Genomic DNA, 144,179 nt, shown 5'->3' with positions numbered 1-144,179 from the left:
GGAAAAAAGATGCCAATGGGAAGATGCTAGTGGCACAGTCTCTATGTCAATAGACTGGCTTTTACAAGTCGAAGATACCCACAGTCATAGTCTGTGCCCTTCCTAAAGCCCTTTGAAAGAATCTTTGAGCCTAAATTAACATACCCTACAATGCAGGGCCAGATCGTGAAAGCACTTAGGCTCAGATCTACGAAAGAATTTAGACACTTAGCTCTCCCTGAAATCAATGGTTGTTAGGCATCTCAATACGTTTGAGAATCTGGGCCTCAATCACTGAGTAAGGGCCCATTCAGGATCAGGCCCTAATAGGAAAGAAAACAAGAAGTAAAGATTGGAGGCTGGTGTTAGGGCAGTGCAGAGTTAAGGTTCCTCAGGTGCCCTAACTATGCATTTCCAGGCTTTCAGTGGTTTGAATTTCCTTTCAATGTAACCTGAATTTCCTGGGTTTTTAGTGCTCATTGTAGTTATCAAAGCAATGTTCCTGTGAGGCTTTTCCCCTGAAGTTACTGATGTGAACCTCAACCTGAACTCCAATTGAATCAAATTTTATGTCTGGGATTTTATCTAGGTTGTACCTGATTATACAGAGGACATCTGTACAGTGCTTTCACTGTGTCTCTCGTAAGTACCTTTGATGGGAAGCCCCGTTGCCTTGTCCCTTTTATTTTATGTCCCCTCCTCATTTTGCTCAGATTCCTCACTCACTGCCTGTTAGGAGTAAACACTCAGCTTTGTTTAGAAGCTACCTCGGAGCTTTTCAAGTTACCATTAGATACTTCAGAGCTATTTTAGGACACAGCTGGGTCTATCAGAAACTAGCAACAATGACATAGCCTGGCTGCCTGGGATGTTTCTTTCATGTTGTATGCAAAACCTACATAGAAAACATCCCATTGATACTGCGTCAGCATTGGCACTTTATCAGCTCAGAGAGGGTGGCAAATCCAGTGCCATCTGCTAATCAGGGGGTCACCCCACCCTAGGCTCACTCCCCTGATTATGAACAGCTTGGCATCTTCCCCGAGGACAGTTGGTTTTGCAGCTCTGCTCTTTTATAAACTCTGTGGGATTGGAGTTCCTTGCTCCAGTCTCCCAGCCCCTTCTAAGAAGATTCTAGTATCACCCCAAACACAGCTGTGTCTCTATTGTGAATTGTAGTGCTTTGGAAAGTGGTTTCTAATAAGGGGCACCCTCCTCCTCCATCCCTGGCTCAGCTGGCTTTGGGCACTGACAAATTCAGCATGAGTCCTGTGGAAAAGTAGCATGTGGTCATATAAGTGAAGACTGTATCATAATGAATATACATAGAGGGATATAATTAAAGCGGCACAGGCAACTTTAAATCTGGCATTCCCAACACCCAAGAGCTTGACTTTGCAAAGTTATTTTAAAGTTGTGTTTTGCATGTAATTTACTATTTTTTTAAAAAGAAAGAAACAGGTGTAACCAGATTTTGTTACGTGCCATTGTATTAGCCTCTCATCACGCATTACCAGCAGAGTGTGAACTCTGAATTTTCAGCACGGTAGCCACTTGAGCTAAAGGAGGAACTATTTTAGCAGTCAGCATCAGAAAGCTGTTTTCCTGTGTGAACCAACCACTAGAGACGGATGCATGAGGCACTGAAACAGTGGGTTACCAATGCGGGAGTAGCCCCAGTTTACAGAAAGCCTATCCAAGGACAAAGATATGGCAGGCTCTTTCTGCAAGACAATGTGGCTAGGGGAGTCAGGTTCTATTTTACCTTGCAGAGCTTCTCTGTCAGGGATGAGATGTTGCTCAGTAATATGGGTTGTGATGAAGCATAGAATTATTAACAGAAGGAATGAGTCTAAAACACACAGTTTCCTGGTTCCCAGGGCAGTGTGTTACTCTAGGCCAAAAGTGGAATACAGGAGAAGTGGGAATCACCACCATTGTCATTAGGGTACTGTCTGTATCCCACCTGGAGTTTGAGCTCTCCATGAAATGCTGAAGCGAGACACCAGGAGGCAGCACGTTTGCAGTGCTATCGAATCTTGGGGTGTCTGCTGCCAAACAGGCTGTATGACACAAGATGGGAGAGGGTGACTTTTCAACCACTTATATATTGGCCAAATCTGAACAGATTTTCGTGGGAATGGCAAAAGGCACATGCCCTGAGCTCAGGACCCTCACCCCTCTGCCAAATTTCACAGTCCTGCTGCAATCCACGCAGACATTAGAGCTCTTCCAAGAAAGTAGCCAAGAATTTTGCAAACTGGAAAATATTAGGCAACTTAGATATAGAGGTAACTGTCCCTCCCACTAAACTGCTTGACTGCTGCCTGGAGAAGGAGTAGGAGAATTACTGATCCTGTTAGTGGAAGAGGTAAGAATAGAACACGATTGCATAACACTTAAGCTAGCATCCCTTACTGTATGCCAAAGGGCTATTTAGTGTGCAAATGTAGCAGGAAAAGGAGAGTAAGGGTGAAGATTTCCTTCAGTCTGTATCCAGTTAGAAGCTTTAAAACTCGGGGTAGTTATGAAACAGTGCAGGAGGCTGACTGGGATCTGAGCATATATGTAAGGTGAGCGGGCAAGAGACTGAACTCTTGGTATGTATTAAACAGCATATAATGAATTCTACTATGCATGCACGGCTAGGGAATTTGCACAGAACAATACCTGGCCACCGGAAATGTTATACGTGTCGTTCCCTCCCAAAGGATTTCCTTTCCATCCAAGTTTGAGGTGTTGTGGATTATCCAGCTAGCTAAGTATTATTCATGCACTTAACGTGGTAGTCGGAGATGCACGATTTCTAAAAATAATGGGCAGGCATTTTGCTTTTGGAAACATTTCTCAGGGTTTTTTTTTAGCTGTTGCATAACTTTAATCAATTTGCTCAAGGGATACTAAATGTGGTATATTTACTAGGTACCAAGGAATGGTGGGACAAGTACTGATCTACTGCTATGCTGGGTGAATACACGAAAATCCATTTTCTAGGGAAGAAACTAACTGGGACGTATGCCACATTGCAGCAAAGATGATAGCTTTACTGAGGAACCCTGCTCGGTTTATAAGCTCTGCGGGAACAGACACTCTAACAGAGTTCAGTCAGGGCATGCACTGCTTCTGCACTTTCTCTTATGCCCTGTGGACATGTCCCTGGAGGCTTTCTGCTCTCTCTCTTATGCCTTGTTTGGTCTGTGATTACATTTAACTGTAGGATTCCTCATATAAAAGTCAAGAACATGAGTTTTTACAAGGCAGGGGATCTTCATACTGAAAGGGAGAGCTAGAGAGTCACAGGAATGAGAATGAGTCAGAGAAAGAGAAGATGGCTGATTTGGAGACTCATACATTGAGAGCTTTCCCTTATCATTCCTTTAGGGGTAAGAGAAGGGAGGTGCTGAATAATTGGTGGGGTGGTATTTTCCTTTGTTAATGCATCCGACATCTGTTACTTGGTTGCCCTGCTAAGAGGTGGAATCTTGCACAGTTGTCCGAGCAGCTCAGAGCCTGACAGAGGAGATTGAGAAAATAGCAGAGGAAGAGCAGCTGTGAATTCTCAAACATAGTTCCAGATGTCTGGTGCAGAAGAACCCTGATTTTTGACATAACCAGCCTGAACATGTTTCCTTCCATTTGTTCCACCGTGTGATGTGACACAGGGCAGCTCTTATACACACCCAGCTCACTGTGGGCTTGTTGAAAGTACATAAGTAGTCACAAATGACATCCTGGGTTCCCTAGCTTTCCTTCCTTGATGACTGTATGCCCTAAGGACCTGACTCAGTGAGAGGCTCATTTTCCTGTTGAATACACTGGAACGTAAGGCTGTCTCAGAGTTCCTGGGGGCTTTGTTTCTTCCTCAGCATATCCCCACAGGGACAGAGGATGGTAGCTTGGGTCTTTGACATTACTCAGGTTAGGACCAAGGGTCTCCTTGTCCCCCTTTCCCTCCTCCTCTCCCCCCCCCCCCCCCCCCCGCTTGCCTCCAGCAAGAGGGAAACCTGCTTGTGCTCAATTGGGTGTCCGCTCCCTGGAACTGGCAGCCTGTTCCCCACCACCACCACCAATCTCCTCTGGGATATGCAAACCCTTACTTTGCCTTGCAGGTTAACAGACAGTCCCAGTCCCTGAGCCCCATTTTAGAGTCCAGCCCCTTGTCCGCAGAAAACTCACAGTAACACCAGGGCTGCTGTCCCAAGGGAACAATGTACACAACAGCTTGAATGCTTCAACTCCGTGTCCACTCCTTGTGTAATACCACAGAACTGAGATAGTACAATACTTGTACTATCAGAATCAAGAGCCAATGGGAACAACAGGGTTACATAGAAATGAAAATCATATCATGATTTTAGGATACCTGCTGACAGCCTAAACAAGTTTATCTTGCCCCAAATGTCCTTTGCAGTGTATCAGTCATGGTTGGTTGTGATTCTGTTTTCATAAGTGTAATTGCACTGCTCAGTTACTTCCTGGGTGCAGGATGGAGGGCTGTGTTCCTTGCCTTCTCTTATAGTCCCCAAAATTCATTGTCTGTCCCCAGAGACAGCTTATTCTTTCCTGTTCTGCCTCCCTGCGGATTTCAGGTCCCCCCATAGACTTCCTATTTAAATGGAGCTTCCATGGTTTGCTTACAAACAATGCTTAATTTACAAGTTGACAGACAGATGACTACACATCTTTTGTCTGGCAGAAAACCTGTTTGTCAACTCTGCCTTGATACAGACTTTGGGACATGTTTTCAGTGTACGTACCTAAGTCCCTACAAGAATCTGTACATACACTTCACAATTACATTAATGATCAGCGTGACCCTGGCTTTAATTTAAGACCTCACGTGATATTCTTCATTGAAACAGAACATATATATCAGGATATTCTTGTAACCTGCTTAACTGTTGGCATTGAGGAGTCCTTAGGGTCACAGGGTCCTTAAATGTATTAATTATTTTAATACCTCCTCCTATGGAAATCTTTCCAGCTCTCTAATTTTTGTTGCCTCTCTGTGACTCCCTTCTATTCCTGTTATGCCCTCTCTGAGATGGAATCACCAGAAATGAACATGAGTGAGAGCATCCTATTGATTTATATAATGGTACTATACGATTTTCAGCATTGTTTCTTGTCCCATTCTTTATACCTCTTAACGTTTTGTTGGGTTTATTGACTGCTGCTGTGGGTTGAGCAGATGTTTTAATTGAGCTGTCCACGATGATAGAATCATAGAACTGGAAGGGACCTCGAGAGGTCATCTAGTCCAGTCCCTTGCACTAAAGGCAGGACTAAGTATTATCTAGACCATCCCTGACAGGTGTTTGTCCAACCTGCTCTTAAAAATCCCCAATGATGGAGATTCCACAACCTCCCTAGGCAATTTATTCCAGTGCTTAACCACTCTGACAGGAAGTTTTTCTTAATGTCCAACCTAAACCGTCCTTGCTGCAATTTAAGCCCATTGCTTCTTGTCCTAACCTCAGAGGTTAAGAAGAACAATTTTTCTCCCTCCTCCTGGTAACAACTTTTTATGTACACCTCTACCCCGATATAACGCCATCCTCGGGAGCCAAAAAAATCTTACTGCGTTATAGGTGAAACCGCGTTATATCGAACTTGCTTTGATCCACCAGTGTGCGCAGCCCCGCCCCCCCGGAGTGCTGCTTTACCGCGTTATATCCGAATTCATGTTATATCGGATCACGTTATCTCAGGGTAGAGGTGTACTTGAAAACTGTTATCATGTCCCCTCTCGATCTTCTCTTCTCCAGCCTAAATAAACCCAGTTTTTTCAATCTTCCCTCATAGGTCATGTTTTCTAGACCTTTAATCATTTTTGTTGCTCTTCTCTGGACTTTCTCCAATTTTTCCACATCTTTCCTGAAATGTGGCACCCAGAACTGGACACAGTACTCCAGTTGAGGCCTAATATGCGTGGAGTAGCGGAAGAATTACTTCTCGTGTCTTGCTTACAATACTCCTGCTAATACATCCCAGAATGATGTTTGCTTTTTTTGCAACAGTGTTACACTGTTGACTCATATTTAGCTTGTGATCTACTATGACACCCCCGCCCCCTTTCCGCAGTATTCCTTCCTAGGCAGTCATTTTCCATTTTGTATGTATGCAACTGATTGTTCCTTCCTAAGTGGAGTACTTTGCATTTGTCCTTATTGAATTTCATCCTATTTACTTCAGACCATTTCTCCAGTTTGTCCAGATCATTTAGAATTTTAATCCTATCCTCTAAAGCACTTGCAACCCCTCCCAGGTTGGTATTGTCTGCAAACTTTATAAGTGTACTCTCTATGCCATTATCTGATGCCCAAGTCTTTCCCCTGAGTTGTTCCAGTTAATTTAAAACCTAGTAAGGCATGTGAGTAGTTCAAAATATTCCTTCCAATGTACACTACCTTGTCAACAAACAAATTCATCGGCCTTCATGCTGCCCATTTGCATTGATTACATTAGGTCTCTCTGAAGTATCTCAGTCTCCTTTTGTCTTGACCAACCTGAATAATTTTGTACCATCTTATAAGATCATTAACAAATACCTGTCTTAGTAGAGAACCTTCTGGCCAAACACCATCAACTTTTTGTGATGTTGAAAACTGACCATTTACGCCTACTCTGTTTTCTATTTCTTGGCCAGTTTCTACTCTGTGACAGAATATTACCTCTCTGCCCACCAATGCTTAGTTTCCAAAATAGCCTTTGGTGAGGGATTTTAGAAAAGGCTTTAAGAAAGTCCAAATAAATTATATCTACTTCTCCTTTATCCATTATTTTGAGGACATACTCAAAACATTCTCATTGATTGGAGAAACTCAACTTTCCTTTACAGAAGCTATACCAATTGTCCACATAATATGTTTATATAGGTGTATTTTAATCCTGTCTTTAATTATCGTTTCAACCAATTTACCTGCTAGTGAAATAAGGCTCCCTGATTGGTCATTCCTGGGGTCAGCCCTTGCTGTACTAAACTTTTTAAAAAGGTGCATTTGTTACTCTCCAGTAACTTGGCATTGTTGTTGATTTTAAGGAGAGCTTTTTTTGTTAGCAGCTCAGACGTATAGGGTAGGATTATCAAAAACACTCTGCCTTGCCTAACTCTTCTAACCCATTTAAGTTAATGGTAAAAGAGACTTCAAAGAGAGAAGAGAGAAGTCAACAATGACTACTTGAAAACCCCACCTTTCATTCTTAATTTCCTTTGGAGCTCTTGTGTTTAACCATGTAGTCTTGGTGTTTTATTGCTATTTAATGTATCAATTTGTAGCAGTACTTGCTCATCTAATACCTCAGTCTCCGACAGTATCTCATTTTTATTACCTGAGAAGGAGTAGGCATCTCCCCCAACATCCTCTGTGATAAACACTGATGCAAAGAAATTATTTATCTTCCCTGAAATGTCCTTGTTCTCCTTAATTCCCCCCTTTATCCACTGGTAGTTCAGCAATTCTCTTTCAATGTGTAAATCAGGAGCATCTCCACTGAGGTCAATGGAGTTACACTGGTGACAGTGAACGGTGAATGCACCCTTGTATGGCTAGTCCTTCTGTAGGCCTTTACTGGGGTCCAATCTCCCAGCCCTCTCTCAGCAAGCATTCCCAGCAGCTTCAATGGGAACTCTCAGGTGAGTAGAAGCTGCCATGTTGGGCCCCTGATTTGGTGCAAAAACATTCTGCACAATTTGATTTCATTTCCCTCTTGTTTTGCAACTTTTGGATGGATTCAGTTGGCTCAGGGAGACATTTTCCCATAGCCTCTGGTGGAAGGGAAGAGGAGCATTATAGCATGCCTCTAATTACAGCCACCATGACAGTTCATATGCTGCGGCAATAAAAAGAACTATAAACCTACCTAATCATTAAAGTAAAGCAAACAGCTCCTCACTGTATCATCATGCCCAGGTACTAGAGTTGCTAATAAACCAGGAAGAGCATTGGGGCATTGAAGGAGCATCTATCCTATCTCCACAGTTTCTTAAACAACTTTAGAGGCATATTTTTATTAAGGAGATGCAAGGCAGATGATCTTAAACCTCGAGAAGAGTGTGCGTAATAATTGTGTGCTCCTCTAATGCTCTCTAAAGACCTATTCAGAGTCCATTCTGAAAGACAATAATCTATCAAGAAGTTCTGCAAACTTCCTCCTAATGAACACATGCCAATTTGAGACCAAGAATTCTGGCCTCGGAGGACAAAATAACCACTGCTCTTAGTCTCTGGGTGTTTTGCTACTTTATTTCAGAGCGATTCAAAATCTAATTAAATTTCTAAACTCTAATGAAATTACAGAAGAAAAATCATTTAGGATGATATTATACACAATTACTCACGGCTGAAAATTACAGTTAGCCTCTTTCACCAGGATAGAGTCTCCAGAGAAACCCTTGTTATTCATATCACATAAATCTGACACTACTCCCACTATTCACAGGTCAAAGGTAACAGTGGAATTAATTAAACATATATATCCTGCCCAGTAGCCGGATGGTGGGGAGTGGGTAATGGAGCAGAGGGCTGAGCAATAATGACTGTGGTTAGAGTCCACATTTCCCAGATCGGTCAAGAATCAGGGTAAATCCACTGTATGTAAGAGCTTATTAAGCATGGCTCATTCTGATCAATGCTCCTCCTTCGTGGAGGTATGCCATGAATGAGAGCTGGAGCAGCACTGAAGTATCTAGGTTGAGTGGTGTGTGGTCATTTTCTTGAGCTGTCTGAAGCATTTTCGTATGAATTAGTAAAAGAAAAACCTCAAAAGGATTCAGATAAAGACGCAGTTGTTTAAATTTGCTTCTCTGAAATACTGCAACATGTAAAGCTGGGCTAGAAATGATAACTCTTCGTATTTATAGAGCCCTTTTCATCTGAGGAGCTCAATGGGCTTTGACTGCCTGAGTTTCCTTGCACAGCAGCAACGTGAGCTAGGTAAGGATTGAGATTTTCTTAGAGGGTCTGATACTTCCTGCCTCAAGCTGGGCCGGAAATACAGTGAGCTCAGCCTCTCTCGTGGTATTTTAGTGCTTCTACTTCTGGACCCAGCCAGAACCACGATGAAAAATTAGGGGGGAAAATAGTCAAACAATCTTGTGTGAGTCTTAAATAAACAGACGGACTCAATGCAAGTTTTGGATCACATTTTATTTTAACCAAATCATTTTGCCCATTCTTAGCTATGATAAGGCTGCATCCACAGATGCTCTCTTAAGCAATTGTGAGTTTCAAAATGTAATTCACTAGCTAGGGAGGAGCGCTTCATGACGTGGCAGTCCAGAATGTGTCTGATCAATGCTTGTTCTCAATTGCTGTTTTTTAAGCAATTGCCATCCAGGATCAGAGCCGTGGTCCGTCTAGTCCAGTGCCCTCTCTCTGACAGTGGCCAGCAGCAGATGCTTCAAGAGGCAGGTGTAAAATCCACCCCCCATAAACATCTTTTACATAAGAACTTACTCTCATGAGCCTGGTTTTCCTGCATCTCAGTAACTGCTGCTACCACTAAGCTTTGCATTTGGAAATTTTTACCTCGTGTCACTCCTCCCACTGCTCCTTTATCCCAAGCACCCTGTCCTGAGCAGCGGGGTGCTTGCTGGTAAGTATGGTAGGTGCTTTTCAAAGGCTACTTCGGGAAAACTGTCATCACAGCTTCACTCCAGACTTGTTTTAACAAGCTCTTACTTTACTAACTACAAGTAAACCCGTGAACGAACTCAGCTGCTGTTTATCTAGAGCAGTGGTTCTCAAACGTATATGATCGCACCCCCCACCTTGTGTTTGTCGTAGTTTATGCCCTCCCCCTCCCGCCACACAGGTACATATACTGATTAAAAAAACGACATGCAACTCTGAATCAATGCCTTACTGTTTTTAATGTTTTGTCAAATAGCGCCAACGATCCATTGTAGCAAATGGCTTAACATACAGATGGCAACGACTTACAATGCTATGCAAGCTTAACAGAAATCAATCAAAATGCACAGAGCCATCTAGAGTCAAATGCACCGTGCCATCTGAGGATCTGATAGGGCAGGAGGAATCAGCTTTGCTAGATATTCATAGCTGTGGGTAAAATGTGCACAAAAAGGTCTTCCCGCCCCCCAGCTTCTCACTCCTTCCCCCGCCCCGAATATGTTCCTGCCTGCTCCTGCTGGGCCCGCCCCCCAGTTTGAGAACCTCTGATCTAGAGAAAAGAACAGGAGTACTTGTGGCACCTTAGAGACTAACAAATTTATTAGAGCATAAGCTTTCGTGGACTACAGCCCACTTCTTCGGATGCATATATTTTGCGGATACAGACTAACACGGCTGCTACTCTGAAATCTGATCTAGAGGTGGCCTCTTACCCTCTTGAGCACAGGAAAGTCTTACTACACATCCCCAATTCAGGCTCCCTTCGCTGAAGCTGCTGGATCCTACTGGGCCACAGAGGCCCGTTGGCAGTTCATTGCTCTGTGTCAGGCCTTGCCAGGCCTGAAACACTCACTACACCTGACACACTGGTGTCATAATCTGTATCTAAAAGGTGTCTTGCAAGGTATCATATACACAAACCAGTGACACGTTGGTCCCAAAAATCACTATGTGGGGTGCGTACAAAGGGTTGTAACTATGTGCTAGAATTGTTTGTTTGACAAGCAGTGCATAATCCAGTCTGCCCTAAACAGAGGAATGTGGATTTCCTTGTCTGACCAGCCTGGTCCTCGGGAAGAGACCATGAAGGTGTATTTACATATAAAGTAAACAAAGCTCAGAAGCATGGTAGAAGACAGCATGGTGTCTCCACCCCCGCAGGACAGAAAAACTTGTCTGGGCTTACTTTTTGAAGACTACATTTCAAAGGTTAACTAGACTATAAAGAGAGGGGGAAAGAAACTGAGCACTAGGAGTTCTGTGAAGGGTCTTGGCTAAATAAAACTGCTGCCATGCTGCAAGAATAACTGGTGGGAAAGTTTTTTGAACAAAGGACTCTAGTCTCTGTTAAGTTAGACTGAAGTTTTAGATGCATATTCTTCCTTTTGTTTGTTGGTAACCATTTCTATCTTTAGTCCTTAGCCTGAATATCCTACATTCTTTTATTAATAAACGTACTTTACCTCTATTAGAAACCAGCTCAGAGCTTTGATTTGAAATAGAGTGTTTGTTAACCCCAGTTTGGGCAATAAGCTGCTGTGTAACGTCTCCTTGAAAGAGCAGTGGAGTGGATAGGTGTTGTAAGAACCCCAACTCCACCCACACCCCATTCTGAATCTTAACTGTGCATGTCTCTTCATTACTGGAATCCATTCGGAAAGGGAATTAAGATGCATCTGCCTATCTCTCTATCTGTGCTCTAGGACCTGGGCCTATCTGGTAATCAATTGTTTTGATAAGAGCTATTTTAGGACAAGTTGCAGAACCCATAAAACATCCAGGCTAGGAAAGGATGAGAGCAAATCTTAGTACTGAAATCAGATTTTCCATCCCCCACAACTCCACCCCACATATCTGGCACTGCCTGACACTCATCCATCAACTGTGTTAGAGGAATTTCTCCTGGCGTGGAATTAAGTGACAGACAAATCTCAAACTGTTTGGAGTCTGGGTTCAAGCCATGGGACTGTCTGAATGACCAGATTCTTCTTCCAACCCCAAGAAGCTTAAAGTCTGTTGAGAACAGGGTGTCTGGTGGCACTGCTCTGCAGTATGAAACAAAAAGGCATGAGATTTCTTTATCTGGGATGCTCCTCAGTCTGTAGAGTCAAGAAAACTGAGAGATGACTTGAGTACGGAGTATAAGTAACATCACAGGGAGAAAATATGAGGTGCTAAAGGGGTCTTTAACCTAGTAGAGAAAGGCACAGCAAGAACCAATGGCTGGACGTTAAAGAAAGATGAATTAAAATGAGAAATAAGGCATACATTTTACAGTGAAGGTGATTAATCGCTGGAACAAACTCCTAAGGGATGTGGTGGAGTTTCCATTTCTTGATGCCTTCAAATCAAGACTTTCTGGAAGATTTGTGTTAGTCAAACACAATTATTGGGTTGAACACAATTATTGGGTTCAACTGGGTGAGATTCTCTGGCCTGTGGTATCTCTGTGAGCTTTGACAAAAAATGGACATATCTTAAACCAGGGACAGACTCTCCTGCCTGACTTTAAGACCTTGTCTACATGCAAAAGTTGCACTGGGTTAATTAAAATCAGTTTTGAATCTGAATTAGTCAAACCATTACAACGCCCCAGTTTGAATCCTCTTATCTGGATTTAAAATGGGTCATGTCAGACATGCTTGTGTCTCTATATTTGTTAGAGGAAACTGATTAAAAAAATTAAAAAACAAAACAAACAACATAAACCAACCCTACCCAAACGAAATATGCCATTGCACACACAATTCTCCCCCGAGGGAAAGCATGAGAGAGAATGAACCCTAGGTGACAGACATTAGGAACCTCACTTAATACATGAGTGGAGGGTGCTCAGGTACTACAGTGAAGTGACCAGGATAAGAACTTGTACAGGATGGAATAAAGTCCAGGTTTAAATCCATTTAAGAGCATCCACACTTGTTATGTTAAACTGGTGCAAAACCCAGCTTTAGTTAAAGGAGTGAGTGCAACTTTTTGTGTAAACCAGGCCTACGTGACACCACACCCTGGAGATCAAGATAGGGCTTGTTTCCTGCCTGCATAAACAGGTTCTCGCTCTCCTCTATTCTATTCACTGTACCTGCTGCAGCACAGAAAGCCCTGAGATTCTTGGAGTGAGCCCGAGGGATTTCCCCAAAAGTCTGTGATTAGGCGGAAATGCTCTGGAGCCCAGAAAAGCCCAGGTGAGGGAAGGTGAAGAAAAGAGAATACTCCTGGTCCTGTATGAATCCTGTTTCTGTCATTAGGACATTGGACATTAGGAAAAACTTCCTAACTGGTCGGGTGGTTAAGCACTGGAATAAATTGCCTAGGGAGGTTGTGGAATCTCCATCACTGGAAATTTTTAAGAGTATGTTAGACCTGTTAGGGATGGTCTAGATCAGGGGTCTCAAACTCAAATCACCACGAGGGCCACATGAGAACTAGTACATTGGCCCAAGAGCCACATCACTGACACCTTTTCATATAAAGGTACAAAAGCCCCCACCATTCCACCCCTTCCATGAGGTCCTGCCCCTACCCCGCCTCTTCCCACCCCTTCCCGCCCCCATTCCAACCCCTTCCCCAAAAGTCCCCACCCCAACTCCACCCCCTCCCTGCCCCTATTCCAACCCCGTCCCCAAATCCCTGCCCCTGCCCCGCCTCTTCTCCGCCTCCTCCCCTGAGCACGCGGCTCCCCGCTCCTCCCCCATCCCTCCTCGAAAGCATTAAGCACCACCAAACAGCTGTTTGGCGGCGGGAAGCGCCTGGAGGTAGGCAGAGGAGCGGGGACGCAGTGCGCTGCGGGGGTTGGCGGGTGAGGGGAGCTTGGCAGCTGCAGGAAATAACTCCAGGGGCGACAGGGGGGTGCAGGGAGCTTGGCGGGCCACAGCAAATAACTCTGCGGGCCGCGTGTTTGAGACCCCTGGTCTAGATAATAATTAGTCCTGCCCTGAGTGCAGGGGACTGGACTAGATGACCTCTCAAGGTCCTTTCCAGTCCTATGATTCTATGCTTCTTGTTGGTAGACACAGGCACTGTGGGTTTCCTTTCCAGGCATTGGCTTGGATTGGTGTTTTGTTAGCCCATACAGGGTTTCCCTGGAGTCCTGAAAGGCCAGTATACCTCACCAAGGGGCCAAACCAAAACCCACAGCCAGACTTTGGGAGGGGTTAGAATCTGGATGTAGATCTAGTGGCTCAGACTTGTCTCTTTAAAGAATATATGAAATAGTTAAATTTGAGCTCCAAATATTTGGCAGCGTTCAGGGAGTTTCTGGTAGATGGTTATTATTAAATCTGAACCAGGGCAACCCCACATGACAGCGTCACACCCCTCTAGATTTAAAGGACTATTGCAAAGACCATTTCACTACTGTTAGTGTTTGCAGTTCAGTCATTGCTTCGAGGAAAAACCTGTTGATACGTCAGGTTATGCTAAATAAGCAAGAGTTCTGTATTGGCCTGAAGCTGTTTGCAATCCACCATTTGCATGCCACTTTCAAGCAGGGACATTATTGCTACCTTTTAAATCCGAAAAAGGGAACTGATATATTTGCAAACACACAGATACTCAGGATGTGGCTGCTGTTTCCTATCACAAACACGTGATCTGAGTTGGTTGTTGTTTTTCCACACTGCAAAAGAAAGAAATCCAGCAAGCTTAGGTGAAATTGTTGGGTCACTGAAAGGTACAATGATCTTCCTGACAAGCTGGATTCCTGTCCTAACTACGTTTCTGCTTCTCTTATGTAAGTGATCCAATGTATTTCCTTTCCCTTTCTTTCCACAGGCTAAATATTTAAGCTATGGGGTGCTGCTGTACTGTTTATTTCTTGATCGTGCTGGTGCTGTTTATTTCTCAGCCAGATTGTGTGTGTGCTGGGTTTTAAAGTTTATTTCTGTGCAAAATGGAAAGGGAATATTTATCGCGGGGGTGATGTTACTTCGCTGAGCTTTCTAGACAGAGTTTCATAGCCGGAGTGCAGCAGATATATGAGGGATCGGACATGACAAAACAAAAGGCACAGTTCAGTTACATACCTGCTTCTCTGCTGGTGAGATAGCTGATGGCTGCAGACCATTCTCCTAGGGATTTCACTTACAGTGTAATTAAAAAGCAATAGTCTATGTGCATTCTGTGTGCAAGCCCCTTTCTTACCTCTCCATATACCTTGCTTAGCAATTCACATGCCCACTCTTGACATGCAGAACATAAAGTTTTCTGGGTGTTCTCAGAGCATCTGCCAGCATCAGACACATTTGCTCTCACAACAGCCCTCTCATGAGACGGGCTAGGATTATCCAGCCCCATTTTACACATGGGGACACTGAGGCACATTGCGGGGACATGTGAGGAAGAGCCCTACTAAGGGCAGAGCAGAGCCTGCAGCTCAGGCAAAAACACTCAGCCAATATGCAGATTAGTCTCGTTTCTATTGATTTACGGGATTGGGGAGTCATCTGCTGCTACTGGGGGCAGCAGCCCTTGCAGGGGAACACGCCCCAGCCCTCCTTCTCAATGGGAGTAATCACAGGAAACTCATTAGCCTCATACAGCCTCAGAGAGTTACCCCAGTGCAACTTGCAGCAGTCCTACATTTACACAGAGCATTCTAATTCAACTGCCCTCCACACAGCACTGCACTGTGACTTGCTCCATTGCAATAGCACCATGCAGCATTGTAAGTCCTTTGGAGAAGATGCAAGGGGCGTTAACAGGGTGTATGTGTGTTACTTGTACTGCTGTAGCCAATGCCACATCTCTCCAGTGCAGATAAAGCTAGGGAGGGGCCCAGATTCCTGTCTCTGGGTGGGTGTTAACATATGGCCCATAATGATGAAGGAGGAAGGACTCAGTTTGCCTGGACATCAATAGTGCCTGACTCATGAACCAACCCATTGGTCTAGTTGTTGTATTCTTGGTGTGCAAATGCCATGGTACCTTGCCCAAATATTTTCCTTTTTTTCTAATAGCTCAGGAATTATTTCCATCCCCCCTGGATTTCTCTCTCCCCTTCATCTCCATGGATAGTCTATATTTGTCTCCAGAGTTGTCTGCCCACTCAAGGTTTGCTGTTTGCCTTCCCCCGCACCTCTCAATCTTCCAGGCCTCTGCCTCTCTCTCCCCTTCTACCCACTTGCTTTCCCCAGCATTAACAGCATTGACCACATGCCAGTGGTGGCTACTGAGATGCCACAAGGCCATCTGTTGTTTACTGGAATGCAGTGAAGAATGGGAGGGAGGGAGAGAGCTGAAAAGGTAAAGAGGGAAAAGTTCTCAAGGGACTAGAAAACAACAGGAGAAAAGAGGCTGGAGAAAGTGCTGATTGCTGTGAGAGGTGAGGCATCATATTGATACAATTCACGGCCAGATGATGACGTGGGAACAATTGACATGGTTTATTTTTCATGTTATTGTTCAGCACTGAGATGTGAGGGATGAACTATTGATGTTTCCTCCAGCGCCAGTCCGCACATCACAGTGCACCACGGAGCCCTAGTTTTCTCTGCACCTTGGCCCAGGGACACATGTATACAGTGAAATTCACCAGCAGAGCTGTATACAAGGGGCCATTTCACATTGCAGAAGTTCACAGTGGGGGCATTTAGCTATGATTCTGTTCTCTGTATTCTGCCCCTTTATATTTAAGGTCTGCTGGGATGGGGAGAGCACTCACAGTGGAGGTTCTTACAGACAGAGATGCTCTGGTCCCCTCATAGAGACATTACACTTGTTCTTTCTTTCTTTGTTGTTTTCTTTAATCTAAAATGCAACCCATCTAGACTGGAAATTCAGGTCTCACTCTTTGTGCTCATGACATAGTCAAACCTTTTCCTTTTCTTTCAAGTTGGGTGGTTTCACACGAATGTCAGGCTGGATTTCAGGTTCGAACAAGAACGTAGAGCAACACTCAGTTAAAGCTGCTGAGTTAAACCCTTATAAGACAGATTGTGAGCTCCTTGGGGCAGGGACTATCTTTCTATTCTGCTTGTTCTGGTTTTCCAAGCACAAGGGGCTCCTGATCAATGACAGGGGCTCCTGGGTACCACCACAATACAAATAAATAAATAATGTGCATTATTGTGCAAATTGCATATTGCACGTGAGTTGGGTAGTGAAGGGAACGGGACCAGCGACTATCAGTTGGCCCAAGGTTGCTTGAAAATGTTCCAGTGGTCGCTCAAAACCAGAGATAGTTCTGTAAAGTTGCAAAGTTATGATCAAGATCTAACTATTTCCAAAATTATGGGGGATTCAGATCTGGGAGTTATGTTTGGCACATTATAGAGATGGCAGCCAGTCGTAAAGCTGGATCTGGACTTCTCCAGAATTTGGGGGGTATTCAAAGCTATTCCCTCCGTTCTATCCCATTTCTGCTGAGAAGATGCAAACATTTCAACAAACCAAAGCTGATTTTGTGGGTTGCAACAAACATGCGAGCAATACATGGTTTCACACGCGGGCTCCATGACACAGCTCTTGTCACGTGGAAGAAAACAACCCGATTGTTTTATATTTAAGTGAAATTAAACTCAGAAGCAAATGGTATTTAAACAGCACCCACTAGCTATTATTAAATCTTCATCAAATCTATATGGAAGCGTATGAATTGAAAGCATCATCCCAATTCCTATGGGCTTCCAGAGGCCTCCGTCCCTCCCTTTTTAAAAAGAAACTAATAATTAAATCTCTATATATTAGACTGACCTACATGAAATATGCCATGTAAAATATGATTCCTGCCATAAAACACATAATCCACTACCAGTTTAATTCCATTAGAAAGCAGACATGAAGGTCTCTGTATTATGATCATTAGGATAATAAAAGTAATACAATATTACTTTTATTATGTTTGAATTTAAAACATTCTTCATATGAGCAGAAAGAATAATTAAGGGGATGGGTAGAAGGAAGGCTTTTTTTATATTTATAATGAAATAAGTTCACATGCTGAAGCAAAGCGAATTAAGTTAGCTCTTTGGTTTCTAAATTAAAACCTAAGTGTTCCACACCCTTTCCTCCCTTAGAGCCTTTCAACATCATTTTAATTTCCTTTTTTGTAACTGGGACACTGGTCATGCAGTGTTGTCCACTCTTGCGGGTTTATCATAGGTGTTTTTCATGAAGCCTCAGCTCCTGGAGTCATGTGACTACAATAGGAAAACAAATAATTTTTTAAAAGTAAGTTTACAGCCCTCCTGAGTGCAGAATAAAGTTTTAAAATGTAAACACTGAGGGCTCGAAAAGAATCTGACATTTATATGACATAAAATCTCGTGATTTTTAAAGCCAATCTCAAGATTTTCTGAAGCCTTAATATGCAGGGCTAGATTTGTTCCAGCATAAATCCATTGTCAATCACTGAGATTAATCCAGGCCTCCAGGTCTGGAGCCCTTTCTCTGTTATTAGCATCTCGGTAAAGGAGACAAGAGTTGCACCCTTCGCAAAACACAGTGAGGAGGAATGATTCCTTATGTGCACTTTTTAAAATCTGCATAAAAATCCCATCTCAGTGTCTGTGTGCCTGACGCCGTCAGGTGCCACTGCTGTCATTCTGAGCAGCGCTAGTTGGAAATGTTCTAGCAAAAATAGCCTTTTTTCCTAAACCAAAGTTTTTGCAGAAAATTTTCATTTCATTAGAAATTTTCAATGAAAGACCAAAATCTGGAGGGGCAGGGGGAAATTGTGAACTTTTTTTTTAGTGGGAAATGTTAATTTTTTTCCCCTTTGAAATTGTCCATGCAAAACAGTGGATATTTTCTGTTTTGCAAAAGCTGATAGTTCAGAATGTAGGCCACACATGGCTTTGTGGGAAAGGATGGATCTGCCTTTCCCAAGATGTTTTAATAGTCATCAGATTTGGAATCTCTCTTTTGTTTCCAGTGGGAATGACGACATTTCAGACTTGTCTCCCATGCGAGTAGCCTACAGACTTGTAGAATGGAAAGGCTGATGCCAGTTCCTCAGGGATGTCCCCATTAAATATCATTCTGATAATCTCTGCTCTACAAGGCCTTAGATCCATTTATAAACCCTATGTATGGCTATTAATTGATCACATGCTTATATGTTGTAGCCTAGCATGATTCGTTCCAGCTCTATTTATCAGGTAAGTACAGTCACTAGCAGGATACAATACATTCTCCTATATATTCTGACAGGTCAAATCACTTTTATTTCAGATTTCTGGAGAGCAAAGGTCTCTGCCTCTGGAACATCTGAGGAGGAGGCAATAGGTGAGTCCATCTCAGGATGTTACTGTCTGTACAGAGGTGGGAGCCAGGAACTAAGAAAATGCAGTAACAGCAACAACTATATTTCAAGGATTTTAGACTTTTTGTTTTAATTAGAGTAACGGCAATGCAGACTGGAACCCCAAAGACTATGAACAGGGGCAGTATACAGTCTGTGAACCTGATCTTTAAACAGAGTAGAACCAGTATGTGCTTCGTAAGTCACATCTAAAAATGCTGCTCTCTCCCTTCAGCAAAAATTCTAATAGCAGAGTTGTTGAGTTGGGGGCTCACGGCTCCAAGCCTTCCTGACTTTTACAAAGCCACTTACTAGTATCCCAGGAAATATTATTATAATTAAAACTGAAATACAATTGAGAGCAGAAAGACATGACGCACAGTGATGCCATAGCCTGGCTTTTTAAATTACTATTAATATTAACGTACCAGCTAGGCCCCAAACCAGCTTGATGTCCCATTATGTTATGTGCTGTACAAAATACACAGTTACAGACAGTCCCTTCCCCAAAGACCTTGCAATCCAAATAGACAAGGTCACATGGAATGCCAATGGCAGAGTCAGGAACAGCACCATTGTCTCCTGAAGTACAAGCCACCAGCCTCATCTCTAGCCCACGCGGGCTCTTCTACTGACCCCATGTCTGACTGAAGGTTGTTCATTTATTCACTGGTTCACAAAGTTCAGCAACCTGACATGGGTCCCCCAATCACCAGTTCCAATGAGCACAGTTCTACTGTGGGAGTGGGAGGTGTGAATTAGCACTGCGGGTGTGCGGCTGAGGAGGGTCACTAGATAGCCCTACACATTCAACTTCTTCTAAAGTGGGAGAACTAATGCGGTCGCCATTTGCCAAGAATAGGGCTCAGGTTAATTTTGGAATCTTTGTCCTATGTCTCCCCACCACACTCCCAAAAGACCAAATATTTTATTATTTAATAATGTGTATTCAGTGATTTATTTTCATTTCTTCTTGCAGACCCCAAGTATGTTATCATAGGAGTTACCCTGGGAGTCTTCCTAGCAATTGGTTTTTTAGCACTAAAGATCTGCATGATCAAAAGGCAATTGACTGACAATGACTTTGTAGGTAAGAGAAACATACTCTTGCTTTCTGACTAGGGAAATTCTTCTCACCCATCAACCGAGCAAATCTAAACTCCATTACTCTGCTCCCTTGGTCAGAGTAGATCTGTGTATAGTAAGAGCAGAGTATCTGCTGGGTGGAGCTGCAAAGGGAATTGTGTTTGAAAAGGGGTGTGAATTTCAGATTTGAAATCCCTGGTATCCATAGACCCCCATGTTTGACTCGTGACATGGTCAACTCAGCTTTCCAAGGAAAAGAAATCACATTCCATATTGTGTAAGCATCTTTTGGAGGAGACTTTTTTTTAAAAAGGGCTCTATCTGCTCTGCATGTACATTAAAGATCCCATGGCATGTTAGCTATGAGTAGGGGCCTGCACAAGCATCCTGACCAGAATTTCCACTTCCCCCACTGTACTGATTCCAGCCTTCCTACTCAGAAGGCACTGTCTGATTCCTGTAACTTCCATCAAGGTATATGTCTGGCAAAACTCCCACTGACTTCTAATGAGAGCAGGAACAGGACCTTGGCTTGTAAGATGCTGTTGGGTTCTCTGGGATGCCAGTTGCTGCAGGAATGCATGCTTTTACTGGCTGCATTATTTAGGGCAGAGAAAAGCTCTGTGGTCTCACTTCATAGCTCTTGGGACCCACACTTCCTTTGGTTTCAGACCACACGGCTTCATAGGCCACCCAGAGTGTTGAGTTCAAACCCAAAATCTTAAAGTGAAACTGAGCTGAAACTGTCCCCTTTCATGTGAATATACAGCACTTTAAAAGAGACCATAATTTGCCCCACTCACTTCCCTGTGGGGAGATGTTGACCCATTGACTTCCCTGGGGGCAGACTGTGGCTCATTGGCATACATCCTCTGCACAGAGCACCTCTCAACCCGGATTCCAAAACACTTTACGAACTAAAACACAGAGTAAAGAAAAAGATAATTTCTCCCACTGTTGAAATGCAATCAGCTCTGGTGCAGGACTTGATAACAGCGCACAGCAACACTCCACAGCAGTTGAGAGCAAGGAATAAGGAGGAATACCAAATCCTGCTGCAACTATAGTGAGAGATGAGGCAGCAGAAAATATTTACCTAGATTGAAATTTTTCCAGAATACCAGTTTTAACAGCCCTACTCTTGCAAAAAGACCTGTGGGATTTTTAAGAAGTACAAGATCTCAGGAGCTCAGTTTTACTTGTCAGCACCTCCAATAGCCAGAGCATGGGTTAGAGGGGATTTTTCTTGGAAGTCTTATGTCCCAAGCACTGCAGAGCTGGGTCTCAACCAGTATCCCAGATCCAGATACCCTAGAGCTGAGGGAATCCTTGGAAAAAACCTTCTCAGCCTCATAGCCTGAAAACTTGTGTTGTCTTGAATTACAGAATATTGATCTTTAATACCTTTCCCAAGCCACCTCCTATTAAAAAAAGGCATCTTGAATTGCATTATAGCACAAAATGGAGTCATGATGCAATTTCATGTAACATGATCATGGAAAAACAGATAAAAGGCCCCGCCTCTGATGGAAATGTAATTATTGTGTGGCCCTGGACCCAAGCAGGTACTCTCTTCGATGACATTGTTGTGATTAATTCCACGTGCACATTTACATACCCAGTAGCAGGTGAAGCACAATTTGTCAGTCATGCAGGGAACTGATGCTAATCTAGCCTCTGTTTAGATGAAGGGAAATTTTAAGCAGGTAGCCAGTTTGTGCCATGAAAACCATGCCACGTATTAAAAAGGAAAATATTGTGAAAGACCTTGGAATGTTCACAGAGAGAAAGAATGAGAGCATGGCTATGTATTTGCTTGGCCATCCATAGCCTGCATTTGAAAACATTTGCTGCTGTGGTTGGAACACGGTGGTAATCCTCATGCAATCAACAGAAGTAAAGGCTTTGCCAACGTGGCAGCCAACTGAGCCTGTTAGGTCAATAGCACTGCAGGACAAGTAGCTCCAACACCAGTCCCACCACCTACCTCAGTACAGGGGCTTAACGCAAGTGGTTTTCAACCTTTTTTCATTTGCGGACCCCTAAAACATTTCGAATGACGGTGCGGATCCTTTGGAAATCTTAGACACAGTCTGCGGTCCACCCCCCACAGGTTGAAGACCACAACTGTATGATAATGACAACCTTTTGCGGACTCCTTAGACATAGTCTGTGGTCCCCCAGGGGTCCACGGACCACAGGTTGAAAACCACTGGTTTAGTGGCATCACCTTCAGAGTGGCAATAGACGGTCTGAAACCACAGGGTCAGATCCTGCTAGGGTCTCACCCCTTTCTTCTAAGGTAGGTAACTTGATTCTATGCTATTTAGTGTAAATATGGGTCTTTTAAAGGAGAACTTAACTCTGTATAGACACTGAAGATTTGCTGTTAAGGGGGAGGCCTAAATTTCTCTTATTGCTGCTATATAACAGCTTTAAAAAATCACGTCCATTCCTCCTAATTCCCTGATCATCACGTATCTGTTCTCAGAATTGTTTTTCACTGCATTTGGGGCTGATAAGCTGTGATATTAGCTCATGTGCAGTCTTGATGAAGCAGAATATCAAATGTTCCAAATTAAAGGGTTCAGAAAGAATTTGGAATTTTATAATATATTATAGTTTATATTGGGCTTGATCCTGCTATCCATTGTGAGACAACAGTCCCTTTGATGTCAGTTCTATCCCTGGTATCTCACATAACCACCTTTTCTTATTGCTCTCTCTTCAGATTCAGACAACAGAGTGGATAAAAGGTAAGGGTCATTGCTGTCAGCAGTTTCTATAGTGTTTTGGCATGCAAAATGTAAAGTTCAAATTCCCCTCTTCCTACATGTATTACTGCGACGGTGCTTTAGATAGAAATATATAAAGGATACAAACCTGCATGTAAATCACTAAGGGTGAGATTTCCAAAGGCATTTAGTAGAGTTGTGCAGAGAATGGAAATTCCATTTTGCTGAGAATTTTTTCAGTCCAATTAGGAACAAAATCCCAAAATTTCAAAATTCTGCAAAAAAAAAAATTAAAAAAAAACAGAATATAAATGATTTTTTCCTATGATATTATAATATATAATATAACACAAAATACTAAAATTCAAACCAAACTTTTGAAAGGAAAAATAAAAATGTTTTGCTTTGAAAATGTTGAAATGGGACTTTCCCCCCCTTTTTTCTCCAAAACAAAATTTCAGCAAAATTGACAGTTTTGTGAATCATTTTTATTTTAATGGAACTTCATTCTACCACAGAAAATTTTCTGACCAGCTCTATTTAGTCACCTAAAGATGCAGATAGATGCCTAGTGGGAATTACATATGAGCCTGAACAGGTTGGGTGCCTGACTGCTATGGAAACAATTGAGAGAGACAAGGTAGGTGAGATAATATCTTTTATTGGACCAACTTCTGTTGGTGGAAGGGACGAGCTTTTGAGCTTCACAGAGCTCTTCTTCAAGTCTGAAGAAGGTAACCTGAATGTCACAGCAAAATACAAGGTTAGACAGATTGTTAAACAGAAGGGGTTCACACATATTGGAAGAGACCACTTACAATGGAGTGAGCAATTAAGGGCTAGCAGGCAGCGGGATGTGTTACAAATTGTTGGAATGAGCCATACAACCATAAAACTCTGTTAAGTCCACGGTTTTGAGTGTCCAGCAGAGTTATGAATTGAAGCTCATCTTGTGAAGATGTTGTGCAGGTTTCCTTTGAGGATGAGAACTGAGAGGTCAGCTATGGAGTGGTCGCTTTGTGAGAAGTGATCACCCACAAGTGATAAGGATGTTTTTGTCTTTTATAATTTTTCCGTGTGAGTTCACTGGAGAGCATAGTGATTGTCTGGTTTCATCCATGTTATTGGGGCATTTAGTGCACTGGATGAGGTACACCCTACTCTGGGGATGGGGGGGGGTTGGCTGGCACCAGAGTTGGCTATGCTAGCTTTATGCCAGTAAGGTGTTGCCTTCCACAAGGGGTATTCTCTGCTGACCATTTACAGCTTGAATCCACCTCACAACCATAACAATCCTTCAATGGCTGGGGTAGGCATGACCTGATTGGTGTTTTTTAGTGTTTAGCTGCTGCAGTGCAACGTTATGGACCCAGTCCTGGGAGGCATTGATCTCCTATTGCCTTGAACGTGAGTCAGCGGAACTCAGTACCTCGCCAGAGTGCTCAGCACCTAATCAGTTTATTAAGGATTAACATGACTCAGCCTATCTACCCATATTCTGTACCCAACAGCAATTCAGTTATAAGCACTGGCCAAAATACCCACAACAGGATCAAGCCTGGGAGGTGCCGTCCCATCACAGCGTCCTCCAGCGGTAGGGTGACCAGACAGCAAGTGTGAAAAATTGGGACAGGGGTGGGGGGTAACAGGAGACTATATAAGAAAAAGACCCCAAAACCGGGACTGTCCCTATAAAATCGGGACATCTGGTCTCCCTATCCAGAGGGGGTAAGGAAAAGCTCTGACAAAGAGCCCCTAGAAAACCTGGCTGTTTTATACACAAGTGATGTCACTGCCAGTTACTGGACCTTAGCTAAAGCTAGGAGTTTTACGGTGGAATCCTGCCCTCTGGTTTTGTTAAGACAAGATACATGGCTGGGCCCCTTTCTTCTCAAGGTTTCCTTCTTCTCTCATTTTACCATATTCCTTTCTAACTCCTAAACTATACATTTCTTTATAATAAACTAAACAAAACAATTATTTACTGCACCTGGGGCCCAATTAACCATATTTTCTTTATTTCTATTACCTCAACCCAAACCTTAAATCAGATAACACTGGTATTTCCAGGGTCACTACAAGTTTAGCACAAACAATGCCTCTTTCTTGTGATCTCATTCTTTTTGGTTGCATGCTTTAGGCCTATAACTCATGTTAAGATCCAAACTCAACTGAAAACCATAGTTCATCCAGAGCTAATGTGCACATATGTTCCTTCTTCTGGATAGGAACAAGTGTAGCCAGCCTTTCCTATGCCACCAGAAAGAGCAGCACACATGTCAGAGATTCAGTGACATAGCCTGACCCCGCCAGAATATGGGACAAAGCCTCTGAACTGCCTGGGAGAATCTTTGTTAATCACTTCTGGGCAAGTAGAGTTCAAAAAGTTATCAACTATCAGAGTTTTCTCAAATTTAATCAAATATTTTCTGTACACACACATGCATGACATATGGGGGAGTTTCTCCCTGCAGGCTGGAAGGATGAGGCATGTTCACTTACAAACTGAATGGGTGAGAGTCACACAGCTCAGCTTCCTATCCTGACTGTCCCAGAGTTCAAGGCTGTTACGATCCAGGCTTTTGTTTCCTCACATTATGGAAGCAGGGTCCGGTCACATTTCCCAGCATTTTGGGATGCGGGAGTTTCAGATCTGGGGTCGGTCACTAACCTAGCTTGCATGTCCAGTTCCCTCAGCTGGAAATGAGGACAATGACCTTGCTCCTTATAAAGTGCTCTGAGACCTACAGGTGAAAAGTGTCATATGAGAGTTAAATAGTGTCACTGAGGCCCTGGCCTGGCTGTGAGGCTACAAACAAAGAGAAGGAGGCAGTTGTGATAATGGTTTTGTCATGACCATTGCCAACTAGATTGAGGCCACCAAACCAGTATCAGATGGTTGCTGCACCACACTACCCAAGCTATATCAGTATGTCATAGCATTTTGCATAATTAATATTCACTCAACTGTATATATTATCCAAAGTGTGCTGAGTGTTGAAGAGGAAATAATTCTGATGGCTAGATACCACTGGGGAAAGCCTGGATTTTAAATGCCAAATATAAAATCAATTTCACACTTTTCTTCTCTGCCTTCTGCACCAGTCTCACAAAACAAAACAAAAAACCTCTCTCAACCTCTTTTCTCCTTATTGGAGCATATCCAAATAATATGAGAGCTCTTTCACTGGAGCTGGCAGGTGTGATTTACAGCTCAAGTGCAGTGTGAGTGGCAGGGGGGGACTAGCTGCTCTGAGCATGTGCCTAGGGTTTCAGCTGAAACTGTACTCAGGACAGCTGGTCCCTCCTGCTCCATGTCTATTTTTAGCATCCTAGCTCAATCACAGCTAGTACGGGTATGTCTCCTTGAGCTGGAAATGATACCTTCCGGCTCCAGTGCCGACATACCCTAAGAGGAGAGGGGATGGGGAGGGAGCATATGGATTTATCTCCTGCTTTTTATCTGGACTGCCTGCAGGGATCTTTAGTCGCCAGGAAACTGTCCCAGATGGAGTCAGTTTTTTCTGGGGTTTGCCCTTTGCACGACCCAGTGTGCAGGTATCTGCTGTAAGTCGAGCAAAGTCTTTAGGACCACGTTAATTCAGGTCTTAATGCCATCCCAGAAGCTTGAAACAATTGGGCACGTCCCAAACACATAGGCAAGTGTAGCTCCTCCATCCTCACACCTCCAACATAGATCTTCGGGGGCAGCTTTAATTTTGTAAAGTCTTTGTGGTGACCAATACCCCCTAAAGAGGATATTTTTGTTGAATGAGACATAAAGAGAGGTCCAAGGTCATTTCTTTTTCTGATTGCTGTATTCCCCTATGGGGGTGAGATATTGATTGCCGGTTCTTTGGTCTATTTTGGCCTCATTGCAACTATATGAACTCTTTGATGTGTTATTAGGCTGTCGCACAGCATAGCTGCCAGTCTGGGGAAATAGTATAGCTCTCTGCAAAACTGGAGGAGTTCAGGCACTTTGGACAGCGCAGGTGCTTCCAGGCCAAATTCTGAGATGACAGATCTGAATGTGTTGCCATACTGCAGTACTTGGCATGTTGTATTGGGGTTGTGGAGAGGTCAGTGGTGTAATCCGGACTTCAGTTATTAAGTGGGATATATATTGCATGCCACATTCCATCCAGTTTTCCACTTTATCTTCCCCCCAGTTTTTAGCATGGGATTCCCCCAGACTGGGAACTCTATGCAAGAAGAAGGTGGAATTTGGGTGGCATACTAAATTGGCCCATCACTGATGGCCTGTATGAATGGCGGGGATTAGATCATTATAGTATCTACAGTATCCAGGGCCTAATCTAGCTGCTTGCGGTAAAAGGAAGGGCAGCTACTTCTTGACACTCACCTGTGTAGGCGTTTTATTTGAGATAGCGTATGCCCATCGCATGGCCCAGCTTATTATAAAGGCATGATGGGACAGCCACAGATTTGGGAATCTAATTGCCCTAGTTCAACTGGTAGCTGAAGTCTCTTAAAGGAAATGTGTGGGTGGTTCCCCATTCTCCATACATTAGTTTTAAGGAGATTCCTGATTTTCTGAAAATAGGGTTGGGGTATTTGGTGTGGGAGACCCCTGAGCACATATATTAATCTGGGTAGTGCGTCCATTTTACCGTGTTTATTTTTCCTCAGAGGTTGAGGAGTATAGTTTCCCATTTACTCTGGTCATTGGTGACTTGTGTAATAATCAGGTCTAAACGGATTTGAGTTATTTGCTTTAAATCTCTGAGGATTAGGATTCCTAGATATTTTAATGCCATCGGCTGCCATTGGAAACCTCACTGACTAAGCAAGGCCCTGTATGCCTATTAGCTAATCCTAACACCTTGGATTGTATATCCATGGGTGGCAGGTGAAGCTTCCCCTGGGGGAGGCTAGCTCCCTGTTCCACCTCTTCATTCCCAGCTCTGCCTGCACTCCACCCCTGCTCCACCCACTCCCTGCTTAGCCCCTCCCCACCGTCTCTTCCAATGTACCTCCTCACCACCCACCCGCCCGCCCGCTGCTCACCTCCTTACTCCCCTGCCAGACCCCCGTGCCTGCCGCGAGAGTCCATGCCCGCCGCTCGCCTCCTCACTCCCCTGCCAGACCCCCCAGCCCACAGCTCGCCTCCTCACTCCCCTGGCCTATTATACCCACCACCCATCTGGACAAGCCCCTGAACCTTTCAATGAATTCTAATAATTTGGTTATGGACATTTGTAGGTTAGAGAGTAGAACCAGTGCAGTATCTGAATACAACATAATTTTTTGTTCTATATGCCCAGTCTTAATACTAATTATATCCACACAGCCCTGGCTTGTGCATGCCAGGGCTGTGTCGAAGAGCAACCGGGATAGCAGGCAACCTGTAATATGAATAGTTCTGAAATTTAGTTACTGGTGATCACCCAGCTGGAGGGGTTAGTGTAGAGCAGTGGTTCTCAACTTTTCCTGATGACTATACTCCTTTCAGGAGGCCGATTTGCCTTGTGTGCCCCAAGTTTCACCTTACTTAGAAACTACTTGCTTACAAAATCAGACATAAAAATACGAAAGTGTCACAGCACACTATTACTGACAAAGTGCTGACTTTCTCATTTTTCCCATATAATTATGAAATAAATCAATTGGAATATAAATATTGTACTTACATTTCAGTGTGATACTTGGGCCTGTTTTTCACTTGTGAGTCTTGTCTGAAGCCTGAGCCTCAGGCGTCAGGGCTGAAACAGGTAACTTAGCTTCATGGCTATGTTCCCTCTAAGGTGCGCACCTGCGCAGCCACGCAGGAGGCCACCAAGAGCTGCATATTTAATTAGCAGAGCCGCACAGGTGTGCACACTGCACTCAGGGGCGTGGCTACAGGTGGGCCTAGAAGATGGCAGTGGGGTGAGGTGGGGAATAGGTGGTAGCTGGGGACAGTGGGGTGAGGTGGGAGTGATGATGGGGATGCTTGCGGTATGCAGGGCTGCAGCAACTCCCCCAGCCCTGGGGCTGCAGCGCGGCGAGGAGAAACACCTCTCCCCCCCAGCCCTGGGGCTACGCGGGGTGAGACACCTCTCTCTCCCAGCTTCAGGGCTGCGGTGGGGAGAAACGTCTCTCCCCTGGCCCCAGCCCCAGAGCGACTGAAAGAGATGCTCTCCCTCAGCCCAGGCACTGCTGAGGGAGAGAGTGCTGGGGGGAGTCCTCTCTCCCCGCTGCAGCCCCGGAGTAGCTTGCACCCCAAACCCTTCATCCCCGGCCCCACCCCAGAGCCCGCACCCCCATCTGGAGCACTCATCCTCCCCTACCCTAACCCTCTGGCCCAGCCCTGAGCCCCCTCCCAAACTCTAACCCCTTGGCCCCAACCTTGCCACACATCACATATGGTGCACATAATAAAATTCATCCGCGCATGGATGGGAAAAATTAGAGGGAACATTGCTTCACAGGGCCCCCAGTGATATGGGACCCTGGGCAGTTGCCCTGCTTTCCATCCCCTAATGCCAGCCCTGCACTTGCAACCCCCCAAACCCATCCTGTGACCTCCTGGGGGCTGCAATCCGCAGGTTGAGAAACACTGATCTAGATGAGTTGAGTACCCCCTGGAAGACCTCTGCATATCCCCAGGGGTACGTGTACTCCTGGTTGAGAACCACTGATGTAGAGCAGCTTAATCCAACTGATAAAGTGTCCCCAAATCTGTGTTCAGCCTAATTTTTCTTTTAATTCCAACCCACTACTTCTTATTATGCCTCACACAAAATAATTTCTCTCACTCCCTGGACCATATTCTTAACTGGGGTAAATTAGAATTCCATTAAAGTCCATGGATCTACACCAATTTACACCAGCCAAAGTATTTAGTTCACTTCCACTCCTCCTGAAAGTCAATCATTCCAGCCCCTTGACCTTATTTGTAGAATTCATCTGAATTTCCCACAATATGTCAACATCTTTCGGGTATTATAGTTTCCAGAATCAAGTACCACATCCCTGGTACAGAAGCACTAGATAAGCAGTGAGAGAGACATGCCTTAAAGTGTATGCGGCCCAAAATCACACTGGCAGTTCATTAGGAAGTAACTAACAGCATTTACCCCTTTATTTGCACAGGTACATATCATTATTTAAGCAGTAAATTCATAATGAGATGCCTGTAAACACGATGGGTATGGGATATTTACTAATACTTTGAAAGCCTAAAAGGTTTTAGACATCATGCTGTCAGTTAACGAAACAGTCATTTCGGTGTCAACTGACAATTATTAGGTGTCATTTAAAAAAAAAATTAATAGCTCACATCAGTTTCAAATGCCATCTTGGTGTAAGCTTGGTAAATTATAATGCCTAAAATATCATGCAAGTTTAATGCATTAATAAAAATGTCTGGGCACATTTAATGTTGGCAGTATTTTGAGTTAACTACAGTACATGGCAGACAGATTTATTCTGACAGAAAGAGACAAAGAAAGAGACAGACAGAGGCAAGGAGAAGGACAGAGGGACAGATTATTTACATAGAAAGAAAATATACGTATTTTAAAACCTTTGCAATAGCCAGCAGGAATTTGTTGACTCAACAAATCCTGAGCAACACATACACCGCCCTCCCCCCCATACAGCTCATTGTATCAATCATCAATCACCAATGTAAATCACTCAGTATGAGATCGTATTTTAAATGCAGTGCACAAGTCATTGGGATATTTGAGGAAGGAGGCAAGGAGCTTGGCAGCTGCATAATCCAACTGCCAAGCCCGGCAAGGATTTTTTTTCTTTTCTTTTCTGCTACTAGGAATAGCCTCTGAATGTTATCTGTTTTTCCATCTCGTTTCTTCCAAGGTAACTGCTGCCTTTGCTAGGACCTGTGGCATTGCCAGTAAGGCTGGTGAGATACAGCTTGCTCTTGTGAGTTATGGCGTTGCAGCATGTTTACCATTCCTTTGACTAACACATGAGCATGTGGAATTCATTTGAGTATGTATCATATACCTACTACTGGATGGGAATCAGAACTGCTCACTTCTGTGTCATAGTCCCTGTAGCACTAACAGCTAATGGAGATTCTTTGTCCTGTAGGCCAAGTGGTAGAGGATTGTGAATTTGTGACCATGGAGTGCAGCATATCTGTCTGTTCATTTTAGGCACATGTAATGCACCAAATCCCCTAGTATCCTGTTTCTCCTAACCTAGCATAGTCAGAATGGTTAAGTCCTTGGCTACCACATATTTCTTATAGTACTGTAAATAAAAACAAGCTCCAAGGAAAAGCAAATCCCCCTTGAAATAGATGCAAGAGATAATTCAACAGCAAAAAGCATACCATTCTCTATATAACACTACAACATACACAATTTACTCTATTGCAATGTACATACTCTGTTTATATCAAGGGTGGACAAAGCACCACCTACAGGTCAAATGTGATCCATGGAGTTCTACAAAGTGGCTCATGGTCACCTACATTTCTAACATTGAGGTGCTGTCTCTAGAAGACATGTCCCACAATGCTACCTGCCATCGTAATCCAATTAGCCTCCACTTTAATCAAGATGCCATGTTGGGATCTGTTTTCTCCATGAGTTGAAACTTCCTCTAGCATTTGATTTAATATGGCACAGAAAGATGGTTCTGACTCTTGGCCAGTATCCCACACTCTGTGAAAGACACTGGGCTTTGCCTTGACTAATATACTGTACAAACTATTCACACACAGCAGTATACATTCCATCTATACCCAAGTGAGGGCTAAAATCTCAGCAGCTATACCATCCATTGAAATCGTATCTGTTTAAGAGGCTGACACATACTATACTGTAAACAAGTTCTCAGAGAAGAGCACTCGGAATAGCTAGATACCAAAAATACACCTACAGAGGAATTTTCTTTCTCTCAAAGTTCATTCCCGTGATGCGGGGCGGGTGGTGAATGAGATTTTACACTAGGGTGACCAGACAGCAAATGTGAAAAATCGGGACAGGGGTGGGAGGGTAACAGGAGTCTATATAAGATAAAGACCTAAAAATCGGCACTGTCCCTATAAAATCGGGACATCTGGTCACCCTATTTTACACAAAGAGAGCAAGATGGGGCCAGGAATTTGCTGTTGTTTCAACACACACTATAGCCGTTTTGTGGATTTTAACGTTTTCAGCTGAATGTCCTCCTCTCTGTGGAGACTGCCAATGTGAGGGTAATGCCCATTGTGATGGGGACACCTTTCCATAAGGAAATGGATTGAAGTCATTTCACACAGGCCACTGAATAGTCAGCAGCTAGAAACTGCTTACAACCACTATCCACCTCAGCTGCATTTGAAGCAGTGAAATTATGGAGGCATCGGTAGCAACTCCAAAGTTCAGGCTGCGTTGAGATTTCCACTGAAAGCAGGATTTATAATCCCTCCATTTCACAATTGACGAGTGAATTTACTTTCCATGTGTAGCAGATAAATTCTTCAGAGGCCAACTGAATTTTCCATCAGATTTTCCATCAGACTCTCTCTCTCTCTCTCTCTCTCTCTCTCTCTCTCTCTCTCACACACACACACACTCACACACACACACATTACATTTGAAAAGTGGCTTATTTCTTAAATATTGAGTTATCCCCTTTATTCCTTTATTTGTCGCTGGCACCATCCCCTTCTCTGGATGGACACCACTCTGCTGAGGGGACCTGACCACCGGATCCCATGCACTTCTAAGCCCCCTAGGTCTGGTTAGAGCCAGGCCACTGTTCCTAGCTCTGGGTCTTTGGCACACTCCCAGCACCAATGCCATGTCCGCCACCTTTCCTTGGGATATGGGGCTCCACAGCCCAGACTCTTGAATTCCCCAAATCAGTGCCCCAGCCTTCCTGAGCCCCCAGTCACTGAGAGCTCTACCTTACTATGAGCGCTCTGAGCTTCTTAACTAACCCCTTCAAGGACAACGTGTCAGGCAAGTAAGGAACACATGTCACTTTTACTTTCAGGAAAGCACAAGAGAGTTACAGATCTTTGCAAAACAACCAACAGTCCCAAGGCACACTTCTCCCGTCCAATCTGACCCCTTCTGTGAGTCAAAGGTCTGGTCAGCTTTTCAGGCAGAGTCCCTCTTACTCTCTCTCTCTCTCTCTCTCTCCCTCCCTCCCTCCAGCTGGGCTTCTGACATGTGGTGGAGGACAGCCCCCACATTTTCAGAGAGCATCCCCTCTCTCTGGTGCTGTTTGCCATGTGCCCAGACTGCAAAATTCGGACCCCCAGGCATGCGAGTCCGACATGAAGGAATCCTGTGTCCCCTGAGGCGGGCCAGTCCTCACGTGTCATTCAAAGTTGATGGCCCTCAGTGGCTCTTTCATCATCCCTTCTTGGCAATGCAGCGTGTGGAACAGACTGACCTTCTCAAGGTCACACTGAGAGTCCCACACAGAATGACACGTAGCACTCTAAATGGAAGGCAAAAAACCAAATGAAGTTCACAGTTTGGATCAGACATGTCACAATCATCATCTAACTTAATTCCCCACTGGAACTGCCCCGATCAATCAGCTATCGGCTGGCTCTCCTCACACACATCCCTGCCATTCCTGAGAGCAAGGAGGCAGGGGGCAGGCTAGAGTGCAGGCAGACTGGTGTATAGGGTTACCATATTTCAGCAAGCAAAAAAGAGGATGGGAGGAGCCCCGCCCTAGCCCTGCCCCTGCCCCTCCCACTTCCCGCCCCCCCAGAACCCCCAACCCTCCCCCCGTTCCTTGTCCCCTGACTGCCCCCTCCTGGGACCCCTGCCCCTAACTGCCCCCCAGGTCTCCACTCCCTATCTAAGCCTCCCTGCCTCTTGTCCCCTGACTGCCCCAACCCTTATCCACACCCCCACCCCCAGACAGACCCCTGGGACTCCCACGCCCCATCCAACCACTCCCCACCCCTTGACAGCCCCCCCCAGAACTCCCAACCCATCTAAACCCCTCTGCTCCCTGTCCCCTGACTGCTCCGATCCCTCTCCGCACTCCTGCCCCGACAGCCCCCCCCAGAACTCCCAACCCATCTAAACCCCTCTGCTCCCTGTCCCCTGACTGCTCCGATCCCTCTCCGCACTCCTGCCCCCTGACAGCCCCCCCCAGAACTCACAACCCATCTAAACCCCTCTGCTCCCTGTCCCCTGACTGCTCCGATCCCTCTCCCCACTCCTGCCCCCTGACAGCTCCCCCCCAGAACTCCCAGCCCCCCACCCCCCCGCTCCTTGTCCCCTGACTGCCCCCTCCTGGGACCCCTGCTCCTAACTGCCCTCCAGAACCCCACCCCCTACCTAAGACTCCCTGTTCCTTGTCCCCTAACTGCCCCCTCCTAAGACCCCCCCCAACTGCCCCCCAGGACCCTACCCCCTACCTGTACCCTGACTGCCCAAAACTTTCTCCACTCCCCCCCAAAAGCCCCCCCCCCCCGTTTCTTGACTGCCCCCTCCAGAACCTCCCTGCCCCTTCTCCTGCCCCCTGGCCCCCTTACCCTGCTGCTCAGAACAGGGTGTTGGGCTCTGTGCGAGCCGAGCCGGACACGTGGCTGCACTCCCCAGCACAACAAAACCCGGTCCCTGGCCCTGCACAGTGCTGCTGGACCGGGCTGCAGGGGAGAGCTGCCGGCTCAGAATGCAGGGCGGATCCGGCTCCTCTACAGCTGCTCCGGAGTCCAGCCCGGGACTTTCCTGCAGCCCTCCCAGCTGCTCGCTCTGCTCTGCCGGGGGAGGGGGGAAATCCCGGACATTTTGAGTGCTTTACAAATTCCCCCTGGATGCTATTTTTAGAACAAAAAGGAGGACATGTCCGGGTAAATCCGGACGAATGGTAACCCTACTGGTGTAGGACTGTGGGAGGGCAGAGAAGATGTTCTGGAGAAGAAATCAAGAGACCACAAGTCCTGCCCTGATTTTCCTGCCCACAGGCACCCTGTGGTTTGCTGCTCCGGCCCTGCGCTCTGAAAATCCACAGGAAGTTCATCAGGTCCCTGATGGCAGGGGTAGTTAATGGCTGCCGGTCTCCTCCCACCCTACCATTCATTCTCCTCCCTGGCCCCAGCAGCCCTGTTCATCCCCTTGAGCGCACGTGACTTTCTCACTTCCCCACTGTAACCTCCACATCCTGGCTCACCCCCCATAAGGAGCACTTGAAATATTGCTATTTCACTGCATACCGAGTGAGCTACCCTCCCCATTCCAGCCTCAACTCTCCTCCAGCACATCCCACTGCTCGCATGGCTTCCCCACTCTCATGGTTACAGGACTAGCTGCACCTCTGTCCTCTCTAGTCTCATTGAGTGCATCCTCTCAGCTGTCAAGCCTCGTGTCTTTACTCCTCACGCACTTCTCCCACTCTTAGACCGGGCCCTGGACTACAGCACCTGTGTATCAGCTGTGTTCTGGCACCTGCAGTGCTTCCCTCTGTGGGGGTCTGTGACCAGTGGTCTTCTACAGAGGAACCTCAGACTTCTTAAAAACCAGACTAGTAGGAGGTCAAGCCAGAATCCTCAGTGCCAAGGACTCTGCCACTGTCCCTTAATCATCGTCAAGTGTTTGCTGAAGAATGGCTTACCCTGAGCCATTCTTTTGCTTCCTGCTTGTTTCTCCTCACAGCCCCATTAAACTAAACGCTGGAGGCAAAGCGGAGTCTGGGGTGGAGATTGACAGCTTGCGACCCCCCATGTAGTAACCTCGGGACCCCCAGGGGGTCCCGACCCCCAGTTTGAGAACCCCCAAAGTAAGTCATCCCCTCCCCTCCTGTTGGCCTCTAAAGGGGACAGGTGAGGGACTTGGCTCTGTCAAACCACAGGTTGCCCTGCAGTGAGGAGCTCCACTCTGCCAAACCATAGGAAGTTGGACAGAGCAAAGGTCCCCTCTGATGATGATAGGCTGCTCTACAGAAAGGGGCTTCTCTACAGCTTCTCCCCACAAGGCCTTCTCCTGTTCCGCAGGGCCGAAGGGCTGCTTTTCCCCATCAGAAGGTTTGTGAAATACAAAATGTGAATCCCCTGTGGTCTGCTTCAGCTACAAGACTCCCCTTCTGCCTACCTGTCCCCATACGTTAGCCCCTATCAAACATAGGGGGCAGGCGAGGAGAAGAGTTACTGCCCATTGAGGCAGAGCATGAGAGCTTGCACTTCTGCTAATGAGGAGACACATTCTGTGTCTGACAAACTTCCTTTGCCCTGCAAGAGGGAAGTCCTGCTCTGATGAGCCTAATTCTGTATTGAGCGCTGGGGGAATTGGAGGGAGGCCATGTGTGGTGGCATAAGTAATTTTCTAATACAGACTCTCTGAACATACATACCAGAAATTAAGCTGAATGCATAATACTCCTTAGCCCAGTCAAGTGCCACATAATGCATGTCACCGTGAAAAAACATATTTAGTAGAAAACTAGAGAACAATCAAAAGGACTCCATATATAAAAAATAAATGTGCAAATGCAGTCAGAACTAACTACCCAACCCATTCACATATATATATTGCAGAAACAAACAAAAATTAAATATCCCTGCTATACAGAGGCCATGTTGCCTAGTGGCTAGAGAACTGGACTGGGACTCAGGAGAGCTGTATTGTAGTCCTGGTTCTCACTCTGGCCTGCTGAGTGACCTTGGGGGAAAAAATAATCACAGTGCCTCAGTTTCCCAATCTGTAAAATGGGGATATACCACTTAGCTTCTTTGTAAAATGCTTTGACATCTACTGATGAAAAGTACTGTATACGAGATAGGTATTATTATTATTATTTATTTATTACATCACACACTTTAATGAGGACACCAAGATTTTCACTGACCTGGGAAACATGAGGGTTTAAACAGAATTACGACAACAATTCATAGTCAAATCTAGTTGTTCAGGTCATCTGGTCGTAGGTTCCTCCAGCACCACCACAGAATGCACTAACTCAGGGGTTCTCAAACTTTTGTACTGGTGACCCCTTTCACATAGCAAGCCTCTGAGTGCGACCCCCCCTTATCAATTAAAAACACTTTTTAATGTATTTAATACCATTATAAATGCTGGAGGCAAAGCGGGATTTGGGGTGGAGGCTGACAGCTCGTGACCCCCCCATGTAATAGCCTTGTGATCCCGAGGGGTCCCAACCCCCAGTTTGAGAACCCTGCACTAATTACTCCTGCACTTTTCCTAATGTCGCCATTGTGTTGCTGCCACCTTTCTTTCTGTGGATGCTAGTACTTCTCCAGCTAACCTCTTCCAGATCCTTTCCAACAGCACAATTCAGACTCTATTCCAGCATTGCTGTCAAATGTCTCTCTCTCTCCCCCTACTTTATCCATTACCTCTTATCTGCTCTGGCTCCACATGAGGGAGGACATGATACCACCTCAAAATATATCAGGCCAGATCCTCAGCTGTGTCAGTCAGCATAGTTCTATTGGCTTCACCAAGGAGGATCATTACTAAGCATGCAGCCCATAGTAAGTGGCAGTGCGTAGAGGATCCCTGGGAGGCACTGTGCCTCAGAGATGCACAACTCCTTGTGGGGCTCCCTGCTTGTATGAGAGATGGACAGAGTAATTTGTTATACCCCGTTGAAGGATGCAGCATACTTCACTCATGTGGCCAGCCAGTTCCACTGGCTAGCGTGGGTGGGTGGCAGAGCCATGGTTCCACCTAATCTTTGCCTCTCCTTGCACCTTGGGAGAGCATCCGGGCTGCCACTCCTCTGCACCTTTGGCTGCTGGGGTTGCAGTTGTGTCTGGATCTTACACAGCTGCAAAGGTGAGAAGAATCCTTATTCCTTCCTACTGCGCTGCACAGCCACGTAAGGGCTATCATGATGTAGCCCTAGATCACTAATCCTGGGATTAGCCCAAACATTTGCTGAGTCAGAAGAAGAAAATACATTTTGTCAAACTGAGAAGAACAAGATGGTCCTGGGGGTAACTGCTTAGAACAGATGTCCGAATATGACAAAGACTCTTGGGTACCACTGATTTCAGCAACAGAGCAGGAGCTCTTCACTTCCCTGGAGCTGCCACGGTACAAACATGCCAAATACTTGTCGAGGAACATCCAACCACATGCTCTTAAAAGACACATACATTTAAAAACAAAACAAAAAGAAAAATACTCATGATTTCAACACCCACACCTGAACACGGCTCATTTTCGGCAAGCCACAGATTCATAGCAGCATTGATGTTAGGGCCAGAAGGGGTAATCATCTAGTTTGGACTCCTGCATAAGACAGGCCATAGAACCTTACCCCATGATTCCTGAATCAAGCACATAACTTCTGGGAGAGCTTATACATAGCTTAAGAAAAAGGCACTATTGTTTCAAACTGACTCTGAATAGACTTTTTTTAGTTACTTCTCAGCTAATGAGTGCCTGTATATCCTCCTATACTATCCTGTATTGGAATGACAGCAAGAAAATTGTTACATTCAAATACCCACTACCTAGAGCAGTGTGGAAGAAACCATCAACCTCCGACCACCAACCCATTTATTATTGCCCCATTAAAAAACAGGTAGCTCAAATGCATTTTGTATCATTGCAATCATCAAACATCCAGGAAATCACCAGTTAAGACATTAACCTGCACAGCACCTCATTTCACATACTTGATTTGCCAGTCATATTACCCCAAGACACACAGACTCCATCTCCTATAGCAAATGCTTTGTCAAATCTAGAATCACTCATAATGCATACATCCAATTCCTGACAGCCACACTCCTATCCTAACTTGTAACTCAGATGTCATGCTTTCTCTTGTACAAATACTACCATTGCTATGTATTTAACTCTGACCACACTAAATGTGTTGAGAGAGTGCAACACATAGAGTGACCACTGATGTATTCTGTTAGCCAGCGAGAATAATCCCAACGTGTTTTATCTTACATGGGGAAATACATCCATTTGCAATATGTCCCATTCTACATTCAGCTGATAGATTTTGGTGCCATAATCAAAAGAAAGTTGTGTTCATTTTTTTAAATGACTATGGTCTTAATCCTGCAAACACTTGCATAGCTTTAATCACATGCTTACGGCTCCATAACTTCAATGGGACTAGCTATGTAAGTAAAGTCAGACAGGCGTATGTATAACTGTTCGCAAGACCGGTGGCTTTGCTTGGTTCATAGCGTCTATTTCAGAGAAAAAGGCTACTTTAATTTGATTTAGTTTAATTTAATTTATATCACAGGGGTGGCCAAACTTACTGACCCTCCAAGCCACATAGGCCAATCTTCAGAAGTTTGAGAGCCGGGGTACGCCTGCCGGGGCTCAGGGCTTCAGCCCCGCGGGAGGCACCTGCTGGGGCTTGGGGCTTCAGTTACACTAATATGACTGCACACAGAGTCCTGGGCATTATTCCCAGATCTGCTCTGGACTTTTGTGACGTGGGGCAAGTCACTTATCTCTGTAAAAATGCAAATAATACCTTACGGGTCATTCTGGGCAACTGTGGGGCGTAACTCATGCTTATAAAGCACTTGGATGAAAGGTGCTATAGAAATGCAAAGCATTATGGGCCATATTCTGCCATCGTGCTCAAGTTGAGTAGACCCTTGTTCCGTGAATCTCACTGAAATCGAGGGACTGTTTATGGAGTAAATACTAGAAGTGTGGAGTTTGCAACCAGGGGCAAATGTAGCCTCCCAGTTCAGTGGCTGCACCATCCCCTTCCCCCCTTCCCCCCCCCCCCCCCACACTTCTCACGCCCCTGCTAGCTTGAGGCTTCCTGCGGCACCCTCCATCATTTGGGGGGCCCTCTCAAATGGGGAGCTTGGGGCAAACTACCCCTTTCTCCCTCCCATTCCCCAGTGGGCAGCCCTGCCTGTGTGAGTGTGCATCCAGGCCTGATTTCTGTGGGCACACTTGCACCCAGGGATCATGGCTAGAGCTGCCACTGGTTTGCATGTAGAAAAAGGACACGAAGGGCCTGATTCTCTTCTCATTCCAGTCTACACTGGTGTAACTAGGATTGCCAACACTGCATTTCAGAAATACTGGACAGTTTTCTTAGCACAACTCTGCTCCTCACCCCCCTTGTTGGCTCATGTCTGTTCCACTTCATGGTCCTCGGCACCGAGATGAGTCCTTACACGGAGCCCTCCCAGAAGCCTTTGCCACCCCTCCCAGGTCCCTACACTTTACCCGTCCCCGCTGGTGAACCTCAGATCCGTCCCGCTTCCCAGAGAACCAGCACGATTTCAGCAGGTTGAGAACCCGGACCCAGCACACAGAGCAGGGCCCGGGGTACCACCCTGGCTGCGCTCCCAGCCATGTGAGACTGGGACATGTGCGGTATTGCTGCCAGACCTTGCATGCGTGCAGCTTATGTTCTGGGGTTTTTTTTACTGGGACCAGTGTTCCCTTAGTGGAGCCCAGTGAAAAAATAAATGGCACATTTTCACCAGCAATCAGCAAGGCTGTACAAAAATGAGCCAGGAGGCAATCCTCGTTGAAATAGGGGATCAAAGGCATCCCGAACTGATTAAATAACATTTTGCCTGTCTCATACTTAAATAAGGGACAGTTCTTATAATACGGGCCTATGGGCAACTCTAGGTAACTCCAGTGGAGTTACTCCCAGTTTACACTGGTGTAGGTGAGAGGAGAATCAGAGTCCTTAAGAAAAAACGGAGACCTAATGAGTTGTATTGAATTTCTCTGCTCTTGCAAAATCTATGTTTCTAAAAAATAGTTTGGCTAAAAATTACTTTGAGGGAGGAAAAAAGGCCTGTGAAAGGCCAACTGCTGAAGAAACATTTCCTGCTTGCCAAGGCTCTTATGAGCTCCTTTTCTGCAGCTGTCTGAATGCTTTAATCCTGAAGGAAAAGAACTCTGCCGAATTTTAGTTCCCAAGAACTGACACTAGGGGGAGTAAAACAGAATAAAAGATTAGAGAGAAGCAAAGAAACCATGGAAGAGTTAAAGGAAGAAAAGAATCAGTGTTTTGATGTGTTGATTCTTTGAGTGAGCACCTTTGGATGGCTGCTCCTGTACTCACGCTCCCTGTTTCATTCTTTTACACATTGCAGGTCACACGTGGAATCCGCTGCAATAAGGTATGTTCTACAGAAGGGGCCAGGTGGGAAGAGATCAAGGTCTTCCTCCAATCTGATGCAGCAGGAATGGGGTGGGGGGGTAACACAGAGTCTTTGCAAAAAGAAGAACAGGAGTACTTGTGGCACCTTAGAGACTAACAAATTTATTAGAGCATAAGCTTTCATGGACTACAGCCCACTTCTTCGGATGCATCCGAAGAAGTGGGCTGTAGTCCACGAAAGCTTATGCTCTAATAAATTTGTTAGTCTCTAAGGTGCCACAAGTACTCCTGTTCTTCTTTTTGCGGATACAGACTAACACGGCTGTTACTCTGAAACAGAGTCTTTGGTGGCAGCCTGGAGTCAGATATAAAGAAGCTGGGGAGTATTTCTAAAACTGCATCCAGGTATGTAACAAAGAAGAATCAACCTGGCCACATACAAAACAATGAAGGAGGGCTGTGAGACCCAGGTCCAGCAATTGTAAGGCCAGGTTTACAATGCAGTGTGGACACTCGTGTGGGCTTGGAAACACCGAGTCCACTACTCCAGGTCCCAGAGACCAGGGTTTACAATGCAGTGTAGACATGCCCTTGGCAATCCTGGACATAGGGTTACCATATTTTGTGCCTCCAAATGGAGGACACTCCACGGGGCCCTGGCCCCGCCCCGCCCCAACTCCGCCCCTTCCCCAAAGTCTCCGCCCCCTCCCCTGCTTCCCGCGAACATTTGATTCGCGGGAAGCCTGAAGCAGGTAAGGCGGGTGTGGGGGGAGGAGGCGCGGCCCAGGCTGGCCCCCCCGGCGGCTCCAGCCTGGGTCGGCTCGGGCCCTGGGGTGCCGGCCCCGGCCCCCGGCCGACCACCCCCGGCCCGGCCCCTGAAGGTATACAAAATACTGAAGGTAAACCTCTGATGCACACACAATCCTGCTTCCCTGTGTGTTAAGTTACTTAAAGGGAAATTATATCTTTATGCTATAGGTCAGTATTGTGAAATGATTAAGAAGCACACCCAATTTTATAAAATTCAATCAAAATAGCAATGAAAAAGTAGATTTCCAAAGCCACCCCTTGTGAGTGGGAAAAACTTCTGGGAAAAATCCAGAAAGCCCCTCACCTTATCTTCCTTCCAATCCCTCCCTTCAGATCAGCTGTGCCTCCTACAGAGCACTACCAGTTGAAAATGGTTTGGCTAGGTAGCGAGTTGAGATCCCCTGCTTAGGGTAAAACAGCTTGTGCTCCCCTTCCTTCTGTTCTGTCTCATTTACTTTTTGCACTTTGTCATAAACTAGGCCCTGATCCTGCAAACACTTATGCATGAGCTAGATTGCAAGGGCAATTCCATTTAAGTAAGTGACACTGTTCACATGCATAAGTGTTTGCAGATGCAAGGCCCTACATTGTTAGCTTTTTGTGGCATGGCTGTCTTTTACTGTGTCTGTACAGTCAGTGCAATGGGGTCCTGATACTTGGCCGATGCCCCTAAGAAATACTATAGTACAAAATTAAAACTAATACTATAAACAAATGTTGCTATCTTTTATTATCAGAATGCATGTTGGAATCCATGTCTTTGCACAGAAATATAAATGTGAAAAACAGAACTATCCCAGATTTTGTTTAAATGAGCTCCTTAGTCATTTCTGCACCAGAAATTATAAAGCTCTTTTATGTTTGAAAAGCAGAACAGGATTCCTTGAAGCAATAAAAATAACACATCTATAGCATTTTACATCTTCAAAGCATTCTACTAGGGTTACCATACGTCCGGATTTTCCCGGACATGTCCGGCGTTTTGGGCTCCAAATCCCCGTCTGGGGGGAAATCCCAAAAAGCCGGACATGTCCGGGAAAATCGGGACATGCGGGGCCGGTGCTGGGCCGGGGGCCGGGGCCGGGCCAGCGGTGCCGGGCCGGGGGCCGGGGGCCGGGGCCGGGGCCGGGGCCGGGCCGGCGGTGCCGGGCCGAGGCCGGGGTCGGGCCGGGGGTGCTGAGCCGGGGACTGGGCCGGGAACCGGCAGTGCTGGGCGGGCCGGGGGTGCTCGGCCGGGGGCTGGCCCGGGGCCGGCACCCCAGGTCCTGAGCCGACCCAGGCTGGAGACGCCGGGGGAGCCAGACTGGGGTGCGCCTCCTCCCCCCACCCACCCCTTACCTGCTTCAGGCTTCCTGCGAATCAAATGTTCGCGGGAAGCAGGGGAGGGGGCGGAGTTGGGGCGGGGACTTTGGGGAAGGGGTGGAGTTGGGGCGGGGGGCATGGGCGGGGCTGGGGGCGGGGCCGGGGCCCCGGCCCCGTGGAGTGTCCTCCTTTTGGACACTCAAAATATGGTAACCCTACATTCTACAAACATCAGCTATGCCTCACAACCCCTGTGAGAAAGGTGGATCAGTATTATCATCTGCAGTTCGCACAAAGAGAAACTGGGGTGAAGCAACTTGATGAAACCACACATCAAGTGAGTTTCACAGCTGGGGTTATGTCACATGATTTCCTGACTCCCCTGCCAACACTGTGCTCAGTCCTCCAGGCTACTTGCTGTCAGGGACTCTGCATGCTGTTAGCTGACCCCTTCTTGCAGGGGAAGATGCATCTGCAGTCATTTCCACAGGTTGGAAATACATATTTGTGCATCACAGTCAATTTGGTAAAAACAGGGCAGCTGTAAAGACACAGAGATGTCCTGCCAAACAAACGTTAACTGTGAGGATCTTTATGACTGTAGAAATGGTCAAATAATATTAGAATAATGCAGGGGTTCTCAAACTGGTGGTCATGAGGTTATTACATGGTGGTCACTGGCTGTCAGCACCACACATGGCAGGTCTCTGGCTCTAAAGAAAGAGTGTCAAAATAGAAGTTTGCCCAAGGTGCAATTTTCCCTAAGGCCAGTCCTGGGATTGAGACAACATTAGAGAGCTTGATTGTTCAGCAGCTGAAGAACTGCATTAAACCGCAGACCAATCAACATACTGAAAGCAGCCAGACTCACAGGCAGGGGTGATCCTGGGGAAGGCTTGCAGGGGCTATAGCCACCCCAAAATTTGACTTAGTGCACACATAGCCACCCCTCCCAGCACAAAGCACAAACATTTTGCAGAAGTAAGGGTGGCGTGGTATGACAAAGCACCTTTACTTCTGCATTTCTGTGCTGCTGCTGGCAGTGGCGCTGCCTTCAAATCTGGGCACCCAGCCAGCAGCCACCACTCTCTGGCCGCCCAGCTCTGAAGGCAGTGCCTGCCATCAGCAGCAGCGCAGAAGTAAGGGTGGCAACGGGGCGCTAAATCTGCTGTGAACAGTGATATTGACAATGTTTCTTCATCCCCCGCCCCCCAGTATTAAACAGTAACTATTTAACTCAAGAGGCTTGCTGTGTGAAAGTGGTCGCCAATACAAAAAGTTTGAGAACCAACTGGCATAATGGATTAGAATGACTTTCCTGCCATTTAAAAAAAAATATTTTTTTTATTTACTAAATAACATTTCTCCAGTTCTAACTTTAGTATGTTACCCTAGATCACTGCTGCCAAAGGGAGAGAAATAAAGTCATGTTTATCTAGGCTATTTTTTCTTTTTTTCAGAGAAGAAGTCAATTTATAAGAACAGCAAAATACAACGGACCTCTAGCCATTTTGGAATGGGGTACATTCAGACTGGACATTTAACTACTGCTGTACCTGATCTGTGCATCAATGGAAGACCTTTGTCCACAGGGCTGTCTCACCAGCCCCAAATTCAATTTTTTGAAAAAGTGAACCGAGTAACTGATTACAGGAAAGGCTTTATAGTGTGCACAACCTACGGTTATCTCTGCACTTAACAAGCAGGTGCCTGGGGTGGCCAAGGGAGGGGGCGGCACCTGCGGCAATTCGGGGGAGGCAGGTCCCTCACTCCCTCTAGGAGCGAAGGACCTGCCGCTGAACTGCCGCTGCCGATTGTGACTTTTTTTTTTTTTTGCTTGGGGTGGCAGAAATGCTGGAGCCGGCCCTGGCACTCAAAAAACATTGTGCACTCATATCATGTGCCTGAAGGGAATGCATGATGGAAATACACATGAGATGGACTTTGTTCATTAACAGGTCCTGTTTGGGCTATGATAAATATATGATTTGTTTTAAATGAATGGAATCAAAGGTGCCCCAAAACTAGAGATGGGTTCAAGCAATACTGTTCATCTGCATTGACATTGCAAGCACCTCAGAAATGGGGCTGAAGGGAGAGAAAATGGCAAGAGGGGTTGCTCAGCCCATTGCAAATATAGGGGCCATTTGCAAAATGTGGAGTAAGGTTTAGTTTTTGAACACCAGCATGATGCAAAAGCTACCGGTGTTCTGATCTGGGACCTCAATTCTGTACCTGAACTAGAAGTAATGGTAGAGAAAGGGGATTATTCATGTTCTTTCTTTATTATATGTTAAGTGTCCTTGTTTTCATTTTTTATTTTATTTATTTTTTCCTGGGAATTTATCAGTGTTTATTACCACAACAACAAAAGGAGGTGAAAATCAGTGCAAAAAACTATTAATAATTTTTCTGGGTAAATATCGGGGTCTATTTTGGTGGACAGAAAGATGAGGGGAGGAAAGTATTCAGTAGATTAATGCTTTGAATTCCGATCATCAATGCGGTTTGCTGCAGAACTAAAACAGAACTCAAAACACAATGCCGCAATGTTTAAGAAAACAATATATCCCTAATCCCCAAATAAAACTTTTCATTTGAATAAACAATTTATTGTTGTAGATTTAGAACTATTAGCCTATAAATATTTACATTTAATAATTGGGCCACACCATGTGCAGCGCATACACTCAACTTCATCCTTTAAGCTATGAGTCTAAACTTTGTAGCTCTGGCTCATCTCTACAGACACATAAATTCTACAATATCATATTTTAATCCTAGGCTTGATTGCTAAATCTGAATTTAGAGCCAGCTTCTGCTCTCAGTTACATCAGTCTGGAGTAATTCAATTGAAATCAGTGGAGTTCTCCAGTTCTGCACTAGAATTTGTCCTTTTACTCAACAGTGTTTTTAGTGGTGGTAGCCTGAAGCCCAAACTGGAAGCGCTGTGTCTCAATAAGAAGGACTGACCACTTTTTCATGGGTATGCAGAATCATGGAAATGAAGGCCCCAATTCAGTAATGAACAGGAACAGACTCAGTTGATCCTACATGGTTAAGCAAGAGCTGAATGAGGGTCTTAATGATCAATGCACATTCATTGCTTGGCCATATCATAACTGCACAGCTGTCATGCCAGTTTTTTGCGCTTGTGAAGAAAAAATATGTTTACGGTGTCTAAAATCATGACAGAAACATTATTTGTTCTATACTCAGCGAACTGGGGGATTCCAAATATGTTAGTGAAACTAGTCTCCATGGAGCTCTCTGCTTTGAAATACACCTCATCTTTCATTGCTCAGAATAAGGGAGAAATGCAGTCGAGACAAAGAAAAGAGCTATATTAGAATGATTTGCCTGGATTCCCAAGATGTCTTTTATCCAATTCAATAGCAAATGCTGCTAATGAACTGCAATGTTAACAGATCACCTAAAGCAGTAATGTGATACTTGTAAGTAATTTTGTGGGGTGGGGGGGAGAGAATAAATCATTATGTAGGGTATCTGTTAATTGATTTGCTTCCTTTAGCATCATTTTAATTAAGACTTCTGGTTTGGAACAGGAGAGAGGATGTGGTCATGGAGGGAAGCTGTACCTTTACTTATCTTTATGAACAACTCTTTCCTTGACACCCTTGTAGAACTGACAACAACAGGAAAAAAAGGACATTACAGGCAGTCAGTGAATGGGCAGGGTTGGGGAGTCAAGGTTAATAATATAGATCAGGCAAATTTAAAGGGCTGAAGAATAATGCTCTAGGGGAACATGGGCTAGGAATGAAAAATATATTATGAATGGGAGTTTCAAAAGCACTCAGGAGTGGCCTAGCTCTGCCATTGATTTCAATGGGAGCAATGTGAATGTATGATAACTCTTCCCCACTCACTCTGTCTCACAGGCGATGGGCATAATAGGCTGCCGCTACCCTGCCACCTGGGCCATGGTAGCCCCGTCTGCGCTCCACCTCTTCCCCTCCCTGCTCCACCCCTTCCCCGAGGCCTCCACCACTGCTTGGCAACTGAGCGTTTCCTCTCCTCCACTCCACCACCCATCTCCAGAGGTCCCTGCCGCTCACTGCATCCTTGTGGGTGGTGGAGGCCTCACAGGGGCGGGGGGATGCAGGGGATGAGAGATGCGGCGAGCGCACCTGGCAGGAGCCTCGGGAGAAGGGGTGTGTGGAGAAGAGGAGGAATGCAACAAGCAGCGATGTGGGGTGGGGCGAGCGGCAGGGGCTGGCATGGAGTGTGAACGGGACCACGGGTGGAAGAGGTGGGGGTCAAGCGAAGAAGATGTGGGACAGGGAGTTAGCCTATCCCAGGGGAAGCTTCACCTACCGCCCATGCTCTGCCTCTGTGCTGTCTACTTAGACTGCAAGCTCTTCAAAGCAAGGCTTGGCTTACTATGGGTCTATAACAGGGGTCGGCAACCTTTCAGAAGTGGTGTGCTAAGTCTTCACTCTAATTTAAGGTTTCACGTGCCAGTAATACATTTTAACATTTTTAGAAGGTCTCTTTCTATAAGTCTATAATATATAACTAAACTATTGTTGTATATAAAGTAAATAAGGTTTTTAAAATGTTTAAGAAGCTTCATCTAAAATTAATTTAAAATGCAGAGCCCCCCAGACTGGTGGCCAGGACCCGGGCAGTGTGAGTGCCACTGAAAATCAGCTCACGTGCCACCTTCGGCATGCGTGCCATAGGTTGCCTACCCCTGGTCTATAAAGTGCCTAGCACATGTTAGTGCACTATGGTCAACATTTTCAGAAGTGCTCATTAATTCTGTATTCTTCCGGAGGGCTCTTACCCTGCACCATTGAACTCAATGGGCCCTCTGCCCACGATCAAGTCCTGTTTGTGTGCCCAACTCGAGCCACCTTGTGCCTAGTTTTCAGAGATGCTGAGCACCCAAAGCGCTCAGTGAAGTCATTGGAGTGACTCTGGATTTATACCAGTGAGAACGATTTCAGAATTGGCCCCCTGATACGCAGACAACTACATTCCCTATTTCCTACTGGACCATGCTCCTTACTCCTAGCAGATGTACAGAGTAATGATGGATTGTCTCATTTAGATGAGAAAACAAACATTTACTTGTATGTCACCTACTAACAGTTAGGGTTTTGTATACACCATGCATTTTTAATGAGAGAAGTAAGCAATCAATACATTTAGTGACACCAGGGCCGGTGCAAGGAAGTTTCATGCCCTAGGCGAAACTTCCACCTTGTCCCCCCTCCCTCCAGCCCTGCGGCAGCTCCCCGCCCCCCCTCCGCCCTGCCCCCATGGCAGCTCCCCCCCGTGCCCTGAGGTGCCCCCCCCCCCGCAGCAGCTCCCCACCCCAGCTCACCTCTGCTCTGCCTCCTCCCTGAGCACGCTGCCCCCGCTCTAATTCTCCTCCCAAGCTTGCAGCGCCAAACAGCTGATTGGCGCTGCAAGCCTGGGAGGCGGGAGAAGTGGAGCGGCAACCGCGCGCTTGGGGAGGAACGCTGTAAAAAAAAAAAATTGGGGGCACCGCTTTTTGGTGCCCCCAAATCTTGGCGCCCTAGGCAACTGCCTAGTTCGCCTTAATGGTAGCACCAGCCCTGAGTGACACACAATTGTCCAGCAGCAGCTGGAATTGTTCACTAGACAGAGAGAGAGAGAGAGTCAAATTCTGCTCCCAGTTACACCACTGTAAATCAGGAGTAATTGTTGAAGTCAATGGGCCTGACTGTGCTCTTACTCATACAGATATAAAATAGGAGTAATTCCACAGAACTCACTGGAGTTGCATTGGTATAAAAGCAGTGGCAGTGAGACGGCAATCAGTCCCAGTGAATCAGGCCGCACTGGTATACGTCTGGTAACTGAGAGAAGAATCTTCTCCCATGTTTCCCAAACAGGACATATTGTGAAACGTCAATAGGCAAAACAGTTGCCTCCTGGATATCCCTTAGCTGATCTCCTGCCCATAACTGGAGAATCAGGTCGCTTTAAATGTAGATGTCAGGAAACAAAAGTGCCCTTCGCTAATCAAGTGCAACAGAACTAGACAATTACCAAAGATGGGACTCTGACTCACCAATGAAAAAAGGAAAAAAATATAGCCAAAGGAAAATATATACTTACCAGACCTGTATGGCACATAGGTAGAATACCTGAAGACATGAAACACATCCCAGAATACTAATTCAACAGGAGACTAAATCAGAGAAAGGTATGTGTGGTGATGGAACACCAGGTGTGGTTTTCTAAGAGCTACAGGGCACCTACAATTCCAGTGGGAGCTGTGAGGGTTCAGTACCTCTGAACCCTCCTTACACATGTACTGTTCTATCAGGAGGGAGTGAAATAAAAATAGGTTGCTCTTGACTATATCATACACAAGGCCATTACCTGCTCCAATTTGATATCTACATAATTATCTCTCCCTCCCCTAGCATCTGAGCACCTTACCATCTTCAATGTAATTAACCTCCCAAGACCCTGGAGTGGCAGAGAAGTGTTCTCCCCATTTTATGGAGGGGGACATGAGGCACCGGGCAGATTAAATGATTTGTTCAAAGCCCCTCAGGGCACATATAGCAGAGTAGGGAAAAGAACCCCAGTCTTCTAAGCTCTCGGCTAAGGCCTTAACCCCTCCACAATCCTGCCTCTCTAATATGGCTGCTTAGAGATCATTACCATGTTTTGTCTTACCTAATATATGCTCTTGTCAGATACCTTGAAATTAGACCCTATAATTCTCTTTTCATTCACAGCGTCAACCAGGCGACACGGCAGAGAACTCAGTGGCATTTTGTTGGCATAAATCGGGTTGGCAACGTTTGGCACGCGGCTCGCCAGGGTAAGCACCCTGGCGGGCTGGGCCAGTTTATTTACCTGCTGACGCGGCAGGTTCGCCCGATCGCGGCCCACACTGGCCGCGGTTCGCCGTCCCGGGCCAATGGGGGCAGCGGGAAGCAGTGCGGGCGAGGGATGTGCTGGCCGCGGCTTCCCACCGCCCCCATTGGCCCAGGACGGCGAACCACGGCCAGTGGGGGCCGCGATCAGCCGAACCTGTCGCGTCAGCAGGTAAATAAACTGGCCCGGCCCGCCAGGGTGCTTACCCTGGCGAGCCGCGTGCCAAACGTTGCCAACCCCTGGCATAAATGCAGTGTAAGATGACACTCCGGACCAAATACAAATGTTCTCCTGCAAATAAAGCCCATTCTCTGTGTTCCTTTTACAAACTTGTTCAGTCTCTATAAACCATGCAACGCGTGGGCATAGGATGATGGTAAAGTCAGTGTGAGCTGGAGCCAGTTCCCACCGGTTCGCAGGAACCGGTTGTTAAATTTAGAAACCCTTTTAGAACCGGTTGTTCCAGGACAACCGGTTCTAAAAGGGCTTTTAAATTTAACAAAGGCTCGGGCAGCTGTCCACCCCATCCCCATCTCCAGCTCACTTCCCACTCCTCCCCTGAATCCTCCACCCCCCCTTCTCCTCCCCCTCCCCTGCTTCCCGCGAATCAGATGTTCGCGGGAAGCCTGAAACAAATAGCAGGCAGGTAAGCTGGGGCGGGGTGGGAGCATGAGGAGGGCTCCAGGGAGGCGCGGCACGGCCCAGTCCGGCTCCAGCCGAGCGGCTCCCTCCAGCCTGGCCCCCTGGCCCTGGCCTGGCCCCCGCCGAGCGCCGCAGCCTGGTCCCGGCCCTGGCCCGGCTCGGGCCCCACGGCACCGGTCCCAGCCTAGCGGTTCCAGCCTGGCCCGGCTTGGGCCCCGCGGTGCTAGTCCCGGTCCCGGCCGAGTGGCTCCGGCCCGGCCCAGGCCCCGCAGCACCAGTGCTGGTCCCAGCCGAGCGGCTCCGACCCGGCCTGGGTCGGGCCCCGCGGCACCGGTCCCAGTCCTGGCCGAGTGGCTCTGACCCAGCCTGGGTCGGGCCCCGCGGCGCCGGTCCCGGTCCCGCTCGAGTAGCCCTGGCCGATCGGACCTGGACTCGGCCGAGAGGACACAGACCCGGACCCGGCCGAGCGCTCCAGGCAGGGAGCAGGGAGGGGGTGTTGGAAGAGGGCAGGGGAGTTCGGGGGCTTCTGGGGGGGTGGATAGGGGTCGGGGCGGTCAGAGGGCAAGGAACAGGGGGATTGAATGGGGGCAAGGGTCCCGGGGGGCAGTCAACGAAGGAGCAGGGGTTGGATGCGGTGGTGGGGGGCAGTCAGGGGCAGTCGGGGACAGAGAGAAGGGGTGCTTGGATGGGGCAGGGGTCCCGGTGGGCCATCAGGAATGCGAGGAGGGGTTGGATGGGGCGGCAGGGGGCACTCAGGGGACAGGGAAGAGGGGTGGATGGGGCAGGGGTTCTGGGGGGGGGGCTCAAGGAACATGGGGGGTTGGATGGGGCAGGAGTCCAGGGGGGGCACGACCCCCTCATGGGGTGAGGAGGAGGGAACCTGTTGTTAATATTTTGGCAGCTCATCACTGGGTAAAGTCTAACTTGTAGCACCCACCCAGTGCTGACTCATGTTTTCTCCTGAAGGTGATCATCACAAAGGCATTTCACCAGACAGATTGTTATGCTCATGGCTAGAGAATTCATTCTGAGTTATGCATGATTAAAATTATTGCTTTTAACCATATTCTTCAGTTACTCCATGATGCTCAGAGAAAACTCACAGGCCTGGGACCAAATGCAGACACGTTCTCTTGTGACTAGTGTAAGGGGACTGTTGTCCCCTTACTAAAACTCATTGGGGGTGTTTTGGTTGGCTAGCTCCCAGTACCAAAGGAAAGGGAAAAGGTCGATGGGAAATCAGGAGCCTGAGACTGACAGCCCCCAGGAACAATGGGGAGAGGCCAATGCTCCAGGTCAGCCCGATTGACAGGGTGGACAGGCTAATCAGGGAGTCAGGAGGCCAGGGAGGTCCCGTCCTCCATGTGAGCTGGAATTGCCTGGGTCTAGGGTTACCATATTTTGAGTGTCCAAAAAGAGGACACTCCACGGGGCCCCGCCCCCCCCAGCCCTACCCACGCCCCCGCCCCAACTCCGCCCCCTCCCCTGTTTCCCGCGAACATTTGATTCGCGGGAAGCCTGAAGCAGGCAGCAAGGTAAGCTGTGGGGGGAGGCGCGGCCCAGTCTACCCCCTGCCAACCGAGTGACTCCCTTTGGCAGCCGGCTCCGGCCCCAGCCCCAGCGTCTCCAGCCTGGCTCGGCTCGGGCCCTGGGGTGCCGGCCCCGGGCCAGCCCCCGGCCGAGCACCCCCGGCCCGCCCAGCACTGCTGGCCCGGCCCCGGCCCGGCCCCAAGCCCAGCACCGCCGGTCCAGCCCCGGCCCCCGGCCCAGCACCCCCGGCCCCGCATGTCCTTATTTTCCCGGACATGTTCTGCTTTTTGGGATTTCCCCTGGGACGGGGATTTGAGGCCCAAAAAGCCGGACATGTCCGGGAAAATCCGGACGTATGGTAACCCTACCTGGGTCAGACAGAGTGGAGTCAAGCTAAGGAGAAAGCAGGGGTCCAAGCTGAGCTGGGGAGCAGAGCTGTGCCAGCCAGAGGGGCCAGAGAAGCAGCCCAGGGAGCTGGAGGCAGAGCAGCAGCCGCGCTGAGGCAGAGTGGAGCTGGAGCTGGGGCTGGAGCAGTCTGGAGCTGGGTGAGGTGAGCAGCTGGGGAGAGCAAGGGGGACCCTGGGCAGCGGGCCCAGCGCAGGGAGATGCCCCCAGCTAAGAGGCCTTGCAGGCCAGACTTGGAGGGGGATTGTAACCACGAGGGGTGGGGATGAGGGCTGAAACTAGGAAGAAGAGTCCTGCCATCTAAAGCCTGAGGGCACATAGCCATCACCAGAGCAAGTGTCCTACCCTCAGCATCCCTGCAGCACAGCCAGGGCCTGAGAAGAAGGCCTGGGCCGTGTGAGGAACAGCCTGTGAACTGCCCTTACATTCCAGAAACAGCTGTTTGTGATGACCCTGTGCCACAGAGCAGGGTCATGTGTTTTCCTTTGGCCTTTCCATTTTTTTCCTTATTTTTTAATTTGATTGCTGTTTAATAAATTGTATTTCCTTTGAACTATATGTAATGATCAGTGGGTCAGTGAAGCATCCAATGTAGAGAGCATCCCAAAGTGGGGTCACCCTTGCCCCTGTCCTAGTGACCACGACAAGGTTGGGGGTCAAGCCCCTGAGGAATCCTGATCCAGCCTTGTTGGGGTTACGAGGACTCTGCCACACAGGAGAGTGGAAGGGGAGCCCTTGAGGTCCGTCAGGCCTCTGGGTAAAGGAAGTGGGAGTGAGGACTCAGATCATTTCACTAGCCCAGTTCACTGGTATAGCGTATAAGCCAGAAAAGTTCCCCACAATAGCGAGACCATTCCCCCGCTTACACGAGCGCTTGATGACTCATGTCCACTGAATGCAAAACACAGAGCATTTTGGCTACACTGTGCCTCATGTCTTCGAGGTCATTCCCCCGGCCCCAATGTATCCTATGGAGCTGCCCCCTGCCTCAGAGACCACTGTCCCCCCCCCCCCCCCATTTCCGGTAGGCTCAGACCTCTGAGGTCACTGCCCTGCATAAGCTCCGAGGCTACTGCCTGGCCCCAGGTCCCTGAGAGATCACTGCACTCTCCCAACTCCTGTGGGGTTACCCCCCATCTCAGAGCCAGGTAAGGTTCATGTCCTCCCTGGTTCCCGTGAGCCTGCTGCACAGCCTCAGGCCCCTGAGGTCACTCCACCCCATGTGTCTCCTGGAGGCTGCTCCCCTTCCCATTCTGTATTCTGTGCAACTGCTCTCCTGCCTCAGGGTCTTGAGACCTCATCATGCCCCTAAATTCCATGGAGCTGCCTATGACGCTTCCCGGGGGTACCCAGGTCTGTGAGGCCCATTGCTAGCACCTGTCCTTAGCATGAAGAAGCCCTGGCAGTGCCTGCCAGGGTCTGCTCCCTGACTTCTCCAGCCACGGGCAACACAAGCACTGCCCTCTCAGCCTACGCAGGTTAGCCATGAGCACGCTCCAACCCCCTTCTCCATAGGGGATGCTCAGTGTCCTGCCCCTGGTCCACTGAACAAGCCCAGTATTCACAGTATCACTGATCCCCTGCCTACCAGTTTCACCTAAGATAACACTGGTCTACAATTTTTGAGATGTCATCTGATTCAGAGATAAAATGTGCTATTTATTATGTATTTTGATGTGCTGAATTCAAATATGACAATTAAAACAACTGATTGGCTACTGTTTCTAATATATTTAAGTTTTTACATTTTATGTCTATGTATATTGTGTAGATAGTAGAGTTTTAATCATAAATTGTAAACCTAGGTCTTTCAATGGCAAAGCTCTCACTGACTTTGCTGGGAGTGGGACTGGGCCCTGGGCTTGTTTGCATTATAAAAAGGTTTTAGCTACAGATGAAATTAATAAGTCACGGCAAGGTGAATAATAATCATAGTAATATAGAACCCTCTGTCTGAGGAACTCAAAACACTCTGCAGGCTGTGACAAAGTTCCTCCTCTATCTTGATGGGTCCTGTGCTTATTGGCAGATTTTCTTGCCTCAGAGATTCACCATGTAGGTTGGGGAACAGCCCAGAGACCTTCCCCTCTGGAAGAACCCACAGTCCAGGTCAATTGGGAGGTTTGGGGGGAACCCGGACCCGCCCTCTACTCTGGGTTTCAGCCCAGGGCCCTGTGGACTGCAGCTGTCTATAGTGCCTCCTGTAACAGCTGCATGACAGCTACAACTCCCTGGGCTACTTCCCCATGGCTTCCTCCCAGCACCTTCCTTATTCTCACAACAGGACCTTCCTCCTGGTGTCTGATAACACTGGTCTACAATTTTTGAGAAGTCGTCTGCTTCAGAGATAGAATGTGCTATTTATGTATTTTGATGTGCTGAATTCAAATATGACAATTAAAACAACTGATTGGCTACTGTTTCTAAGATATTTAAGTTTTTACATTTTATGTCTATGTATATTGTGTAGATAGTAGAGTTTTAATCATTAATTGTAAACCTAGGTCTTTTCATGTGTTTATGGTTGCTTTACATGATAATAGTTCACCTGTCCTGTTTATGTAACACTTTAAAAATCAGCAAAAGGGTTATATAAATAAAATTTATTATGAAACAAAAGGCAAAAAACTGTTATGTACATAGTTTAGTCTATTCAGTGTCTACTCGGCGCTTCTTGGCTTGTCTCTTGTATTCATTAAATGGAGCATCTCTTGTCACTGTCCAGCAATAGTCTGCAAGCATTGATGGGCTCCATTTGCCCTGATAGCGTTTCTCCATTGTTGCAATGTCCTGGTGAAAACGCTCACCGTGCTCGTTGCTCCCTGCTCCGCAGTTCGGTGGAAAAAAATCTAGATGAGAGTGCAAAAAATGTGTCTTTAGTGACATGTTGCAACCAAGGCTTTTGTATGCCTTGAGGAGGTTTTCTACCAACAACCTGTAGTTGTCTGCCTTGTTGCTTCCGAGAAAATTTATTGCCACTAACTGGAAGGCTTTCCATGCCGTCTTTTCCTTGCTACGCAGTGCATGGTCAAATGCATCATCTCGAAGAAGTTCACGAATCTGAGGACCAACAAAGACACCTTCCTTTATCTTAGGTTTCAGAGTAGCAGCCGTGTTAGTCTGTATCCGCAAAAAGAACAGGAGTACTTGTGGCACCTTAGAGACTAACAAATTTATTAGAGCATAAGCTTTCATGGACTACAGCCCACTTCTTCGGATGCATATAGAGTGGAATAAATATTGAGGAGATATATATACACACATACAGAGAGCATAAACAGGTGGGAGTTGTCTTACCATCTCTGAGAGGCCAATTAAGTAAGAGAAAAAAAACTTTTGAAGTGATAATCAAGATAGCCCAGTACAGACAGTTTGATAAGAAGCTTCACTTCACCTTGGAAATTTTCCATGGAGGTACTTGAAAGCTGCTTGTGTTTTGTCAATGGCCTTGACAAAGTTCTTCATCAGACCCAGCTTGATGTGTAAGGGTGGTAACAAAATCTTCCTTGATTCAACAAGTGGTGGATGCTGAACACTTTTCCTCTCAGGCTCCAATGACTGTCGGAGTGGCCAATCTTTCTTGATGTAGTGGGAATCTCTTGCATGACTATCCCATTCACAGAGAAAACAACAGTACTTTGTGTATCCAGTCTGCAGACCAAGCAAGAGAGCAACAACCTTCAAATCGCCACAAAGCTGCCACTGATGTTGGTCATAGTTTATGCACCTCAAAGGTTGTTTCATGTTGTCATAGGTTTCCTTCATATGGACTGCATGACCAACTGGAATTGATAGCAAAACATTGCCATTATGCAGTAAAACAGCTTTAAGACTCGTCTTCGATGAATCAATGAACAGTCTCCACTCATCTGGATCGTGAACGATGTTGAAGGCTGCCATCACACCATCGATGTTGTTGCAGGCTACAAGATCACCTTCCATGAAGAAGAATGGGACAAGATCCTTTTGACGGTCACGGAACATGGAAACCCTAACATCACCTGCCAGGAGATTCCACTGCTGTAGTCTGGAGCCCAACAGCTCTGCCTTACTCTTGGGTAGTTCCAAATCCCTGACAAGGTCATTCAGTTCACCTTGTGTTATGAGGTGTGGTTCAGAGGAGGAGGATGGGAGAAAATGTGGGTCCTGTGACATTGATGGTTCAGGACCAGAAGCTTCATCCTCTTCCTCTTCCTCATCTGGCTCAAGTGAGAATGATTGTGGTGCATCAGGAACCGACAGTCCTTTTCCGTGGGGTACTGGGCGTATAGCTGATGGAATGTTTGGATAATGCACAGTCCACTTTTTCTTCTTTAACACACCTTTCCCAACTGGAGGCACCATGCAGAAGTAACAATTGCTGGTATGATCTGTTGGCTCTCTCCAAATCATTGGCACTGCAAAATGCATAGATTTCCTTTTCCTGTTCAACCACTGGCGAAGATTTGTTGCACAAGTGTTGCAACATATGCGTGGGGCCCACCTCTTGTCCTGATCTCCAATTTTGCAGCCAAAATAAAGGTGATAGGCTTTCTTAACCATAATGGTTATACTGCACTTTTGTGATGCAAAAGTCACTTCACCACAAACCTAGCAGAAGTTATCTGCACTTTTCACACAAGTACGAGGCATCTCTGCTCACTTTGGCTAAACAGAAATGTATCCCTTTGCAAAAATCAAACACTGACAAATAAGAGAGCACGACACTGTATGATTTCTAGAGCTGATATAGGGCAATTTGTTCAGCAGAGTGATGTAAGCTCCGTTATGATTGCATCATCCATGACTTCTAGGAATAACATGATGCAATTCATATCATGTATGACGCAATACCAGCTTCAGATTGCATCATTCATTGTTTTGCCTCAAAAGCAAGTACTGTCCAAACCCAGTCATAGATTTATTCATAGATCATAGAATCATAGAATATCAGGGTTGGAAGGGACCTCAAGAGGTCATCTAGTCCAACCCCCTGCTCAAAGCAGGACCAATTCCCAACTAAATCATCCCAGCCAGGGCTTTGTCAAGCCGGGCCTTAAAAACCTCCAAAGGTCCAGTCAAAGATGTATTTTAGTCATTTCTGGTTTAAATTGAGATCCCTTCCCTTTATAACTCACTTATCCTCTGCCATTCCCAAGTCAAGGGTCGTATATACTGACCCAATAGCATATCTTGAAAACTAGAGCCAATCAACAATTTTAAGCATCATTTTCGTTCTCAGTGACCCAGAATTAGTAAAGTTTGACTACATTTATTTCAGAAGCATTTTGGCTGTAGAGCAGTGTAATTGCACCACGTAACATACAGCACTTAGATAAATAAACTTCTACTGAGTTCCACTATAAATTTAACAATACATAGAGAGTCAAGTGATAGCTCAGAGAAATATTGGAAACAAATGATTACACAGAAACTAAAATGATAACATGCATTCTAGAGCCTAGATTTAGTTAACCAGATACTCTCAGCTATGATACAGGCAGGCTGTAATCCCTTTTTCATTGGACAAGACACACTGTTAGCTTGGCCAGGCCCCAGGGGGAGTAGAAGAGAGGCAGTGGGGAGCAAAACTAAGGTGCGCGGGGGGCAGGGGGTAGGGGCAGGGGTATCAGTTCATAAATATTCTGTTGGGGGCCAAAGTTGTGGCAGCATATAGAACCGTCTCTGTCCTAAACAGCATTGCAAATAAGAAAATATAGGCAATTATTGCTTTCCTAATGACTGTGTCCAAAGTCTGGGGGTGCAAAAAGTGGAAGATATAATGGAGCATATGAATCTATTAAAAGTTTCAGGTGATGGAGAGGGGGGCAACATCTCCCTTTGCCCCATGGTAAATGATGCCCCTGGCTGGGGCATCCAGGATTGATCTGGAGGTTGCAGGGGCAGAATTAATTGCTGGGCAGGGAACTGCTGTGAGGGTGAAAGCTTCTGCAGTGGGGGCCAACACACACACACACACACACCACACACACACACACACACACACACACACAAACCCTGCCCCCTGGAATGGGCAGGGGGAGATCAACAATCAGGGGACAGACCAAAAAACACAATCTACACCTTTTAAAAAAAGGACAATCTCATGGTTTTGGGGGGGGGGGGTTGACTCATGATTTTTGATCTCTTGAGGTTGGCAATGCTGTTACTGCCTCCCTGTATGCTGTGGTTCAGGCCCCCCACCCCACCTCAGTGATTTTTCCCCCTTGTATCCCGAGGGGCTGCCCCTTGCCTAAGACCCCTGAGAGAACACTGATCCCCATGTCCTGTAGGGCGTCCCCCTGCCTCTGGCCCATGTGAGGATACTGTGTCCCTGCATCCTAAGGGGCTGCTCCTCTGTGGTCACTGCTTCGCCCCATAACATTTGAGGCTGCCCCCTGCCTCAAGCCCTGGAGAGGTCACTGCTCTGCCCTTCTTCCCCCCAAATCCTCCCTACCCAGGGACGCCATGTCTCAGGCAGAGACAGGCCAAGCTGCTACGAAGGGGAACTGAGCCCACTGCAATGAAGAGCAGCCTGAGCCCTGAGGGGACCCAGAGTGGGGAACTGATTTTGACTGCTTGGTTTAGGGTGTCAGGGAAGTGATTAGTTTTGAGGAGGAAGAGCAGCTTGGTTTGGAGATGGACAGGTGGCTGATTTTTGAAGCGAGAGACCTGATAGTGTGTACGTGGGGGAGAATGGTTGAATGGTATGGAGAAAGTGAATATGGAAGTGTTAGTTACCTCTTCTCATAACACAAGAACCAGGGGTCACCCAATGAAACTAATAGGCAGCAGGTTTAAAACTAATATAAGGAAGTACTTCTTCACACAATGCACAGTCAGCCTGTGGAACTCATTGCCAGGGGATGTTGTGAAGGCCAAAAGTATAACTGGGCTCAAAAAGAATTAGGTAAGTTCATGGAGGCTAGGTCCATCAATGGCTATTAACCAAGATGCTCAGGGACACAGCCCCATGCTCTGGGTGTCTGTGAACCTCCAACTCCCAGAAGCTGGGAATGGGCAACAGGGGATGGATCACTGGATGATTACCTGTTCTTTTTATTCCCTCTGAGGCACCTGGCATTGGCCTCTGGCGGAAGACAGGATACTGGGCTAGGTGGACCATTGGCTTGACCCAGCATGGCCATTCTTATGTTCTTAATTACTTTCTGAAACAGGGAACACATGGGAGGGGCCACATCCTATAAAGGCTGTCTGTGGGTACGCCTAGGAACACCCTCTCACTCAGTCACTCTGCCACAGTATAGTGGGAGTGTTCTGCTTTCTGGGGAACCATGTTCCAATTATTTCCTTCTGAGACAGGAGGAAAAGTTGATAGAGAGAGTGAGGGGGAGAGTGATGAGCAGGTACGTTGCTTGCTTTTAAATGCAAACGTCATGTAAATTTTCAGATACTTTGACAGGCCAATAATCTGCTCATCCCTGTATTCTGTGGGAATGCTCTCCACCTCAACCTTGTAAGTTCACTGCCCTGTATCATCATTATAATTGTGTTTCTGCTTTAGCCCTTCACTATTATCAGTAGGTACCATCCAAATCCCAATACAAAGTATTCATGAATGTCTGAGCCTAATTTAAGATATTTTCTGTATACAACTAATGGCACTACAATGAACACCCACCCCTACTGCGTACCCTGTGTAACTCTTGTTAACACACCTGAACCATCTACACATCAGGCATGCAATAAGATGTGAAGGGAGAGAACCTCCTCTCAAACCCAGATGAAATAACCAGCCTATTTGTTCTGATTCACATCTAAAATGAAGAGGCACACCATAGCAACTGCTAGGGCTTAGGGGAGGCTAGTGAAAACAGGCAGCACTGTATGTCCAGAGATGGCTTGTACCAGACATTTCTGAACTCTGGGGGACTTGGAACCTAAACCTGGACTGAAACATGAACCAAACAGAAAAAAACTCAGACCCGAGCACCTATAAACTTTGGGGGAAGTTTCTAAATCTGGATCCAGAAGGGGTTCCCAATTTTGCAGCTAAAATTCATTCTGCTGGTAAAAAAGATTCTACATAAATGAGTTTCCCAATTGGGCTAATGCAGCTCTTTGTTCCTACCGTAATGAATGCTGCCCCTGGAGAGGTTGTCTACCAGGACTGAACTTTGACTTCTGGTCATTAAGGTTACACACATATCCTAGCTGAAGTAAAGGACCAGGTCACTTGCTGGCAGGAAGTAATGGATTCCTAAACCTCATATATGGCCTAACCAGAGAGGGTTGAGGGGTGGGGGAGACAAAGCCACTTTGTGTTAGCAAGCGTTAGAGCAAATTGGCTCCCACCAGTATTTAGGCCCTGGGGCTGTTCCTTTGATTTCAATGGGAATATTTTATATTTAGCTTAATGGGAACAAGATTGACCACTTAAGCATTGATATTTATGGCACACATTAATTGTTTCCTTAGGTAACTTGGTCACAAAACCCAAACAATTAAGAACAAATAAGACATTCAGTATATGCTCTAGCTCATCCATTAACTAAACACCAGGCTTCATCATAACAGCGAGTTTCAGGAAAACTTATTATCTATGAGGTTATCTGATTGATCTGAAAAGGTTGGTTGTGCAGAGGGAAAGGGTCAAATTACCACTTGCCACTGTTGCATTTTTGATTGAGTAAGATCTGTACGGGCCTCGAGGAAAACCGCACAAAGGTCAGGCTGAGTCCGGAAGTAGTGCTAGACCTTAGAGCAAACAGCAGCTGTTCGTCCTGTGCTCCCAGCCCTCCCTGCTAACTTATTTATTATCTCTTCCTGCGTCATTTGTCATAATCTCTGACTAGTCAGGCCAATTAATCATGGCTCAGAAAAAATGAGATTTCTCACAAGGAGATTATCCATCTCTGACAAATGAGAGATAATTCAATTAGCTTCCTTTTCTAAACATTTATTAACTGGTTTAGGTAAATTAGCCCATTTTGTAATTTAGCTATAATTTGGGAAGATTTAATATATAATTAGGTGCACAAAATCCTATGTTAATGGAACATTACGGTTGAGATTTTAATTACCCCAAAGTCAGAGAATGTGGAGGTAAGGGGTCTGATTCCCTTATGGAGGGGAATGATAGAATGTCATAGGTATGAAACCAACAAGGCTCTAGAGAAGTTACCCTTAAGAGCCCCAGTTCTGGAAAGCATTTAAGCACAAGCTTCATAACTTTCCTGAATAGAGAGCTTTCCTTGAATTGGGATCAAAGCCTGTAGAATTTAACTGATAATATTTATCATTTTTTTGTACCATCCTATAGTGCATATATTATATAAACACACACACACACACACACCCCTATTACAGTGGTTCTCAACCTTTCTATACCTGGGATCCCCCTGGGACTTTCCTCCCATCTAGCCAGAGCCAAGTAGCAGTACAGGAAGGGCAGGGTGGCTGCAGCCACCTGCTTGTGACCATATATCGATTCAATTCTATAGGATGGTTTGGAGAACCTGCTGAAATGTTGTTTCCTGGTTAATTCTGTAGGCTGTTTCCATAATGGTGTTGCCAGTTTCATACTAGAGTACTTCTATTGGCTTCAGTAGAATCATTCCTGATTGATACTGGATCAGAATTAGGCTCATTCACACTGGGGTAAATCAAATGCACTGAAGCCAATGGAGTTTATATGTGTAATGTAATAGAACTAGGTGAAGTATAAATATACTGTAATATGACACAATTCACTTCATTTACTCAGTCTGACTAGAGGAGCAGTGTTGAAATTATGCTGAAGAGAATGTACAAGAAATAGATGACCCTCCTCTGTGGCTCACTTAGCCCTCCCTTCTTTGTGCTGTGTGTGCATCTAGGCAAATGTCCAAGGAGGAGGAAGAATGCAAACTTCGGGCTGCTTCTGCACTGACTGTGCAGATAAACTCCCACTGATAACAATGAGAGCTCAGTGAGCGTAATGGCAGCCCGAAGAGGGCTGGGTCATGTGAGCGAGAAACAGCACCTTCATTTTGTTCAAATCCTGCATCTCCCATTCTTGGGCTGCCCCAGCTTATGCCCTCTCTTGTAATTGCCCCAGAGGCTAATGCAGAGCCACAGAAACAAAAAGGGGACCGGACTGCCTGAGCAATCAAAATCCTTTACAGTGAGAGCCGTAAGAAGCTCAATCTATTTAATTTATCCCAGAGAGGTTGAGGGGGTGACTTGGTCACACTCTGTAACCGAATGCTGTTTAATTTAGCAAAGGTAGAACAGGATCCAGTAGCTAGACAAATTCAGACTGGAGGGAAATTTTTAACAGTAATTGTTATTAACCATTGGAACCACTTACCAAGGGATATGGTGGATTCTACATCTTATAGAGTTTTTAAATCAAGACTGGGCAGCTTTTTCTCAACCAGGAGTGATGGATTTGATGGATGAAATTCTATGGTCTGAGTTATGCAGAAGGTAAGACTAGATGTTCTTTTGGTCCCTTCTGACCATTAAAAAAAAAAAAAATCTATGAAACTGAGGATTTGTTGCCAAAACACTAGTTTTTCACATAATGAAGGGGGTGAACTTATATATTTTTTTTAAATACAGACATTTCCTTTGTTATTTCTATATGTTTGCTTTTAAAAATGCATCTCAATCCCAACATAGATGGTATAAAAGCAATAGATTTCCTTATGTTAATCCAGTGTTTGAGAAACTCCTGGTGTTTTTAGAAGATAGTGTCCAGTAGTTGAAGCCCTAAATACACATGGTAAATTAGGTATTATGAGACCTAATATGAATAGAAATGTTTTCACGAGTTACTCAAAAGTAAGTAATAACAGTGGGCTTGATTCTGCATTCAGTTACCTCCAGTTACTTGGAGTCACTCCACCGAGGTCTCTGGAATTACTACAGGGTAAAAGTGGTGGAAGTGGGAAGAGAATGAGGCCTATTTTCTTTTTATTGAAACAGTCCCTATTTAATTGAAAAATATCACTATATATTAATATGATACAAGTCACTCCAGTCTGACTAGTGGAGCAGTGTTGAAATTGTGCTGAAGAGAATGTACAGTAATGCATGACCCTCTTCTTCTGTGCTCACTTGGCTCTCCCTTCTTTGTTCTTTCTCCAAGCCTGTGTGTATCCAGACAAAAAGACAGTCTCCCTTTCCCCCCACTCCACCAACTTTCATACTTTAAAGCAGTGTACTCTACTGAATTTGGTAATATGCAAGTAATTTTCTAAAAAAAATATTATCATGAAGGATTCTATTATGCAAGCGTTGCTCAGGAGAAATTCCAACTGACCTCAGTGGGAATTCTGCCTGAGTAAACATCCCATTGAAGTAAATGAGACTACTCTCACCTGCTTATAGTTAAATTTGTAAGACTTTGCAGAGTCAGGGCCTATCCTTTGAAAGGTCTTTCATTAACTCTCGAAGGTGTGGTTAACAATACAGGTAAAGCTTTTTTAAACTATTGGGCCAGATTTGCTCCAGCCCTGGTATATCACTTTGGTAGACCCATTCTTACTCTGCAAAGGGCTGGGGGAGAATTCACAGGCTCTGTGGATGGCCACAGTACGTTGCCACCTCACAAGCCCCAATATAGAGAAGCGTATCGGGAATGAAAAGGTGCATATCATGGGTGAGAGGGGGCTGTCTCCATGGCACACAGCACTGTGGAGATTCTGGCTGGTGACATAGCTCATTGGGAGGCTTCCAGAGGCTATGGTACATTAGAATGAAGCAGCTCTCATTTACCCCAGAGATTGAAGTATAAATTACATTTCAAGCATGCAGGAGCCTTGTCTTTCAGTGAGTGTTTTGAATGTATCCTACCTGTGTGGTTAAATGCCGACACCTCCTTTTGAAAAACTGTTAACAGAAAAAAAATTGGGGCCAGGGGGAATTCTGATATTAGTTCCAATGGTGTAAATCCAAAGTATCTCTGCCAAAGATTTACACAGGTACTTAAGATCAGAATCTGGCCCAGGGGATCAGAAACTAAACCCTTTCACTCATTTTATTAGCCCACCAAATGTACAGTTGTTTACAATGGAAATAGTGAAAAAGTGCTACAGATTTTATTCATTAGTGGGACATTACTCACATTTCATCTTAAAACAGCAGTGTGCACATTTTTTAATTACAATGACTAATAGAGCATCTGCTGTGTTTTGCAAGTAGGCTGTGTTTCAAGTATGGTTTTGATTTTGTTTACTTTCCTAAGGTTACTGCTGGACAAGGCAACTATAGTTGTAACATGCGAATGGATCAAAGGAACAGAGAAGGTCTCCCTGTATTATGAGAAACATGTGTTTTGACATGACAGTTGCAGCTGGTAAGCAGAATGCTAAGATTCCCAACCTTCACTCAAATTACTCCTTCTCAGTTATTATATTTCTCTACCCTAAGGCCCTACCACATAATTACTGTATATTTTAGTGCATGCCCCATGTACTACTATTTTTAAAAAGATAGTCTCCCTTTTTTCTCTCTATCAACTTTCATTCTTTACAGTAGTGTACTCCTCTTAGAAAATTACTTGCATATGCTGCAGCTTCTATTATGCTTATTTACTAATGGTCATGCTACAGTAAACCTAGTTTTTCCTTTCTGGTCAAATTGCGGATTGCCAATTTACTGGCAGCCAGACAGGAGTCTGCCTGAAAATCAACCTATTGGAGCGGAAACGTGGTCACTACAAGGTTTGATAAAACTGCTGACGTAAAAAATAGATTTTTTTTGTTTTATAAACAGATATTTCATAGAATCATCAAAAACAGATATAAAATAACTCAATAGACATTTTTCCCCTGACTAGTATCTTTCCCCTGAATATTCCATATAGGATCGCCTCATTGCTTTGTCCAGAGGTTTTACACCAAGTTTATATCTTGCAGATGTACCACCTTTTGCTGTATCACTGCCAGAGCTCAAAAACTAAGCAGTGACAGGCTGGGTCAGTATTTGCATAGGAAACCTCCAAGGAACACCTCAGTAATGCAGGAAATAGCGGTGGAAACTAGTAGGTGGCGCCCTTCTCTGCAAATCACTGTGGAACCAATCCCAGCCTGACGTTAGAAGGTACTATGCTGCTGGAGTGCTCCGTACCAGATGAGATGTGAAACGGAGGCTTAATGGTCTGTGGGCGTGATTGAGTATTTAGGTTGGTGGCAGCATTGCTTTGGTTAATTTGTGAGTCCCAAAGTGTTTAATCTTTGAATGTTTTTAAGGACACGTTTAATGCTCCTCTGCAATTGCCTCAACACTTTCCAGTCACAATCCTGTGTTTCAGTTATTTATGTCTTTGACAGACTTTAAATATTTGAGTTGAAGTTTTCCAGGCTTGGTCTCTGCACCAGGTTGGGGGTTTTGTTTGGAGAGACTGAGAAAAACTTGTTCAGCTGTTTGAAACGCTGAGAGTTTTGCCAATAGTAACATTTTTCTGACTAGTTTTGTGTTTAACAGCTTTAGCAACATCATGGTTAGGAGATGGCACTTGGAATTTGTCAGGGGAACAGTTCAGAGATCAGAGAGGTGTCTTACACTGACCCCATGAAAATCCATCCAGATTAAGCCAATTTATAAGACATGGGGGGAGGGGAGAACACACCTGTACGTGTGCAGCAGAATTTGTTCTATTCTTGCTCTTAATTCTGTGATAACCCTGCACATACTCTGCAGCCCCACTCTGCCTATTGCATCACATGAATACATACAGGCTAGAGCTCCAGACAGGACACAGGCAAAGTGGATCTTCCTTGGGGGAAAGCAGCACATCAAAATACCTTTTGGCCTAGGTATAGTGGGCTGGAAGCCAAGACATGGTGCATTCTAGTCTCACCTCTTCCACTGCACAGTATAAAGAATTCTGCGTACTTCCCAACCTTCCATTATTGAACAAGTCCTTAGGAGGTAGGCAAGTACCTTCCCCATCCACCTTGAAGATCAGATTGATAACAAAACACCCTTTTTACAGATAGGGCAGATCTAGGAGTTTATACAAAGTCACCTGTGACAGCCCAGTTTTGGGAATGGCAAACCCACATCTCATCTACAGAGCCATACTGTTGCTAAGAAAAGAAAAGAAAAAAATCTCTATCTAGTGTGTGTGCTTGGCTACAGTACAATTTGGCTTCTTCTGACCACGCAAAGCATCCTTAACAAAGAGCACTTGAAATTCCTAACTCTGTTCCTTTTTTAATAGTAGTTTCCCCCATCACAAGGTAGCTGGTCCCTGTGAGCAGAACTGGGCCCAATGCCCAGATGTCAGAGCTGGTGAGCCCAATCCAGCCAATTAAAAGGGGCTGGACTACACTGGGGCCAATAAAGGGCTGCCAGAGAATAGGAACTAGGAGATGGAAGGGAGTAAGTGGGACAGGCTGTGCCTGGGGAAGGGAAGCCATGGTGGAGTGTAATTAACGCCTGTTGTGGGTCCCTAGCACAAAGGGTCAGGTACTTATGGAAGCAGCCCTGGGGCTACTGCTCCAGGAAGGGAGCAGAGCTGACTTAGAACTGGGAAGCTGCCAGATTCAGGTGTGCAGGAGACCCTGGAGGGGTGGCCCTGAAGCCTGAGAGAAAAGAAATGAGCTGAAAGACATATAGCTTTGACTGTGTTAAGGAAACTGGCCGTGGCAGTGAGTGTTTGGAAGCTGTTCAGAAGTCCTGCCTAGGGACACCTCCCATTTTTCACCTTTAAGGAGATGAGGAGACATATACAAGATACTGCATCTGTGGTTTTACAAGGGAGAGAGCAAATCAACTCGACCTACCTTACCAGCCTGTTTTTTCCCCCCTAAAGGCAGCTATTACACATCCTCCTCCATGACATGTGCAGACTATGTCCTGAAAAAGAAATATACCAATAACATTAAAACCAAATGAGTAACATTTCCCGGTGTTCAAAGCTGTGGTGAAATGCTTTAAAGGGATCAGAGGAGAATACAGAAGGGAGGAGACTTTCAGATCAATTAATCAGATTAGAACTTCTATAGGGAGTAGGGAGACAGTGGACTGGTTCATAAGTTTGCTTGAGAAATGCAGGGAAATCCAAAAGAAGGAGAGAAAATGTAGTTACAGTATAAAGCCCTTTCAGTTAATGGTAAAATTCCTATTGACTCCAGTGGAGAGAATGTAGATCAACTGAACAAGCAGGAAGCAGGCAGAATAATTACTTAAGGTGGTAAATGGGTTTTAAGCAGGAGTGCCAGGATGAAACCAAGCAAAGAAAAATGCTCTGTCTGAGCTTCAATCTGTTGGACTGGGGAATTGACTTTGAGGGGAAGTGGGGCATTATTTGGGGGGGGGGGGGGGGGGTATTTATAATGATGCTGGACCAAGTTTTGGAGAATGGCTGCTAGCACTACATATTACATTAACATTTCCTGGCACTTTAGGACTCTTTTCATATAACTTTCTCCAACGTTAACCATCTGGGCTGAAATTTTCTGTGCTAGGTGTCTGCCTTAGGTTGAATTATTTTGAAAAATTTCAACCAAAATGATTCAGCCAGTCCTGGAAGCGAAGCTAGGGAAAAATCCATTGTTTTGCCCATATAAAAAAGCTTCTGGGGGCCTTTTCTTTGAAAATTCTAGCACCCGCATGCTTTAGAGCAAGGGGAGTAGCCTTTGTGTCAGCAATGTGCCTTTGCTGTCCCTGTGAATTTAGCCATGTATTACACCTCTGAAAAACAGCAGCTTGCACATGCTCAGAAACTTTTTGGATCTTTGCAGCTAAAAGCACCAAAGATTCCAGCTGCAGTGAGCATGCCCCAGTCTGCCCGGGCAGGGCAGCGAGCAAGACTTTGCCTGAAATTACAGCTCTGCTGTGGGGCGGGGTGGGGCAGGGCAGGGGTGAGCACTGGAACTGAAAGCAGGGGGATGTCTCTCCTGTGCTTTTAATGCTTCCTGCTGGGCTTAGGTAGCGTGGAGGAGGAAGCTGCATGATCTGAATGCTGAGGGGACAAGTACAAGACCTACAGGGGGGCAGGGAGTAGGTTAGGACAAGGAGCTAGGAAGGGCAGAGACTGAGACTGGGGGAGGGGAGGAGACTAGGAGTGGCTGGGCAAGGAGACTTGGAGCTGGGCGCAGAGGAGACTGGGACCAGTTGGGCAAGGAGAGTGGAAGTGGGATGAAAAGCATGAGGAGTGGCGAGTAATTGGCTAGGAGAGGAGAATGGGACAGGCACCGGTTTGAGGAGACTGGGTAGAAGGGGGACACAACAAAAGAATCTGTGACCACTATAGCACACTCCCCTTCCAGAGTGTGGAGTGGAACCCTATGTTCCTGAATGTCATTCCTCTGCTGTCAGCAGATATCTGTAAAACCTGTCGGCATAGGGTCACTTCCCCTTCTAGTTCTGGTCCACACAGAGGATGACAACCTACTATTTCTATCAGTTACTCCATTACCTGAAGTGACAGACGTCCTGGTGAAGGATCAAAAGGTTCCAGCCCTGCTGATGAGCCATGAGGGTGTCGATATGTTGCCATCTAAAGGAATTTCTGTTTTCGCAGTTTGCTTTAAAAAATAAATATATATATATATAATATATAATATATATATATATATATAATATATAATATATATATATATATAGGAAATGACACACAAACCTATGTTAAAAGAATATTGATAAAGAGACCGAGTCAAGCGCTTAGAAACTAGGAAATACCAGAATTGAGGTTGCCTGTGAAACCTTAATTTGTCCATGTAATGGGGTTCACTCACCACTCTGGTGCCTCCTGACAGCTGTCATGGTAGTTAGCTCTGCATTGTAGTGCACCCTCTTCAGGTGGTGCCATGCTGCCGTCACTCCTGTTCTAAGACCAACATCTCTCCAAGGACTGCAGCATCCTCTTCAACAACACAGCTCGCCAGCTGTGCTACACTCTGTGCTCCCCACTTCCAGGGAACACTATCACAGTCCCTTAATCTAGCCACTTCCTCAGTGGCAAGTGGGGGCAGGGGAGACCCGGGCCCATCCACTACTCGAGGTCCCAGCCTGGGGATCCTATAGATGGCTGCCACTTGCTGCGCCCCCTCTGACTCCTCTGTAGATTTCCCTGGGCCACTTCCCCACGGCCCCAGCACCCTCTTTGCCCTTGCCCTGCCAGGCGCTGTCTTTAGCTCCCTGGGTCTCTGCTATGTCCAGGGTGCTAGAAGCCCTCCACCTGCAAAGCAACCAGTCCTCTTTAAGCTCCAGGGAGTAACTGAAACTGCTCTGTTCTGCAGCTCTTCTTATATGGGCCTGCCTGGCCCTGATTGGCTGCTCCTATAAGCCCTTCAGTGATTGGCTGCCTCCTGCGCAGCCTCCCTAGGACTCTATTAACCCCTGAGAGCCCAGTGTGGGGCAGCATAGGCACTGACTTCCCCTCTTTTCCATGGGTGCTTGACCCCCCCCCCCCACTCCACCCCTTCCATGAGGCCCTGCCCCGCCCTTTCCCACTCCTGCCCCACCACCATTCCAACCCCTTCCCCAAAGTCCCCACCCCAACTCCGCCCCCTCCTTGCCCTATTCCAACTCCTTCCCCAAATCCCCGCCCCGCCCCCGCCTCTTCCCCACCTCTTCCCCTGAGCGCGCCACGTTCCTGTTCCTCCCCCTCTCTCCCGGAGTGTGCCAACACTGCCAAACAGCTGTTTGGCAGCGGCTGGGCGGGAAGCGCTGGGAGGTAGATGGAGGAGCAGTGGCGCAGCACGCTCAGGGGAGGAGGAGGAGGTGAGGTGGGGGGTGAGGGGAGCTTGGCTGCCAGTGGGTGCAGAGCACCCACTAATTTTTCCCTGTGGGTGCTCCAGCCCCGGAGCACCCACAGAGTCGGCACCTATGTGGGGCAGGTGCTCTATCACACACCCTCTTGGGTGTCTGCATTGTGATGATTACATACTGCATGACTGATTACATACTGCCTCCTTAAGTGCCTGGTCCTATTGATCCTATCAGCCTGAGCCAGTGCACAGGATGGACCTGCTCCAGCAATGAATCAGGGTTGTGCAGTGAAGGAGGCTGTTGTTTGTAGGACCCCTCCCTGGTTTGTTGTAGAAGTAGGGAGGTGTGCAGTGACTGAATAGGGGATTGCAGGGCGAGGAAGGAGGGTCTTATGGTTAAGGCAGTTGAATGGTGCCCTGGAGAATTGGATTCTGTCTCCTCCATTGATTACCATTGAGCGCTCATTCCCTAAGTGCCTAAGTCACTGAGCAGAGCAGTGCCTAAATACCTTTACAGATCCGGCCCAGAGTCTCCTAGCCATCCAGGGATGGTAGAAAGTGTTACTTGCAGACGCTGTAAGAGCTTAGCAGCAGCAGGGGATCCAAGCAGGGCCGGCTCCAGGCACCAGCTTGTCAAGCAGGTGCTTGGGGCGGCCACTCCGGAGAGGGGCGGCACGTCCAGCTATTCGGCGGCAATTCGGTGGACGGTCCCTCACTCCAGCTCGGAGCAAAGGACCTTCTGCCGCAGATCGCGATCGCGGCTTTTTTTTTTTTTTTTTTGGCTGCTTGGGGCGGCCAATACCCTGGAGCCGGCCCTGGATCCAAGAGCACTCTGAAGCCACAGACTGAACCGACCCATTATGTGTGCATGCTTTCAACCAAAGGAGAATGAACTGTGGCCACAAACTCTGCAACTCCTCACAGCCAGGCATTCATAAACCCAAAAGGTCAGGACATTGTTCTTATTCCAAGTCCTAGACATATCTGATCAGTCTACACAGTAATGGTTCCTACAGTATGCACTGCACACCTTTGAAACGGAGGAGAATGCCTCAAAACTGGAATAATTTCTTTTTAATTAACAAATAATAATTGTCCTCAGCCCTTCCTCTGAAGACCTCAAAGCGCTTTACTAGCACTGACTAAATAATTCTCACAACAAACCAGCCTGTGAGGTAGATAAGGGATGTAGGGATCTTTCCATCATGCACTGAAGTGCAGTCAGTTCTGGGGTGGAGCACAGCAGCTGTTTACTTCCTAATGTGCTGTGTAATGTTGCTATTCACTGTTAAAGAAGGACACTTACCCAATTGAAGTTGCAGGGGAGATAAGCAGGATGTAATGATCACAGTAGGAATTTGGCAAGAACCCCCGGGTTAAGACCTGCTCTTAAAGAAAGCTTTTATGTGTGAGCTTTTATAATCACAAGTGGTCAGGATTTTACATGTCATCCAAAAGGCAGCATTTTCAGCAGCACACTAAAACCCGTCCGGGCCATTTGTTCATTAGTGATTCAGAGGGAGGAGTACCACCAACTGATTCACCAGTAACACTTCCTGAACCTCATAGGTGGTCTCGCATCCAACTACTGACCCAACTGAACCCTACTTAACATACAAGGGCAACTGCATCACAGCACCACAGTTGTTTGAAGAAAAGCATTACTTAGAAACAGCAGGTTCCTGCTACCCTGAAGCATCTGTTTTCTCGTTAATAGCTGCCAGAGTTCAGAAGTGCCCTTCCTGACTGGCAACAAAGCCAAGTGGATGGTGGGCACCTCTGCCAGGGACATTCCTGAAGCAGAGAAGGCTTCCCTGCTTTTCTGGTGACACGTACAGGGCCATGCACTGCGTGGACACTTAGCATCCTGTATGGAATGTTTTAAAAAATGCAAAACAAACCACAAAGCAGCAGGATTTAGTCTTAAAACCGAAGGCTACAGAGAGCAGAACGAGACCGTCAGGAAGGCAGTGGAAAACAGATACATGGGACTGAATGGTTTCCAACTCTGAGCAGGACAAAGTCGTCGGAGAGAAAACTGGATTGTTTCTGAGAGCTACCGGGAAGAGCTTAATGTTTCTTCCATGGGACGTCCAGTGCCTTCACAGTTCCACCAAGGGAAATAAAGTCATCAGTCCATTATATTATAGAAGTTGTACCAACTACAAAGTCTGATTTTAGATTTCCTCCAAACTTCCCTGAAGGGTCATGGTTTTAAGAGAGCCAGAGATTCTATTCGGAGCTCTCTTTAAATTAAAAAAAAGGGCAGGTACTGTCTTGTTTCAAGAAACATGTTTGGATGAGGAGGATTCTAAATGTATCATAGTTCTGTGTCTAGGAGGAATGGCACATGATTTATAGGTGCCAACACATAGAGGGATATATGAGTTAGCAGAGATGGCTGAATAGGTTTGCTTAAAATTAGAAACCTCCTTCTGATTTTAATCTTCACGCAAAAACCTGAGAACCAAAAGAATTCACTTTCCTATTTCTCCATTTGTACCCAGCTTGCCCGGCTGGGTTCCAGCTGAATTGGAAAAGGTAGGGCAGAAACACTGTGAAAGAAGCTCTTCTTGTGGTATTTCTGGACCAAACAGAAGTAGTTAGGACCAGCAAACTCACATGAGAGCCCTGCTCTTGTGACATTTCCAGCCCATACTTGCTAACCCAAAAGGTTCAGATTAGAGATGGACTGGAAGCTACAACAATGAATCCTAGCACAATGCCCCTCGTACAGCAGGAAAGTTGGGATCCAGATCTGAATTTGGTTGCTAGGTCAGACCCATCTCCTGTTCAAAATCTTCCAGATCAGTATCTGATCTCGTGGGCGTCGAGTTGAACTGAACCTGAACTTGTGATCTTTTGACATTAGCTCGGCTCTTGTAGCAATATGGCCGTTCAAGGGATGAGTGTGAATACACTGATATGAGCTCTCAGGTGCAGAGACAAGCACCAGCTATCCCATCTAAGGAGTACAGTGTCAATCGAACATAGTTTTAGAGGCAGTTTGAGAATTTCTTAGGGGTGACAGTCTCCCCATGTGGACCCAGCCGCAGTGATGTTCCCATGCTCACACCCCGAACCCGTCAGACTCCTGCCTACTACTTCCTGTTTAAACAAAGAAAATGCCTGTTTTATTACTTCCAAGCCCTACTCCAGTGTCAGGTTGCTTTTGGGCCACAACGCCCATGGGGTTGGACATGCAAACGCACAGAATACAGGTTCCTGCCACAGGCTCTGAAGAAGTGCCTAATATGGTTGATCCATCCATTCCCCACCAGTATTCAGGGTGTTTGACACCTTCCCAATGTTAGGTGGGGGGTCTGGAGCCAAGGAATGGGCTCTGCACTTGATGTATGAAAGATTTCAAATCTGCAAGTGACGTTGGCCGAACTGTCTCCAGCAGTGAATCTTGCAGATCTACCATGCCTGTGCACCCCCACATTCAAGAGCATGTTGGAATGGTTATTTCCTGGTGGCAGATAATTTGGCACCAGGACAATGTAGTACACTCTCTCTCATTTAGCACACACTGCTCATGTTAATGCTCTCAAGTTAACTGCTCTGTTATGCCAGTCTATATGGACTTCCCTGGGATCTCTGCGGGTTTACACTGGGGTAGCTGACAGCAGAATTTGGCATGGTTTTGTCAGTATAATTTTAAATGGGAGAGCCACTTATTGGGAATGTGTGGCCAGAAACTGATTTCATATAATGTACTCAGCAGGCCTTGGAATCTGTCTTATGGTGACACCTCGGACATCACCTGCCAGAAACAAGAACAGCTAGAAGCCCAATATTAATTTCTTTGTGCAGCTGAGATGTAATTAGAGTGCACTGTTTATAGGACCTTATATCACAAAGCATTGAAACTGCTCTGTACCTTTATATGGAGCTGAGGAAATGTCTGTGTGCATGAAAGTTTCATTCGGTACAACTTTACTTGTACTGAATTAATAAAATGAGTGTAAATAAAGCATAGAGAGTATCTGATATGATAGAAACTCTAAACAGACTTGCAGAACTTACCGAACCAGATGAAGGGCAATCTCTTCTTTCTGGAATTTCAGCCCAGCACTAATGACTGGTACGCAGAGAGCAACTCTGCCTCAAGAACTGACTCTAATCAGAAACACAGAGAAAACTCTCCTGCTGTTCACAGTGACCTTTAACCAGAACCTTTTCTAACCAAAAATTACAACACGTTAAACATTTTTTCCCAGACTAAAAGCTCGCTCGCACTTGATGAAAAAAGAACTTGGAAGACTATGTGTAACAGTGCCATGTGGTGACACCTGCCATAACAATACCAGCATTAAGGATTTCAGCTTTCTAGAGAAATATATCAGTGTCCACCCAAAAAAAGCAATGCCACTCCAAGCTCTGAAAGTAAAGAGGAAAAAACTGTGTCCATCCCTGGGTAAAAGGAAAGACATGGCAGAAATGGCATCATACTATCTAGCAGCATACCACCAGATCAGAAATGGACAGTAACAACAAATGAGCCCACGCAAAAAACCCAAACTCAGTATGAAGCCCCATCCTGGGCAGATTGTACCCACCTGTGACAGAGACTTGAGGCTCTCACCTTCTGGCAGCCCTGGTACAACCTGTCATGTTGATGCAGGATTGTTACCTACAGCAGTTTGTGGAACTCTGGTGCTCCATGGAGAACTTTGCTGGAGATCTGTGGCAGGTGGTCACATATAGTGCTGGCTCCATCTCCTGTTTCCAGTGGCTTCTAAAGATGTCCAGAGCCTCCCTGGATGCCTTTAAAAGCAGCTGGAAACAAGGAAAATGAGCCAGCCTAGATGTCTCCACCAGCAGCCGCTGGAAGCAGGAACTGCCCTCAGGGTCTGATTAAAAATAACTAACTACTTTTCCGTCGGAGTGAGTGCTGTATTAGCCACAGGGACATGGTGCAATCACAAATGGGAGAGGAGACATTCACAAAGCACTTTCCCTGTCTGGTCCTTGAATATGGGGTGCAGGGGAGAGGCTTCCACCATTTCCTTTCAGAGACTACACCATGCCAGGATAGAATTCTCAGTTAGGACATTCTTCCAATTCCTCATTTCAACCCACTGTGGCTACTTCTATCCGCTTGTACTGCCCTAAACCATTTCTTCCAACTATTTCCCATCACACAGGCTATGTGAAAACCTCAAAGCCTGAGTTTGCATCCAGATCCAAACTTTTCTGAAGCTCCAGGGTTTTAAGGTTCAAACTTTAGTTTGGTCCATTCCACAGGGGGGAGGTTGTCTCTCACCCTGGCTGACCCCAACGCACCACCCGAGCAGGCTGAATGCCATCCTGCCAGTCCATCTCTGAACTGCACCCCCCAAACATGCTTGTGCTCCACACTGTTCACTTCCTCCCCCTTGCGTCCCATCCCGACACCACCTGGAGGGAACTTACTGTCACCTGTAGAGGGTGAGGAGACCCAGTAAGCCAACCTGTACTCCACCCTAATCCCACAGCTCGCTGGGGCTCTATGCTGGTGGAACCTCCATGGACCTGTGAGCACAAGCATGTAGCATAGTTCAAGGACTTTCCCAACACTTGCTCATTGTGAGGCAACAGGGAGACCCAGGCGCACATCTGTGCAAAGTGCCCTAGGTTGCAATCCCTTTTCCCCGCTCCTCCAGAACCTCCTGCTGAGTTTCTGCTGCACTTTTCCCCATACCTGCTTGTATTTGCACACCCCATCCACGGCCCCACAAAGTCTCAAGACCTTCTCATCAACCTCTTCCTGAGGCTGGCCAAGACGGCCATCCACCAGACCGGGAGGATGACACTTGACTGGGAGGTGTGCTGTGACCATGGGGCCTCTTTCTGTTCTCTCATGTCTCTGAACAGAGTTTCTCTGGGAAGTGTCCACTGGCTCCTTGGACTCCTTTGAAGAGCAGTGGATGCTGTCCAGGGTTCTCTGCTCAGTCTCCTCTTCTGGATCCCTTGTTTTGACTCTGGGGCCTCACTCCTGCCCCTGTTTTTTTTTCATTCTTTGACCTCCTGGAATCATTGTCTCTCTGTGGTTCCTCACCCTCAGAGGTAGGCCTTCATCTTATCCCAGTAACTGCAATAGGTACGGGGTTTGGGGGCGGGAGAGGGGAAACAGCTGTGAAATTCAGAAGCAGATCCAAACTCCCCCAATATTTGGCAATGTCCCAAATCACAGGTTTGGCTTGGCCTCATCACTGATCACTAAAAACATTCATTCATCAACTGGACACTAGTGGCCATGGGAGGTGCTGCCCACACTGACTTTACAATCTGCCCTGAGTAAGAGGTGGCACAGAGCTGTATGGCTCCAGGAGCTTCACGGAGCATGCTCACCCCAGACCACAATGTGGGTAGCCCCGCTCAGGCCCTTTTATTCCCCCAAAACAGGGTCATAAGGGAAAGCCACATAACCCTGCTCACAGCGACTGAAATCGGCCAGGGCTCTGTGGAAGCAGGACGGAGATTTTGGGAGGGCCACAAAGAAGGTAAATAGGAAAAGCTAGACTGAGAAGAGCAGCCAGTGGGAAAGGGAGGAGGGGGCAAATCCACCCCTCTGCAAAGGATTAGCAGAGCAGGAGGAATGTGAATAGAAGCCCTCCCGCCCAGATAGCTAAGGAATTTGAATAGCAGCTTCTCCAGGGAATGAGGGCTCCAAACTGGGACTAAGAAAAACATTTGATCTGAGTCAGCTGCCCCAGGAAAGTGCTGCGTAGGCCCTTTCCCGGTTAGAACAGACCCATTCTGACAGGAAACAGGCCAGATAGGTGCTGTCAAGGCGGCAGAAGCTGTATCTGGAGGGTTGGAGCCTCAGCAGGCACGCATCAGCATATGGAGCTATGCCAACTTACGCCAGGTCAGATCCCCACTAAGGGAAAGTCTAATGCACACCCATCAATCTCACTGGGGACCTGTCACTTCTGTGTGGCTACACCAGAATCCGACTCCGATGGGAGGCACAGAGATGTGTGAAAACATTGTCTCAAAGCAGAAAAAAATCTCAATTGCCACAAAGGGATCAAGAAAAAGAGACAAGGGGTTAGGCCGAGAGATATGTATTGTATAAGTGCAAGTGTTCACCCAGAGCCAAAGCATTTCTATACCCATCAATGATTCCTCACAACCCTGACGTGCAAAAGCTTTTCACAGTGAGTCAGTGGCAGAGACAAGAACAGGACTCAGGAGTCCAGAATCCTAGTGCTAGTCCCTGGCTTTCTAACCACAGGACCGTGCTGTGTAATATCCTCAGCAAGGTCTGCATTTTATGGCTGATGTCTACCTCTGCAATGGACCTACTGAACCCCCTAATCCAAACAGCCCCCAACTTTGGGGGATTTAAATACTGCCATCGATCATGCTGCCTGAAGGGCTGGGACAGCAAGGTTTACATTGCTCCCTGTGGAGATTTTGGGTCACAGCCCCTGCTTAGCCATTAACCTCAGCCCCACTGATGCCATGGAATCAAAGTCCTGGAAATTCTCATTAGGTTTTTCATTCACCATGAAAAAGGGGAAGATTTAGATCTAAAGATCCCATTGAATTCCCTGTGTATTAACTTTTTGTAATGCTAATTCTAGTTCCTCTATGCTCAGGACCTTCCTGCCTTGTAATTCTCTCTGGTTTGCCACCAACATGGGGTGTTCATTTGGGCAACTATGCTGATCTACTGAGATGGCAATTAAGGCATATTCAGAGCATTGCTGAAAGAACCAGACTGGCCAATGGCCCAGCCAACCACGTAGCACATTAGTTAGCCTCTTCGTTTTCAGTTTAAACCAATTTTTACCGAAAAATTCCCAGGTTTTACAAAAAATATTATTCTTTTTTTTCCACCAATTTTCACCCTTCTTTTGTATCATTCAAATATATAAAAAAATAACTTGTTTTATTAGGAAAATACAATACATTGCATGAGATATATGTATTACGATAATACATTAGTCTGTGTGTACATACAAAGCTGCCTGTTGAAGTAAGGTTCTGAATTAGTCTAGATACACACAATAAAGAAACAGGCACGCTCGCAAGCTCTGAAGGGAGTGTGCATCTGAACATAGTGATGAATCTCACACCCACCACGTCCACATTTCAAGCAGATAACAATTTAAAGATGTGACACATTAAAATGGGAAGAAAACAAAAATCTGTATCAGAATATGTTTCAGAACACAAGGAAGTATTCGAAAGTTTTAAAAAAATAAGAAGGAGAGAAAAGGATGAAGTTGAGAGTACGTGCTGCCCATGGTGTGGCCCAATTATTAAATGTAAATATTTATAGGCTAATCGTTCTAAATCTACAACAGTAAACTGTTTATTCAAATGAAAAGTTTTATTTGGGGATTAGGGATATATTGTTTTCTTAAATTCACAGGTGGCATTGTGTTGGGTTCTGTTTTAGTCCTGCAGCAAACCACACTGATGAATGGAACTCAAAGCATTAATCTGAATACTTTCCTCCCTGTCTTTCTGTCCACCAAAATAAACCCTGATATTTACCCAGAAAAATTATTAATAGTTTTTTTCATTGATTTTCACCTGTTTTTGTTGTGGTAATAAACTGAAAAATTCACAGAAAAAATTAAATAAAATACAAACTGAAAACAAAGGGCCCTACACACCAGGGACGCAGGCCTAGACCCTCAAAGCTATTTAGTTCAATGGGAGGTAGGCACCTCAATGCCTTTGAGGATTTAACTCCTGCAGTGACCCTCACTTCCCAGCAGCCTTGATGGAAGTTAAGGGCACTCGGGAATTGCTCAGCACATCTCACGGTCAGTCCCTCGAGGTGCCCAATTTTCATAAAACAGACACGTATTGCCTTGAGTAGAAGATTTTTGGCTCAGGCATGGAGCAGCTAAATCAGTACTAATTACCCTAAGCAGGGAAGCGGGGATTCCAGCGGGCTTGTATCATGCAAGCGTCACATAGGTTTAACACTAACATTTGATGTAATCCTGCACAACCGGCAATAAAAGAATTAACTGACGCTCCATCCTTAGAGGTTTTTAAGGCCTGGCTTGACAAAGCCCTGACTGGGATGATTTCATAGAATCATAGAAGATTAGGGTTGGAAGAGACCTCAGGAGGTCATCTAGTCCAACCCCCTGCTCAAAGCAGGACCAACACCAACTAACCATCCCATCCTGGGCTTTGTCAAGACGGGCCTTAAAAACCTCTAGGGATGGAGATTCCACCACCTCCCTAGGTAACCCATTCCAGTGCTTCAACACCCTCCTAGTGAAATAGTGTTTCCTAATATCCAACCTAGACCTCCCCCACTGCAACTTGAGACCATTGCTTCTTGTTCTGTCGTCTGCTACCACTGAGAACAGCCTAGCTCCATCCTCTTTGGAACCCCCCCTTCAGGTAGTCGAAGGCTGCTATCAAATCCCCCTCACTCTTCTCTTCTGCAGACTAAATAACCCCAGTTCTCTCAACCGCCCCTCGTAAATCATGTGCCCCAGCCCCCTAATCATTTTTGTTGCCCTCCACTGAACTCTCTCCAATTTGTCCATATCCCTTCTGTAGTGTAGGGACCAAAACTGGATTCAATACTCCAGGTGTGGCCTCACCAGTGCCGAATAGAGGGGAATAATCACTTCCCTCGATCTGCTGGCAATGCTCCTACTAATGCAGCCCAATATGCCATTGGCCTTCTTGGCAACAAGGGCACACTGCTGACTCATATCTAGCTTCTCGTCCACTGTAATCTCCAGGTCCTTTTCTGCAGAACTGCTGCTTAACCAGTCAGTCCCCAGCCCATAGTAGTCATGGGATTCTTCCATCCTAAGTGCAGGACTCTGCACTTGTCCTTGTTGAACCTCATCAGATTTCTTTTGGCCCAATCCTCCAATTTGTTTAGGTCTCTCTGGACCCTATCCCTACCCTCCAGCATATCTACCACTCCCCCTAGCTTAGTGTCATCTGCGAACTTGCTGATTTAGTTGGTGTTGGACCTCCTGAGGTCTCTTACAACCCTAATCTTCTATGATTCTATGACTGTCTCTGCCACATGCCATGAGGCTGTTTGCTCCAACCCTCCACTCCTAACTAACCCCCAAACCCAAAATCATGGTGCTAACATGCCACTTACTGCCGTCACACTGCTCACTCTGCTGGTATGTGAGACCCCTTTCCCTGCACTGCGGCTGCCGTCTGTTTAGACTGTAAGCGCTTCGGGGCTACTCTGCACAGCGCCTAGCACAGTAGGGCCCTTAGGCACTTCAAGACTAAATATGATTAATAATTGCTAAAGGATGTGGCCCAAAGAGATTGTGTGGCTAAAAATCACTTCACTTTGCAGACTACTCAGCCATGGTATCTGCGCCCCCTCTCCCCCAGCCCCCTCTCTTCCACTGAACTCAGTAGGAGTCGAGGGTGCTCAGCATCCAGCAGGATTGGGCCCTTAGGGTGGAATCTGGTGATTTTTTTTTTCCTATTGAGCCAGCTGGAGCTGCTCCTCTCCGGTTGGCACCGGCATCCCTCCATCCCCAAAAACGCCTTCAGAAAAAAATTCCGGCCCTCTTTACTCATCACTAAGCAGCAAAAAAGGGGGCGAGACCAATCTTTCCTCCTTTGCAAATCGCCAGGGCTTGCCTCCCAATGAGCCTCAAACTCTTCTGAGATTCTTTGTACCTAGGGTTGCCAACTTTCTAATTGCACAAATCCGAACACCCTTGCCCCATCTCCTTCCCCTCTGCCCCTCCCTCTGCCTCATCCCTTCTCTGAGGCTCACTCCATCCCCACCTCCCTCTGTCGCTCACTCTCCCCCACCCACCCTCACTCACTCACTCACTCACTCACTCATTTTCACCAGGCTGGGGCAGGGGGTTGGGGTGCGGGAGGGGGTGAGGGCATCAGCGGGGGTGTGGGCTCTGGGGTGGGGCTGGGAATGTGGGGTTTGGGGTGCAGGAGAGGCTCTGGACTGGGGGATGGGGCCCAAGGGATTCGGAGTGTGGGAGGGGTCTCCGGGCTGATGTGGGGATTGGGGGGGGATGGGCTCTGGGCTGGGGTAAAGGCTCTGGGCTGGGGCCAGAAATGAGGGGCTCAGGTGTGGGAGGGGGATCTGGACTGGGGCAGGGGGTTGGGGGGGGAGGGCTCTGGCTGGCGGTGTGGGCTCTGGGATAGGGCTGGGGATGAGGGGCTTGGGGTGCAGGAGGGGGCTCCAGGGTGGGGCTGAGGGGTTTGGAGTGCGGGAGGGGGTTCTGAGCTGGAGCATGGGAGGGGTTTTGGGGTCCGGACTCCAAGCAGTGCTCCTCTTGAGTGGCTCCCCACAAGTGGTAACATGTCCCTCGGCTCCTAGGCAGAGATGCGGCCAGGTGGTTCTGCACGCTCCCTCTGCCCACAGACTTTGCCCCTGAAGCTCCCATTGGCCTCAGTTCACAGCCAATGGGAGCTGCTGAGCCGGCGCTCAGAGTAGGGTGGGGGCAGTGCACAGAGCCTCCATGGCCATCCCTCCGCTTAGGAGCCGAGAGACATGTCACCACTTCCAGGGAGCCTCATGGAACCAGGTAGGGAGCCTGCCAGCCCCGTGCAACCAGACTTTTAATTGCCTGGTCGGAGGTGCTGACCGGAGCCGCCAGGATCCCTTTTCGACTGGGTGTTCTGGTCGAAAACCAGACACTTGGCAACTCTATGGTTGTACCACAGGAGTTCAAACTTCATCGCCTGGAGCACCTCTAGATGCACAGATGGACACTGTCACTCCCCCCTCAACACAGCATGCAAAGCTACATTGTCAGTAGCCACTGTAAATCAGTTAAAAAATGTCCAGACAAAAGGATTGCACCCCAGGGGTTGTCCGTGATATGCAGGAGGTCAGACTAACTGGTACCTTCTGGCCATAAGCTCTATGAACTTATCTAAATCAGTGCAATATCTATGTGGTGAGAAACCCTAAGAGCATCCTGCTATACCAGACAACTTTTAGAGATCATCTTCGAATTGAGGGATCACTGATGATGATACCAGACAACTGATCAGTTTGATCATTTTTTTTAGACATTTAGGCCCCATCCTCAAAGGTGTTTAGGAACTTAACTACTATTGATTTAAAACCAAAATACCTTTGAAGGTCCATCTGGGCAGGTGACCAGATAACAAATGTGAAAAATCGGGACAGGGGGTGGGGGGTAATAGGAGCCTATATAAGAAAAAAAACCCAAATATCGGGACTGTCCCTATAAAATCGGGACATCTGGTCACCCTAGGTGGGAAAGATTTCAAACTCTTCCAACAGTGGAGAGAGGGCTGGAGGCAGAAAAACGCCCCCTCTCCCCCTTCCAAATACCGTGGCGCCAGCAGGGAGCCTCAGTTGTGAAGGGAGCGCTCCCCAAACCCTTTGCGTCCTGGGAGAGCAGATCCCCAGTTACCCTCCGCAGAGATCCGATTCCTCCTGGGATGGTTCCGACAGCCACAGCTGGAGCTCTCCGCTCTCTTCCCCCACCCGACACACAGAGCAGGTCCCGGGGGAGAGATCCCAGAGAACTCCCCAAGGGGACTGGAGAAACTCCATTGCTCGCCCAGGCTAGCAGGAGTCGCTGGGAGGGGGAAGGCGAGGAGAGCAAGAGGAAAGAGGCTGGGATCCGGGAGGAGGGGAAGGGGACGAGTCGGGAGGAGGAGGGGAGGAGATGGAGGGGAAGGGGAGAAGGAGGGAGGAGAGAGGAAGCGGGAGGAGAGGCGAAATTCAGGCTGGGAGAGAAAACAGAAGGGTCCCTGTGCGCTGTGGGCGATGCGCCTCCTGGCCTTGGCCCTGGCCGCCCTGCTGGCCCAAGCGCCCATCCCAGGTAAGGAGCGGTGGGGAGCGGGGGCGGAATCTCCGCACGGCTGCCTCGCCCCGGCAGCGGACCCCTGTCCCCCGCGCTGGCTCTGGGAAATCTGCGTCTCGGGTTAAATAACTGGGGTGTGCGGGGCGCTTGTTCCAGGAGAAGTTACAGCCCCCTTGTGCTTTGCCCCGAGCCCACCCCGCGGACGGCCCAGGAGAGGGGGGCCCCGCCGCCCCGAGACGCGCACCCCGTGGCCGGGCTGAATTCGGCCAGTTTCTTGGCAAGGTTTTCGTTCGATCCCCCAAGCCCGGCCCGCTGATCCGACTCCTGCCCCGGACCCGTTTGTAACCCGAGCTGGGTCCCTGCGCTTTCGCAATCAATTCTTCAACGCTCTCTCTCGGGTCCGGGCAGCTTTTGCTCCGGTCATTTCAGACCCTGGAAGCTGTTGCAGATACTCGGCCCTAAACTCCAGACAATGCGTCAACAACACCAGGAAGAAAAGGAAAAGACACTGAAAGAGTTAAAAACCCACCCCCCAACCCCGATTGTAGTTTGTGACGATTGTCGCTTTCTGTTTAACGGGGCAGGAACAACATACAGCTCACAGTATTTTTTTTTAAAACCATTACCCTCTTTACTAACCTTGCACCGTACTAAAGCTGCAGGAATTTTAAACCTCTAGTTTACTTTGTAATAGGTTTGCTGCTAACTTTTTGCATTTGTCTCAGCTTGGGCAATTGAAACTAGACTTGTCATTTTGACTTCTCTATTCAGTTCCACTAACACAAGCCTTGGTTGCTTCCTGCAGAAGGGGCGGGAGGATTTAATAAAAGATCATGTTTCCACTGAATTTAAGAATAAACCATGAAAACATGTATTGTCTGACTAGAGTTGAATCTGTAGCAGTGAGAGATTTGGGGGACAATTTTCAAATGCATTTAAGTGATGTAGCAGCCTAAGTCCAATGAGAAAGTCCATAGACTTTCAATGAGACTCAAAGTCCCTTTTGAAAATGGGACTTAGGCACTTTTGTCATTTTTACCGGTGATGTCTATGCTTCCCAGACATGGGGTTCACCTGGGCACTGCTGATTAACAAGAATTAATATTCTGATGAACACACCACTCCAAACCTGAACTTCAGAGTTTGTGGATATTCCAAGGAGGAATTTTTGTTTGTCTGGCTGAGAGTTCTGGATCTGCATCTGCCTTTCAAAGTTTTGAAGGCTGAATGGAGGTTCAGGCCAATCTCTGGAGCTGGGCTGAGAAGTTTTTGTTAAGAGAGGGGCTCCTTACTGGTGAAACTTACAAATATCTCAGTCCAACTGAAAACATCTGGTTGGTTGTTGTGATCTTTCTTGCCATATGCTAATTATTTTTATTAATTATTATTATTTTTTTTAAATGGAGATATCCTATCTCCTAGAATTGGAAGAGATCTTGAAAGGTCATCGAGTCCAGCCCCCTGCCTTCACTAGCAGGACTAAGTACTGATTTTGCCCCAGATCTCTAAGTGGGCCCCCTCAAGGATTGAACTCAGAACCCTGGGTTTAGCAGACCAATGAGCTATACCTCCCCACCCAGGGGTATGAAAAAAACACTCCCCTGAGCGACATAAATTTGCCGGCACAAGCCCTCATGTGCAGAGCGTTATGTCGGCAGGAGAGCTCTCTCCTGTCAGCATAACGCAGCTACACAAACGCTTTTACAGTGGCACAGCTGCATTGGTACACCTGTGCTGCTATATGCGTAGACATGGCCTTAGCAGCAGGGGGAAATCTTTGCAAGATGTCCCTAGTGTAGACAGGGCCCTAGTCTTGCAACTAATCCACTATCCCAGGCTGCCTCCCAGTGAGCCAGGGAAAAAGGCGTTTGGGATATCCAAGGGAGACAAATGAAACTAAAGCATTGACAATTACAGCAGCCAGTTGTAAATAAAGCTAGAGCAGACAAAGGCCCTTAACAATTAGGAATGCTGCAATTCAGACAATGCAGACTGGAAATAAGGCATACATTTTTAACAATGAGTAACTAGCCATTGGAACAACTTATCAAGGGTTGTGGTAGATTCTCCATCACTGACATTTATTAAATCAAGTTTGGCTGTGTTTCTAAAAGCTCTGCGCTAGGAATTATTGTGGAGCGGTTCTCTGGCCTGTATTATAAAGGAGGTCAGACTAGATGATCACAGTGGTCCCTTCTGGCCTTGGAATCTATGAATGTATGACATGAGTCCTGAATATTTGACTCATTTTTTTTTTACTTCTTCCATGTATTATAAATAGTTCCCTTCTCAGGCAGTGGTAACAGCAAGACTAAACTCTTGTGGTGAGCTCTGTCTGTGCTGCAGCGTCATCCATGCCACATAGTTTTCATTCCCTGCCTTCCCAAATCTCTCCCCATTTGAAGCAGCAACCATGTAAAGTCTGCGAACCCAGAACTGTGTGTGCGCGAGGGTCTGCTGCTCTCTAATTGATGGAGCATTCTCCTCTATTGGAAAGGAACCTGTTACAGGAGTATCCTTCACTTGGGGGCTGAGCCAAACCCACTTGAAGTCAGTGGGAGGCCTTCCACTATCTTCAATGGGCTTTGGATCAGAGCTTTCATTACCGTATATGTCTACAATATCCTCAGTTTCCCCAAATCTCCTACTGTTACAACTACCATTCTGGCTCCACTGGTGCCCCACTGGCTCCATCAGTCACTATGTTTGCTTGTTTTAAAAACAGCATTACCTAACTCTGCTCGCAGCAGGATTAGATGACACAGTGGTTAAAATGCCAGTGGCTTCAAATACATAAAGTTCTCCCTATTGCTATCCCCCCTGAGCAGCTCTGGTGATAGCAACAGCAGGAAGTTTTAGGGAACAGAGTCTGCTGTTGAGCGTTTGGACCAAATCCTACATGCCTTACCCATGCAACTAGCGCTCTCGAGTCTATGGGCTTTCTTGCTTGGGAGAGGTGAGCTGAATTTGATCATTTCTTTGGAACAACCACAAAACCTATCAAAAAGCCCAAAACTTGGACATTAAAAAAAAAGAAAACTTTTATACTGGGCCAATTCTCAGGTAGCAGTGATCAGAGAAATTGGAGAAGTAGTACAAATTGCCTATGCAGGTCTCCGCCACGGCAGTATCTGAACTCCTCTTTTATATACTCTGTTGTGTATTTTTTGGCATTGTGTGCTGTCTAGTTTTAAATTACTCAAACAATGGTCTCTTCCTCTGGGATACTAGGCCACAATTAGAGCGAGTCAGCATTTTTTGAACAAAAAGTTTACACATCAAAAAAGGACATCATAAAAATGGTTTGCCCTGAAAAATGTCAGGATGTTTGAATAATTTCCAATAACGTTTTATAGTGTGTTCAACTGACTAAAAAACATGGTTTTGGCCAACCAAAATATTCAAACATTTTAATAATGTTTGATAAATAGGTAATGAAAATTTAGAAAAAACCCTGATATTTTTAATGAAACTAAATTTCTCATTTTTTGATCAGCGTTATCCACAACCTTAAAGATCTCATTTAGGGTGTGAGACAGCAGGCCTATTTTCATATCTCACTGTAAAGCACCTAGTTAGTGCACTGTTAGTGTTAGACAAATAAGTAATAAAACCATCATCACCTCAGGCTTTTCCTGCTATTCAGCCTAAATTTCCTTTTCTTTATTGCAAGCCGCTATTTCTACTCATATCCCGGCACAATCCGAAATAACCTCTCTCCTTGGGATTTACAACTTTCTGTGCTTATGCAAAGTTATCTTGATCCCTCAATTAATATCACTGATCCAGACTATGCCTAGCTGGGTCAGACATCTTCTTACAAATCAATTCAAATAAGATCCATTCAGTATTATGAGATAATAAGGATGATATTTTTATTTTCTTCTCATTTTCTTTTTTTAAATGGCCCTTATTTTTTAAAACAACCAACCAACCAAATACAAAAAAGTAGAATGGTCTATAAAACAGGCCCAAAACAGTACAGGAATCCATGGTTTTACTGTAGTGTTTGGAGCCATTACTGTAATAGTAGTACCTAGCTTTTCTCAGCTGTAGCTCTCCAAGCACTTTACAAAGGAGATCAGTATCATTACCCCCATTTTACAGATGGGGAAACTGAGGCAGAAAGGGGACATGCTTTGTTTGCCCAAGGTCAGCCAGCAGGCTGAACCACCAATAGAATTCACATCGCCTGAGTCCTAATTCAGTGCTTGATTCACTAAGCCACCCTACTTTTTGAATAAAGTGTCTTCTCTTAAGTATCTGTGATATGTAACACTTTATTTAAAGTCATAGCCTACTAAAGTAAAATATATAATCACAGCACAACACTCAGTTTCACAGCTTAGTTGTGCCCAAACAGAACTAGCACTCCTGCGACAGTAAATGGAAATACTTGACTTGCTTATTTTAAAGATAAGTATATGTTTGTGTTTCAGGAGTTGATGTCAGACAAAATCCTCTACCAAATGCTCATCCTTTCTTGGTTAACCTGTTCCTTGTTGATGTGCTGAAAAAGTAACTGGAAGGGAGAGAGCCATTCTCCCTTGGTTGCGTATATGCCATGATTGTTTGTACAAATGAGGCAGAGGCCAGAATAATACTTCACATTTTCAAAGTGCATTTCATCCTGAAGGACCCCAAAGTACTTTTTGCATTTCTCTCAGCTTGGGCATAACTGTCTATTACAGGATTTCTTCCACCTATCTCTGATGCATTTGGTACTGGCCACTGCTGGAGGCAGGATAGTGAATTAGACATAGCACTAGTCTGATACAGTTTGGCAATTCCTACATGGGGAAAGTTTAGGCAAGAACACTAGGGCAAATGTCATAGGCTCTTTAATATCCACCAAGAGCACCCAAGATTTCAGGGTTTAAAAGCTCATCAGAAAGTCTTTATAAACGCAACTGCACAGACCCCAATTTATCTGCCTCAGAGTTACCTGCCAATCTAGCTGTTTGCTGATTCAGGTGCTTTTGTGCTGCCATGGAAGGTTCTCATGATCCATTCTCTCTTTTGCAGATGTTTGCGAGGCTCTGAATGTGACAGTCTCACCAGGACCGACAGTGCGATACGCCGAGGGAGACAATGCTACCCTTTATTGTCACGTTTCTCAAAAGAGACGGACAGACAACTTACTTGCTGTCCGATGGGTTTTTGCCCTCTCACCCACACAGGAGTATCTGATGATCAAAATGACTAAATTTGGGATTGTCCAGTACTATGGAAATTACACCCACCACTTCCACAAGCAAAGACTTCGCCTTCTTCAAGAGAGACACGGAACAATATACAAATTCCTAATTCTGAATCTGCGGCCAACGGATCAAGGCCATTATATATGCAAAGTCCAGGAAATTGGCAAGCACAGGAATAAGTGGACTGCATGGTCAAATGGCACAGCAGCTACTGAAGTAAAAGGTGAGGATGCATCTGATGCTACTGAGTCTGATCCTAACCTTTTTCTTGCTCATTATCGTTAACTGTTGGTTTTTCCCCATGTCAAATTAATTCAGAAGATGCTTGAATTTAGGCTTTTCCCCCCAAAAAATCATTTAAAAATAAATCATATAATACTTAGCTTCATAATAATACTTATACCTCGGAACTGAAAAATTAAAGGCAGGACTTGAACATGTATAGAAATTCACTGCTGTAAATTTCTAGATCATTGTCTTAGCTGTTCAGCCAAAATGATGATAGTTAACAATACTTTGCACTCATTCAAGCATAGGTCTCAGAGAAATTTGCAAAAGGGACTAAACAATATTATCCCCATTTTAAACATGGGGAAACTGAGGCACAGAAAGAGTAAGTGATTTTCTAAAGGTCATACAATGAGTCAGTGTCTGCGCTGGGAATAGAAATTGGCTTTCCTGTGTCCCAGTTCTCCATTCTGCCTCTAGAAACCTCCAGAGAATAGATCTTCCTCATGAGTTTGCTTTAAGTTCTAGTCCCAGCTGGAAGCAGTTCAGGAGCAGTCTCTCTAATGCAGTTTTTGGATGTTCAGCTCTAGTCTTGGCCTGAAAGTGGAAAAGCACTGATCAGAAGGTTCCAGAATTGCATAGAAAGATTGGGTTGAAGTCCAGCATAAAAATGACCTGAGGTGGGCCTTCCAAATCCAAATCCCACGCTTACAGCTGTCCCCCCCCCTTAATAGCGGGCCATATCAAAACCCCTGATACAAACACACCCAGACTTTGAGAAAGGGTTGTGTTCTGGATTTGGATTTCATAGATTGGGCTCACGTCAGAAGGTAGCTACGCTCAACATTGCAGTGTCAATGGTGGCTGGGAAACGCTCCTCTGCGTCTGATAGACGGTCTCCTCATAGATGTGGGTGTGTGGTAAAAGGAAGTGTTGACTAAGTTCATTGGGTCCTGATCCAAAGACTACTGAAGTCAGTGGGAATCAGGCCCTAAGTTACTGGAACTGAAGGGTGTGAATGCCTGCACAACCTACGGGGGAATCACCAACCCAGCATAGAAAAACCTGTTGGATGAAAACTCTAGGATTCACCTCATGGAATTTCCTCCAGCCCTGCTGGCGCTTGACTTGTTGGGTGGGTGTTTTTAAATTAAGAAGCTGCACTAAATATTTAGGAAAACGTATTCCTAATTAACTAGTATGTGTTTCTGGGGGGAAAATGAACCTGATTCCCCTCTTACTTATACCAGTTTTAGACTGATGGAGCTCCACTGACTTCAGCAGAGTTCCTCCTGATTTACAACTGCTGTGAGATCAGAATCAGGCCCAAAGGTCTCATTTCGTTAATATCTTGTGCCAGAGAAACCTAAACCATGTTTCCCATGGTGCTAGCTTCATAGTTCTAATTAAGCTTCCTCCAGCATCTTTGTACTAATACACAGAGAGAGACAAACAGTGCAACAGACGATCTCTATTGATAGCTCATAGACATCACAAGTTTTTGCTTTGCTCTCTCACAGATAAAAGACAGAATATGAAAAAATATGATCAGAAATAAATAGCAGCTGCATTTTGCCCACTAATGTTTAAACCTGCCTTGATTAAAATCAGAAGATTAAAGTAATGTAATTAGCTACAGTTATTAGTAGCCGTGGAAGCTCTTCCAAAGATCTAGAGTTGAAGTTCAGTTTGGCTCAGTACCAAATTGTATGAATGTGAATTTTTTCAAAGGACATAATCTAAACCATCTGATCCTCTTGGACCTGCAAAATTTGGCAAGATTTCGGCAAGATTTTGAATGAGATTTTCCATGCTTCCTGTATGCAGCCAGCCAGACATAATGTGAGAAGAGTGACCTGAAATCTCAGATCCAAACAACCCTCACTTATTTTGGGGAATGTACAGATCCAAATCTAGATCTGTTCCTTTCCTCTGGCCCCTAGCTAACTACCCCAGATCTTAATTCCCCCCAGTTTTTGGAGCATTTCAATGCTAGATTTGCATTTCCCTCTTGGTGGTGTCCAAATATCTCTACTATTTTGGCATTTCTGCTTCAGGTCCTGGTCAAAATGTGAAAGGAAGCACAGAGAATGCAAATAGGAAAGGTATCAGGGGGCCGGGAGGAGGAGGGAAGAGAAGATTCTCACACTTCCCCAGACCACAGAGAAAGCTCGTGTTTAGTTTGAGTTTTGGCCAAGGATGTTTGTCTTAGTTTATCCAAGTGGTGTGTGTCCTCAAAGCAGGGCTCCACACCTCAGCATATCAACAGTGGAGTTCTGACCTTCCAGCTGCAACTGGATTTCCTGTAGAAACTGACATGGGCCTGATCCAACACCCTGTGAAGTCCATGGACGGACTCCCATGGACGTCAGTGAGCCGACGCTTGTATTAAAATAAAAAGCTCGTAGTAAATGGGTGAGAAGCCAAAGGAGGGCAGCAAAGGTGTTAAATGGTGACTTGTGAAAAGAACTGAGTTTTCACAGCCAGGAAAACAGATTGTATTCCATTGTTTAGGCTGCGCTACACAGCGCCCTCTAGTGACTGGGGCAGAGGACAGAAGTCATACAACAGCAACTGACTGGAGTCAGTCCTTTAGTTGAGTGATTGAGGATCTTGATTTTAGGGTCTGGAGTTCAAATCCCTGTGACAACCCCTGATGGTCGCCATTACAAAATGATTGGTAATCATGGCTCTAAAAATTCGCCTGTCCTGAAGGGGGAATTTTATTGGGAAACATGAAGTTCATGCATGAAAAGAGGACACTCACCCGCTGCAGAGCAGGTGGAATCTTAAGATTCAAAATCTGTAAGAGGAATTCAACATAAATCATGAGTCCGGCCCCAGAAATCATGAGATTTTAAAACAATCACAATTTTAAAAAAATACATTTTAGGTTCTTTATGTGCCTCCTGGTTTTTGAGTCACATTTTCCAGCTTTTCTCTGGAGGGCTAGAAATCCTCACAGCAAGAAAGAAAGCTGAGATTATCCTACAATCACAAGCCCCAGGGAGTTTGGGGCGGGGGGAAACACCAAATATTGCAAGAATTGCAATAGAAGTCACAAGAATTAGCAACCCCAGATGTTCCAAATCTAATCCTGGGGCCAAGTCTCAAAAGAGACCCCCTCTTTTTTTTTGCACTGGGCTGAAGCAAAATGCTAGATCCAAGCATCTCCAGAACATGGTGATCTCCCAACTCTGGGTATTAGTCTTTGTAGCTCTGACTATATGTCAGGTGACTGGGGCCAGTCACAGTCTCTTTAATGACTCAGCTGTGTGCAATGCAACTTGACTGCATGTGTCATAACCTCATAGCCCTGCTGAGCTGTCAGGCGTCCAGCCCAGCACCAGTCAGGGTTCCTACTGAGGCTTTTGGCAAGCCACGGTGGTGCCATGCCGACTCTCCTCCTCCCTTCCCACTGCTCCTCCCAGCCCACATGAAAGAGCCAGCCACTGCTGAAAAGAAAGTGAGGAGGAGAGGTGGGCAGCTGCCTCAACCTCCCACCAATGGGCAACTGGGAAGCAAGCTGTGGGCAGTAGGTGTGAAGAACTGGTGGCTCCAGGGCTGTGCTGGGGCATGGGCACTAGGTCTGTGTCTATTGAGGCTGTGTCTATTGATGTGTAAGCAGGGCGTGTGGGGCACTGGAACTGTGCAGGACATCAAGGCTTTGGGCAGGATTGAGGTGGGTTCCTGGGCTCTGCACATCCAGTAGGAATGCTGGGTGACGATTGGCACTAGTCCTGGCTTCCCCTTGGCCCTTGGCATAATCTGCCCCAACATCTCCTATCCCCAAGCACTGAAGTCCTCAAGGACAATGACTCCCAAACTCTCGTTTCTCTTGCTCCTTTCTGCATGAGGGCCCATTCCCCACTTCCTGCTGCCCCACCCCTTGATTCACACAGTTCCCACTGGCCCTCCCGTGCCACTCCCTGGACCCAGCCACCCTGCTGTGCCAACTGCCCCCAAGCCATCAGCTCTGGCTACTCCCAGACCCCATCCAACCCTGTGCTTCCCCCAGCTCCCAGGCTCTGCCTTTTCCTCTCCAATCCAGCCACAGCGTGGCGTCACCCAGAGAGCTGCCCCAAAAGCCCTGCCCATTTCCTTCTCCGCTTTTCATGTGCCAGCCTGAGGTTTCCAGCCGAGCTGGAGAATGTGTGTATTAAACAGACTGGGGGGCCTCAGCTACCTGCACTTGACAGTCCCTTTAGTCAGTCAGCGCGGCACAGGCTCAATGAGAGTCGCCGTCCATACGTGGGAAGCAGGAGAGCCGCACTGCTGTGTAGGGGTCTGGGAAAGGAAGGGAAGCCTTGGCAAAAACCTTGCTCTGAATTCCGTGCCGTGAGGGGCGCATTGCCAAGCAACCAGCACTCAGCAGCAAGCCGGAGAGAGGCCTCCACGCCTGCTTGGCCAAACTGCATCCATTGTTTTTTTTTTTAAAACTGAACAAAGACTTTTGCTCCTAGTGTGTGTTTTAATTAAACTCCGGGCTGGTGAAAGGGGCCATCCTTGGAGACTAGAGACCTCTGTAGATCCTATGCAGGAAGCTCCATTACTGATGCCCTGTTCTCTCAGCAGACTACTTAGCCTGGTAAAGCCCATGGCCAGCTCCCCCACACCGTAGGGTGCCACCTGTCTGGGTTTTACCCAAACAGGCCGGTTTTTGGCTTCTGTGTCTGGGGACCATTTCGGGTTGCCAGGTGCCTGGTTTTCACACCAGCCCCTGCTCAACTGGGGCTGCTTCCTACCTGCAGGCAGGCTCCTTGTCAGGCCACAGCAGCTCCTGTCCCAGCCCGGGAGCAGAGGGAGCCCAGCTGGGGAGGAGGAGGGAGGTGGAGATGATCCAACAAGCAGTGCAGGGAGAGGAACGAGTGATGGGGTGGGGTCTTGGGGGAAGAGGCGGAGCAGGGGGCGAAGCCTGGGAGTCCGGTTGCCAGCAATTAGAAAGGTGGCAACTTTTCTGCACACTTGGGGGACAAGGGATGTAAAGGAGAATCTCAGCTTCCATTTCATAGATTGCAAGGCCAGAAAAGACTTATGAACATCTAGTGTGACCTCCTGTATAGCACAGGCCAGAGCACTTCCCCCAAAAAGGCTTACAGCAGATCTTTTAGAAAAACATCCAGTCTTAATGATTTTAAAATGGTCAGTGATGGAGAATCCATCACAACCCTTGGTAAGTTGTGCCCATGCTTAATTATCCTTACTGTCAAAAATGCACACCTTATTTCCAGTCTGAATTTGTCTAGCTTCAACTTCCAGCCATTGGATTGTCATACCTTTCGCTGTTAGATAGAAGAGCCCATTATCAAATATTTGTTCCCTGTGTACGTACTTCTAGACTATAATCAAATCACCCCTTAACCTTTTCTTTGTTAAGATATATAGATTGAACTTCTTGAGTCTATCACGATTAGGCAGGTTTTCTAAGCCTTTAATCATTCTCATGGCTCTTCTCTGAACCCTCTCCAAGTTATCAACATCCTTCCTGAACTGTGGGCACCAGTATCCCAGCAGCGGTCATACCAGTGCCAAATACAGCGGTAAAATAACCTTTCTGCTTCTACTCAAGCTTCCCCTGTTTATGCATCCCAGGATCACATTAGCTAGGGTTACCATATGTCTGGGTTTCCCCGGACATGTCCGGCTTTTGGGTCTTTAAATAGCCGTCCGGGGGGAATTTGTAAAATGCTAAAAATGTCCGGGATTTCCTCCCGGACGGCTATTTAAAGACCCAAAAGCGCTGATAGGGCAGCCGCGCTGGGGGAACTGTGGCAAGCCAGTGCCACCGGCGCCACCCGGATTCCAGGCTGTCGTTAGCCCCTGGGGCAAAAGATCAGCAGAGGTTTCCAAAGGGAAGTTTACAGCCTTTGCTCAGATTCAAACATTTTCACTTAAAAAAAAAAAATACCCAAACCCATCCTGACACCCATCTGCTCTGTCCAATTTTGCTGTTATCCCTGTTGAGGCCAAAGTGGTTTGAAAAATTAAAAACCCATGACACCATTGTGTTGCTTCCCCCCTGTGTTGCTCCTTAATCTGATGGACCTGCTGATAATGAATAAAGATGGATGCCCTGGGAGCAATGTGTCAGGCAGACAGTTTGTCAAGTAGGAAAGTGAATGCTGAAGCCCTCACAAAATGCAGAGGCTTTTCTTAACCTGAGCACTGATACCCTGTATGGGTTTGAAAGTGACAAGAGCCTAGCGACTGACCAGAGCAGCGCCAGGTTTGAAGTGACGAGGAGGGTCTGTGTCATGAAGTCTGCATTTCCACTGAGGACTCTTCCATCGCCAGGGTAGCGCTGGTGCAGGTCTGCCGCCTGGCACAGCAATGCTGAGAGGTGCCCGTGTAGACCCGACCCACTGCCCTCAGCCCCCACCCTGACCCTGTTCCCTCAGCCTCCCGCGCAGTTCCCCCTGTACCTCCCACCCCGAACCCACTGCCCTCAGTCCCTGCCCCCATTCCAACAGCCTCCCCCACAGTCCCCCTGCTCCCCTCAACCCACTGCCCTCAGCCTTGCCCTACCCCAAATCTCTTCTTCAGCCTCCCCTGTCATCCCACCCCCATCACTCCCCCTGCTGTCCCACCCCCTCAACTTCCCCCCATTCAAGTCCTGCTCCCCTCTGTCTCATCCCCTCCAGACCCTGTCCCTCTCCCCAACCCCCTGACCCTCCCCAGCCCAGCCCAACTGTCTCCCCGCCCCGCCCCACTCCACTCTACACAGCTCTCTCTACCCTGTCCCATTCATGCTCCCCTCAGCCCCTACCCTACTCCCCCCATCCCAGTCCTGTCCCATCCCCCTCAGCCCCCCCCCAGTCCCAGTCCTGTCCCCCTCAGTTCCTCCACCCTGCTTCCCCCGTCCATCCCCACACACCCACTGACTCCCTCGACCTCCCTCCCCGCAATCCCACTGCCTGGACCCACCCCCGTCCCACTCAGGACTTGCATGAAAAAGAAGCAATGGGCTTAAATTGTAGCAAGGGAGATTTAGGTTAGACATTAGGAAAAACTTCCTAACTGTAAAGGTAGTTAAGCACTGGACAAATTACCTAGAGAGATTATGGAATAGCAGTCATTGGAGTTTTTTAAGAGGTTAGACAAACACCTGTCAAGGATGGTCTAGTTATTACTCAGTCCTGCCTCAGTGCAGGGTTTTGACTAGATGACCTGTTGATGTCACTTCCAGTCCTACATTTCTGTGATTCACACTGAATTGCCTTGTGCCACTGTCTAGTAGTAGTGGCACACAGTTCTCTGACATGCAGGTTTATAAAATTGTAGTTAATATACAGTTTAGAGCATAGCAATTTAAAGCTCTGCATATTCAGACCAACTGAGCTGAAAATTGTGATCTTGTATTCAAAACTATTAAGATGTCGGCTGAAATAAAATCAGCATGAATTGCTCAACAATATCAATGGAATCAGCATTGCGCTGCTATATAGTGTAAAACCTTACAGTGAAATCTTGCAAGTATTACATAGCATGCCGCCTTGCCCAAGTGGTAACTAAGCATAACATCTTCCGGTTTCAACATTCTTAACTTGTATCCCTCCTAGAAGTTGTTTTTTTTTCAAACACTGAATGCTGCTAAGTTATGAGTTTTAACAGATTTTTTTTCTTTTAAACCACAGCACTGAATGTTATTCTAAAATTGTTTTCCAAATATTCTTAAACTCCCAGTTTATCCCCCGCTGATGTTCATTGTGAAAAGTATTGCAGGTCTAATAATAATATTTGGCACTTTTGTAATTCACTGTCCAACATGTGTTTTGTGCCCTCCTCTGGTGGATTTTTAGAGGATAACTGTATAGCTACCAGCTAAGGGAGTTATATCTTGAACTCAAGTAGTAGAAGCTCATGCTTTTAAGTCTGGATGGCTCAGGTTCAATCTTTGGTGACTAGCTATGATGGAGGTTGCTACACTTATAATCCCTTTAATCAGAAGTTCTGAATATGCTTTGTTGCAGGCAGAACTAGCCTATAGTTAAGCAACCGAAAATTTAGAATGGGAAGTGTTGAAATGTTGGGAAGCCTTATAATTTTGCCAATCTGGAATGAACATCCCATCTGAGGGATGGGGGCGGGGAGAGAGGAGAGTGAGACAGGACCAGGAAACTGGGACAAGGAATCCAGAGCGGTAGTGCGGGGCAGTTGAAATCAGATGAGGAGCTGGGGCGGGTTAGACAGCAACAGGATAGACATAGACTGGCGGGGACAGGGAAGAAGGGTCTTTGACTACTTGAGACCACTCTGTTCTCCAAACATTTGATTCGCAGGAAGCAGGGAAGGGGGAGGAGCAAGGGGCGGAGCATTCAGGGGAGGGTTAGAGTTGGGGCAGGGACTTTGGGGAAGGGGCGGAGTTGGGGCGGGAAAGGAGCGGAGTTGGAGCGAGGAAGGGGGGGAGTTGGGGCAGGGCCGAAGGCGGGGAAGGGGCGGAGTTGGGGTGGGGCCGGGGCCCCTTGGAGTGTCCTCTTTTTCCAGGACTGCAATATGGTAACCCTAACATTAGCCTTTTTGGCCCCAGAATGGCACTGGGAGCTCATGTTCAGCAGAATCACTTTCTAGCCCTTCTCTTGCAAAGAGCCTGGACAATGTATCCAATGCTGCAAGCTCGCTGCCCGTCCCTGGTTCTTCCCAATGATGCCAGGTTAGTCACAGCTCCTCACAGCCTCCCTGGGTTGGGATATTGGGCCAGTAAAACCATGGCCATTGTTCTGGGGGCTGTTGGGAAGATGCTGCCTCAGTTGTCAGCTGGAGCGAACAGCCCACACCAGGCTATCGCTGAGGGCACGGGGCTACTGGAAACTCCCTAGCAGCTGCGGCCTGAGGCTTAGCCCACTCCTCTGCCACTGCAGCCCCTGCCCAGAGGGCAGCTGGAGAGCAGGTGCAGCATCAGGGGCTGACTGAGCGCAGGGCTGATCCCAGCCCATAATCAATATTTTCTATTGCTTGCTTCTTCCTGTCCATTTCAGCTAGCCCAACTGGGGTAATGTGTTGTGGGCATCTCTGCTGGTGGGTCATGAGGCAGGATGGGAAGGAGAGATAAGCGCTTTAGCAGATCAGTTCAGGAATGTATGTGCTGTCACTGTTCAGGGCAACTGCGCCCGTGTTCCCCTTTTATGGTCCATCAAGGCCACAATAGGCTCCCAGTCCCTCATCATCACCTATCTTAGTCAGAGACCCATGTCTCTCTCTCCCTCTGACTGGGGTTTTTCCAGACTGCACAGTTCCCTTTTTACACAGTGACATTTCTAGCAATCCAGACTGCTTAAGTAGGCCTGCTTGGCTTCTCTCCTCAGATGGTTAACTATGTAAGTGTCCACAGTTATAACTGTTACCACACAGCTCTTTCTAAGCAAGCACATTTATTCTTAAAGTGAAAGCATGACAGAGAAAACAATATAGAACCTATATCCATCACCCCAACCCCAGCCTCAGGCACCGGCAGGTATCAGTTCTTCCAGCCCTTCCCTAAGGCTTGGGGCCCCCCCTTGGACAGATGGGCCTCTCTGCTTGCTGGATCAGATGGTCGATTCTGAGTCAGTTTAAACTCAGGTGGTTTAACCAAAAGACGTTTCTTTACTGGTCTCTAATGAATCTAATTTGAACTGGTGTATGCGAGCCTCTCCAGGAGGTGGTACCTCGAGGTGCTACAACCTGAGAGAACTTGTCTAATCACTCCCCATTGTTTTTAGTTCCTAGAGGGCTGAGGTCACCTTCCCCCTGGAATTATAGACAGTCTCTGGCCCACAATGATACCTAAATACAATACAGTAAGAGCTCCTAAAGACAAGGCAGGAAACTGTCATGTGTCACATGCCCGTTCCATGAGTATGGGGCTTTGTAGAAGTGGAAATGAGCATGGCTGTAGGAGAAGAGGACAAATGGGTAACATAGGTGGGGTGGGAGGAATGGGCGTGGGGATGCAAAAAAGGCAAATAAATAGAATTATGAAGGGCCAGTTACATTTGGGGTGCAGGCTAAATGATCCCCTCCCAAAAACCCTCCAGCTCTGTTCAGAGCAGTGTGATCTTACAGTCATTTACAAGTGAAGCATGGCTTAAAATTGGCCATAGCATTTCTGGAATGAATTTGGAAAACTCCAGGGATCTGCAAAGTATTATGAGGAATGCATCCAAATAATGAAGAACAAGATCAGCCGGACTGTAGGGCTAGCGGCAAGTTAAATACACGATCATTTTTGTTCCTTATTCAAGCAGGTCAGATTGTCAGGCCCTTTCTGCTCATGCAACATTTCTCTGCACAGTTCACATAATCCACTTAAATATAGCCAGGCCATTAAAGAGATGTTCGTGTGTGCGTTTCACACATTGAACACTGTAATTTCCTGAATGTCTGCAAAACAGGCACACATGGATTCATGTGGAACACATGGATAGGGAATGAGGACATGTTCCAGGTAACTGGCAGCAGAACAAAGGCCACTATAAAATATGGGGGCAGGCACCCTTACAGACTGCTGCTCTGTATCTCTAATAGCCTCACGGGCTCATGATACCTGCAGTGTACAAACCTCTGAAAAGTCCTAAGTGACAGCTGTCAAGTTGCTGTTAACAGCTGAAGGCTGAGGTTCAGATAAGTTTAATTCTTCCAGGGAAGAAGGGGGGCAAATTTTGAAGTCTAGTCAGAAGGTCAAATCCTGCTCTCTGTATTTACAAGTACCGTTAAAAGCAATGACAGGGAATCAGTATTGGTGGTACTCTGCCACATGCCACCCGTACCCCCAGCTCTGACCACATGCAAGATGCTACTGTCCTCTTCTTTTCAGCCTCTCCTCAAGATACGCATTTGTGATGCATATAAGAAGCCACCCTACTAAGAATTGGTTAGGCTAAGGAACAGTCAAGGATAGTTGATACTTATTTCATTTTAAAATAGATGTAATGTTTAGATGTCAGATGCTATCTACCTTTTTTGGGGGGGGGGATTTAGGCACTTTTGAATATTCCACCCCGGCTTGTGAACTTGTTGGGGCAGGGACTGTATCTTTATGTGTCGACAGCATATGGCTGCTGATGGATTGCAAATAATAGTAGAAACGCCATATTTCAGAGTAGGTTGTGCCGCTCTTCAGCATATAACCCACTCTCTCCTTCCAATTCCACTTAGTGGTACCCTGATTTGGAAAATAGTGTGTATACCATCGATTTAGATAGTGACATTAAAATAATCTCCAGTCCATTCCTTATACATCATAATATCCACATCAAGGTACTGTGTCTCCTCTATACACAGTAGCAGAGGGGAAGACTGGGCCTGAGTCATTCCTTGAAAGTGCCATAGTTAAGAAATAATTTCCTCACAAGAAAGCCAGGCTGTGAGCCTTCCTATGACCTTGTCTTCTTGGGGATAATTTCCACCTCCCAGCAGTTTTATCAAAGTATTGTTTAATCTTAACACTAGGAACAAAGCAGAACCCGAGAGAAGAGGTTATGAAAACAAAACAAGGTCCACACATGGCTCTCACACAGAGTCTTAGGTGAGCCTACCTTACCCCAGACACCCCAATCTCTGGGGTCTAGGTTCACCTTAGCTCAGCCTTGAAGGATTTTTTTCTAGAGAGAGTCTTTGAGCTCTTTTCCTGGCTTTCTCTCTCCCTTACTAATACAAAACCAGTTTGGTGAGCTCTGCAGAGGGTTGGAGCCAGAGCATCAAAGTGAATGGCTTCTGCCTGGTCCCTGAAGTGTGTATCAGGATACACACAGGCTCACCTCCTTCTAGCATAGGTGCTGGAGGTGCTGCCGCACCCTGGCTTGAAGTGGTTTCCATCATATACAGAGTTGATAGTTTGGTTCAATGGCTCTCAGCACCCCCACTATAAACATTGTTTCAGCATTGATGTGCTTCTGGGTGCGTTTTCTGCTAAACCGACTTGTGAATTAACTCAGTAGATGCATGCATAGGGTTACCATATTTAGTGCCTCCGAAAGGAGGACACTAAAGGGGCCCCAGCCCCGCCCCCAGCCCCGCCCCCAGCCCCAACTCCGCCCCCTCCCCAAAGTCTCCGCCCCCTCCCCTGCTTCCCACGAACATTTGAGTCGCGGGAAGCCTGAAGCAGGTAAGGGGGGGTGTGGGGGGAGGAGGCGCGGCCCACCCCCGGCCCCCAGCACCACAGGCCCCCAGCCCGTCCCCCGAGCCCCCGGCCCGGCACCCGAGCCCCCGAGCCCCCGGCCGGGCCCCCCGAGCCCCCGGCCCGGCACCGGGCCCCCCCGAGCACCGCCGGCCGAGCCCCCGAGCCCCCGGCCCGGCACCCGGCACCCGAGCCCCCGAGCCGCCGGCCGAGCCCCCGAGCCCCCGGCCCGGCACCGCCGGCCGAGCCCCCGTCCCGGCACCACAGGCCCCCAGCCCGTCCCCCGAGCCCCCGTCCCGGCACCCGACCCGGCACCTGAGCCCCCGGCCCGGCACCCGAGCCCCCGAGCCCCCGGCCCGGCCCCCCGAGCCCCCGGCCCGGCACCGGGCCCCCCCGAGCCGCCGGCCGAGCCCCCGAGCCCCCGGCCCGGCACCGCCGGCCGAGCCCCCGAGCCCCCGGCCCGGCACCCGAGCCCCCGAGCCCCCGGCCCGGCCCCCCGAGCCCCCGGCCCGGCACCGGGCCCCCCCGAGCCGCCGGCCGAGCCCCCGAGCCCCCGGCCCGGCACCGCCGGCCGAGCCCCCGAGCCCCCGGCCCGGCACCCGAGCCGCCGGCCGAGCCCCCGAGCCCCCGGCCCGGCCCGGCACCGGGCCCCCCCGAGCACCACCGGCCGAGCCCCCGAGCCCCCGGCCCGGCACCCGGCACCCGAGCCGCCGGCCGAGCCCCTGGCCCGGCCCGGCACCGCCGGCCGGGCCCCCCGAGCCCCCGGCCCGGCCCGGCAGCACCGGCCAGGCCCCCCAAGCCCCCGGCCTGGCCCGGCACCGGGCCCCCCGAGCACCCCCGGCCGAGCCCCCGAGCCCCCGGCGCGGCACCCGAGCCCCCGGCCCCGCCGGCCGGGCCCCCCGAGCTCCCGGCCCGGCACCGCTCCGCCGGGCCCCCAAGCCCCCGGCCCGGCACCGCTCCGCTGGCCCGGCACCACATGTCCGATTTTCCCGGACATGTCCGGCTTTTTGGGATTTCCCCCCGGACGGGGATTTGGAGCCCAAAAAGCCGGACATGTCCGGGAAAATCCGGACGTATGGTAACCCTATGCATGCAATAAACACAATAACCCGGTCAAGATACAATATGCATAAATTATTACAGGTAACTCCAAATCTGCCACAATGATAGTTGCTACGGTAGCACCGAGAGGCCTGAGCTGATATCCGGGCCCATTGGGCAAGGCATGGACATAGTACACAGTCCTTGCCCCAAACAGGCTACAGTCTAAACAGGAAAGGTAAAGCACGGAACAAGAAACAGGCACAGAGAGGTGACATTGAAGAGCCAGCCTGAGAACTATGTTTTCCTGACCCTCATGCCAGTTCCCTGCCTGCTGGGCCGTGCTGACATACTCCCAAAGTACTCTTTCAAATATAGTCATTCTTCAGGCAGTTTGGCTGTTGGCTGATGAACAGAGCGTTAAGTGGCAAGCCATCAGAAAGCCATTCTCTGGAGAGCTAGGGCTGGGAGCCTCCTAGCTGGAAAATGATATTCTATCACCAGATTGCCGTTTTGTTGGATTTTGTTTGCTGGCAATCAGCGAGTAGGCTCAGCTGGGATAATCTCTCACATGAGGTTAGCCAGAGTTGTGGCATGGCTGCACATCTGTTTGGGGAGCACGGTGAGGTGCTGCCAGTCACAGCCTGGGGGTTCTAGTCCCGGCTGTGCGGCAGATGTATTCTGTGCCTTTGAACATGTCGCTTAGCCCCTCATGGCTGCAGTTTACTTCTCTGCACAATGGAGAATGTAGTTCTGTGCAAAGAGCTGTAGGTGTCAAGTCTCAGGCAAGTCTGAAGTTCTTCAGTCATCCTGTGTCACAGTTCTCCCACCTGTAAAACTGACCTGGTAGCAGCACTCACTTGTGTGAGCGTGAGCTGTACTATTGTACAGACGGGAAGGCCAGCCCCTCAGCTGGAGTAGTTCCACTGAACTCATTGCTGCTCTGGCAGTTTACACCAGTTTGAGGATCTAAAGCAATGTAACTAAGTACACAGATCTGAACCGGTATTTCAGAGCCACTGAGCTCTGGTCGATAATGACCTCTCCCCAGCTCTACTACATGCTTCTTGGTGAGCTGTGGCAAGTCACAATGTTTCGCTGTGCTTCAGTTACCGTTGGTATAGAAGGGTTTGCACATGCAGAAAAGGGAAACCTGTAATTGAAATAAACCACAGGGGGCTTCTAACACCCAGCCCAGAGCTCATTGTGATGGACTGAATGGGTGCTTGTCACAGGGTGGCTGGCTCATTGAGGGAGATGGGCCTCAGTCCACCTGTGACAGGCTTAACTCACCTCCCCAGGTGGGAAGAATGAAAGTCATGTGACTGGTGGGTCAGGTGACCAAATCAGGTTTCTTATAAAGGAGAGCCCTGAGGCGCTGCCAACATCCAGCATGGAGTGCCAGATGTGACAGACTCCTGGAAGGCTGTAGCTGGCTGAGGAAGCAGCTGCAGGCTGTAAAAGGGACTCTGTGAACGATAACCCAACACTGGGAAGGTGGGCTGGGGACTCCTGACTCAAGATCAGGGAACTGTGGAACCAACGGCCAGCTGGGGGTGTGAGGTACTGTGTGTATAGACTGAATAGGATGGATCCCCTCCAGAAGAGTTCTATTTTAAAAGGATATGGACTGGGTGGGTTAGTGAGGAGCCTTGTGAGAGAGGGAGACTGAGCCAGAGTGCTACAGAGCCACCCCAGGCCATGGGTGTGTGTGTGCTGAGGTGGCAGCTACCCTGGTACAATGCTTTTGTAGGACCTGCAGGAGTGTCCCATTCACCAGGACTGGCATGTCCCAGAAATATTTGGAAGAGTCCTGGCTGTTCAGGGGACTATGGAGTCAGCTGTGGAGCGAGACTAACCCTGCAGTGACTCCTTTAGCTTTGAATGCGGCTAGAACAATTGTCACATTATTGTACACTGTCATGGTGAAAAGGCTCCTAACTTGGTCAAATCCAAGTCAGTTTTCTCAGGAACTCTTCAAAGCACGTCTCCTCTGGGAGGCTACTTTATCCCTGGCGTTTTAGCACAAGACTTTTTTTTTTTTTTAAAGAGATCTTTGTTAATATGGATGTAACTGGGAAATTAATAAGGTTTTTTCCTTCTCCTTGTTGGCCTACAAACTTTCAGAATAGTTCACTTTGTGACAGAGATGAGGTTTGGGAAAGTACAGCCCCCAAGACAGAACTTTTGGAGAGTTCTGACCAAAGCAAAGCATCAGAATGGAAACATTTATATACAGCCTCAGCAACAGGGTTTGCTGCCATACTCCGCCTACCCCACAGAGCTGTTGCACAGTTTGATCAAGTAGTATTTGTCATGCACTCTGTGATCAATACTTGAAAGTCACCTGACACCGTGCAATACGGTGATTAGATGTCCCGATTTTATAGGGATAGCACCGCTATTCGGGGCTTTATCTTATATAGGTACCTATTAACCTCCACCCTCGTCCCGATTTTTCACAATTGCTATCTGGTCACCCTACCGTGCAATTATCTGGTGGGCCAGCATGATCTGACCCCCACAGAAAAAAGGGGGATGAAGGAGGAAGAAAAAGGGAAGCAGGGAGAAAGTAGTAGTTATAAAAGGGGCATATCAGTATTTAATTTATGATCATCTACACCCAAATCGTTAGTCCCATTTCCCCATAAATTCTCTTACCTCTCAGGCAAGTCCTCACTTTCCCAGGGAAGCAGGCCCCAGCCTGTGCCCACACTCACAAGGTAATTGCCTCTCCTTCTGTCCATTTCTGGTGCTGCTTGCCCCTTGGCTTTTCTCCAACATCCCAGTGTCGTCTTAGGTGTTACCTCTTCTCCCCTCTGGAATGAGCTGGGTCTGGTTTATATAGTCCTAGACCCCTCCCACTCCCAGCAGCCTCTGAGGGGGCTAGATAACTGGAGTCAACTGCTCAGGTTTTTTTCCCCCTCCCCCATGACAGTTCACTCTGCCACAGCACCAGATCAGTCAAACACAAATCAGTCTATTTATCTCCTGTCATAGTCCAAGGTGGGACAGAGCTGCAGGTTGCCAGCTCATTCTGTTGTATCATTGCGTGTCTTCCTCCAGGACTCAGTCTGGAGAGTTCCCTGCCACTTCTATGAGAGTGGCAGATATTTGGTGCCAAAAAGGATCAAGTCTTGCCAAGAGGCTCTATGATTTTTGCCGCCCCAAGCATGGCAGTCAGGCGGCCTTCAGCGGCACGCCTGCGGGCAGTCGCTGATCACGCGGATTCAGTGGCGTTTCTGTGGGGGATCTGCCGGTCCAGCGCCTTCGGCGTACCGACCGCCGAAGCCGCGGGACCGGCAGACCTCCCGCAGGCATGCCACCGAAGGCGGCCTGACTGCCGCCCTCATGGCAACCGGCACTCCGCCCCCCACGGCTTGCCACCCCAGGCATGCGCTTGCTCCCATTGAACTCCCATTGACTTCAATGGAGAGAGAATTTCACCCCACGTGCATCGTCATTATACCATGTTTATTTGTCCTTCACAGTGATTTCATCGAAAGCTTCAGAAGATCCCACTTTTGAGAAAACCCATGAGGCCTGGAAGTTTTTTGAAGGTAAAGATACATTTAACATTATCACTTGTTTACATGCAGTTTCTCATTAAGACGCTGGTTGTAGTTGTATTGTGGTAGCAACCAAGAGCCCTGTTTGGGGTCAGAGCCCCATTGTGCTAAGTGCTGTACAAAGACAGCCTGCTCCTAGAGTGCTTACCGTGAAGTACTTAGATTTTCAGAAAGCCTTTGACAAGGACCCTCACCAAAGGCTCTTACCAAAGTAAGCTGTCATGGGATAAGAGGGAGCGTCCTCCCATGGATTGGTAACTGATTAAAAGATAGGAAACAAAGGGTAGCAATAAATGGTCAGTTTTCAGAATGGAGAGAGGTAAATAGTGGTGTCCCCTAGGGGTCTGTTCTGGGCCCAGTCCTATTCAACATATTCATAAATGATCTGGAAAAAGGGGTAAACAGTGAGGTGGCAAAATTTGCAGATGATACAAAACTACTCAAGATAGTTAAGTCCCAGGCAGACTGAGAAGAGCTACAAAAGGATCTCTCAAAACTGGGTGACTGGGCAACAAAAAGGCAGATGAAATTCAATGGTAATAAATGCAAATTAAACTAAACTAAATTAGCTGTTACCACTCAAGAAGGAGAGCTTGGAGTCGTGGATAGTTCTCTGAAAACATCCACTCAACTTGCAGCGGCCGTCAAAAAGCAAACAGAATGATGGGAATCATTAAGAAAGGGATAGATAAGAAGACAGAAAATATCATATTGCCTCTATATAAATCCACGGTGTGCCCACATCTTGAATACTGCATGCAGATGTAGTCCTCTCATCTCAAAAAAGATATATTGAGATAGGAAAAGGTTCAGAAAAGGGCAACAAAAATTATTAGGGGTATGGAACAGCTGCCATATGAGGAGAGATTAAAAAGACTGGGACTTTTCAACTTGGAAAAGAGACGAAGAAGGGAGGAATATGATAGAGGTCTATAAAATCGTGATTGGTGTGGAGAAAGTAAATAAGTGTTGTTTACCCCTTTTCAGAATACAAGCACTAGGGGTCACTAAATGAAATTAATAGGCAGCAGATTTAAAACTAACAAAAGGAAGTATTTTTTCATACAACGCACAGTCAACCTGTGGAACTCCTTGCCAAAAGATGTTGTGTAGGCCAAGACTATAACAAGGTTCGAAAAAGAATGAGATAAGTTCATGGAGGATAGATCCATCAATGGCTATTAGCCAGGATGGGCAGGGATGGTGTCCCTAGCCTCTGTTTGCCAGAAGCTGGGAATGAGCGGCAGGTGATGGATCAGTTAATGATTACCTGTTCTGTTCATTCCCTCTGGGGCACCTGGCATTGGCCACCTTTGGAAGACAGGATACTGGGCTAGATGGACCTTTGGTCTGACCCAGTATGACCATTCTTATGTTATAATCTTATGTTACAGAGTGTGGGAAACCAGAGAGGGAAAGGTCCCCACTTCACCAAGTTCTCATATCACTGGGTTTTCTTTTTAAGATGATTAGAGAACTAATTTGTATCTGGCCTGTAGGCGAGAGAGCCGTGCAAACACAGTACTCAATCCAGCCTGGTGCTGATCACCTCTTAAGACATACCAAGCTCCCTCATCTTCTAGTGATTTCAGTGGAGGCTGGCTCAGTGAGTTTAGCACTTCCTGGCAGGGCCGGCTCTAGGCACCAGCAAAACAAGCTGGTGCTTGTGGCGGCACATTTTTAGGGGCGGCACGGCCGGCGCCAGAATGCCGCCCCTAAAAATGTGCCCCGGCCGCCCTAGCTCACCTCCGCTGCTGCTGCCACGCAGCGCGAAACAGCTGATTCGCGTGCCGCTACTCGCCCTCCCTCCCAGGCTCTCAAGCCTGGGAGGGAGGAGGAGCAGTGGCGCGCGAATCAGCTGTTTTGCGCGCCGCGGCGGCTCGGGGTCTCCCCCTCCCTCCCAGGCTCTCAAACCTGGGAGGGAGGGGGAGATCCCGAGCGGCCATTTCGCGCGCCGCTGCTCCCCCTCCGTCCCAGGCTTGAGAGCCTGGGAGGGAGGGGGAGAAGCGGCACCTGCGCCGCGGCCATTCGGAGTTTCCCCCTCCCTCCCAGGCTCTCAAACCTGGGAGGGAGCGGGAGATCCCGAGCGGCCGCGGCGTGCAAAACCGCTGTTTCGCGTGCCGCTGCTCCCCCTCCCTCCCAGACTTGAGAGCCTGGGAGGAGGAGGCAGGGCTGGGGATTTGGGGAAGGGGCGGAGTTGAGGCGGGGCTGGGGGTGGGGTAATTAAAGAACAGGGGCGGGGGGCGGCCAAAATTGTTTTTGCTTTGGGCGGCAAAAATCCTAGAGCCGGCCCTGCTTCCGGGACACTCAGCGGTACTCTGTAGTAACAAACCAAGCAAATGATGCCTGGTCTGTAGCATGACAACCCATCTCCCTAAGCAAAGATACCTCTCTATCCCTAAGCAAGCACCTGTTCAGTGCAGTCCATTTGTTCAGGACCTGGCATGCCATTACACAGTTAGTTCTGCAAATGTGGGGGCATGTGAACCTCGACCCCTACATTTTTAGAAGTCTAGCCTGCAGCCTTCATACATTACTTTGCCACAGTGTGTGTCTTTGATGCTTTGCTCTTGCTCCAGAAGAATGTGAATTGCAGCGAGACACCCCATTTGGGGTTTTTGGACTGCACTTGTACCTGATAATACCACACATTTGGTGAGATGATCAAATGGCTGGTTATTTCTAGGGCCCATTATAAAGTAGATAATAAATACCAAGTAGAATACTTAAGACAGACTGGTGAGTAACTATAGTGTTACTGGGATCAACCAACCTTTTTCAATGCATGCCAGTCCAGCTTAAGTGGTAGGTGTTGCAAATGTTCACAGCTATTCTGTATGTGTCTGCTCAGTTGCTGCTATATTTGACAATGTACAAAGGTTCCACGTGCTTTTGTGATATTCTTTAAAACACAGTTTACAAAATATACTACTATCCTGGGCAGAGGGAGTGCGGGCTGGTGAGTAGAGCAGAGGGCGACCAGTCAGGATTCTGTTCCCACCTCTGCCACTTCCTACAAGTCACTTGAACACTCCGTGACTCGGTTTCCCCTCTGTAAAACTGGCCTGTCTCACCAGGGTGTTGAAGGCACTTAGTGTGTGTAAAGCATCCTTCAATGAAGTGGGCTGTGTACCTTGTTATATGAAAGGCAGGAACAGGAAGAAGCATGAGGCCCTATTTTAGAAGGCAGGAGTTTTCAAAAGTGCTCCATGCTGACCAAAATCTGTGATGGTCAAATTCTCACTGACTTCAATGGGAGCAGAATTAGGCCAATGCTGGGTACTTTTGAGACCCCCAGCCTACTTGTATTGCTCAATTTAAAGGTCGGGGGTAAGACTGTCAAAGACATGTAGGGGCCTAAATACTATAGACTTTCAATTTAGGTGCTTATGTGACTTAGAAACTTCTGGAAATGTTACCCTAAATTCTTTGGGGCAGGACCTGTCTATTTCTGTCTTGCACAGAGCTGATCCTTTTTCCTGTGTTGAAATGTTCATCATATCAAGAGCCAGGCTGAGTAATTCTCTGCTTGCCTTTCAGACCTGTACGTATATGCAGTGTTTGTGTGCTCCATCGGCATCATCAGCGTCCTCCTTTTTACACTTGTCATTCTCTGCCAGTCACTGCTGAACAAGAAAAGATCCAGAGGTGAGTGACAGACAAGTGTCAGCCCATTGGCGGGGGCTGGACCACCCATGGTGGGCTTAGGAGATAGACTGACTGACCAGGGAAGGGTTACAGGGAAAGCTGTGAAACAGGCCAAGATAGGCAGTAGTCCAGGGAGGTGAAGCTAGGAGCAAGGAACCAGAGCACTCCCCCCTGAATTTTGTTGAATCAGACTTTTTGCAAAATATTTTGACTTAAAATAAAGTGTGTGTGGGGGGAGCAGTTTAACTAAAAATGTGACCAGCGCTAATTAACATCTAGTTTAAAAAACCTTTGTTTGAAGAGATGTGTGCAGAGGGTATGTCCCAGGGGAAAGGGGGAAAAAAACAACTTGCCCTAAGTCTGTAAATTGTGTAGATAGGGCTATAGTGCCTGCTTGTTCAGAGAAAGCAGGCCAGTTTCTAGCCCCACTCACTTACTTGATGGCAGTGGGCAGCGGCTATCTCCCCTTTTGTTTTACCATTTATTACCTCAGACGTCTACTTCCATACTCTTAAAAATAGGAGACATCACCAATGTTAACACTACTGCCACCACCACCAAAGGATCACTCTGTTCTGAAGGCTGTTTTGTAGCAGCAAGTGTGAGGAAGAAGTGATCTTTCAAGACATAAGCCAATACTTTTGTAATTCACGTAAAACAAAAAGAAATATAAAATACTCTATACAGAAGTAAAATTGCGGCCTCTCATAGATCAATGTGCACAGAATCATAGAAATATAAAGGTGGAAGGGACTTCAAGCAGTCATTTAGTCTATTTCCTCACAGATATAATGCTACTGTTATATCTTCTAGGAGGGGGCTTTTAAACATTTAAAACATTCACTAAGCTTGCTATTAAGGAGTTCCTTCAGCTGTTGCTATTGACTTTAACATGTGCTTGGATAAAGCCCACTGACTTAAGTGAGCAGGTCGGTGATCTGCACCTCTGAGGATTTGCCATATCAGATGACACATTTGTTCCTTCAAGTTCTGTATCCTGCCTCTGGTACAATTGCATTAGCATTAGCATTAGCAGAGTCAAAATGTTCTGACTTTTGAAGGACTATGTTTGTCAAAAATTCAAATAATGGTAGAAAAGAAACCTTGAAAAGTGCTGGCAATTTGTCATTGACCTGGTTGAGGCTTTCAATTTTTGAAAAAAAAAAAAAAAGTTTAAATCTCATTTAAATTTGAAAAAAAAAAAACAGTTAAATTGACAAATTCTCACAAAATATTAACTTTTTATCAGCTGTGCTTAGAAATAGGGCTGGGTGAATAATGGATTTTTGATTCATTGGCAGTTTGGGGGGAAAAACATTGAAAAAAGGTTTGGTTTTGATTCAACCCAAAACTATTTTTAAAAAATTTCAGCAAATCAAAGTGGAAAAAAAGTGGAGCTAGGCTGAACAAAATGTTTACTTGCCTTTTTTTTTTGCCCAGATCTACTTAGAGGCATTGTTCTAAGCAGGGACTTTGTGGCTGTAAATGTTATGTTCGTGTTTAAAGTGCAGATGTTACTTGAAAAGTGAAATGACTTGGCATTTAGTGAGAAGCTTGAACCCACCCAAACCCTGGTAATGTTGATATCCGGATCTAGACTCTGTCTTCTACTTATTCTCTCTCAATGGGATCCATGTCAGATTTACTGCAAGTCAAAAGAAGTTTTCCAGCTGCCAGCCTTGCAAACTACCTGGAGATCTGAAAGCCCAGCTGTAAATGCCTCTCACATCATCCCCATTAAGAGACAGAGGCGTCCTGAAATGGAAACTTAGCTAGTGATTCTCTGTGGTGCATCAGGCAGAAGAGAATCCATCTTGTTATCTTGTGCTGGCTGTTGAGGACTAATGTATTTGTAAGGAAGGCCCCCGTGACTCAAAGATACACACAGAACAGACATGTCCGGGAAAAGAGGGATAATTTATACAGGTAATCTTGTCTGCCCATGAGCACATTTCAAGCCAGGGCTGCCTTTTACAAGTGGAGCACCTAACCAAGTTGCTTTGCTTCTGATTGATAGTTTCACAGAGTTTGAGGCCTGAATGGACCATTAGATCAACTACACCTCTACCCAGAGGTAACGCTGTCCTCAGGAGCCAAAAAAATCTTACCACGTTATAGGTGAAACCGCGTTATATCGAACTTGCTTTGATCCACCGGAGTGCGCAGCCCCGCCCCCCTGGAGCAGTGCTTTACCGTGTTATATCTGAATTCGTGTTATATTGGGTCGCGTTATATCGGGGTAGAGGTGTAGTTGGACCCCTCTATATCACAGGCCATTACATTTCACTCAGCTATTCCTGTGCTGAGCCCAAAGATCCTACTCCGACCAAAGCATTTCAGTCCTCAGAAGACTACACCGTGTGCCACAGGCAGAGACAGGAGAGAGAACGAGGTGCCACCAGTACCCAAATCGATCAGAGTTCATAGGAATAGCAACCAAGAGGAACATGCAGTACTTTTCCTACCACTTCAGAGTGTGGAAGAATCTCTGTGCCAAGACAGCAACAAAACACTAACTGTTAAATGTTTTTAACAATGAGTCACACGGATAAGCCACAAGCACTGGGGCCATGGGGCTAACCACACTGATTTATTCTAGCTGATCTTCAAGGAACATCAGGCCAGATTTTGCTCCTATTTCTGTTTATTGACACTGGTATAACTGAATGAGCAGCCTCGAGAAAAACCTCCCATGTAATTACGTGTGTGTGTGTGTGTGTGTGTGTGTGTGTGTGTGTGTGTGTGTGTGTGAGAGAGAGAGAGAGAGAGAGAGAGAGAGAGAATGATAAGCCTTTCCTAGGCTGCTCTAGAATGAAATGAATGGCAGGCTGAATTCAACTTTTATTTAAATCTTGACCATCATCCAGCAAGAAGTGCCAGCATTATGATTCTGGGTTGGATGGATGAAGCTTAGCCGAGAGAGATGCTCAGTATGCTACATTTCGGTCACTGGCAATACTGTTAGGGCAAGTATCTGCTCAGACCAGCACCCCATGAACATGCATTCTCCTGAGTCCACATTGAGGAGTCACTCTTGGCTTTGCCTCTAGCCCGGGGCAGCACACAGCTGTGCTAGCCCTAGAGCAGAGCAGGAACCAGCCTGCCTCTGAGAATCACAGCTTGGTGCCTTGCTTGGTGGGGATATAGTCTGCACCACCACTATGCCCAGCCCAGCTTAATTCCCCTGGTGTGCTGACTCAGCTGAGGTGTGAGGCAGGGCAGAGCCCGACCACTCCCTGACCACCTGCACAGGAGCTGGAGTAGCAATGCCATGGAAGCTCCTTTTCCTACTCACGGTGAGACACACGTAGCAAGTACAGGGGAGTGAGGGGCTCCTTACGTCCCTTGTATGGGCATGTACCACGGGTCACATTCTGGCCCCTTCCCATTGAATCTCAAATCTGCCTTTTCTCATTCAACAGCTTCCCTCTCCCTTTGATATTCGCATGCGGAACATGCCACCAATAGCCACCTTTAATTGGTTGCCCCAGGTCCCCCTATAACACCCGGTGATACGATCTGCTTACCTTCTCTGGATCCTTGTGCTCCACACCTCAGCTTCCCCTTCTGGGACAGGCTTCTTCACAATGGGCTCTTCCAGCCAAATCATGCAGCCCAGCCCATCTTCCAGCTGGGAACAAACAGAAAGGCCAACAAAAAAGTCATGCAGTAATATCATACTGGGTCTTCAGCTGGGCTCAATAGTCCTGCCACCCCACATCTCAGGATTGTCACACCTCCTTCCTCTGGGACCTTGTAGAGAGTCCCAGGCCCTCCCTTCCTCTCCTGTGGGTCCCAGTCCAGGGACCCGATAGCAACAAAGAACATCCAAGTGCTCTGGCTCCTTGCTTCACCTCCCTGGACTACTGCCTATCGTGGCCTGTTTCACAGCTTTCCCTGTAACCCTTCCCTGGTCAGTCAGCCTATCTCCTAAGCCCACCATGGGTGGTCCAGCCCATGCCAGATTCTCTGTCTTTCCCCCAGCCCCTTAGCTGATTACCTACTAGCTTCTTGCAGGCCTTTTATATCTAACTTTGGAGAGCCCGTCCTTGCTCCTATCATCACTCAGGACTCTGCTGGGCCCCATGCTTCTTCTTATATGAGCCTCACATCCAGGCTACCATGTCATGATCACCTGACCCAAGCCCAAGTCCATCACCTGGCAGGTGGCTAAATAGCCACAGGTGAGGCTGAACCCAACTCCCTTAAAGGTCCAGTTCACCTTGTGACAATGAGCAACTCGTATAATGATGTACAGCAGGTGAAACAGTAGAAGCACTTGTCTGTGGTGTCAGTGTGGAAAAACCTGACCAGAGTTGTGGTTAGCCTCGGCACTAATGTGAAAACGAGTAAGACTGGGGCTAATTCATCACAGGTTTAACTCACAGTGGAGTTGTATCACAGAGTAAATTGGCCCATCATGCAGAGTAGCAACTTGTGCAGTTCAAAAGCCCTGTGTGACTTTGGTAAAGACTGAAGTCCACTCTCTAGTCACAGGACAAGTCACAACTGTCTAGACTTCTCCAGATAGCCCCTGATATGAAGGGCTGAATGATCTCCTCTAGGCCACTAAACTCTCATCTGGTCAATTTTTTTTCTCAAAACTGTTTTTTGAGTGAATGCTTTCATCAAAAAATTTCAACGTTTCATCAAAAATCTGAATACCTGATATAGGGTTACCATACTGGAGCCCCTGAAAAAGAGGACACTCCAAGGGGCCCCGCCCCGCCCCAACTCCGCCCCTTCCCCGCCCCAACTCCGCCCCTTCCCCAAAGTCCCCACCCCAACTCCGCCCCTTCCCCTGAACGCTCCGCCCCTTCTCCTCCCCCTCCCCTGCTTCCCGCGAACATTTGATTCGCGGAAAGCCTGAAACAGGCAGGCAACAGGTAAGCTAGGGCTGGGGCTGGGGGGGAGCGCGAGGACACGCGGCCCAGTCTGGCCCCCCCGGCCGAGCGGCTCCCTCCGGCGGCCGGCCAAGAGGCTCTGGCCCCGGCGGCTCCGGCCCGCTCAGGCTCTGGGGCGCTGGCCGAGCACCCCCAGCCCTGGTCGCTCCGGCTTGGCTTGGGCGGTTCCGGTCGCCAGCCAGTGGCCGAGCACCCCCAGCCCTGGTCGCTCCGGCCCAGCTCGGCTCGGGCCCCGGTTCCGGTCGCCGGCCAGCAGCCGAGCACCCCCGGCCCCACCGGCCCCGGCCGAGCAGCTCTGGCCGGCCCCGGCCCTGGCCAAGCGGCGCCGGCCGAGCACCCCCAGACCTGGTTGCTTCAGCCCAGCTCAGCTCGGGCCCTGGTTCCGGCCAGCGGCCGAGCATCCCCCGGCCCCACTGGCCCGGCCAAGCCGCTCCAGCCTGACCCTGGCCGAGTGGCACTGGCCGAGCACCCCCAGCCCCAGCCCTGGTCCCAGCGGCTCCGGCTCGACTCGGGCCCCGGTTCTGGCTGAGCACCCCCGGCCCCACCGGCCCGGCCAAGCAGCTCTGGCCCGGCCCCGGCTCTGGCCAAGTGGCGCCAGCTGGCGGCATCCCAGCTCGCAGCCGCCTCCTCCCGGGCTTGGCTGCTGCTGCGCTGGGGAGAGTGGCGGGAGCTGGGAAATTTGATCCCCGGGGAGGAGGCGGTCTCCTTACCATGCCTCCCTATTTTCCCGGACATGTTCGGCTTTTTGGAAATTCCTCCTGGATGGGGATTTGAGGACCAAAAAGCCGGACATGTCTGGGAAAATCCGGATGTATGGTAACCCTACCTGATAGCCATAACATTTTTGGTTTTCAACCAAAACCCAAAATATTTTGGCCAAAAACGGGAATATTTAATTCAAAATTCTGCCACAGCGTCTTCGTTGGAGTTGTAATTTTGATGCCTTATGCTCACATTTTCTCAATTGGTTGGGTTATCATACCAGCCTACATCTCCCATGAGGCAGCATAGCCAGGGACTCCTATGAGGCACCCCTCCCCTCACCAAAAGGGAGAAAAGTAATGCCTCATGGAAGATGTAGTCAGTCAAAGAGCCTGGTCCATATAGGAGAATGGGGGCATAAGACACCCAAACTACAACTCCCATGAGGCGCTGCAGAGCCGGTATTGGCTGAAATATTTCAGTTTTTGATATTTTGCCGAAAAGTCAAATATTTTGTGTGGGGAAAAATTCTGTTTTCCAACCAGTTCTACTTATATCATATCAGCCACCAAACAGCTGCCAAGCAGTAACAACTTTTGATGACCACAGACCTAAACTAGATTAGATTTAGAGACCTAGCTGTAGTTTAGTATGACCAATCCCTTGAGTCATCAGCTTTATTTTTAGTGCTAAAATGCAGTCTTTCAGGACAGGTAACCATTCCCCCCCCCAAAAAGGTGAAGCATTGTGGGGCCTAACATAAACAAAGATATGCCCACACACCCTGATCAGAGATGTGGGCTAGATTGTCCCCCAGTCTTACACAGCCATTCAGGGAATCCAGGGGGAATATGCCACATAAGACCAGGCATCCTGGCTCAGGACATGGGGAGGATAATGGGGGCTGTCAGACCCCCACATGCCAGCCAGCAGAGCTTGTCCCACGAAGGGTGTCTATGAGGCAATATCTCCTCAGTTCCTTCTGGAGGGCAGGGGCACACCACTAACTCAGGGCTGAAAGAGGGATCAGATCACAAGGACACCCAGAGTTAGAATACTTAATGCTAAAAAAATTGTTTTGTAAGCGATATAAAGCCTCATGCTTCAGGGCCAAAGCCAGTCTGATGATACCTTTCCGGGTGGCAGATCATCCCACATCTGCTACTGCGGGGTTCTTACACCAGCCTCTGCAGCTGGTGCTGAGCACTGACAGGGACAGGATATTGGACTTTGGTGCTGATCCCATCTGGCAATGCCTCTGTGCCTAAAGCCACGACCTAGCTGTATGTTAAGAACTACATCAGCTCCTGTGGGCGAACGGTTTATTTTTTATTTCAGGCTTTCGGAAAGATACATTTTTAAAAATGAAGTTTGGGGACAGAATGCAGAACTGAAGCACCACGAGAGAATCAAAAACTTTTAAGTCCAATGCTCAGCCTTTAATGGCTCTCCTTAGCCTGCTCTCCCTTGGCTGGGCTGACCGCTGGAATTTGAGTGGCCCTGCACTTCTGCAGCAGCTTCCTAGCTTTGTTTGCTACCTTCTTTCCCAGTAGCCTTACAATCTCATTCAAGTTAGAATATGTTCTGATTTGCAGCATGATGGATGCATGGTTATAGCTAGCAGCTTTCTGGTGGTAAAAAGTTGGCATCTATACAGTTCTAGGAGTGGCTATGCTAGGACCTGTCTGCTGTGTCTCTTTGTAGAGCATAAATCCTGGATATGTGAAGCCACATTTCTTTATTTATTGCTGTTGTTTTTTTTCTTTAACAGTGAAGCATTATCTGGTGAAAAATCCCCAGAACAGGTATGAGAATGCACTTCCGTTTATTATAAGCTGTTGTACCAATCTTCTTTTATTTTCACTAGGGGCGCCAAAGAAGATAGGTAAAATTTCAGAAAGTGCCTAAGCGAAAGTTAGGCTCCTAAATCTCTTAGGCACTTTTGAAAATCATACTCAATGTCTTTTGCATGGGATGTGTGTAAAGCACCCAGCATTCTGTTGTGCACTGTATAAATAATAAATAATGGTGGTGAAGATGATGGTGATGTGACTACTTCCATCCTCAGACATATATTGGATGAAATCCAGCTCTAGATTTCACACATCTCAAAGATCAGCTGTTCTCATCTCTAGCACAGAATGCACAGCAAAGGCACACAAACATAGTTGCCTCCTGCCTTTGACTCCTTCAGCAAGATCCATTGAGCAAATGAGACTTTACTGAAAGCAGAAACGTAGCCCAGCGGCAATCAAAGACACACAGGCCAGAGTGTTACCATGGCCAGCTTAGAAAAGCCCATCATAGTCTGGTGTGGTTATAAAAGTCAGTGAATTACGGAGACAGACAGAGTGGTAGAAACTGGACATGCTTAGATTAAAAGAACTCTGCAGGGGTCTGCAAGCTGCCTGGAAAGGTCATGGGATGACATGACAATAAGCGGAATACTTATTGAAGTGGGAGGGAATGTTTATAGCTGAACTCACTGAAATGTGTTTTGATTGGTTAATGCTAATGGATGAGGTCACCGCCTCCTTTGGGACATTGTTTATTTGAGAGTCACTGACTGAGATAAGGGAACAATGGGGGTGGGTGGATTGGAAGGGGTGAGCCCCTGGTTGAAGCTGGGTAAAGTCAGCGTGGCTATGCTGGGGGTGAACACGATCCCTCAACTCTGGATTGCAGGAGGATGTCCTCTAGGAGATGGAACAGAGACTGTATCCTGATATTCCTGTTTCAGACTGTCGCAAATAGGCACCCATGCCTAGGGCCACAGGCATGAACCTCCAAAACAAATTCTCAGGGGCTGGGTCTCCCACTCAGAGAGCAATATAGGCTTATCCCAGCGTGGGCTCTCACTGCTGATGGCCAGCCAGTGTGCCACCAGATGGTAGTGCCACCAGCTAGCCATGTATTCCCTTCCTGTACACTAGAGGACAACACTACCATGTATTTCCTCCCCCTTAAGAAAGCACTCAATCCCCAGTGCATAAAGACTCTGAGCTATTCCAGCAGAAGGGCTGCTTGGCATGTGCACAGTTCCATGCTAGACATCAGAAGGGAGAGGGAAGGCATGAAATGCATGCCGGTGTGACCAGACCATCGGTCCTTGCTGGGATTTGAACCATCAACCTTGCTGGAGCAAAAGCTGGAAAAATCTGTATGGCCTCTGTGGCACCAAACTTGATGCTTTTGTGTGCAGCAGTTGGTTTGTTAACAGTTTAACAACATGTAACAGTCAGCACTGAATTTTAAAAAGGAGAGCTGGGATCTTACAGATCCTCCCCTTGGGAGAGCAGGGCCAGGACTTGTGCCCAGATAACTTTACTGCTCCTGTAAATATTTGTGCTGTTGTTCCCACCGCAGGGTTCCTAACACCAGGGAGCAGCCCTTGCAATCATGACATTCCTATTCCTGTTTATTTTTACCCTCTATGGCAACTGTGACTTTTAGCATTAGACACAGGGTGGGATTTTCAGGAGTTATTTCGGAGCACAAGTCCCATTGATTTGTGCCCCTAAATTTCTGAAAGTCCCACCCTGAGACCAACTTGCAACCTCAGATGGGAGTTATAGTGGTGGTACTCCATTAGCTTCAGTGGAGTTACTCTTGATTTTGCAGCTTTGTAGGGTCATAGATTGGGGGAGTGAAGATTCAAAGTCCGTAAGTGACTTAGGAACCTAAGACTCAGAGGCTCCTAAGTCACTTAAGGTCAGATTTTAAAGTTATTTGGCACCTAACGCCCATTAATTTCAATGGGAATTAGGCACCTAAATGCCTTTACAAATCTGGCCCTATCGGACTAAGATGGAACCATTTCTGAACATCTAGTCTGAGCTCCGGCATAGCACAGGCCAGCGATTTTTATTAACGATTCATGCATACAGCTTAATAACTTGTGGTTGAGCTAGAACAGCTCTCTGAGCAGGATATCCCAGCTTTATTTAAAGACTCCTAAGACTGGAGAGACTCCACCAGGTCCCTTGGTAAGCTGCTGCGGTGGTTAATTACTTTGCACAGCTGTGAGGGCAGAATTCCAGTTTTCAGATCGTATTAATCACCGATTCCCAACTCTTGAGTTTCCTGAGATATAAATAATACTGGAACTAAAGTAAAAATAAAAAATGACAATATGTCATAGGACCAGCCAGACCCAGAAGCGGATGCTTCATATCAATGCAAAGAAAGCAGAGGTTTGCAGCTTTCCAGTGACATAAAGCATTTGTTTCTATCCCTTGTAGTCTGAACTATATTGGACCTCAAGTCTATCACTAGTCCCTCAGTCTAGTAGCGCTTTTTGGCTCTGGTCCTGGACTAAGTATAGCATATCCCAGATCCTGCCAGTGTAATGTTCAATCCCCTCTAATGGGATAATTATTGCATTCATGCATAGCAACTACATTGAGCCCTAAGTGAATTCACAATAAAGCAATTGATAGTTCAAGAAGAGTCAATGCAGCCCAAGGCTTTGATGTTACTCTTTGAATGACCTCTGTTTTGTGACCCTCCCAGTCACTGCAACTGCAGCATGGATTCAGAAGAGACAGCTCAGCAGTTCCATCTTTCCCTTCACTGACGATTGCTGCTTGTTTCTGTTTTGAAATTAGCAGCTCAGATGAAGCAGGAAGGGGAAAAAATGAAAATAGATCAGTGGAGAACACAAGGAAAGGAGAAAATGAAACCACTTGAAAAAAACCCACACGTTCGGAGAGACAAAAATAAGAGTATGGTAGTTAGATACAAAGCCTTGGTAAGTCATGGAGTCTGCCATCCCGCCAGTGCCTGGTGTAGCAGAGATATTATTGTAAAAATCAAATAGCAAACACACATTTGTTTGTTTGATGGGGGGCGGGGAATGGAATCACAGCAAACAAAAACTGCGGGAGGAAACAGGATTAAAATCAGCAAGCAGCAGCATTTTTAGTGCGAGGCCCTGATCTGGCAAACACTTATGCATATACCCAACTTTAAGCATGTGACTATTCCCATTGACTGGATAGTAAAACTCTAAAACTCAGCATGTTGCCAGCTCTCACAAGAGTCTGAAATCCAGAAACACAGTGCATTGATGCTCAACATCAATAACAGACCCACAATCACCCTCTCTCCCAGTGCTCTAATCTTAAAACAACTAGCATGCCTAATTGTTCCAAAGTCCTTGCTTTCCTTTGCTCTTTAAAAGCCCGTTAGATCCTATGAGGAAAGCATAATGGGACCTGAAGTACAAACCAGGAGATGGGGGGCAGCCGTGGAAGGAATCCCAAGCTTAAAAAAGAATCTTTCCTTTTAAATCTGGACGAGAGAAGCAAGACAAAGACACAGTGTTTCTGAGCCTAGGAGCCTTTATGAATCTCCTTGTTTAGTTTGAGGAACTAGCTTCTAAGACTGCAAGTGCAATAATTGTATCTTCGGGTGCTAGTTAACCCTGCACAATCCCTGCATTTATAATTAAAGGGCAAGCCACAGATAAGTGGCAAAGCAGGCATAATAATGATGCACTGAATTGACATTAAGCCCTTTCCGATTGCTGCGCTTAACTGTAGGGTTACCATATTTCAACAATCAAAAAAGAGGACGGGAGGAGCCCCGCCCTAGCCCCGCCCCTGTCCTGCCCTAGCCCTGCCCCTGCCCCTTCCACTCCCTCCCACTTCCTGCCCCCTCAGAACCCCCAACCCTCCCCCCCCACGCCTTGTCCCCTGACTGCCCCCTCCTGGGACCCCTGCCCCTAACTGCCCCCCAGGACTCCACCCCCTACCTAAGCCTCCCTGCTCCTTGTCCCCTGACTGCCCCCTCCTGAGACCTTCCCCACATCCTAACTGGCCCCCTAGGACTCTACCCCCTACCTGTCCCCTGACTGCCCCAACCCTTATCCACACCCCCACCCCCAGACAGACCCCTGGGACTCCCACGCCCCATCCAACCACTCCCCACCCCCTGACAGCCCCCCCCAAAAACTCCCGACCCATCTAAACCCCTCTGCTCCCTGTCCCCTGACTGCTCTGATCCCTCTCCCCACTCCTGCCCTCTGACAGCCCCCCCCAGAACTCCCAAACACCCCCTCGCTCCTCGTCCCCTGACTGCCCCCCTGCTCCTAACTGCCCTCCAGAACCCCACCCCCTACCTAAGCCTCCCTGTGCCTTGTCCCCTAACTGCCCCCTCCTGAGACCCCCCCACCTGTACTCTGACTGCCCAAAACCTTACACCCCCAACCCCCAGACAGCCCCCCCTGAACTCCTGACCCATCCAACCCTCCCCCTGCTCCCTGTCTCTTGACTACCCCCCCCCAGAACCTCCCTGCCGCTTCTCTGACCCCCTGGCCCCCTTACCCTGCCGCTCAGAACAGAGTGCTGCAGAGCAGCGCGCTCGGCAGCGGGGGAGGGGAGCAGGGTCGGAGCTCCAGACTACCGGAGGCCGAGGCGAGGGCCGGCGATCTGTGAATGCAGGGCAGGGGGAGGGAGGGAGAGGAGGGGAGTGGTCTCAAGTTGCAGGGGAGAGGAGGGGGAAGTGGAGGAAGGGCTCTGGCTGCCGGAGCCCGTGCGAGTGGCACCATCCGGCCGGCTGCCCTGTAAGCCCCGCACGCTCTGCATGGGGGGGGGGGGGGAAGTCCGGACATTGACAAATTCCCCCCGGACGCTATTTTTAACTGAAAAAAGCCGGACATGTCCGGGGGAATCCGGACGAATGGTAACCCTACTTAACTGGCCAACATCAGGATAATCATATTTTTAAACCGTATTTATGCTCTAACAACCCTTTCAATGCAGAAGAATTTTAAAACAATCAAATCCCCTTTTCATTATGGTTTGATCTTTCCTTTTTTTAATTTTTCTCGATTGGTCAAAATAGGCTGTTCAGTTGCATTTCCTGTTATTGTTTTCTTTTGTTTGGTCAGTTTCCCTTTGTGGTTTTCATGCAGTAACAAATTGCTGGTGGTGTTTAGATTCACAATAGTGCAGGGGAACTTTGAAATTACTTCTGCCCTCAAACTTAGTTTGCATAACTGAAATTAATTTTCAAAATCACAAAAACCATTGAACATTCGCTTTTACAAAACCGCTTTTTAAAATAAACCTACACTTTGGGCTAAATATTCCAACCATGACATCCATCAAAAACAATGAACCAGATTCTATTCTGAGGGATGCATGTGTAAATCCAAAGTACTTCCGCTGATGGCAATGGCATTACCCCAGCTTTACAGCTGTTTAAAATGAGAATCTGGCCTGATTTCTGTTACTCTAGATTAGACAATGTGACTGCCTCTTCATCAAACTTAGTTTAAAAGCATTAGGATGAATAGATTGTAGTGCTGTTATTAATTATTATTGTGGTGGCTATGAGCTCTAGTTATGGACCATGACCTCATTGTGCTAGGTGCTGTACAAACGGAACAAACAGACAGTCCCTGACCCAATCAGTTTATATGCCTGAATACTTTTATTATATTCAAACCAGGAAGGACTGCTCTAATCCTGGCCTTCAGAATTGATAACCACGCTGGCAAAGCTAAGAGAACTCTGTGGGACTTATAGGCTGCTGAAACATAGTGGCCCAACTGCAGAGGTCCTCTTTCTGCAGGAGTGTTTATGACATGCCATATCTATCATATTCCCCCAAACCAACTAGTGCTCATTAGCACAGATACCCTACAGAACTCTAGGTGTTCCCGTTACAGACTAGGGGGCCAATGTTAAGCATGTTTGCTCTTTTTTTAAGGCACTTTTTGATCATCTGAAAACTGGGGCCCGCTCACGAGTCATGCTGAGCACCCACAAGGCCTGTTGAAGTAGAGACGCTTCCACGTATCCTGGGAGGCTCTCAGCTTCATACAGGGCTAGGCCCAGAATTATGCTAGTTAATGGCTTAAGAGTAAGCATAGAAATTCCATTACTTTACCTGTCAGGGCTGCAGTCATTCTGACGCCTTCTGTGACTGCAGACCAGGGCCGGCACTTCCACTAAGTGACCCTAGGCGGTTGCCTAGGGTGGCAGGATTTGGGGGGCGGCATTTTGCTATCCTCGGCGGAAATTCGGCAGCGGGTCCTTCACTCGCTCCGGGACCTGCAGCCGAAGTGCCCCGAAGACGCGGAGTGGAAGGACCCCCGCCGCCGAATGCTCAGAGGAGGAGCACTGCTGCCTAGGGCAGCAAAAACCCTGGCGCCGCGCCTGCTGCAGACTCATGTATCTCCAGCTACTGAACCAAATTCTTCTCTCAGTTCCAGAAGTTCATAGGGTAGATGGTCCACTGGTTAGGGTGTTAATCAGAGACGTGGTGTCAAGACCTCATGTTGTCACAAACTTGCTATCTGGCTTGGGCAAGTCATGTAGGCCCAGATCCTTCAATTCCCAGATCTTCCAACTGCCTAACTCCCATTGAAATCACTGGGCCTTAGTGTCTGTGGGCCTGTGGTTCCCAGGAGAAAAAAGAACAGTTTCCTACCTCCCGGGGCGGGGTTGCAAATTGTAACATGTGCAGATACTGTAGTTCTTGGGTCAAGTAAGTATCATAGCTAAGGCACAATTGCCATTGAAATGAACCTGGGTCGAAATCTGGCCATGTGGACACCGTGCACTTCCTGTGTTAGCCAGAGCAGATGAAACTTCAAGTCTATCAACCATATAGCCTGTGTACTGGACAAGAAGTCAGGCCTGGTGGAGTGGGACAGAAGTTGCAAAGCATTATTACAGATTTTAAAAACGTTTCGAAGTCAGAATCCAAGTCATTTGCCACGGACCATGAAAACGTTGCTTGTTTGTGTGAAAACAATCGGTTGGAACACATCGGTGCATGGATTTCATTCTTGCCATAACCATCCCCTTTCCCTTCTCTTTGCTTTCCAGCTCGGGGGAGACGGTCACCAGTGTGACAAGTCTGTCCCCGCTACAGCCCAAAAAAGTAAAGAAAAAGAAAGAGAAGGCTGAGCAACCCCCAGCTATCCCAGCGAAAGGTATGAGGCAACTAATGCAGCCCACAGAGCTGTATTTCTGCCCAGGGGTGTGATTGAGCAAGGAGGGCAAGAAGTTGGGAGCCAGGACTCCTGGGTTCTATCTTGGACTCTCCCACTCACTGCACGAGCGAGTTAATTCACGTCTCCGTGCCTCTGATTTGCCACATAACAAATAGGGTCCCTACATACCTAGAATGTGTCCCACGAGTGCTGTGATGTGTAACCAATGTTTGTGAAGGACTTTGGCCCACATCCTGAAATGTATTTAGGTGCCTAACTCCCATTGATAGGCGCTTACATGCCTTAGAGGCTCTAAGCCTTGTAATCCTCGCTGGCAACAGGGGCGGCTCCAGGCATCAGCACACCAAGCACGTGCCTGGGGCGGCAAGCCGCGGGGGGCAGCCTGCCGGTCGCCGTGAGGCATAGAGCTGCCCCGGCTGGCAAGGCAGTGGAGAGAGGGGATTTGTTATCTGAGATCTGCTGGGCACATCATGCTATTTAGACCTGTTTATACATCTAGGGCCAGACTGTCAAGTGCTCAGCACCCCGGTAGGGGCCAGGTTTTCAAATGTGCTCACCTCCCCTCAGCACCCATTATGACATTTAATGGGCAGATTTTCAAAAGAAAATGCACTCAGCGTACTGAACTCCTTACAGAATCCTGCCTGGGTTGTAGAGACTGAGCGGGTGAAAGTCCAGTCCTCAGCACCTAATTTTCAAAGGGGGTTTCAACATAACCTGCAACGCCATGCACGCAGATCCCCGCTTGTGACTTTCTAAGCACCATTTCCTGTGCCATGCAAGGGGTGCAGTTTGCCTGGGTATCATGAGCACGTGTGAGTCATAGCACTCAGAGATGCCCGGGCACATCTGTCCTCACACAAACGAGGCACATGCTTTGAAAATTGTGCTCTTTCTATGTTACAGGTTTTAATAACAAATGTGCTTCACACTTCAAGACTTACATGTGGGTTTTTTGCTGCTGTTGCTAACCTGCTATTAATCCAGGTGCATAACTGCTGATGCACATGCTAAAAGTAATCCCAAATTGTATTATGTGAAGTAATCTCTTGATATTTATTTTTATAGCTCCAATAGCCAATACTTTTCAGAAACCTAAGCTGTTGAAACCTCAAAGAAAAATTCTCCTGGTGAGTTGTCTTTTTATATAACTTTATTTCCCCCTGTATTCTTTTCTCTCAATATAATTTTGGCAGTATTGCTAACATCCAGTGTTCAGAAAGTTGTGAGATCGGCTTAAAAATCAAGAGATCATTTTAAAGTCATACACTTTGGATATTTCACCTTTGTCTTCTGGTGTCTGAGCCTTTAGCTGACACTTGGGTCTTGTCAAGCTTTTCTCTGCAATCATAAGGGCTAGAAATATAATTTTTTTTAAATGAAAACTGAGATTGAGTCTCACATGCCTCCAAGAGCTGGGGCTTTGAGAAAAATACCAGATAGCACGAAACTTGATAGATGGCAACGTTGGTTTGAATGTTTTCTAATACCAAATATAGGGCCTGATTCTTCTCCAAACTGTGGAAATCAGGAGTAACAAAGGTAAGTGAAGTTACCCATCTGTAAAACTAGGGTAAGAGAAAAGAAAACTTCCAAGACAGTTGGTGAATGAGACAAACTAACCTCCAGATAATGCTGCACTGATGCCCCTGCCTGGCATCCTGATTAATGTTGTCTCATTGTTTCCTTGTATTCCTGTCAGTCTGTCTGTAGCCATCAGTTGTCTCTTGTCTTATACTTAGATTGTCAGCTCTTGGGGGCAGAGACTGTCTTTGTCCTATGTTTCTACAGCACCTAGCACAACGGGGTCCCGGTCTCATGGTTAGTCTGCAGGTTCAAATGATCACGAACATAAGAACGGCCAGACTGGGTCAGACCAATGGTCCATCTAGCCCAGTATCCTGTCTTCTGACAGTGGCCAATGCCAGATGCTTCACACGGAGTGAACAGAACAGGTAATCATCAAGTGATCCATCCCCTGTCGTCCACTCCCAGCTTCTGGCAAACAGAGGTGTAGGGACACCCAGAGCATGGGGTTGTATCCCTGACCATCTTGGCTAATAGCCATTGATGGACCGAACCTCCAGCAAGCCAAGCAGACTTTGACATTTTTCACTGTTGCTAATGAATCAATACCCAAGCAGGGCATAAGGGGCACTGTGTCCCCAAAGCTTCTGTTTAATGACTTTGCTTTCAGATGAGAGAATTGAAACTGGATACCTGATGGTCAGTGGTCGTTCAGTGTTCCATGCCCCTTCTTGCATGAATGGGTGCTAACCGTGGTGTCCTGGCCTAATTCCACCTGGTTCATTAACATCCTGCCAGGCGAGAGTTTCTGGAAAGGCTGTCATGTTCCTCTCCAGAGGGGGCAGGTTTCACTGGTCGGGGGTATGAAGTTTGCAAAGCGCACGAAAGGAATTATATAAATGCAGGTTATTACACCACCCAAATGCTTTGTGCTTAGAACATTGAGATCACAGAGTAAAACACTCAAAATCATGAGACTGCTGCTACCCTATAGACTGTGCGATAGAAATACACAAATATTAATTACTATTATCCTTATTTATTGTGCCTGAGGGCCGTTGCTGTTGCTAAGATGTTTCCTTCTTCAGACCTCCTATCAGATCACATGAATAGCCAGACTTAGCCCTTGGTTCAGCACTGTACTTAAGCACATGCTAAACTTCAAGCACATTTGATTCCAGTGGAATGCTGCTGGTGAATCTGGCCCCAAATATTTTTTCACTCTCCAGCTGGCTACATCACACATGGCCCCTGCTGAGGCTCAGTCTCTCTGTCTGTTTTGGAGGTGGACAGGAAGAAAAGGCTTTTCAAAGAAAGTGATCTGCTTAGTTTTTCCAAAGTGAGTGAAGGCTCCCATTCCATGCAGTCAGCAGACTCTGGGCTAGTGCCTTGCTGTCAGGCTTTAATCTGGAAGCTGTCTCCATCCCTGGCTGTCTTTTCTTTCACATCAGAGTACACCTGGGGACCCACTGGAGCAGGGGTAGGCAACCTATGACACGTGTGCCGAAGGCGGCACGCGAGCTGATTTTCAGTGGCACTCACACTGCCCGGGTCCTGGCTACCGGTCCAGGGGACTCTGCATTTTAATTTAATTTTAAATGAAGCTTCTTAAACATTTAAAAAAACTTATTTACTTTACATACAACAATAGTTTAGTTATATAGTAAAGACTTATAGAAAGAGACCTTCTAAAAATGTTAAAATGTATTACTGGCACACGAAACCTTAAATCAGAGTGAATAAATGAAGACTCGGCACAACACTTCTGAAAGGTTGCCGACCCCTGCACTGGAGCATGAGGAGTACGGTTAATCTACTGATTCGGGCTTGTTTTTAAAGAACAGAATTCACCCATCGAAAACAATGTGAAAGTGTAGCATACTAGAACTACTGCAGTGTTAGCAACAGTGGGAAATTTTCCAGAAAGGTATTTGCAAGGTGCCATTAGCCTTAGTATATAAGTTCCCAGGCAAAGTTTGCACCCAATGCCCGCAGTAAAGGTGTGTGACCAGATCCCCGAATGGCATAAATTGGCATCGTTTTGTGGACTTCAGTGAAGCGACCCAATCTGTACCAGATGAGGGTCTGGCCTAATATCCCAGCAGAGTCTCAAAACCTGCACAAAATGGATTATACTTGTCACAGCCTCTTGTATAGAGACACTCTAATAGGCATTTCTGGGTATAGTTATCCTCCTCATACAGCAAAGCTGATTGTAGGAAAAAATCTGACTTAATATATGCCATGTCTCTTATCAATGAAAAAATGTTGTCCCGCTCATGGTATGGAGCATACAGAGAAGCCATTATGCAAAGCTGGGGGTAAAAATACATTGGGTCAGAACTGGTTGGACAAAGTTTTTTAGTGAGTGGAAAGAATTCCCTGTTTTTCCTGATTTGTAGTGTTCTGGGATGAAAAACTCTGCTGTGAATCAGGCGGTGCAGGGACTTGAACTGGGTCTTCCACATACATGGGCCTTCCAGACCTGCAAAGCTCCAGTTGTGATCCAAAAACAGACATTTTGATGCAAGTTTGTTTTTGCAAAAACATTTTGGTTTCATTCCAGTGCAGAACCAAACCAAATTTAAAAGCAAGTGTTGCTGTCACAAGAAATTGTCATCCTCTGGTTGGCTCTAGTTAAAGCTATAAACAGCATGAGAATGAAAGCCTAGGTCCCATAATCAATAACAGTTATTACATCTCTCCATAATCAGATTAATAATGCAGCCTAAATGGATTAACAGGCATGAATGTGCAAGGAATTTCTGTTACACTTTGGTAGCAATTTCCTTATGCCAGTTCATAAAAATGATCAAGAAATGTGTAGCCATAATGTTCAGATTTCCATCAAAACATTTAAGGTGCAGATTTTCAAAAGTGCCTGAAATTTCAGGTGCCCCAGTTGAGATACTGAAGGTGTGTGCCCAAAAATTAAGATTCCAAATTAGTGAACAGCGTTAAGTAGGCCATAGCAATTTGATCTAGGCTGGAAATGGAATAAAACATATGCCCAAGAAAAGCCCACCACAAGGATTTTGGATTAAAAAATTATCACTCAAAGAGGTCTGAATGTTAAGGATCAAATTCTGCTTTTGGTTAATCTGGTGTGAGTCAGTGGAGTTATTGCTATGAGGGTAAGTGAGAGGAAAAATTCAGGTCTAATTCTGAGCTAGTTATGCCAGTGGAAATCAAGAGTGACTCCCCTGAAATCAGTGGAGTTACATAGGCACAGGGGAAAGCAAGAAGGGAAATATTCATTTTTCTCCTTTCAGAGTTTAATAAAACTCAGCACTATTCTAATGCTCCCTGTGAGAATCACCACACACCCACACCCACACCCGCCGTCCCTCAACCTATGGCTTCACTCTGGATTCACACAGATCTCTGAGGATTCATCAGACACAAAATGGAAGCCCCTGGTCTCTGCTATGCATGGACCCCTCAATCAGCCCCTCCTCTGAGCCACCAGACCCCAACCCACAGCTTCCCCTGGGTGTTTGCTGACGGAGGATCAAAGGGGAAAAGCAGGAAGATGCACACGTTACCCCAATTTGGTCTGTAGCTTGTGCCAGCTCATTGTGGGAGCATGGAGAAATTCCAGCTAATACCTGCCCCTTTCTGCCCCCACCACCTCCAAATCCACGTAGTAGAACCCCACAGAGGAACTTCTGTGAAGTCAACTTGAAGAGGGGCCACGCCACGGCAGCCGCACTCCTCTCCCCTTCCACACAACTGGGCATAATGTGGCATGTTCTGTCATCAAAGTGCTTTACATGTGACCACTCATGGCACCTCAGGGAGAACAGTCCTTATTATGATCCCCGATGGATAAGCTGGACCACAGAAATTTTAACTAGCTTGCCAGAGGTCCCACAGGCAGTTTTCCATCTGAGCTGGAAGTAGGTCCCACAGGTCCTGATGCCTGTTTTCTCACTGACCATCAAAGCAGGCTGTCTCCCCCAAGGGATTTGGACACGAGAACTTCTCAAGAAGCCCAGCATTGTGTGACCCTCAATCACGTGTCAGTTCACTCTTTATCTGAGGGTACACCTAAGGAGGAGGTGTGCCATGGATGGAAGGCTGTTTGCACCACTTACTGCATATTTCCTATTGGCATTCTCCCAAGAGCACAGCTACCTATGCTAGGCTAAAGGACATCGTAGTAATGTCTTATTGCACAACTGCCTTCTGCGCTAGATCTGTGTTCACAGGTGCTGTGTGGTCACTTGATGATAGTCAGTGGAAAGACAGACTTGCTTAGAGCTGCTTCGTTGTGAGCTTTTCTTGCAGCCTCTCCACGCCCCCGCCCCCAACCTGAGATAAGGTACCACAACTATGATGGAAACAGAGTGCTCTGGAAATCCTAAGCCATCAAGGTAGGCCTCAGAGCCACATTACGAAATAATTCCAGTGTTATGGGAGAAGTATTATAATAACCTAAATACCAGCAAAATTGTTTCCAGAGGACATGTGCTTTAGGTTTCTGGAAGGATGTTTATAATAAGCTAGATAATTTCTTTTGTTGTTAATGTGCTAGAATTGTTTGCAGTTGAATTTTACAAAAGAATTAAAGAAACGAATATGGGAAACCTGCATAAAATATGGACATCATTTCAACTGAAAATTAAACAAAACATAAAAACCAAAACCCCATAATATTGCATTCAAACCCACAGCCCTGCAAAAAGCCCTTTAAAAAACTTTTCTCAAATCATATTGCTCTTCTTTCATCTGGAATAAAAACTGTATGGTCCCCTTGATGCTTATGCCTTCCCCTGGTGATCCATGTCCATTAGTGACAGCAGGAGATGTGCGCAGATCAAAGGAAGCTGAGATGCTGAAATGCAAGGAGGGATGCATATTTATGGGATGCTAGAAGCTCAGAGAGTAAGAAAGGCCGAATGCCATGGGCCAAATTCTGCTCTCCGTGTGCCTGGGGATCTTCTGTTTTAGCCAGTGGCAGCCCTGTTTGCATGTATCCAGAAGTGTTTGGTCTTATGAGTTGCTAAAGCTAATTCTTCCGTGGTTTTACACTTCCTCATCCGTGTTGTTTGGCCAGGCCTTTGGCTGTCACCCAGAGATTGGCTTTGGTTGCCCAAGCCCTCGGAGGAGCACAGAGTTCCAGCTTCAAAACAGAGTCTCAATAAAACATCTTTGGTATTTGTCACATTGCTGAGCTTTAGCAAACTTAGGGCCTGATCCAAGGAAGTCAAAGACTCCCCATGGGTTTAATGGACTTTGGATCAGACCCATAGACCCAAAGCCTGCAATTCTTAATCCAGCACTGACATGAACATCTAGACATCGTTTTTTAAAAGAGGAATTTTGGGGGTTAAAACACAGGACTCGGAATATTCCTTGCTCAGCCACTGACTTGTGTGACCGTGGGCCAATTACATAACTTCTCCATGCCTCCAAATTGGTCAGATAAATTATTTCTTACAAATGACTCCCTCAGCTACAGTAGTCGAATGCTTTGGAAATGTAAAGCACACTAGCGGTTTCATTATTAAGGGTCTTAATTCTTCAGGATTTGGTTTCCATAACTTTTCCTGGACTTTTCTGATGATGTCACAGCCATTTGAGAAAGGTGAGAGGTCCAGGGCTATAAAAAACTGAGACAGGGCTAAAGACATCACTTTGGCTCTAGGTAAGTAAGGGCAGAACACTCCCAAAAGCTGACACAGGCTCCCTTTTTCTGATACATGCTTAGAAAGCTCCTACTTTTACGCTGAATTTTTTTCAAAGCCACCTGGGAGTTTTGGATTCCAAATTCCTATTAATTTCAACGGAGTGCCCAAATTCCTTTTGCAGCGTTGAAAAGCTCAGCCTTAATTATTATTCTGTGCTAAGCGTTGGCAATGCACTCAGTAGCTCTACAGTACACAACACTAAGGACAGGCCCTGCCCTGAAGAAATTAGAGTCTAATGCTTAATTCATCAACGTGACTAGCCTCTGCAAACATTTCTTCCGAAAGGACAACTCCAAAAACTTCGGAGGTGGTTTTTAAGGCTAGGAGGACAGGAAACCAGTGAAGATGTCCGAGAAAGGTATGATTTGGTTGTATTTCTTAGTGCATATATTTCCCTATAAATCAAACTTTTCCTTCGGTGTTGCTCCCCATAATAAGCATTTACAGTACTTTTAAGTATAATGAATGTAGTTAAATATTTCACATCACTGTCATCTTAAGAAGACACTCAGAGCACATGCCTACATAGAGCAGGTTAAAAGCATTACAGCTTATGTTTTCCTAAACAAATATCCCTTTGACTTTTAGCTTCCAGGAAAATGTTCCTGGCACTACAATCAACCATAGCAACTCCAGACTCACTGCAGGGAGAACATGAATAGTATGTCCTAGAAGCTAGCACCATAGCATAATTAAGGGTTTTAAGTATCAGTGAATTAGAGACAATCCAACTACTGGCTCAGAAATATAAGCTTGTGAAATACAGAGACATGATTTTAGCTGCTGCTTTACAAACCCTTGCTTGGTGAAGCACTTTCCAATATCTGATAGTGACTTTGGAGTGACATTTTTAAACTAGTAAACTTTAAACTTTAAACTTGGCATCTGAAGAAGTGAGGTTCTTACCCACGAAAGCTTATGCTCCCAGTACTTCTGTTAGTCTCTAAGGTGCCACAGGACCCTCTGTTGATTTTTAAACTAGTCATTTTATAGCTACAGTCTCTTACAGGCGTGGGAACAAATTCATCCATTACATACAACATTGTACTCATCCATGTGCCTTGGGTGTGTGATTTTTTTAATGATTGAATAAAATACCATTCAGGTTTTTTCCCCCATTACCATTATTAACCCAGTAAAGGGGAGGCAGTCAATTTTATGTCTAAGCTGGTATGTTTGCATGATTATTTTTCCAGTTGGGGTTATACCGGGGATGAGTTTGGTTCATTCCCTGAGTGAAAGGTATTTGTACATTATAGTTATAGATACATAGATATAGCGATTTGGGGAGTCTGACCATATGAATGATCAGACATGAGCTCCCCCTGGTTGAGTAGGTGTCAAAGACTGTGTCAGGTGTTTTTGGAAAGGTTATTTTTTCCCAGGATGTGTCAGACTCAGCTGTGAAATCTCAAGATATTAATGATCTCTGTAGGAGTGATATGAAATTGAGCAAATATACATAGAAAAATGGACTGATCCATTTTCACAGGAAATGCCAGGTCCCTCTGTCATCTTGAAGCCTTTTCATCCAGTCCCATTACTCATCTCCTTTCCACACTAGATAATCCTAGGTTTTGCAGTCCCTTCTAAGAGACACGTTGCAGGAATTGTAGAGAAATTAGCATTTGGGAATTTGAGGGGTTCATGAGAACATTTCTTTTGCACTCCCTGAAGTTTGCATTCACATTCAGGTTCAAACTCAAAGCACAATGCATTCAAACCTGTTGAGTTATGGTGGCTTTCACACCAAGACCAAAAATCATCCTAGCTTCATAAAAAACAGAAACAGTTTGTGAAACCTTGTCAAACCTTTCGATGGAGCTGGGCTAAGCACTGAACAGATACAAAACCCCTTAGCAAATGACGTTTGTGCAATGTCGTTTTTGATGTGTCCCTCTCTAATGGAAGTCCCAGTAGAACTCTATCCATTTTTATTCCCCTTCTTGGGACCTTTTTAATCCCCATGATATCTTCTTAAGAGGAGGTGATCAAAATAGGACTCAGTGGACCAAATCCATCCCTGGTGTAACTTTGATGACTTTGGTGGCATTATACTAGGGATGAGCTATTACACTGAGAGGGGCTAAAACCTGTTTGAACTAAGGATGGACAAGCCTCCTGCTTAGAGCCAAAGTCCATGTGTGCAATGACTCTGTGGGATTTTCCTCTAGCATTTACTTTCCTGGTGAATAAAGAATGGGCACATGCATTATCTTGGAAGGGGGGAACACTATGTGAGAGAAGCGGCCCTTCTCTCCTGGACAAGCAGACGTCCCCACCGTGAAAAGCTCGATTCATATTTCTAACTCTAAGGACAGCGTTCAACCTTCAAAAGCCATATTTATTGATCCCTTCAAGTGGAAACTCAATTGAACCCTTGACATTTCAGAGCTTACATTGGCCAGCAATTGCATTTTGCTTTCATTTCCAAAGACTAATTCAACTTGCAGATCCAGCTGCATCTTTGCAGAAGTGCTAACTTGTCACAAGTGTCTGCATAAGCGTTTTTTAAAACTCCTTTCTTCCAAGGGAAAATCTGACTTTTTGGCGGGATTTTCCACGGGGTATAAAGTGTGGGATTGTCAGAAGCACCTTGGGTTGGCCAAACTCTGCTCTTATTGAAGCCAACGGGAGTTTTGCCAGTTAAACCAGCACCGAGTGGTTTGGAAAATTTCAACCAAGGTGCAGTGTTATTGTAAGCCACCCACACTTAGTGTTGCACACTGACCCCCTCTAGTGGTTGGGTCACAGATACCGGTTGATGAGACTGCTAAAGCCTTGGTTAACAGAACGGGATCTTTTAGCTCAGGCTTTTCGATCCAAGGCTGTAGCATTATCTCTGCTTCTGAATTGTAAACTGTTTCATTGCTCAAACAAGTTGAAGGTGAAAGGGTCCATCCTCCCTAGCTCTTGGGATCTCCAGAAGGACAGGACTGCAGGAGTCTTGGAAACCTTCTCTACCTGCCTGTGGTCCTTTGTGTGGAACATTCAAAATGGGGAGGGATGCCACTCTGCCTCATTACAGGCTACAGATCCTACAGAGATCATTAAGTCACAGTTTGTAGGAGAACTCCAGCCCCCTGGGCGGGGCAGAGCACAGTCTATAGCTCAGCGCCTTCTGTCTGGGACCAACAGTAATTAACCATCTATAAGGGAGCACTGTCTCCCTGGGCAGGGCAGAGCACAGTCTGTGAGCTCTGGGCCCTTTAGGAAGGGGCAGAGCAGACACAGCAGACAAAGCAGTCTGGGATCTGGTGTCCTGGCTTGGGTGCATGGCAGACAAACACAGGCCTCTTGGGCCTCAGGTGGGGAGGCTGCCACCCCTGGTGTGAAGTGGCAGGGGGCTGTGGGCCCACCCGACTCCATCGCGTCTCAGCCCACGGCCCTAACAATGGCAGAGTGTTCCGTCACTGGGTCAGCAGGGAATCCCACTGCAACGTGCTGACTCACACTCCGGAAGCAGAACCAGACCAGAGTCTGGTTCCCCTGGGCTATTTCCTACCACAGTCTGAGTGTAGGGCTCTGCAGTCCAAAGGTTGTCTGCCTCCTCAAGGTACTTGGCTGCCGGCAGTCCCCACAGCTCCTCAGGGCATTCGTCTCACTGTGGTCCTGGCAGCTCCTCGGGGAACTTATCTGTCTCCTCTGGCTGCAGGGCGCAGCTCCACTCGGAGCCTAGTTTGGGAGCCTGTTGAGAGGAACCAGCTCCCTGGAAGAGCCGTATGCTCCCTCCAGTGCTCCAGCCCCAGTTGAGCTCCAGGCACTCCTTTTATACTTCCTGTCCAGCCTCAGGACTTCCAGCGAGAGGGGGTGGGGTGGATTTAGCTCCACCCACCGGGGGGAGTGTAGTGGTTCCTCACTCTCCTACGCGGAGGGAGGCCACTCTGTCTCACTACAGTGCCCAAATATGGATTTCAGCGCCTCGCTTTAGTCACTCAGGTTTGAATATTGAGCCCAAGTGCCTGTGTGCAACCTGGGCAGTAAAGATCCCCTGGGGCTTCTCACAGTCAATGGGATTTGCACTAGTATTCACCAAAACCAAAAGATTTGGGGGTCATGGTGGATAATCAGCTGAACATGCACTCCCTGTGTGATGCTGTGGCCAAAAGGGCTAATGTGATCCCAGGATGCATAAACAGGGGAATCTCAAATCAGAGTTAAGAGGTTATTTTACCTCTGTATTTGGCACTGATGTGACCACTGCTGAGATCCTGTGTCTGGTTCTGATGCCCACAATCCAAGAATGATGTTGATAAATTGGAGAGGGTTCAGAGAAGAGCCACGAGAATGATGAAAGGATTAGAAAATCTGCTTTATAGGGATAGATTGAGCTCCTTGATTCTATTTAGTTTAACAAAGAGAAGGTTAAGGGGTGACTTGATCACAGTCTATAAGTCCCGGCATGGGGAATAAATATTTAATATTGGGCTCTTCTATCTAGCAGAGAAAGGTCTAATACGATCCAATGACTGGAAGACAAATTCTGAATGGAAATAAGGCTTACATTTTTGACAGTGAGGATAATTTAGAATGGGCACAACTTACCAAGGGTTGTGGTGGATTCTCCATCCCTGGCAATTTTAAAATCATGTGTTTCTAAAAGCTCTGCTCTAGGAATTATTTTGTAGGACAATTATAGCCTGAGCTATACACGAGGTCAAACTAGATGATCACAATGGTCCCTTCTGGCCTTGGGATCTATGAATAAAACCTCTTTTGCCCCCTGTGTGCTCACCCCATCTGCTAAACAGGGGGAATCCCCAGAAAGAGCTCCACTGTCCCAGGGCCTGCAGAGGTGGAGATCAGGAGATTGGGGCAGCCAGGAAGATTCCTTCCTGCAAAGTCCCATGTGGCTCATGGCTTCCAAAGGGCTGAGGACTCATAAGAATGCAGTGAGCTGACTCCACCTCCCCCCCACCCCACCAGGGCAAAAAGGTGCAGCTGGAGAAAAGGAGGCTTTTAAGCAGCCTCTTCGGGGGTGGGGCACGGGGCCCGTCAGCCACCATCCTAAGAATCTGTAGAGAATCCTGAGGAAAGCTTGTGGCTCCCAAGGGCTCATTCCCTGTAGCAGAACAGCCTCAGGGCGTATCACGATGCCAATGTTTCTGTGCCAAAGAGCTGCGCGCTGCTCCCTCCCAACCCTCTCTGCCCCATAGGAGGGGGCAGAAGCTACTCAGCAGGAGTTTGTGCTGCATCTGACAACATTGCCCTGTAGGAATTCCCATGGTTATTCTGTAGGGCACATGTATAAGCCACTGGCCAATGGGTTCTACATGTCCTCCCACAGCACCCTACTGAGAGAGGATGTGAGTCTGTTACAGCCCCCCACTACACGTACTAGCTCTTTAGCTCAAGCTGTAGAGACTCATGTGTTTCCCTTTGGAGGTCCCCAGGTCAATTCCCAGGATTGGCCAACATGGCAGCTGTCCCACATAGTCCTGGCTCCAACAGCCTGGGGCTTACACGAAAGACTATCTGGACTGAGGGTGCCTCTTCAGTTTCATTCCCTTGCACTCCATGATTTATGCTGTTTCACCTTCTCCCTGCCTTTCTGCAGAGAGGACCAATGATCTGGTCCTTGGGCTGGGACAGTTCCAACTGGCCTGGAGAGGCCTGTCAATGCTTTTTGCTGCTGTAAATATTTGGGATGTGACACTGTATATTTATGTGTCTGAGCTGCACCATCTGGATAACATCAGCCCTCTTCATGTGGAGTGGTCACAGAGCAGGAGTGCAAAACAGGATGTTACTCAAATATCAAGTGGAAAGGACCCAAGCTTTGTGTTTGGCATGTGCAAAAGAAAATGAGTGAAAGAGTGGCCGTTTGGGAAAATACCAAGGAAAGAGTAATTTATAGCATCTGGGCATGACTGAAAAACTCAATTCTTGAGAGACCGGATTAGATTCACCTTAACGGGGGGGGGGGAACTTGGAAAGGTTCACGTCAGAGAGCATTTGGATCAAAGAAGCAATGTCACAACTCATGTCTACGTCTTTTCTCTGAAGTAGCAATCGACAGCTCACAGCACAGTGCGGTCACCCCCTCTGAGCTACCGAGTCAGCTGTTGGCAAGAGCTTTGGGAGTTACTGTACAACTGGCACTGCTTCATTGCTGCTCTCCTAGTCCGTACACCCCCCCAGTTGAGGGCAGCCAGGCAGAGGAGAGTTTCACTCTGAAGGGTTTCTGTAATACACAAGAGCTAGTATAAATGTAATATTTACACAGCTCTCTGAGGTACCTGTTTGGGACATGTATTTGTGAAGGCCAGAAAATAAACAGGTGGTAATTCACTGGGGCAAGTAAATATAACACGTTCTCCCCACCTCACCCTTGTTACAATCGCTCACCATCACATCCATGACAGTCTGCTAGCAGTGCAAGAACATGGAGATACTGAGCTTCATTGCTAACGTCTGTAGCTGATGCAGTAGTTGCCAAAGCTTTTCTGTCCATTGAGATTTAAAAATGAACCCCAAGTGGAATCAATCAGGTTTGGGCATTTTTTGCCTCTTTACGATGGATACAGAAAGCCCAAATGGCTGGTTTAAAAAAAATCTGCTTGTTTTTTAAATTAGAAATTCATACTCAGCGGAGGTTGGAAGTGGACAGCTAGCAAAATGGTGAGATCACAAGAGCTGAGAGAGTGAAAGTTCAGCTATTAAGAAGGGAGGGGGAACGTGAGCTATTTTGTCCGACTGCTCAAAAGTTACCACTTTGGATAAAGGTATCCTTGCTTAAAGGTTCAAACCCTTCACTCCTTCAGTGAGAGCTCACAATAAACAACCCTGAGACCTCCCAGAAGTTCTCCAGCTAAGCCAGACTTGACATTCCTGATCATTCTGAGGTCAAAATTAAACAATAATTATTTTTTTAAACCTCACACCTTTCAGGCCTTTTTTGTATGCCATAAAAAAGCAATAAATGGTCCAAGCCCACTTTTAAAAAAGTCTTTTCCAGCTCACCTCTAACATTTCAGATGGTGAGTTATGCAGGCTGACTACCAGGAAAGATATAGCTAGCAGTGAGTTCTATGGAATAGTATCCCAAGAGAAGCCTGGCGTAACTTAAAAACTAACCTGAAGAAGACTTGGAAGGAGAATCATGATGGTTCTTCCTAGTTTTATGATTCTGTGATGTATGTTACACTGTATTGATCATGAAGCCTGAAAAAACGATATTTACCAAGATGAAGGCTCCAAATCTAGAAACCTTGCTTTGGAAGTGATTTAGATTCTGAAGAATTCATTTTTGACACCATTTTAGACCAACCGACTAATTTTCCAAAGTGCATAGCAATGTGGTCAGTCATAGTTGTGGTAGCATTGCTAACTCACCCACACACCTCTTTGAAACATAGAAGGTGAATGGCCAGTCGTTCATTTCTCTCATCTTCCAACACTGCTGATGAGATTGTTTGTTATTAAGGGGGTAATACCGTTCCAGTAACAGAGGGGTATTCTCCCAGCTCGTACCTTGCCAAAATGCTATCAAACGTAAATGAGAGAAGGAGTTGTGGAATTAGTTTTCTTTCCCTGCCTGTCTGAAAATTTGTTTTCAGATAAACAAACCAGCAAAATAGCATTAAACACATGACCGATGAGTGAAATACAAGAAAGTGGCTGGAACCCCCACAAAAACTAGATATTATAGGACCTTTAAAGTAGCGTTGGCTCCCATGTACTGTTATTACACATCCTTTGTTGAAAGCTGTACACACTTCTCAATTTTGAACCTCCTGTGTGTTTCCTCATATTTTCAATCAAATTATTACATACTAGAAATATGCATAAGGGAAATTATTCTACACATTTTATGGTGTGCTGTTGCTTGTAGCAGTAATTGCAGTACCTTTTCCACTTATGAAAGTACTAATTTTATTTGGTTTTATTGCTTTTCTAGATGCAATTATTTATTTAGTGTGTTTTGGCTTTATTAAATTATGTTTACTATAGGAACATCATAAAAATGTATGAAAGCAACACATCAGCCAACGTTGCCCGATGACCTGTTTTGGGGAATCTAGTGTTATTTTTCATATCCAAACATAATAGAATAAAGTAGGACTAAAGAGATAATCTACACTAGAAAACAATGCAATTTTGAGATAATATAATAAAACACCTGGACAATATGATTTCATAAATCTTTGTTCTAAAATTTACATGAGCTGGGCGTCGGGGTGGCTATTTTAGGACACACGGCATTTTCTAAATGGAAACAAACGTGAAATGTAATTAAACAGCAGAGGGGAATGCAAACATGGGTTGAATTTGCCCCAAGCAGTTGATTTCTACAAAGCTATGTAAATATTTCCATTGCAAAGGATGAACTGGCACAGTCTTGAGCAATGCAGAGTTTTAAACTGGCAATCACCAGTTTGCCAAGTCTCACCAGATTCAGTTTTGGAAGGGTCTCCACCTGCATCATGCAATTTTACATGTAGGGCCTAATCCAGCTCTCATTGACGGCAATGGCAAAACTCCCAGTGGATTCAGGCTTTTAGGGTGGATCTGTTACTGTATGTTTTACATTGTAGCCTAAATACTTTGCGTTTTCTTACTGTTCTGATTAATGGGACATTAAATTAGCTTAGCTCCCAATTTTAGGTTTTGTATTAAATAAAAGCCAGCCGGGGTGGGGGGGTTGCGGGGCACAGAAGGTTATGAAACCTCCAAAGGGCCCTTCAGTCTAGCAGACAAAGGCAAAATAAGACCAATGGTTGGAAGTTGAAGCTAGATAAATTCAGGCTAGAAATAAGGAGCACCTTTTTAATAGTAAGGGTAACTAACTGTTGGATCCACCAAGGGATGTGATGGATTCTCCAACACTGGAGTCTTCAAATCAAGATGGGATGCATGTTTTTGTAAAAATGATGTTCTAGCTTAGTCACCAGGTCCGAACTAGACGCAAGAATCACTGGGTGATCATGCAGGAGGCCAGACTAGATTATCACAATAGGCCTTCCTGGCCTTAAACATCTATGACCTATGAAAATGAACAGAAATTTGATACCCCAGTTTTGCAGCATTGTGCTAAGCAGAAATTGAATGGGATTTACTTATGTGCTCAAAGATAAACACATGAGTGTTTGCAGGAGTGAGGCCATTGGTTCTAATCCTGCAAGACACCCTTACTCACCCACATAGCCCCTCTTCCTGTGAGCAGTTCAGTTGACTTCAACGAGATACCACTTCCTCAGCAGACTCTACCCGAGGACAGGGATGCAGGAGCAGACCTATGAAGAGGATATAATGAAATGAGATTTGTGCTGGAAAAACGCAAGTGAATACAACTGGAAATAAACACAGATACTGAGTGATATTCACGGCAAAAATGAAGGCAGTCCAGATAATAGCAACAGAAGAGGATTAAGGGACTGACTCAGAGGGAATAGTCACAGAGCTAAATATATGGTGTGGCCAAATGACAAGATAACTCTCTATAAGTATTTGAAGAAAGCAGATGAACTGTTTAGGTTGAAAATTAGCACCGTTATCTTGATGCTGCTTGCAGTGTTGTAGTTGTGTTGGTCCCAGGATATTAGAGCAATAAGGAGAGTGAGGTTGGTCCAATAAAATATATTACCTCACCCACCTTGTCTTGAGTATTTTACTCACAGGAACAATAATATCCCGAGTCCACTCCAGTCTTGCACTTGGTTTTATTTAGACTTTGTACAATTTTCAAATTGATCCAGTGTATGTTTAGACTTTTCTTGGAGCACAATGCATTATGGGCCCAACAGCCAAGTTCAGTTCCTTGTTGGTTATTGAAGCAAAGAGATAAGACCAGCTTCCCAAGTCCTGTGTATATCAACACTATTTTCCAGGACCCGAAAAAGAGCTCTGTGTAAGTGCAAAAGCTTGTCTTTCTCACCAACAGAAGCTGGTCCAATAAAAGATATTACCTCACACACCTTGTCCCTTTAATATCCTGGGACCGACATGACTATAACACTGCATATATCAACAGTAGTCACTTCAGAGTATGAGAGACTGGAAGACCCAGGATATAGGTCCCATGTCCTGAAACCAGTCTGAATCCAGATAAATTGGACAGTGGTGTATAATCTGATGGCTGTTCTATGGCATATTTATAATTAGTTAAATAAAACCACACGTTAACTCAGTTGTCTGTATCTTGTTTTGGGTCAAACATTTGCCAGTATTAACAACGCTTTAGCGTCTTTGGGGCAGGGACTGTGGCCTAAGTCTGACCTCATCTAAAACAGGAGAGACCCCATTGAAGTCAAGCATCACAGTGGTGTACAATCAGGGTAAGAGGAGAAACAGGCCTTTGACTTACTCTGTAAGGCACTGAGCAGAGTGGAAGGTAATGTAAAAACACCACATACGAATAACAGAAGTATTTCGAGCAAGTAAAAGTTGCTGCCTCTGGGTCTGATTGTTCTGTGATGGACAATGGTGCATGCGAGGAGCACAGCTGGTAGAAATTGAAATTTGAAATTTGAAAATAAAGAGGGAAATAGATCATTTTTCCTCCGTTTTTCTGACCAACCACACAGCTGGTGGCCACTTTTCAAATTTTGAACTTTTGAACTGAGAAATACAAAAACAAAAATTCAAATGGCAAAATTTTGGGGGGGAAAATAGGTAAAAATTCCCCCAAAATATGTTCATGATTTTTTTCTCCCTTCCTTCCCACCAACCCCAAGCAAGTTCTAGTGAGGAGTAAACTGGCTGGCCGCAGCGTAGAGTTGAGTGGAAAACTAGGCCTATTGGATCAGATTTTTAAAAGTATTTAGCCATCTAGTTCTCAGTGAATCCATAGGAGGTAGGCACCTGAACACCTTTAAAATCTGGCTCATTGTGTAAGACTCTACAGCAGTCCTTCACACTCAGCCATCCCACTGGGAGGGCCATAAGAACCTTGTAACTATTTATTTTAAAGTTAGATTAAATCTCAGGCAAAACTTCCTAACTGTAAGAACAGTAGGACAGTGGAACAGATGCCTGGGGAGGTTGTGGAAGCTTCTTCACGGGAGGTTGTCAAAAGAAGGCTGGACAGCCATTGGTCTTGGATGGTTTAGACTCAACAGATCCTGCATCTTAGCAGGGGGGTAGACTAGATGACCCTTGCAATCCTTTCTAACCCTATGTTTCTATTTTGTGGTTCTGTTTTGTAGCCGAAAATTGCAGAGGAGAATTTAACGTACGCCGAACTTGAGCTGATCAAGCCCCATCAGGCAGCGAAAGGTGTGCCCACCACGACGGTCTACGCCCAGATCCTGTTTGAGGAGAACAAGCTGTAAAAGCCGGTGTCTGGCTAAATGTTCTCTGGCTGTGTTCTATTTAATTCTTGCTGTGCTGTTTATTTATAAAAATCATACAAATGTCCTTATTTTTTTACTTCCATTCATGCACTTCGATATTTTTATGAGACTTTTTAAAAAATTGTAGTTAAAAGGAAATGTAGCAAGCGTAAACTGACAAACCATTGCCACAGAACCCCTTTTTGTAGCACTTAGCAGCACCCTGGGTCATTTGCAATGTTATTTCCACTTCCATGCAAATCTGCTGAACACAAAAGAGCCCAGTTTAGATAGAGATGTCCATAGCCAAGCAAGCCCAGAAACTGCAGTGATTGGATCCACCACGGTAAGCCTGACGCCCAGGGCAAGAGTCAAGCTGGTGAGGAATTTTTCGGTGAAAAATCAGAAAATGCCAATTTATCAAAACCAAAACTTTGCCCAGGAAAGAGTTGGTTTTAGTGAATTTTTCATTTAAAAAGAAAAATTTCTTTTCAAGTTTTGAAATTGTCAAAACTTTTCATTTTGATATTTTCTAACTAAAAAAATTCCGGTTCAAAACTACTCTTTGTTTTGAAATTGAAGCTAATGATAGCTAAAAAAATAAAGAATTAAAGATGGTCAGCATTGAAACAAAATGTTTTGAGATTATTGAAACAAACCATTTCAATTGACCCAAACCAATTTCCAGCCCCCTGCCCTCCATTTGTGAAGATTTTGACTTATCCAGATTTAGGATGGGATTTTTTTTTTATTGATATCTTGAAAAGCATAGGGAAAGGAAAGCTGATTCCCATCCATGTCTAGGCAAAACAACCCCCTCAGCCACCCGCTTCACCCTCTACACATCTGCACAGAGCAGAGCTGGGGAGATAGGGAGTTGAGCCTAGAGCCCCCTAACATGTTGTGAGTTGGGCCCAGGATGTTAAGACATCTCACTTCTTCCTGCTCTCTGAATTGCTCAGCATGGATCCCCCTTCTCCATTGGCCTTTGGTTTAAAAGAAGGTGCTGAGCCCCAGGGCCCCTCTTTTTCTGATCTCTGGCAAACATGCACAGCAGAGCGCTCCACCAGGGAGGAGACATGGGCTGGGATTTTCGAAAGAACATGAGAGTGTTAAGTCACAGCACCCATTGCAGGTCAGTGGGAGTTGGGCTCCCTTCTGCCTCTTTGGGTCATGGCCTGTATGTAATTAGTCTGTGTGTTTCCATCTTAGCTAAATTGCTTTGGTAAGAGAAAGTGTTAAGAAAAACTAGGTAAACTTGTAAACAGCAACAGAGGGTCCTGTGGCACCTTTAAGACTAACAGAAGTATTGGGAGCATAAGCTTTCGTGGGTAAGAACCTCACTTCTTCAGATGCAAGAAGTGAGGTTCTTGCATCTGAAGAAGTGAGGTTCTTACCCAGGAAAGCTTATGCTCCCAATACTTCTGTTAGTCTTAAAGGTGCCACAGGACCCTCTGTTGCTGTTTACAGATTCAGACTAACACGGCTACCCCTCTGATACTAGGTAAACTTGATGTATAATATTAATACCATATTCAGCCCCTTTTCAGAACAACCAATCATTCTCAAGCTGACCCCCATTTCTGTAAGTAGTTTGCTGCTAGTAACTATTTGAATGAGTAATATTCAGGCTTGTGAGCTGTTGAGAAAATGTTCATTTTGCCATTCAGAGGGTGATGGTGTCTGTCTAAGTGGGCTGATATTTTTTCTGCTCTCTCATTGGGTGACATACATTTTGAATGTGAGACTAACCAGGGTTAACACCACTCTTCCAGTGGAATCTTTTAATCAATAATAATTTGTGCTAAAATTCATGAAACATTCAAGGATTATTATGGACATTTTTGGAACATCTGGATATCGACTGAATCCCCCAATGGGTGAAATTCACCTTGTACAGAAACCTGAAGAGATGCTTTGTCCATGTGCACACTGGTGAATTTAACCTTCATGAATAATCTGACTCGATAAACATCAATGAACTAGTCTTGTGCTTTTATTTATGAAAATATCCCCAAATCTGGGTTTTAAACAATTTTGGTCACAAAGGGCTGGACATTGGGCCCCTTGTTTAGAAAAATGCACTACTCCATGTTTAATCTTTGCCCAATATTTTAATCAATACCTTTCTTCATGTATTAAGGTTATATGTAGTCTTGTCTATGTTTGATATCTAATTCCCCAAATTAACAGTTGATTGAGCTGAATAAATTACCTTTTCCTTTTTGGTGAGAAGTTCAGTCAGCCTCTGTAGAATTTTTTGCTTGCCGTATGTAGAAAGGTCAAATGATATTGAGTGCGAAATTCCATGATTTCTTAATTTCCATTCCAAAATAGAATAAAACTATTTTTTTTCTGAATTTCCTGAAAAAAAAACAAACTGAAAATTCATTTGGGGTCCCCTAGAACCATTTAATTTAGGTTAAATCAAAATGTTGTCTTTGTGATTTTGACTTATTTTAAAAAAACATATATAACATAAAATGTTAAATAATTGAAATGAAAAGTTGTTTGTAAACAAAAAATGGAAACATTCCATTCCAAAAAGGTCAAAATGGAACATTTGACCTTATCAAAGCGCTTTTTCAAATTTCTCTCTTGAAACACAATTTCATCGAAATCGGCACATTTCCATGAAATGTTTTGCC

At 46.6% G+C, this 144,179-nt stretch overlaps 2 protein-coding genes and 1 long non-coding RNA gene across 9 annotated transcripts; 2 read left to right on the top strand and 1 right to left on the bottom strand.

The window, feature by feature from the left end:
• Window positions 1–13,969: 13,969 nt before the first annotated feature.
• On the top strand, window positions 13,970–45,409 carry TMEM273 (transmembrane protein 273). 3 transcript variants are annotated; one of them, XR_010589175.1, is made up of 7 exons: window positions 13,970–14,346; window positions 18,786–18,839; window positions 19,835–19,945; window positions 22,673–22,697; window positions 30,504–30,569; window positions 40,684–40,710; window positions 44,264–45,409. XR_010589175.1 is itself a non-coding variant. In XM_024109689.3 (6 exons), the coding sequence occupies exons 1-6, from the start codon at window positions 14,292–14,294 to the stop codon at window positions 44,280–44,282; spliced, it is 291 nt and encodes a 96-aa protein (XP_023965457.1). In that variant the 5' UTR covers window positions 13,970–14,291; the 3' UTR covers window positions 44,283–45,409. The 3 variants fall into 3 exon arrangements, 1 of the variants encoding a protein (XP_023965457.1); XR_010589176.1 differs by having other exon boundaries at window positions 30,504–30,549; window positions 44,264–44,438; XM_024109689.3 differs by lacking the exon at window positions 30,504–30,569.
• Window positions 45,410–66,985: 21,576 nt separating this feature from the next.
• Window positions 66,986–69,079, bottom strand: LOC135972695 (uncharacterized). Its single transcript, XR_010589177.1, has 3 exons — window positions 68,942–69,079; window positions 68,623–68,731; window positions 66,986–67,058 (listed from the first exon to the last, which is right to left on the bottom strand). It is a non-coding gene; the product is annotated as an uncharacterized LOC135972695 (long non-coding RNA).
• Window positions 69,080–82,204: 13,125 nt separating this feature from the next.
• Window positions 82,205–141,616, top strand: VSTM4 (V-set and transmembrane domain containing 4). 5 transcript variants are annotated; one of them, XR_006175871.2, is made up of 9 exons: window positions 82,205–82,701; window positions 87,709–88,107; window positions 104,739–104,807; window positions 108,357–108,464; window positions 115,842–115,875; window positions 122,911–123,017; window positions 124,107–124,168; window positions 139,406–139,672; window positions 141,406–141,616. XR_006175871.2 is itself a non-coding variant. In XM_042856113.2 (9 exons), exons 1-8 carry the CDS (start codon window positions 82,647–82,649, stop codon window positions 130,574–130,576), a joined length of 867 nt encoding a protein of 288 aa, XP_042712047.1. In that variant the 5' UTR covers window positions 82,205–82,646; the 3' UTR covers window positions 130,577–130,616; window positions 141,406–141,616. The 5 variants fall into 5 exon arrangements, 4 of the variants coding, with proteins under 4 accessions (XP_042712047.1, XP_042712046.1, XP_005307378.1 ...); XM_042856113.2 differs by lacking the exon at window positions 139,406–139,672 and adding an exon at window positions 130,544–130,616; XM_042856112.2 differs by lacking the exon at window positions 139,406–139,672 and adding an exon at window positions 124,538–124,580.
• Window positions 141,617–144,179: the final 2,563 nt, after the last annotated feature.

Source organism: Chrysemys picta, chromosome 7 (genome assembly GCF_011386835.1).
Source record: "Chrysemys picta bellii isolate R12L10 chromosome 7, ASM1138683v2, whole genome shotgun sequence".
NCBI classification, from domain to species: Eukaryota; Metazoa; Chordata; order Testudines; family Emydidae; genus Chrysemys; species Chrysemys picta.
This window is presented reverse-complemented; position numbering and strand designations above follow the sequence as displayed.

Excerpts from the sequence above, each read along its gene's own strand:
- TMEM273 (XM_024109689.3), top strand. The coding sequence starts at position 14,292 with ATGATCTTCCTGACAAGCTGGATTCCTGTCCTAACTACGTTTCTGCTT. Across the intron at positions 18,840-19,834 it reads ATCTGAGGAGGAGGCAATAG|ACCCCAAGTATGTTATCATA; the intron begins GTGAGTCCATCT and ends TTCTTCTTGCAG. Across the intron at positions 19,946-22,672 it reads GACTGACAATGACTTTGTAG|ATTCAGACAACAGAGTGGAT; the intron begins GTAAGAGAAACA and ends CTCTCTCTTCAG.
- VSTM4 (XM_005307321.5), top strand. The coding sequence starts at position 82,647 with ATGCGCCTCCTGGCCTTGGCCCTGGCCGCCCTGCTGGCCCAAGCGCCC. Across the intron at positions 82,702-87,708 it reads GGCCCAAGCGCCCATCCCAG|ATGTTTGCGAGGCTCTGAAT; the intron begins GTAAGGAGCGGT and ends TCTCTTTTGCAG. Across the intron at positions 104,808-108,356 it reads GGCCTGGAAGTTTTTTGAAG|ACCTGTACGTATATGCAGTG; the intron begins GTAAAGATACAT and ends CTTGCCTTTCAG.